Source organism: Zeugodacus cucurbitae, chromosome 6 (genome assembly GCF_028554725.1).
Source record: "Zeugodacus cucurbitae isolate PBARC_wt_2022May chromosome 6, idZeuCucr1.2, whole genome shotgun sequence".
Lineage (NCBI taxonomy): Eukaryota > Metazoa > Arthropoda > Insecta > Diptera > Tephritidae > Zeugodacus > Zeugodacus cucurbitae.
The window spans coordinates 70,803,110-70,925,005 of NC_071671.1; the positions used below are offsets into that span (position 1 = coordinate 70,803,110).

Genomic DNA, 121,896 nt, shown 5'->3' on the forward strand with positions numbered 1-121,896 from the left:
TGGACAAAAACCTCCAGAGTTGCACTCCATTTTCAACTCAATTTGTATTCAATTAAAAATTAACGTCGTAAATTAAAATTTTTCTTTTGTATAGTTAATCGATCTAAATCGGCGCTTTAATCGAGTAAAGACCGGTTAATTGACTCCTGAGCGAAAAGGCTATAATATGATTAAACGGCAGAATATACCAGTTAAGAGAGTTTTATAACACTCGTTTCTAATAATATTTCCAAATAACGGAGCTCTCCCACTGGTTCCGAACACCCACACACACTGACTTAATGATGTGTGCTTGTGCAACTTATTGTTAATATTAATGATTACTCTTTGGTCGGCGCTCTTCTGTAACTGCAGTCATTAACAACTTGCTGCCTTTATAACTGGCAAGTGGCAACTGGCAATGTGGCAGTTCCAAGCTGATAATGTTAACAACCAACAAGTAAGGAAATGCTAAGTTCGGGTGCAACCGAACATTTTATACTCTCGCAATTTATTGATATATTTTTATTAAGATAACACATAATTTGACCAAATTTGAAAATCCTATAATTAGGTATATGAGAACTAGGGCAAGTTACACTATTAGAAGAAAAATAATTCCTCTAAATTAAATTAAGATACCTGAGAGATTTACCGAAATTTTTTGTGAAAAATTACCATGGGGCACTGAATTCTTCATATTCGATATTCGGGGCTTTGAAAACTTATAGTCCGATTTCGACAATTATAAAGTGAAGGAATAAGATGGAGTTCAAAATTGAGTTACATGGGAAGTTGTCGTGGTTGTGAACCGATTTCATCCATTTTCCACACTTGTCATCAGGGTATCAAGAAAATATTGTATACCGAATTTCATTACTACAGAAAGTTTGGTTTATATAGCTTTATTGGTTTGCGAGATATATACAAATAACCGATTTGGGAGCGGGGCCACGCCCACTTCCCCAAATTACATCCAAATATGCCCCTTCCTAGTGCGATCCTTTGTTCCAAATTTTACTTTTATAACTTTATTTATAACACTTTATGTGTTTTCGGTTTTCGCCATTTTGTGGGCGCGGCAGTGGTCCGATTTTGCCAATTTTTGAAAGCAACCCTCTCTCTTTTAATGTTTCAAGTATTTTTACTCAAGTTATCCGTTGCACCTTATATTTAACTCGTTTCGTTTTATGATTTACAAACAACCATTATGTGAAGAAAACTATAATACTCTCTTAGCAACTTTTGTTGCGATAGTATAAAAACGGCACGGGGAAGGGGTATTACAAAGTGGTTGGTATGCTGAGCTGAGTTACTCAACGGTTACGTCAATGTGGCGCGACTACCGAGCGGTGGTGTGGCTGAGCGAAAGTGTGCCGAGTGCAATTGTCGCCATCTGCGCGCTAGCCTTTTTATGTTGTTGCGAAAATTTCAGCTGAAAATGACAAGCAATTGCAATAAAAGTAACAAAAGAGCCAACAGTGGAAATAATAGCAATAATAAAACAAAAAAAAATTTGGAAGGAACTGTGGTAAGGACAGCGACAACGATGATATCCGCATTTACACAGTGTGTACAATAATAAACGCCGCAACGTCTGCTGCAGCAACAACAACATTCGCTTACAAAAACAACCATACAACGCATTGTATATTTGTCGATAAATATATATAAATATATATATACATTACAGCAGCGTGGGCATAATATTCGCCTATATTCTCCTACGGCCCGTTACAATTCATCTGCTCATTATCTATGTTCCTCGCCTCCGCCTATTCCTCTCTTGCACGCCTTGGGTGCGCTTTAGTCCGCCTATTTTATAGACAATTTCAGACGATACGCCTTCACCTCTTGTGGCGTTACAGTTATTTAACAGTTATTACGGCACAACGTTGCTCTTTACATTTGTGGGAAGGTTGCCACATTCGGTGTCTAAGGCACTCACATACATACATATATTGTGCGGCGAAGAATTGATTTTACTGTGCTCGAAACGGCAAGCGGAGTGAGTTATAGAGCCCTGCGTTGCCTGGTTGTGGGCGTTCCGTAAAGGTGTGAGCTGATTTGGCTTTATCACTTGTTTCACCAAGTCATTGACGTTAGCACTGATACTCCAGCTCCAGCACGCCGCTCCCAAGCACTCATTTATACATAATACCGCTTTGTTTATTCACTATTTGTTTGCTTTGAACGGCGGCAACGCTGTTGTGGCATGTGTGTGGAATCTGTTTGCATATTTCTTATTGCAAATCATTGTTGGCTGTGGAAGTTAATTTTTATAGCATTCGTCACTGCCACATTTCTTTTATTGCCAACTGTTTTGTTCGTCTTTATGTTTGTGTTTCTTTATTGATTCCAAATGTGTATAACTGTAATTACTTTGTCCGTCTTTTCGAAAATATTTTTGTGCCATAGAAGGATGAGAGAGCTGCTGAAGTAACGTGGAAATTTAATATTGTATATGTGGTGTGTTCAAAAAATAACGGGAATTTTAAAATCATCCTGAAATACGATTAAACGTTCAGCCGTATTCATTGCTTACATTGTCTGTTGCAGGCGCTTATGCTAGACGTGTTTTTATGAGTTTGGCGATTTTCGTTTGGGCACAGCTCACTCTTGTAACGACACCCCCGCCTCCACATTTGTAAGACATGTCTCCGTCTGACTTTTTTCTATTTTTATAAATAAAATCGCTGTAAGAGCCGAGAAGGGATCCCAAAAATCGCGTTTGAGAAGAGTTTCGATTTAAAGAAGCGCTGGCATAATATTTGCTAATAATCTGCTGCATAATATCGAATGCAGACTATTTTGAAGACGACCACACTCATCTAGACGAATGAATAAATATATTTTTCAAAAAACGAAAACTCCCGTCCTTTTCTGAACTCACTTCGTATATGGTTAAAAAGTTAAAGGTGGAAAAGTAGTCTTAAACAAAACGATGATATCATTTGAAGACCATGCCTCATTACTAGTAAAATCTGAAAGTTCGAGCTATCGATCTCGGTAAAAATATTATCAAGACGATCAAATAAAAAGTGATCGATAAATATAACCTTACAACCTATCGAGGAATAGGTTTCATCTATAACTAAAAGTCTTTGAGCCTACATAAATTGTGAAAACTCAGTTCGGCACGCATGAGACTGCTCTATGCTCTTCCATACTAGCACACTTTCGTTTGTGCACTGCCTTCCACAGCCAGTTGTTATTGTTCATTTCATGTTCATGCTTGTTTTAGTGCTTGCCTTGCATGACTCGGTCGAAAGTACCCAACATTTCGCACTTATGCCACAAGTACCCGAGTACCCACGTACGCTGTGTTGTTGTAGTTGCCATTGTTCTGGGTATTTAATTGGTCAACACAATGAAGCGGGAAATGAAGCACAATTGAGAAGCGTTGTTGTTATTGCTGTTGTTGTTGATGCGCTCCATTGAAGGCCGTTAAAATTGCTTTCAAGTCGTTATCACACTGTTTAATAAATACTTGATGTTGTGTAACGATTGCCTCGGAATTTATGGCCGCAATTACAGCGGCAAGTCATGACTGATGACGTCGCTCGTTACGCGTCGCATCACAATCCCAGCAGAGACAGAGTTTTACAGCACCTGCTACCAACAAACTGCAGACAGACGCTCGCATTCGCATATTAACACCCACACACACACACACGGACGGACGGGTGCACGTACTTATACACTGAAATATGAAATGAAATGAATACTTCATTCTTCCATGCAGATGCATGGGTGGCGCGGCAACAGTGACTCTCTCGTCATTTCGGCAATTACCCGGAAAGCGGCGGCGCCGAATTTGCCGCCTTCACAATGCCAAGCCATCGCCCTCCAGCGTTCGCCGTCCGCCGTCCGCCGTTCGGCGTCTTTTATGGCTTTGTCTAATGCAATTTTGATGGATTTAATTGTTGTTCGCTGTTGTTGTTGTTGTTGTCGTTGTGCGCGCGCTTGTTTGCAAATGAACGCTTGTAAATCAGTGGGCGTTGTCGTGAAGCAACACTGCGTATACGCAACATATTTTCCACGCCAAGCCCACGCCTTTTGTTCTGCGTTCTGCGCTCTCTGCTATCTTTGGCGCTGACTTATCGTCTGTTCGGGCATTAGCTTTGCTCCTCAATGACTCCGTGACTGCTTAGCACAATTGCCGCGTGCTGCTTCATAACTTTTCCGAGTAGGTTAATAGACTTGCCGGAAAGTGTTTGCCGCTCGGTGAGTTATTGCATTAAAAATGTATGCTGCTGCTATTTATGGCTCCGAGTACATAAAACACATGTGAGTGATGTAAATTTAACACTCTTTAGTGTTTGAGGAATTAATTTGGGTAGAAATATTGAAGGCTTTGTGAGTTCTCTGAGACATTTGGGTGGGTTTTATAGACCAAAAGTGTTTAATGCGCTTGAAGGTCCTTTGTATTGTTTAATGAAGTCTCTGAAAACTATTTAACTCCCTTTTATTAGTGAGTACTATTGCTGTATTCTACAGCTTTAAGTTAAAGTTTTTTCGTCTTTGGCATACATGCGAGGAATCTATACTACTATTATAAAGAGGAAAGATTTCTAGGCATGTTTATATTGAATAAACTCGAAAACTACTGTGCCGATTTCAAAAGTTCTTTAACCATTGAAAAGCTAAAATCACCCTGAGTAACATAGGCTATATTTAGCATATATATTTATTAGGGATCCTTATTAAAACTTAACTAACGTAATCCAAGCTTTAAAAAATTGAGCTAAAATGTATTTTGTCGCATGCTTTACGGAAACTATTAATGGTAGAACAAAAGTATGTTCTACAACATTAAATAACATATCAATATCTTCAAAAAATATCACCACAACATATGTTCAACTATAATAGTTGTGTCACAATAAGTGTTTTTCATAAAAAAAAAATCCATTTAAATACCACCGCTATTAAAGCTCCTTTATTTATACTTGCGAATTAATCCTTATCAAAATAAATGACTTCATTTATAAGACTACTTTAATTCCAGTATATGCATAACTTTGTTAATCATTCAATTTGGACATTCTTTTCGAAATATATCACGAGTTTAATGTTCACACAGATCGGTTAAGCCGCATCACAACGGGGAAACTCCACAAACAAAAGTTCAAATCGATGTTTATTGCCAAAGATGACATGATACGAAACTCTCTCATTTTTTCCTCAAATCGAATTCCCTGATCTATCATTTTCAGTTGGTAGCAATGTTGTTTGACTGCTCATGTCGTTCGGAATTTGCATAAAACAATCCAATAATTCAAAAAGTTAAAGAATTGGAGGACATTTTAATTGTGCCAACCATTATCACCCAGCACTAGCTCTTATACCGAGGATTTCGATGATCCCAATTGTTCTGCCAATCCTATTTAAACGACTTCAATTTCTTGTGAAAACAACAATAAAAAACATTAACTTCGGCTGCACCGAAGCTAATATACCCTTCACAGGTGCATTTCTTTTAGTAACTATGTGTTTATGCAAATCTAAAGACGTAAGAAAAAATAAGTAAAAAAAAGAAAACATTTTACTAATTCTTTTTAGCCGGGTTGTTTGCTAGAAACATTAAGGTTATAAGTTAACCGATCTGAACAATTCCTTCGGAGATTATATTATTACCTTAAGCAGTAATCCATGTCAAATTTAGTGAAGATACCACGTCATGCGAAAATTTTCCATACAAGCCATTGATTCCGATCGTTCGGTTTGTAAGGCAGCTATATGATATAGTGAACCGATCCGAACAATTTTTTCGGAGATTAAATTATTTCTATGAACAATAACTCACACCAAATTTCGTGAAGATATGTAGTAAAATGCGGAAGTTTTCCATACAAGCCCTTGATTCCGATCGGCAGTTCCGACAAATGAGTAGCTTCTTGAAGAGAATATAACATCTGCAAAATTTCAAAACGATATCTTAAAAACTGAAGGACTAGTTTGTATATATACAGACAGACAGACGGACGGACGGATAGACAAACGGACATGGCTAAATCGACTCAGTTCAACATACTTGATCATTTATATATATACTTTATAGGGCTTCCGACGCTTCTTTCTGGGTGTTACAAACTTCGTGACAAACTTAATATACCCTGTTCAGGGTATAATAATAATAATAATTTCATGTTCGAGTTTTCGTTTGCCCTCCACACAAAAGAGAAAAAGTATTTATGGGAAAAATTATAACTTTTGAAACGTTTGCTTAAACCCGTGTGAAGCAGGGGCGGTCTGCTAGTGTTCAATAAATAACGGGAATTTTCGTGTTTTGAAAAAAATATCTAATCATTAATATTGTCGTCTTTAAAATATCCCCCTTTCGATCTTATGACAGCGCTTCTTCCAAACTCGATTTTTGGGACAGTCCTTGGCGCTTTAAGCAATTTTTCGTATGCTTATAAAACGACGTCGGCTCTTTAAGGTTCTCCTAATTCTTGGAAATTTGGAAAAAGTCTTAAATTCAACTTTTTTTGCTTAAGACATATTTATTTCCTTGTTTTACTATAAATGACTGAATATTTCAAATGTTACCTTTGTTCAACTTTTACAATTTTTCATGCGAGTTGTATACAAGAGACTAAACACCATGTACCGTTGTTTACCCAACTGAAATAATTTATCATAAATCCCAAACTATCAGCAAGTAAGTCATATATTTCTGTATTAATATGACAAAAATGCATAATTTTCTATACTTCCCCAACGAAATAGATCATAATACTGCGGAAATTGATTTCTTCTTGATTTCAAGCGTTCTTTTGACCAACTGAAGAACGCCATTTGGACATGCATAAAAATTGGTTTCCATTTCAGCATGCATTTTTCACGAGTGCGAATGCAAACAAAAACTCAAAGCTCCACTGGGACTGAGGCGAAATTGCATTTGCATTTGTTGACGGGCTCAGTTTCAGTTTCAAAATTGTTGATGTATGAAATACGAACAGCAGTAAAGAATGTGAAAATCCACATAAATGTAAGTTGCCACGCAATTTATGTGTGTGTGTGTGTTGGGTGAGCATATATTCTATGGCAAATTTGCAGAGCTCTCACACTCACAACAGCACTCGTGCACTTCCATCCATCTGTGTCAGTTAACACATTTAGCTCGTTTAAAGCTTTGTTTGTTCGTTATTCATAAATTCACAGACCGTCTGGCAGACGAGGATAACTCCATGCACTTTACGTGACACCGAAGCTTCCGCACCGAACTGCTGGCGTGTGCATGCGGCGAGAGCGCATCTCCATGCAACGGCTCGTATGTGTGTGTGTCTGCGTGTGGCTTTGCTTAGTGCATAGTGAATTTGGTTAACAAGACGGTCTTGAGAAGTACGCGCGTGTGTGCGATGCAGTGTCAACAAAATAAAGTGCAAACTGGCACTACAACTACACAAAAACTGTTTCACACACCTTTGTATGCGCGTCTATGCGTTCGCAGTGCAGTGCAAGTGCATACATGAGAATGGTTGTTCGTCGCTTCTAAATTATCGCACAATGCAGCGTTTGTTTTAGTGTCACTGCCATCCATTTGGGCAAAGTTAAGTACATCGCCTGAAAGCGAAAGCGCCAACGCAGTCAGAAGGTCTACTTAAAGTACACTTTATTTTAAGAGCACACAATTTAGCTTGCTACAAAATGTTGTCGACCCTTTTAGGAATTTGAAAATATTTTTTTTTTTTGAATTTTATCATTTCTCTATATAGAAACGAGAGCAGATTTACAAATATATACCGTCTTCAATAGAATCAAACTGATAATGAATGTCACTCATTACTCAATCAAAAGCTTGATTTGCTTGGTTTAAACCTTTTAGAATTCATCTTCAAAATAATAGGGACACTTGCTTGAAAATTGGTTAAAAATAAATTATAATAAAATTAAAAAAATTATCAAAAATGTAACATGCAATTGCTTGCTGGGAAGTCAGTGAAGTAAAGAACCGTTATCACAGAAAAAATGTTGATCACTTTGTGAAGTAAGATCGTTTTTGAGTGTGCGAAATAATAGGGACATGTGTCATGTGTCCCTATTATTTTTCACATGACTGTATCTTGAGAGTTGTTTTAAAATTACTTTCCTAGTGTCATTGATCAAGGTCGCCATGTGTACTTTTCCGAGCTTTACAATGCGATTCTCGTTAAGATCTTTATACTAGCGCTAATCACCTGGATCTTTTCCTTTGTACTTCTCCATCCATTTCGTGGTTCAACCACTTCCTCGCAAAAATCTTCTTTAGTATCAATGTCACATAGTTGTTTATGCCAAAACTTTAGTTCGCTTCATTTATTCACATTCTTAATACTGAATAGCGCTCAGTATTAAGAGAACTGAAAATTAACTAAAGTATTTCCCCAACTAATTATTCCAAAAACACGTTCGACTTCGCCTACTCGGATATTAAAATTGCAATTAGAACGCTACAAAAGATTATGTGAACTCACCATCAATTAATCCGTACAGAAGAGTAATGAGTACAGAATGAAATATAACACACAGATGTGTAATAATTCAGTAAATTTTTACAATTCTAACTTTCGTAATGAACACATAATTTAATTGGCTTGCTTTGCTAATAGAAAAAAATTATTTCGAACGCTACATGCACATGCCATAGATAATTAAAAAACATAACCTTCAAAGCCTTACAAATGCCCAAATTCCCAATGCATACTATTGAATGGTTGTGTGTGAATATTAATTAAATAGGCACACATGTTTCAATAAATTCCACAATTCATCTTCGCTGCAAGCACGGCAATCGCTGCAAGCGTTCGTTTCTATTGTACTACAGTGCGTATAGGTAATCTCCTTTTGCCTATGGATGCAAGTAAGTACTAAATATGTGTGAGTAAGTAAGTAGCAGTAGCAACTGCGAATGCAATATTAATTATTCGATACGTAATTGAACATTATTCTACGTTTTACTCATAAATATTTTTAATTTCGAAAAGCAATGGGCAAACTAACACAGGTTGCAGGAGGCGTACTATGTATGTAAGAGTGGAATTCTACGGAATCTGTTGAATTGTATTTATATCCATGGTAATGCTTGGATAACTAAAACTGATTACTGTGATGATGAAAATGAGAAATAGCAAACAATGAAGGTCCACCCCGTGCAAAGTGTTCAAGGTAATCTTATATTGCAGACTAAATGCAGTATTTTCGAAAATGAAATTGAAATTTTACGAATTAGAGTCTACCTAAACGTTAGACTGTTCAAAACAATTTAGAGAAGAATACAGAAATTTGGCTTTGTTGGCAGTAGTAAACTGCAGCCATCATATTTGCATTGATATGATTCTGAATTTATTTAACTACTTTGCAATTTTCACAGTTCACGAGAAAAATCAGGGGACCAGTTTCGTGCATCACTAATTTCATATTTTTGCGTAGCGCATGTGATTGCAATAAACATACTGGAATTCTTGAGAATTTTAATTAAAATTGCATAAATTCATAAATTTTATTTTCAATTGTGGCGAAATGGTGAAGGAAACTCAATTGGTGGTAGAACTGTTTGTTAAGCGTGCAAACTGAATGTACTGTGCTGATTTAATGAATTTCTTTTCGAACTATTTATGATTATTGTTGAAAAGGCGGCGGCGTCGACGAATTGGCCTATGGTCTTTTACGGTGAAAAGCTTATTAAAACTTCTAGCAACATCAAACACAAGTGTAGTAAGCAAACGCCGCAGCAGTGGCAAAGGGAAAATGTTTGCTTTGCATGCTGTTCTATGTAGTTGTAGTGGTATGAACAGTTCAAATACTTACCTAATTACCTTTTGCCAAGTTAAGTGCCATAAAGTAAACATTTGTGCGAATGCGCTTTACATATGTATTTATTTATTTGCCTATATACAGTTAGTTTTAATGACCAACAAACTTCTTGCTTTACAATAATAAATGCTTAAGAGCTACTTTCATGCAGTATATTTGGTAATTACAAATTTTCATAATACTTTCCATTACTTTCAATTACTTTTGGTACTTATTTTTCGTATTTTCTTTGGCAGAGATATGTGAATTTTTAATACAATACTTAAAAGTAAAAAATGCCTTCTTCTTCTATGTTTTATTAAGAATAAAATGTTAACAATTATAATTTATTTACATAAATATCCGTATGTTTGGTGTGGATGGTGTGAATCATACACATCTACTTTAGTAAATGATGCCAACTAAGTATTAAGTATTTAAATACTAGAAACACTGCAGTCCCAATGCATTCCAACGCAATTCGCTAGACGCCTATACATGGCGCATTGATTTTGCAACACAGGGCTCATTTCTGTCGCAGAATCAATTGCCATAGTTTGCGGTTAGCGGTGCTGGGAGTCACATTGGGAGTGAGTGTTACAAGCGAGATATTTACATGCATTTCCAATAAAAGTAGAGAAATATGAATAAAATATAAATTGGCAATTCCAGCTCTATTTCTGGAGACTGTTAAAGGACTTATTATATGAAGTAATTAATAAGAGAAAAAGAGCGGAACATTTATGTAAAGAAAAAATATATATCTTTTTTTTATTTTTGCATTGAAACTATCTATACTGATTAGCTAACTTAAATCTACTAGTTTTATACACAAATCACAGTGCTCTAAAAGCCTTGAGTTCAGCAAAGAGCTTCTTCATGTCAACGAAGAATAGCTGACTCTTCTTTTATCGGGAATAGAACTTATGTGGTTAAGTTTTTTTGACGCCGCAGCTACTAGAGACCAATTGGAATTGAAATAGTTAATGTTTCATACTTGGGTCGCTTAAGTTTTTGACGACCTGACTTTATAACTCTCTGATAACAAAAGCATATCCGCTCTCTTTAGTCGAATACTTTGCTTATTTTGCATTTTCGATTTTTGACAGATTAACTCTAAAGTCCAGCAGGGCGCTGAACACAGCGACATCATGGTCTAAAAGCTTATTTTTACTACATTACGGATGTTCCTCAATATTGAAAAGGATGCTGGATTCTCAAGAGCAAATTTTCTCACATGTAAATGAAGAAACTCAGCTGCTTATAACCCAAGGCTTAAGCAACGTACTTACCTTTAAGTTGTCCCTAAATAATAAATATGAATACTCTCACTACAATATCACCTATGAGTTAATAATAATATTTTAGAAGTTGTCGAACTATATCATACGAGTATAATGGAAATAGTGCCATCATATGGCTGAATATACACTTTCATACATGGTATCAACACCTAACTAATACTGTGTCAGACTACTGAGTATTTAATGTGCTCTAACGTTCTACTTAGTAGCACATCGTTATTATAACAATATTTGCGCTTTTTCAAATCGTCAGAGTGCATATGCATTTAAGCATCCATTCATCCTTATTCATTTCACTTTTTCTCATTTGACCTAAGTTGCTTAGGAAAACTAAATATTTTCTACTTTTTTAACATTTCTATGTACAAAATCTGACTAGCTAACCGCTCTCTAACGAAAATTACACGAGAGTACCTACATTTCTAACCAAAATAGTCTAAACCGAAACCTCTTTAGTGTACTTGGAACGATCATTCAAATCCAGTATCAATTTGTCGGGTCGCTTGGCGCGCCCAGCACCATTAGACGGGCCGTTCTCTCCACCGTCTGCCGCTTTTGGTTCTTCATTTGTCGCAGAGGCAGTTGAGTTGTTCGAGACATCACCCGCCGATTGCATTGTATTGTTAGCAATTTCTCCACCCGCTACGCCAGTGTTCGTCGCTGCTGCGATACACGCTGCCGCCAAGGAGCCTTCCGAAGTTGCCACATCGTCTTTGTGTAGCGTCACACAACCGCCGATCACAGTACCAGTGCTGAGTGCAGATGTCGACTGATAGGTTAGCTCGTGCGGCCGACTGCGCAGCCGAATACCCGTGCCCTCGCAATCTGAGGAGTCATTACTGTCAGTGCTGCTCTCATCGGTGGTTGTGTAGAAGATAATGTCGTCCGTGGAGTGTGTCTTTTGCCTTTGATTCACGACCGTTGTTGTCGTAGTTTGGCGATCAAGGAGGTCATTGCTACGCGTCTGAGTTACACCAGTGCGTGCCGCAAAACTGTTCTTTTGTGCTAATCGCTCATCGCCGGCTTTTATTACTGTAGCCGCTGCTGCCGTTGCGGACGACAGCTGTCGCGAGTTTCGCCCGTTCTTGATACTTTTTCGGAACTTTCTACCGCCACACTTATTGCTATTACGATACTTATTTTTACAATTATCACATATACGATAGCTTACGTCTGCACCAAAGCCCTCAGCGCCGATGTCCTGCAAGCTGGGGCTGCACATTTTCGTGCGTCCGCTGCGTCGCTTGCTGCTGCCCCTCGTGGAGGGTGGCGTATTGGTGGCTGCGCTGCGTACATTGATGCGCCGCCGAGGTGGCACATCCAACTCTTCTTCTAGGTCCAAATCTGGCTGCGAACACATGCATTCCAGTTTTATATTAGCAAAGCTGATGCTGCCTTCCGGTTGTGGCGAACCGAGCTGTTGACAAGTGGCACCGCCATGTTTACAACCTTCATTACCGCCACCGCGTCGTCTACTCCCACTGACGTCATCGCGATCCGTTAAACCATGTGGCGGCGTGAATGGCCGGCAGCTGAAGTAGTGCTCTTTGGAAATAACCAAACAGCGCGTGCAAATGATGTGTCCTTGAGCACAACCCAGCGCCTGCTGATGGAAGTCCTCGCTGCGCGTTAAGTCCGTATTGATGGCGCGGTCTTCACGTAGCGCCAACAAAGACTCCTCGATTGTGGTTGTGCTCGTCTCCACCTCCAGCATTAGTGTTTTCGTTAGCGCCGGCTTAGCAGCATTGCCCGCAGCAGCCGCATTGAGGGGCGCTGCAGCTGTGACATTGTTGTTGTGTGTTGTCTGCATCTGTTGATTGTACTTCTCCATTTCGGTATTGAGTGAGAGCAATGGCAGAGCGCCACCGCCGGCATTGCTTGCAGACATACCGCCAGCACCGGCAGGCATGTATGGGCGCACAGTTAGTTGGTTGTTTGACGAGGCTGCCTGAGATGCGGCGGCGGCCACCATAATCATGCCGCCTGGGGTCTTAAGTCCATCTAAGAGGCTGGAGATTGTCATAACAGCAACGCCTTTTGGCGGCGCCATCTCTTGTATGCGCTGTAGTTGCACACTCAGTTGTCGGATCTCTTCAAGTGCTTCCTGGTCCGAAAGCTTGGTGTCTGTGGAGAAGAAAAGAAATTTTACATTTGAGAATTTTCTTGACTGTCTATATTTGATACATTTTAGCTAAGTATACAGTAAATTAGTGGATACCAATCAGTAAAATGGTTCAATATTGAGGCGAAAGCTGAAAAGCCTGCTTTGACATTTGACCTAATGACCTTATTGAAATCTGAATCAAAGGTCATACCGAAAATTTTAACTACCATATTTCTCTGTCTGGTGTAGCCACAATCAGACGGTTTTGTGTACACACTACCGCAGCCAATATTGATGATGATAAATGAGCCACAAGGACGCTGCTCAGTAAAAGGTATAAATTCACTTTATACAGCCTGCGGCTGATTACAAAGAATTATAACGCCATTGTTAAATTTAATTTGTAAATAATGGCTTTAAAATTGAAAATGTCGCATTGAAAAAAAAACAGTCCATAAAAAAATGGTTGCATTTACCATGCAGGGATACAGTCGTGGTCAGATAAAGGTTTAATTTAGAACTCGAGCAAGGTCACCCAAGGGTTGAGAGCCAGCCATATGAGTTAGTTCATCATTATTTTGCTTTCCGAAGTCTACTGGAGATTTTCTATCGCGGAGAACTAGTTCGAAAGGCTGAAAGAGTTGTGCAATTTGGCCGTTGCTTTAAGACAGTTCGATTTCCTGTCGGGTATCTGCACAGAAATATGCTTGTGTCTGTATGTGTGCAATAAAAATGCATTGAATTTTTAGTTGTGACCGCAAACAACAAAGTGCGGTTAAACTATGAACACACATATGCATTTCCCACGCATATAAACATGAAAATAATTGTTTTTGTTGACATAACTGGAATTTTTGACAGATGTGCTGAAAAATTCCAAAAAAAAAAAAAATGTTTAAATAAATAGAAAATTTACAAAATAATATCACACTTAATAATAGAGAATATAAGCCAGCTACTTAGTAAAGCTGTATCAAAATATTTCACTTGGCGCTCTGGACGTCGAACCCGTCTACTAAAGTATGAATGTGATTGGCAGGAGCTGTCCACTTATTATGACCCACGCAAGTCAAAAAGCAAATGGACGAGCATTAAGCAAAACAACTGAACATTAATGAGCAAAACGAGATTTCTCTGTCCATCAAAAGTGTGAGTTTGAGTTTGAGCGACTTCGGAGCGCCAAGTGTCATGAAGTGACTGGCTCCTGGCTCCTGGCTATATAGTTTTGACAAATGATGCAATTCGCCTGACGTGACAGTGCCAAACCATTGATAACTGTCAGTGGCAAAGTGTAGAAGTTGGTGACAACATGAGCTTGAGTTTGTGCAAGCGCATGACGGATGAGCGATTATACGCAGTTAATCAGAGGTAATGGAAATATTTGTAGCGAAGCATTTGATATATATACATATGTTTGAGTGAATATCAAAACTGCCAGTTGGTTGAAATCACGTTTGTGTACTGTATTAAAAAATCGTGGTGGCCCATTAATAGATAATTAGAATAAACTTTTTTCTAGTTTATAACTCACCTCACCTTAAATTCCCAACGAAAAATACAAAATATATGAGTAAATAATTTCAAGTATGCATGCTGCTAACTAGAAAAGTGAAATCCCTTTTTAAACCGAGCAAAAGCTAAACGCTTTGCGGAAAAGTTCATGACGCTTGTGAATTTGCAACTTACCGCCTGAAGTGGTGCCCGCCACAGGAACGGTGGAGGTGGTGACCGAACTGGGATTAGCAAAGGTGCGCACCTGTGGGCGAAAATTGAATTTGGCACCGGAGGATTTGGCGCCCATGCCGATGGACTCCTGATGCGACTTGCCGCTGCGCAGCACAATGTAAACCTGTTGAGTGCGGAAAATACAAAATACAAAATAAGCAACAATGACAAAGTCGTGTAAGTGACCACAATGAACTAAACGAAAACGTAAACGAATTGTCAGTAAGGACTTTGAATGTAATCGAGGATTAAATAACAATATTGCCACAAATGGAATTTATTTACGCCCCAGCGCACAATAGACATTTCGGCTAATTTTAGCAGCCTACTGCTACTTCATTTTTTTCCATTTTTCTTTTTTATTTGAGTTTTCATATTTACTTGTCAGCATAACTTTATGAATGTCCGGAGGGCACAGTGCGTAGAAAGTTCACTAAATAACAAGTGCTTGGAGGGCGGTGTGGGTGTTTGAGCTGCGATGCGACACTTACCTTGCTGCCGAATATTAAACACAATAAAAGTGTCACCGTCAATTGTGTGTGACAGAAGAAAATGATGTAGAGCAGGTCAGGATTAGCCGGCGATTGCAGGAAGAGCCTACGCGCACGGAAGAAGCGTGAAATGAAAATAAGTGATAATAAATAAATTTAAGAGAGACTTGTTTGGTTTTTATTTTTTAAATCTTTTGTGTTATATTTTTTGTTTTGCTCCATGCGTGCTCCATTTATGTTCCAGTTGAATACCATAATATATGGGACAAGAAGTATAGAGGGTTTTATTATTAGTATGAAGTTATTATACTGGTAGGGAGCGTCTGTGCTGTAGATACGAGTATTATACACTGTTCGATATGAAATTATTTGCTTCTTTATTATATTGATCAAATATCTATCTGGTGAGTATTCAGGAAGATTATTATTATCCCATCTGTTGATGTTAGAAACCGAAGAGACGTTCCCTTCTACATAGAACGCAGTAGATTTTAATGAAATTCTAATGATTTTGGGTAACTTGTAATAGAAATTGACTAAATGCTGAATAACCTTAAAGAGATTATATACTACTGCAACCACATAACGGCAAATTTTAAGGTAAATGAGTACCTTAAGGTAACTACCTTGTAACATTGGTTATGGTGGATGGTGGAACACAATTTCTAGTTCTACTTCATTGCTCACCAACTGTATTTTTTTAGAAAATATTATCATAAATATTTGTAGGTTAGCGTGGTTGTAGGTTCTTGTTTTAAGTTTGTCTACATATAGTTTGAGGCATTTACTTAATCTAGCTGCATATTACTTACATGGAGACGTTGAGGAAGCAGGTGAGCAGGAATTCATTGTAGATGGCCATGGAGATGAAGCGGCTCTCATTGAATTCGGATGGCGCTTTCCGCACCATAATACAAAGACGCACGCCCCAGGCGAGAAATAGCACCTCCACTATGCGGCGACAAAATTGAGAAAAATAACAGAAAAAAAGAAAAAAAATTAGAAAAATGCAAAATAAATATTATTTCAGCGAAATCAGAAATTTTGGAACGAGAGGTGTAATCATTTTCCTGCTCTATTCCCGAGCCATTTTAATAGTTCTTAGACTTTATCATTCCACAGCGCTTTCACTTATTCGAAATATAGTGATATTTCGCAAAGCTCTTAAATAATTTGTATGCTCAACACATTTGTGTGTGCGGCGATGAGGCAGCTGTTTGGAATCAGCGAATTATGTAATTTCAATTTTCTTCAAAAGTCGGAAATTTTTTAAGCTACTTTAAAATTTATGCGAATATTGATTTGATGACGTTTTAATGACACACATCCACACACAGGCACACGCACAAGTGGGTGAACGAGAGCGAGTGAAGCGTAGAAAAAAAACGTTCTTTGAAAATTTGTAAGTTTTCTGCATTATTCATGGCGCAGCACAACAATTTTTCATGCTCGAGTGCCATGCTTTTCACAACACCACCGCCGCCACTAACAGCAACAACAACAGCAGCAATGGCATAACAGCTTTCACTTTGCAACAGCCTTTGCTGTGATTTGTTTTTCCTTTTTTGTTTTTTCTTTTTGTATTTCGTTTTGTGCGCTCGGTAATTTTGTAATCTTTTTCTCGGAATTTCGCTTGTCGCACTTGTGTTTCGCATATTTGATAAAGTGGGTCCCTTCAAGTCTTCTTTTTTGTGTTTGTATAATTTAATGTGACACACATTTCATGCTAACTTCCGCCTTGTGAATAACTGACTTCACACAGTTAAGCTCTTATTTATTTATGTATGTGTATATATGTATACATATATAATGGTATGCACGTGAGCTCCTCTCGCTTGCGGAAATTGCACACATGCAAGCTGGTGAGAAGCATAGAAATTTAAATTTGTTTATAGTTCAACTTGCCAACACTAACAGATTGCGGCACAACTTAGTGGCTTAAATGCGCTTACTCCAAGTTTCTTATTTGTATAATTCTGTATTTCATTTTATAGCAACATCTCAACTAGGCTTGATTCCACCAACGACATGATATGAGGTTTCTAAGTGTAGTCTGTCGACTGCCAAGACATGACAATCGTTGAAGTATTCGTGTCTACCAATTATAGCAGTGATGCTTCTAAGTAGCGCCGGCGAGCTGACATTATAGTCTTTTGAGAGACAATTGTGTTATTCTCTTCACATATTGTTCCATAATCCCTTTAAAAATATTACATCTTTCAATATCACATTTCGGGTTACTCGCTCATTTGTCGAAAAAAATTTTCTAAATCTAATGTCGAGAAAAGTAAGGTTAGAATATGTGTTTAAAATAATAAATGATAGTCCGGCTTGTTCTTTGCTAAATGAAGGCCTTTATTTTGAGCCAAAGACTTTGCAAATCTCAACATTTGGCTAATTTGAGCAACTTATCTAACGGTATAAAAATATTTACGATAAGTAATAGCTCCTGAACATAATTGAGTTATAATTTCACCATCTATAATCTAACATAATTTAACTCCAAGCGCATAGCTTTCTAACTGGCAATTCTCTCGAGCTTACAACCAAGTAAAGCTCCTTAAATCAGCGCAACTGAAATGCTGTAATTTTCTCTCTTTAATCAGTAGGCGTCGTTGGCATTAAGGAACAGCGTTGAGCCGTAGCTACATATCTATATACTACTCAGCTCGTTTGTGCGGCTTTATGTAGGCATGCGTGTGAGTCTGGTATCCAAACCACGAGAGCAGTGGCCGGTAGCGTGCTATGAAGCCGGCTGCTGTTGTCATAGCTACTATGCTTACATACCAATATACCGAAATAGTGTAGTGCTTAGCACTTGGCTGAAGCGCCTTCAACTAGTTCGTGTGAGCCATGGCGTTGCTGGGTCAGCGTGTTTGCGGCACCGAAAGTGTGACTACATGTTCGAGCTATATTTTAAGTTTACACATTATGTATTTAGCTATGGACCTTGGCATGCATGGCGTACAAGCTTGTAAATCTCATACGAACTCGTAACATGAATACACCCACATGTCTCTGTGTGTCGTTGTTGGTGTGTGCCAGTGCACGTGTATGACATTTTTATCCCTTTCTTTAAAGCCAAACTATTACGACGCCGAGGAATGCAAGCGCTGTTAAGCCACTTAAGTCAGTGCTGCCTAAGTGTTCGTCACAATCTCATTTCCAGTGTCTGAGCGCTCTTGTAAGTGGCCGATCGAATCGATAATCGACAAAAATAACATGCTAACAAACAAAAAAAAAAACACTACATACGTAGTCACAATGTGTGTTTATCTGTATTTTCCAAATATTTTTTGCATTATTTTTTCAAACGACTTGAGCTCCTTTTGTATTGCGCACGAGTACTTACTCGATGTGAAAGTGTAATCCCAGTAATCCGTTTTGCATAAAAATGCTTTCAGATCATCAGCGGTGCGGCCAACCACAACATCGGGCGGTGCAACCAAAGTACGCACCAGCAGGCACGTTCCAATGACACCGCAAATAATGCCGAGCCGCTTCAGTAGTGCTGCGTCTGTGATTTTCACCGCTTTTGCTGAACGCACACGAAATATCACCGAAATGCTGCAGTTTTGTGGGGGAAGAGAGAGACAGCCAGAGAGAGGAGAAAGTGTTAGTCGAGCATATATATATATTTGTGTTTGTCTGTGTTGTATGCGATATTAAAGGTTGAAAATTTAAGTTGGCGTTTTGCAACTAGAAATTCGACTCACCGCCACGTTTTCAACATCAAAGCGCCATATGTCAGTGAAAAGCCAATTTCACGTAGCCAAATTCGTGCTGTGCAGGTGTACAGATTCGGATTGGGGTACATGACGATGTTCTGTGAAAAGAGTAAAAAACGATATTTTCTTAAATTCAGATAAATACTTACGTAAATCACGTATTGAGATTATGTCACCTAGGCTTTCTACAAAAATTTGAGTTCCACTAAGATCGAATAAGTTGAGATCGAAGTTGAAATTATGTGTCAAGTCATAACTCTGTCATTACGACTATCAAATTATTTACTATTTTGAAACTGCTAATTAGAAGCTGAACGTCTACATTTTCAATGACTTAGGTAAACTTTAGGGGAATGCGAAATAATATCAAGGATATTGAGACAGATATTTTAATATGTTCTTGTTTCATTACGTCAAATTCAATGACAGTCTAGGTCAAACCAATAAAAACGTTTGTAATTATTTGTAAAGCTAATCTTGGATCCAAATTGGGAACAGAACGAAAAAAGTGAAGTAGCCTAGTCCATAAAATCGATTGTTACAATGATTAAGTTGACATGACTAATGCGTCATTGAATTTGACATAATGTGTCATTTAATTTGTAAAATGAAAACCATACATTAGTGCATGAACTTGTATATATTTAAGATACCTTATTCACTGAGTAATCATACCACTCACGGTTCTTCGAGCCATTAGCCCCCTCATAGGCTCAAAGCGCTTCGATGATACGTAAGGGTCTTCTTTGCGATCCATACTTAGTGGTCTTCTGGCATCACAGCGGACTGGCACATTTTGCTGTCCAAGTGGGATACGTCGCGAAACCTGTCCCGGAGGTCAGCCTTTTTAACCTAACCTAACCTGATTTGTCTCAAGTGATTTTTTACTTTTTTCGAACCTCAAACATATATTTTTTCCACCATTTTGAGTTTAGTATGCACATTCGATATATGTATGTTAAAACCAAAAGAATTATTATTTAAAACCATCAGAAGGAGACACTCTTATAGTATACAATTACTTGCATAAATATATGTTGTTATTTCGGGGCTTATATATGTATTTCTTATTTTCGGTATCTGGAAAATTGGATTTGTCCGCGTATAAAGCTGTGCAATGTGGATTTATATTTTAAGAATTCTGCAGTATTTACTTACTGTGCAGTAGATGAAGAAAGCGCCCAGCGCAATGACGCGCAACAGAGCCGGGCTGGCGGCACGAACGACCTGCAAATAAATAGGATTTTGGAGAGTGTGTTAGTCGACCTGTAGTGCGCATATTGGCGTACGTTAATATTCAATAAAAATAAATAAATAAATAAATCATATTTATGAAGACACTCTTGCCACACTCGCCATGTATTTGCAAAGCTCAGCTGCATGTATGCTGTTTTTAGCGCATATGTGTCACTTCAATAACGATATTTTAACAACCTCAGCACCAGCAACAGCCGGAAATCTATAAAATTTTGTTATTTGCTTTACGATCATGTCTGGCACTTGCATCCGCTTGAGTCGACGGTCTCATCGTACTAGCACAAATACAAAGTATACACTCCAGTACTCCAGTGGCTCCGCATGGGGACTCACATAAAAATTCAATATGACAGCGCTGCTCGGACGCATTTAGACAACAACATGCCGCAACGCCGCAGCGTCGCCAGCACCGGTGTAAATACGCAGAAAATGAGTGCAATAAAGTAACAGCTGGATTTGGATTTGGACGCCGGCAACATGTTTCCTTTTTGTGTTTGTGCACGCACTTAAGAAGGCAATAAAAAACCAAGAGACAGCGGTGAGTACCCGCTATGCCACAAGGAGATGTGACCCCAAACTCCAGGCATAAAACCCAACTAGTCGCTAAGGGAAACGCGAGGTGAGAAGCTCGAAGTTTGGGGGGCTACGTCCGATGACGCCGCGCTCCCCGCCACAGACGCCACATGTCATGAGCAGCCGAGGCAACGTAATAAAAATTGTTAAATTTTATTATGAACTCGCAACTGCCGGAGCGCACACGCGCTCGCTACTGGTCAGTCAGTCCACCGGCGGTGTCGACCAAAGCTCAGATGGTCAAGGTTAATGCGTTCAATATTAACCTACGGACATAAGTAGCTTTGTGGTTGGTGGCGCGCAGCCAAGTTGGCGGGCGAGTCTGTTGCTGCGCTGCGTGTGGTCGCACAATATGTATACCATTATACTTTTATGATGGCGGCGCGTAGAAATTCATTTTTATTATATCTTATGATTTTATATTGTTGTTGTTGTTGTTCGCATGGCATGCAAAATGTAATGATTGGTGTATGTACTTACCTTCACTTGTTGATAGCGAAATGTGAACCACGCGGCCGGTGGCAGCAAACCGATAACGGTGCAAGCCAACACCAAAATACTCGTCCGCATCGGCCAATTGAGCGCTGCAATGCAAGGTGAGCCGTCTTCGCAGTAATCACAGCCCTCGGCGCACGGCAGGCACTCGTACTCATTGATTATGTTGTATGTGGAGTTTCTGCCCTGAAAAGTTGGCGGAACATTTTCTTAACTCTTCAATTTATTTAAGACGAGGGTTTATAGGGTGTTTGAGATAATTCAAATTTAATATTTTTCTTAGTCAGTGGGCAAACGTATTTAATATTAGTTAGGTGTTTTGTGGACATTTTATAACCTCTCAACACTTTGTTGTTATGGAGTCCAATAGTTCGAGTTATAAAATCTCGACTCTTTAAACTCTTGAAACAATTAATTTTATCGATTTATAAAATGGAATACCTTTAAAAAACACGAACACGATATCCTCTGCTCTATCGTGGACATTCTGGGAACCCCCAAGTTTAACCACTAGTCCTCAATTATTACACTTACCAGCATTAGCTTTTCATACTCCTCTTCCAATAGGCTGCCATTGAAGAACTTTTGCGAAGACATGGTGTCTGGAAAGTAGTACCCCTTGCGACAAACACATTTATATGAACCGCGACGAAAGCCCAATCCCTTTAGAGCTTCACACTGAAAAAGAAAAAAAAAATAGAAACAAAGTTTACCGTTTAATTTGCCTTGGAAAACAAAGAAGTGAAAACAAATGTTGAACAAAATTGGAAATGTGAAAAAACGTCCATTGTTTTTGTGATTCATAAATATGTGAAAAAATGTGTGATTTGTTCTATTCTGCTAACCACAAGCTACTTCTAGGATATTATTGCATTCTACATACCATTGTTGTGCGCTGTTTACATTTGTCGGTGCCGGCGAATATGTTCAGGGGTTGAGTGGTGCCCGGCGAGTTGCGCTGCGGACATTGATCGATATCCACGCGCCTCAAATCGATATCGATGCCCGATGTGCCTCTGGAGTTTCGTTGTTTTACAAAAGTTTTTTGGTATTCCGTTTGTTTAGATTTTTGCGGTTTGTGTTTGTAGTTTCAAAAGTCAAGGTTTGTCGTTTTCGTTTATTTATTACCATAGTTTTTGTTTAATTTTTCAGCAAGTTGAGAGCAAATTGTCAAATTTTTGTTGTTGGAAGCGATATGAAAAGAGAAAATGTACAAAATACACATTGATTAGCTTTTAATGAATACATATGTATTTCAAATTCTAATTTCTAAAAAGAGATTTAGATTTAGAAAAGTATCACTAGAAGGCCCCAACCGTAGTACATCGTTCATTAGTTTATTTTATGTTGTTTGGAACTTTAGCATTCCAGAGCTAGGAAATGAAGCGGAAATTCCTACACAGCTTTAAAAAGCCAAGATAATAACCTTTATTGAGATTGTCATACGAAACTATGAAAAACTAACACTACAACTATACTTTGCCACCATCAGTATTGCTCATCTTACAAAATGATGATGTGACAATTCAATGAGCGAAACTCATCTCCACTCTTTAGCTTTTGACCGAAGGCATAAAAAGCTTTAACGACACATTACTTAAATGCTGTCGTAAATCCTTTATGGGCGTGTAATCCTTTGAGAAATACAGTAATCCAATCGCTGCGTTCAAATGGGATCACTCGCAAAAGAAGGTCAGCGTTTTGGCTGCCACTTTGCACATATATTACTTTCAAGTTCGTTAAACAAATCACGCGTACGTTGTTTTGGGTCTGCAATTTTGGCAAATTAACTGCATTTCTCGTTGCTGCTGCGGCGCTGATCCCTACTTAGCACACAATATTGCTTTTATTCAAATGGCGCGCAGCACAACGAGGAAATAAATCAATAAAGAAAGGAAAACTCAACGTCAGCCACAAAATACAATCATTTTAGCCCCACACCAGTGTTTTTGTTGCAACCCTGGCGGCATTAGCATAGCACCGTGTGCGGCCTGATGCGCCGAAACAGAGCAAATCTAAAAGAGATATTTCATGTTCGACAGGCCAGTGAAAGGCCAAAAAGAAATAAGAAATAAAACAACAACAATAAAACAAAATACCACAGTGTCAACAAAGTGAAGGCGAAGGCAGCGTGAAAGCAAAAGCGGGCGAAGAGCGACTCGACGGTGAAAAGGTTCGACAAAGCGAGAAAATAAATAAAAACAATGAATAAACACAATGGATATGTATATATGTATATCGGAGAGGCCTACAAATAAGCAAATAATATATATATATATTGAGTAAATAAATAAAAATAAAGAGAAATAATATCCATGCGAATGTAAGAATGAATCAAGGAATGCAAACAAAGGAAAGCAACTACAATAACAATGACGCTAAGGGTAAACAAGTCAATAGACTTGCCAATTTCACACGCTTTCAGGCGCATACACACACACACACACAGTTATTTACACTAATAGCGCATATGAGTATTTATTCGCACAAATATACAATAGGTGGTTATGGGTCCGGAGGCATGAGCTTTTCTGTCTGCCAGCTATATTTTGTGATTACACTACGGTTACGTATACGTCACGTATGACACTATGTAAACAAACAAGCAACACAACACGCACACACCAGCAGCCCAGCGCCTAGCGGTAAAGCCGTTACTCATGCCACACCACGCCACACCATTAATGACAGCTGCGAACGGATGAGCGACATTGTTCGCACACTTTTATTTCGCACTGTTATCGATACTTTCTTTCTTCTATACATATAACGGTATACATATATCAACAGCAACTGTTTTGATTGAGTTATGTAAATGTTCACACATATTTACAGTGTTTTTCTCATATATTTTTATTTTATTTGTATTTGTGTATGTCATGGCTGACAGTTAATACTGCTGTATCAGTTATTTCAGTTGGTTGTATTCGATTAAGCCGAAACATTTACTGATAACATATCGCAAATACATATATGTAATCGTGTGTGTATATATATTAGCTGTCAAACAACGGGAGGCAGATTAGTAAACAAAGCTACATTCACATACAATATAAGAATCTACAAAAAATGCAAACAGAGCCGCTTCTGTGAAAAAATGTCGAGAAATACCAATTAAACGAAATACCAGGAATGTGAATATGAGGCAAGAACAATGAGAGAGTGAGGCTTTAAAATATATAATACGTTTCAAAAAGTCTCTTCTGAACTTTATCTATTATATTTGAGTGCTAGAGCTTATAAATATTGAACCTTGAAGATTTTGTATAGAACGAGTGCATCAGATCTACCCTCTGGCTAAAAAAAATATATATTTGTATTATATTATACTAAATCCCCATGAATTGTAACACTCTTTAAAATCCTTAAACTCACTCTTCAAACCCCTTCAAGTCTACATTCAAAGCAATTTATTTAAAATTTGCTTTGTTTGTTTTGCTAATATGCAAATTTGTGCGACTCTTAGCCGCATGAAATCCGCGCACACGCACACATAAATATGATAAGTTAGTAAGTCCTCAATTTCAAGCGATTCAATGCAAATGCGCCAAGGCAACTCAACCAATTCGGCAAGCAGTGGCAAATCCCTTCCAACAGCCGCATTGCCTATTTAGCGAATTTGTTTCCAGGCATTTTATTTGTTTTCCTCCGGTATTCTGCTTCTTATTTTTGTTTTCGTTCATTCACTCGCCTACTCGAAATAAGCCGAGTAGTCGACAACAAGCCCACTATTACAACTGCCGCTGGTGGTAATGCGCTGGAAATAACTCGCTGCAAGTGTCTACACACATATAAGAGGCATGTGTGTGAAATAGTGCTTTCGCATGGTAAAATAGCGAATATTGCTTGTAAAACGAAATATAAGCCCTCCCATATAAGCACATCAGCCCCAACACTTGTACAGGTGCACCCACACAAACACGCTTAAATCCCACAAAAAATCCTCTCGATCCCCGTTTGAGGTTTGTGTGTTGTTCACTTTAGTTGGCGGGAAAATCTACAAGCGAGTGGGTGTGGATGGCATGTGACCTATTATTACAAGTATTTATATTTTTCCACACTAGTCACAAGGTAAGCCACGATTCGACAGCGAGCATTTGCCTACAATCTCTGCGATTCAATCTGCTCACTGTCGTAGTTGAAAATAAACTTTAAAGTTCAATTGAAGTGTATTTCAAATCAAAGCATTCTCCTTAGATTGTGATGTTTGACAACATCTTGTCAAAATTGTCGAAATTTTGAAAGAGATTTCCTCTAACCTGACAATAGCAAAGCCTGAAGATATACTACGCTTTTCATTAATAAACTAATATGTATTATACATGATTCCAAGTGAACCATAAATACAATTTTTGGTAGTAATTAGACTTCAGCGTCATCTAGCGGAATTAATTTACTTGCCACAAATCTCGAATTTCTATAAATAATCCAACTGGAAGTTTGGCACAAAGTAGGTTCAATGGAACCAAATTTATATGTGGATATTTATATATCCATAAAAATAGCTGGGTGGGTGTATGCGTGGATATCTACGTCGATTCAACGTCACGATTCCATTTAACGTCACGATAAAACTACTCGTACAATCCTCATAGCATTTTCAGCTCTCCTATTAGTAGGGGATATGGATATATGGACATAAACAACTATCTTTATGTGTAGTTATGTATATATATAAGAAGCTTTTAATACAAATGTATATGCATATGAATAGAATTGAATTGCTAGCTATAGACGACAATTTTTATGGTATTCCTTCTCTATTTCAGTGCCTATACATATATACTCATGGATGGTTAGGTGAATAAAAGCCTCCACATGAATTAAATAAATATTTTAGTAAATCTTCGTGTTACATGGCAAGTGGTGCAATTCTCCGTGTCTGTACTGTATAAATGCATATCAATCTCCTGTGAATCTTCTCATTGTTTAATTATGCCCATACGAAAAGCCTCTTGAATAACTCATAGAAATAGAAATGCAAGGATAAATAATTCAATATAAATATTGTATAAACATTTTGTTGAGAATGACATAAATGGACAGTGTCTTAATATCACAGAGCAACATCTCATCGCTTAAAAGCTTCATATATACATATGTATTCATGCATAAGTAAGTATTTTAAATATTCTTCGTAATAGATAAATTAAATTGTGTGTTATATTTGGGCTTCTGAACTCAGGCTTTCTTTCATTAGAATCACTGGGAAATTCAATATTAAGATGTTTTGGGAACAGTCTATACAGATTTTACTTCCATTCTTTTATCTATATATTTAATATACATAGTGGTATATTGAGTAGTAACCCCAGACAGATACCGCCTCTTTAGATTGCGCTATTATCGTGTTAGCTAAAAAATGTAAAATAATTCTTAAAAAGATTTGGTCTTTATATAATACAGTCGCAGTGGTCACATGCTACAAATTCTTTTTGTACTCTCGCAACAAAAGTTGCTAAGAGCGTATTATAGTTTTGTTCACATAACGGTTGTTTGTAACACCCAAAACTAAACGAGTTAGATATAAGGTGCAACGGATAACTTGAGTAAAAATTGACATATCTTAGTAATACTTGCAACATTAAAAGAGAGAGGGTTGATTTTAAAAATGGGCAAAATCGGACCACTGCCGCGCCCACAAAATGGCGAAAACCGAAAACACATAAAGTGCCATAACTAAGCTATAAATAAAGTTATAAAAGTAAAATTTGGAACAAAGGATCGCACTAGGAAGGGGCATATTTGGATGTAATTTTTTGGGTAAGTGGGAGTGGCCCCGCCCACAAATCGGTTATTTGTATTTAACTCGCAAACCAATAAAGCTATATAAACCAAAATATCTGCAGTCGGTTCTCTTACGTACTCCACCACACACAATGAAAATAGTTGAAATCGGATAATAACCACGCCCAATTCCCATACAAAGGTTAGGTTGCATATTACTAAAAGTGGATTAACTCACTCACGAAAAACGTCAGAAACACTAAATGTTACAGAAGAAATTGCAGAAGGAAGCTGCGCTCAGATTTTTACAAAATGGAAAATGGGCGTGGCATCGCCCACTTATAGGTAAAAAACCATATCTCTAGAACTACTCGACAGATTTCAATGAAATTCAGTATATAATATTTTCTTGACACCCTGACAACACGGATGAAAAAATGGGCGAAATCGGTTCACAAGCAAGCCAATTTTCCATATACCTCAATTTTGAATTCCATCTGATTCGTTAACTTGTAATATATATATACATAAGGGACCAATGAAGATAGCGGAATAAAACTTTACACAAATACTGTACTGTATACTGTTCATCTGTGGCTTCACTTAATTGGAAATTGGACTATAACTTTTCAAGGCCCCGGATAACTACATGAAGAACTCAGTGCCTAAGTATAATTTTTCACCAAAAATACCGGCAAATCTTTCAGATATTTTAATTTAATTCAGAGGATTTTTTTTTCTCCTAATTAGGCGTTTCTGTTCCAAAAATTATTAAAATCGAATCTGAACTTCCCCTAGCACCCATATACCTAATTATGTGCGGTTAATATGTGAGATATCTCAGTAAAATTAAGTGAGCGTATAGTCTTGTATATATAATAGCGTAGCTTGGTGGTGAAAATTAGTGAATTATCTCAGCCCTCATATCCTATATATGATGATATTCGTTATTCTATTGGACTTTATGCCGAATATATGGGTCAAATTGTGTGTTATATTAATAAAATGACATAAATAAATTGCCAGAGTATAGAATGTTCGGTCGCACCCGAACTTAGACTTTCCTTACATGTTAAATACTAAATTTTATATATGTTTATGGCAACAAATAGTTCAGTGACCTCGGTCTTTTATTTCAAGTTAAGTTAGGTACTCGTACATCACTGGTGCTACAAGTTGAGAGGCTCCGTCGCCTGGTAACCATGAAAAGGGATTTGCTGAAACTTAAGCTCTTATTATTGCCACATGCTAGTAATTGTCTCTGCATACATACGAATACATGTACATAAATAAATGCGTATTCCACACTTGTTTTACTAAATGCGTTCTCACGTGTATTTATTTCACAAGGCAAGTGCCGTAAGCTGTAGCTCGCAATACCAACTAAGTGGCAACATGTTGTGAAAGTGTACACCAGTTAGTCTCTTAATACTATTCTGAGAACTTAAGTAGTTATGTAAGCACACAGAATGCGAAATAAAGATGGTTCTAAAGTAGGCCTCTTAAGATGATTCGTACAAGAAGTCGCAAATGTTATTCGTCGGTAGGACAATGGCACATTTAATAAGTTAGGAAATGATTTATGAATTGGCTGTTTCAAAGTCAAAAAGCTGAGCGGAAAGAGCACATGCATTATATTGGGCTTATGGGAAATATGAGATATTATGGACCGAACGATCTAAGAAACTGCTAGCCCTTTTGGCTGAACTCATAATAGCCGTCTATGGGAATGAAATTCACGATAGAACAAATAGTAGATAGTGGTTGCATCGGGTAAAGAGGCTAAGTACTTATCGGAATGCCCTCAGATACACCATATCATATGAGTCTATCGAAAACACGGATACACTTGTAACCAGTATATAGCATCTGGGTCTAACGGTTGCCTTGTGTCCCAGAAAATTCGTGAAGTAATCTTTTATAATTTTAGCTTAATATGTAGGTCGCATCTATACGACAATTCAAACTAATTTAAAGGAGAATATGTGCCAATCTTTATAGCTTCCTCTGTCATTCTCAAATACCTACATTATTTATTTATGTATGTACATATATGCGAAAATTTGCCTGTCACAGTAAGCAATTTAAACTGCTAATGAGTTCGAAATGATTTCCACTAACTCAAATGGCCTACAACTTCATCACAATCAATACAAATCCTGTGCCAAATAACAATCAGCGCTGCGCTGCGACAACAACAAAACGGCGATAAACAACAGCAGATTTTCCAATTTGCGAGCCAATAAAAAATAACAATTGCACAATAATAAAAACACAGCCAGGCACAATCCGGCAAGTCAAGCAGTGATCATTCGGCGAGCAAGAGAGCAATTGCTATTGCCGCACACTGTGAGTCATCGACAGCGGCGCTGCCATGGCCTTCGCTTGTGCGCTTCTCTGTGAGAAAGGCAGACGGTGGGGTAGTGAAACAATGTGATCAGTAGGAAATCAGTGCGTTTTATTGCATTAATGTAAGTAGTTGCTAAATCTCATTTATTTATTGTTATTATTCCTCTTCTTCGGAGAAAACAGCCTGTCAATATAAAAACAATGCAAAGGCGAACAAAGAATGGAGGAAAGGAAAATGCAGCGAAGCATTCTTCAGCATGGAATGGAAATTGCGAAATCAGTGCGAAAGTTTACACAAATAAGTCAGATTATCACACACACACACACACATACACTTACATATGTAAGGACAGGCTTAACCTTTCATACGTATGTGTGTATGTATGGTCCTGCTTATTGTGCAAATTAAATTTCGTATTGCAGCAGTAAGCTCAACATATTGAATTCTCAATGCGTGGCCATAACGGCGCGCACTTTCGTACACATATGCAAATGAGGCATAAATTGTTGCAAAGAAGTTCGAAATTGCAAGGAAAGCCGAATGTGCGAGTATACGCGACAGCAGGATGTGAATTGCGCAAACATAAAGTTGGAAAAATATTGGAAAAATAAAGTAAATTAAATTCATTTGCGTGCAAGTTGCTCCGCCGTTGGCCGTCAGACAGATTGACTCGCTGACAGTCGGTGCGGTGTGTGAGGCAACGACAACTGTGCGAATTTCTGCAAATGAGGCAACAAGCATGACATTGCATAACACCGCCAGCCACAATCCGCTTGCCACATGCCATGTTGCGTGTGCTGTGCAGACAGACGGCCATAATTTCATTGCATTACAACCGAATCAAAGTATTTGTGTATGCACGAGTAAATGCGTAGCATCGACTAAAAGCGCACACAAGTTGCAGGAAAAACACGATTTTCAACTTGCGTTATTTACACGGAGAATAACATGATGGCAGACACAACACAGGGGGGGAGCAAAGTATTATGTGTGCCCTGGGGACGCTTGCATGGCAGACAGCCAGCGCCACTTACCTAGTCTGGCAATTTGACAGGCATTAACTTCGTCCTGGCAGGACACAACACAAATTGTGTTGTAATTCAAATCCATAAGCGCAAAGTATCCCGCTAAATGCTACTGCATGTACTATATGACTATGGGAGCGCTCAGCTGGTTGTCGCCACATGGGTCCATTCATGCTAAATGCGAAGAATTAACTTACAAATCCCGCTGATATTTATTCATTATGCATAGATTAATATGAAACATAATATGGAAAGTTAGACCTTCGAATTTGAAAAGTGCGCACATTGGATATTTATTAATTTTTAAGTGCGGAGGAAGCCGCTAAATATTAAATACTATCTTGATTGATAAGAAATGAAAGGCATGCGATTGAATCTACAGGTGTGCAAAAATGTATTGTTCAAGCAAGTAATGAAGGGTGTATTCGGCCATTTTATACTTTCGCAATTTGATTAATGGTACCAATATATTCCATAATATTCACTAGAATATAGAAAATCATTATATATGAAAGCTGGTGTAACTCTCGGACCGATTTCCCCAATTTTAGCCACCAAGCTAAATTGTGTCCAAGACTTTACGCTCACTTAATTTTGTTATAGATATTTCACTTATTAACCGATATACATATATGGTATAAAGCCTATCGGAAGTGAAAAAATTCTGTTATCAGGTATATGAGAGTTAGATGAAGTTATGACCCGATTTTACGATTTTTGGTACAGAGTCAACAATATTAGAAGAAAAATATTATCTCCGAATTTCTATAAAATATCTGAGAGTTAAACAAATGTTTTCGGTAAAACATTATACTTAGACACTTAGATCCTCATGTCCGACATCTGGGGCCCTGAAAGAAATGTAGCATTTTTACAAAGTTCTATTGCGATATCTCTATTGATCCTTGACTTATATATTCTCAACGAATCAGTTAGAATTCATATTGTGTTACATGAAACATCCGGAATTTAACTGGTCTCGTCATCCTGATCATTTTGATATTCATAACTCCATGCCTTACACTTACGACAGAATAATTAATCCACTATTAGAAAGCCGTAGACTCTTCATTTTCATTTTTTATTACTTTGGACCATCCCCACTTTTTTCCACACCTTTTATGTATTACTCGTATAAATAACTGTAATAGCGAAGAAAACTTCTATACGCAGATAACAACAAATAATCTAGGAAAGTGAAACTACTTACTTAATTGAAAGTGAAAATCGCTGATCATAAAGAAACTTAAGTGAAAAGCTAAATTGAATGCACGAAAGCTACGCTGCAAGACAAAGTGTCAAATGCAGCTGTAAATATTTACTTTGCTAGCCTCCGCCATCCATATCTAACTGCTAATTGAAGCAAATACTAAAAGCGCATTTAGTTTACACTTTTATTTCCATTATACTCGTAGCTGATGTCACTTCACGGTAAACGAAGCCATTATTTAGATGCCCGGTCGACTTCCGTTGGCTGAGAAAAAACAAACTGAGTTTCAGTAAAATGCAACTCTGCTGGAAAATGAATGTATAAATAAAATGTTAGGTCAACTTGCCTCTTAGTAATGAGTTAAGGATGTGGCGGTTTGAGGATTTTAGTGCAGCAAATCGTCACTACCTCACAGATTCGGGATTAAGGTCGGGATTTGTCCCAAGGTTCCAATTTGTAACCATTAGTCCTAAGTTTTTTAATGGAGTTTTTTTTTGTAGAATTGAACAGAAAACAGTAAAAAACCATTTTGCATCGAGAAGCTGTCAATTATTGTCACCAAATGATACAAAATCTAAAAATCGGTTTTGGCAAAACTCGCAGGTATTTATTGTCCAAATGCACCTTAGGAAGAGATGCAGTCCATACAAATGCGGACCAGCGACCAGTTAGTGTCAGCGCACCACACAAACGAGTACAACAACATATGGATGCATTTAAGCAGCTCACAAGCGGGACAGTTCGCCAGACAGACAGCCAGGCAGCCAGGCGGACAGGCAGACTAATTAAGTTAGGTTAGTGTGGTGAGCGTGTCACGGCGATGAGTGGCGCTGCCCTTACAACCACTGTCACCGGCACTGCACTCGACGGTGTTTATGCTTCAGGAGCCGAGGGTATCTATTCGCTTCGCCTCAACTCGCTGTGTTACTGTTGTTATTGACATGTGTATCATGCGCTTCTCGCTTGGCTGCGCTGCAAGCTTTAAGCTCGTGTGCATTAATGTGTCTTTAACTTTTTTGCTGGTGTGTGTGTACATTTGTTTGCATGTACATATATACATATTGGCAGCTGCCTAGCCACCGCATGGTTGGCATGACATCACGTTTTTGTCTCTGCTGTAAGTTTACAAAGTTTTTCTCTTTACCCTTTCAGTTGGCGGAAAATAAAATTAATGCTGGACATTATTTGCTTAGTGGGCTTACACTGTCTTTTTGTTGCTGCGATTTTACTACACATACACACACACACACACACACACACACACACACACACACACACACAAACAAACAGCATACAATGTGCACGTTTCCTCGGCACCTGTGGGTCAAGTTGCAGACATATACATTTGTTTGTGTGTGTGTATTTTCAGTGAATGAAAAAATAGAGGTTCAATTCAATTAATTTAAGCCAAGCGTTGTGGTTGAACTTGCCAAGTTGTTGTTTAAGGGCATACACAAGGATGATTGCCTATTTCGAACTTTTGTGACTATTTGTTTGCGAGAAATTACGGTTTATTGCTGGGCAATTTCTATTTTGAACTGAATTAGTTTCGAGAGAATTCTTAGTCGAAAACATTGGCTCTAGGACAATGTGTTTGACAAGTGTTTCGATGATTGGATGAAGCGCTGGCATAGGTGCATAATATCTGCTGGAGACTATTTTAAAGACAACAACATTAATGTATAGGATTGAATAAATATTTGTCTTGTCAAAATACGAAAATTCTCCATATCAATAAGTTTTGTACCACGTAGGGTTACAGATTTTCATTAAAAGTTTTATTGTCAAGCATTAGGGTCATAGGATCCCAGTCTACTTGACTATAGTTATCTAACAACAATACAAATATATGTATCTGCACTGAAAAAATGCCCTCCATACTTAAAAAGATTTGATTAATTTGAAAGTTTGTCTAAAAAAAATTTCATTAAATCCGCAGATTAAATCAAGCACACATACCGCACACTCTTACAAGCGTTGCTTTTAAAATGCCAATAATATAGAAGTCTTCTCAGAATGCTCGATGCAGCACTAAGCAAACCCAACCGCCGGGGCGTATGAGTAATGCAACTATGCGCACGCAAACCGTTTGCTTTTTCCTGCAGTAATTAATTGGAATTTCCTTTCCTTTCTTTCACAAACAGCAACATACCTACATACATACATATGCCGTTACCAACCCGTGTTTGTATGCATGTGCCTGGATTACCTTCCAGTAAGGAAATTTTGTTGTTGCATACACGCTCCGCAGCTCTGCGGCTCTGCGGCTCTGCTCAGCTTTTGTAATTGGTTTTATCGCAACATTATTTTGTACGAAAGTAGTAATTTTTTTTTGCTGCAGCATGTTTTCACTAAATTAAAACCAGTTTATACAGTTAATATTATGCTTTAATTAAAATTCAAAATTGAAGTCATTAAAGGCATAAGAAACGAAAGAATGTATGAAAGAAACAAGCGAGACAAGCACCAAAAGCGGCTTATGGCACCGAATTGCGCCTCATTAAAGCCTATATTGCACGACAAGCCGGATGATATGGCGCTTGCGTTCTATGCCACCACAACAACAACAACAACGATTGTACAACAACAATTGTAAACATTTATAAATATTTACTTGCTTTTGTCGCTGGGAAACATTTTCAATTGCATTTGCTGTGCTTTACACACGCACCAACACATGCAATAACAACAACAACAATTGTTGACAACCGTAGAACACCGTGCTCCCTTTGGCGCTCTCTTCCTCTTTTGTAGCTGAAATTGAGTTTCGCGTATTGTGCACGTGTGTGCGTGTGTATGTGTGTGTGCGAACGCTTCCTCCGCGTGACGGTGTATCTCCGCGCTGTGAACAAATGAAATTATGCACAGCTGGAGGTTGTGAAGCTCACGTAGCGTGGCTGAAGCGCAGAAGCAACAAGAACAACAGAGGTTACTAAAGGTATCGGTAATGGAAACCAATGCAAAGCGCAAATAAAGGTAAGCACACATGCCAACAAACGGACACAGACACTCTCATGCGGTCTGAATAAACTCGAAATCGCGGCAATCAGTGTGTGTCTGCGTGTCGCTGTTTTTATGAACGTGCGGCGTACAGTTCTATTGCAATTCTAACTCAGAGAAGCGCACACTTGTGACAATTAAATATTCCACGTTGCCTCGTTTCGGAAACCGGGGAAGCGCCAATATCTCTCTCTCTCTTATTAAATATTTGTCTAATGAGCTTGCACGGTGGTGGGAGCTTTTACTAATTTTTGTATGCGCTCCCTTTGGTGTAATAAGCATTTACAGTGCATAATTAATTATCGCAGAGGATAGCGGCTTGATAACCATTTTAAAGTACCTAAAATGCTTCTGTGGAGCCCTCAAATCTGAGTTTTCACTATCACTATCACTAGATATTCTTTTCAATTGTCGAAACCGTCTAGTGATATTGAGACTGCATAATACTCAAGCTAGGGTCGCGTTGCAACTAGTACTGTTTAGATTGGTCCATTGTCTGTCAATTCCAAATTTTGAAATTACTTGTAACTAACAAACTTAAAATTACTTTATACTAAAAATCGTAATTTAAGTCTGTTTCTGTGTGTTCTTTGATGTCCATTTGCTAAAAAATAATATTTGAAATTTTCAGCATACAATATTCAGTGTTTGAAGCTTCCACTCAAAAGTTAAATACTGCAGCTGGGATTTTCAAAGAAGATCCGCAACGAGTCGGCTGACGGAAATTTGGAAATTTCGTGGAAGTTGCAATTGTTTCTGTTTCGAAAAACTTAGCATTAGTGGGAGTCACTCAAGGACTTAGCTTATTAAATAGAATACTTGGAATACAGCTATCGACACATTCATATTAAAGTATATACAAATATACATAAATCGGCTCAAGCCAAGTGTGCACTCGCTGAAAATAAATGAATTGCATCCAATTTGCTGTACTAGTCATGGACTTACATACATACATACGCACAGTGCAGCAGTTTCTGGAAGCTGCTGACAAAAGTATAATTAATGAGTGGAAACGTTTCTCAGAAAGTACAAATATTTTGTTGGTGAATTTCTTCAGTGTGATGTTTAACCAGTTGTCGGAAACTGAAAGTTAAACTTTTACAAAGTTCTTTTCGCTGAAGTGCAGAGACTCTGCAAAGACACTACTCATAGGTGCGACTCAGAAGTGATTTGTTCTCAAATTCAACCATTTTCTAAGCGCACTCGCAACATTGTGCGGTTCAGTCTCCCTATGGGAACTGGGGAATATACTGATGTGGTAGATAAATGAATAGGGCAGCCAAAGAGCACGGGACACTGATACAGAGCGCAGCAACGCCGAGATGGAGTACGCAGGGGAGGCAGCACAAAACACGCTCAGCAACAGGAAGTTTCAACAGAATGCCAAACTGTTGCGGCAACCGCAGCAGACGGACGACAGCCGAAGGCGAATGTGCAACGGCAGAGAGGCGACGAAGTAACAGCGCACCACAAGCAGATGTCTAGAGAATATTGCAGCAATAATCATTAGGGGAACAAGGGAGCAGAATACAGTCAAGTGCCAGCGCCACTTGCAGCAGCAGCAACAATAATAACAAAAATACTTTTAACAAACAATAAATGTAGCCAGCGCTTTCAAGGGCTGTCGCCGAGCAGCAACACTAAACAAGTTTGTGTCAATCTAAACGAATGTGAATAGCATAGAAGACAAAGTGGAAATGGCAGCGAGATCAGCGCAACGGAAGCAGACGCTGGGCGCTTCACTGGAGGCACTGCGGGTGTGGGTTGGCTTGGCAAATGCAAATAAATGCCACAGACACTCTGCATTGGCAATGCTGTTAAGAGTAGGAATGCGCGCTTAGGGCATTTGGAAACCGGGAAACCATGGGGTAAGGCGCGGGCCGTTGCACACAAGTTGGCCATGCCGTTGACAGTTGTGCGCGGCGCAGCGGATTGTCTGTTTGCCTGCGCGCCAGCTGTATGAGCGAGCGGGATTGTGGCGAAGCGAGCGCACGCGAAGTACAAATGGTAAAAGTTTCCATTTACCAATATTTTTCATTCTTGTTGCAGTATTGCTATTTGATTTGTGATTATGTTGTTGCGTTGTTGCTTTGGAATTTCATGCCACTTTCCTTTTTCATTGTTTTGTTTTTTGTTGTTGCTGGTTGTTGTTTCTAAACCGGCTGTAGTACTGCCAACTAGTTTGTTGCGAGTTGCGAGTTTTATTGTTGATGATGGCGCGTCGGTTATGCGCTCAGCGCGCTGTCGGTGACCCACAATGACAGCAGCCGGACCAAACTTGGTCAATGCAGCCGACATACACACCCGCACGGCCCGGACTTCACAGCTATTCATAAATCAACTAAAATGCGAGTTGCTGGCGGAATGGAATGCATTTTATTTGCCTTGGGGCAAGTGGTGAATGATTGGTTGCTGGTGGCACTGTGCGCGCACGCCGCCCACAGAGCACAACAAAAATGCCGCAACAACTCAACTCAACAGCAATTTTCATTTTGTGCGCTTGGTTAGTGCAATTGCAACAACAACAGCAGCAATTTGTTAAGTACATGAAGCAGTGTTTCCGGCGATACGGATTGTTGCGCTTGAAATTCAATAAAAAATTGCACTCAATCAACCGCAACGCACTCGAAACACCATAACAACTAAGTTGGCTTAATTAAAATTAATAAGTGGAATGGAATTTGCGAAAGTTCGCCGTTAACTAGTTTCAATATTGGAGAAAACATAAATGAAGACTCTTTAAATTACCACCGAAGGCGGTCAAACGATGTTGGCATTAGAATTCGATTTCTGCTGCCTCTGGAGTTATGTGGTGACGGGTGAAGGATATTGGGTGGGCTTGATAATTTAATTGTAGTTAGTTATCTATTTTGTTATTGTTAGGGAACTGAAGCGACTATACTGTCTCTCCTACTCAAATGACAGTCTCACCTACTATACGGACTGTACTTGGTGCTCCTGCCCTCCTAGCTGACGAGGCTCTGTCGATCATTAATTTGTAGAGCCGTTCAGTCCAAACTCTTGGCTTGTATCCTTTGGACCGTGCTCTATCTACTCTACCACTATCAAAAAACCATTACTCCAAATTCAGTTTTAAATAAATCTAAAAATGAAAATTCAATTTAATTTCGATACTCACTTGAAATGATATGTTCCATTTTCATAGCCGAAGAACGGTACCGTGTATGTCAACATCCAAATGTTACCGCCCCCGCAGTCGTAGTAAGGCTTGGACCAGCGCCCATCTTCGTATTTCACAGCTAAGGTATCGTCCTCAATGCGCTCCTCTGTTTTGTTCGAGTATAAATGGAAAGCTTAAAGAAAGAAAGGGCATGAAATAGTAAAATTTAGTGTAAAAGAGAGGTTACAAAATGTCAGAATGTCCCACAAAGAGAGTGAGAAGAAGGAGTTCATCCAAGCTCATAAAGATAAACGATTTTAACCAAAATTAGGAAATGAATGGGGGCACTGCTGCTCTACAATGTAAAGGTATTCGAAATATTCACGGGCGTGGGTTGCTGTGTCTGAGAAGAATTACCAACTATTGGAAAAATTTCATGAAATTATAATGGTCAAATAAATTCATTATTTCTACATTCTCATCTGTTATATGCAAATGAGATTTCAAAAATGATTTCTGTGATGTTTGATATGGATATAAAAATCATAAGCAGTGGGAATTGTGATTTATTTCGGTTTTGTCTTCAGTGAAAAGAAAGAACGTTCTTTCATTCCATTTTACAGGAATCCATTCACTGTCTTCCGAATTTCCTTGTTATGTCTTTCAATGTCAAAAATACAAAAACAGAATCCGCACCGTTTGATGTATAGTATGACATGACCCTTGACATGACCCATGACAGCATTTCCACCAAACATTCCCGAAGTGCCGATAGTCTTTTACTGTGGGGAATACTCACATAAACTAGCTTTGATCTTTTACCCCACATTGTTCAACATATTTGATATTCATTACGAGAGTGCACTTACGCCTTTAAGCTTTTATGAAATGAATAACATTCCCGGAAATCAACTACTTTAATTTAGCGCGTGAAAACGGTGTACAAATATTCGCCACAAAATATGTGCGAACAATGCGAACCGCCAGAAAGAAAAGAAAATATTTACTTTGGCCCTTCGGACAAATTTGCTGGGCTGAAGAAATATTTATGTTGTGTCCCTGTGTGGTTCATTTGAACACTTGCTTCATACTACTCGTTGAGCAACGGTGAGTGCCCATAGATAACTGTACGTTTGTATGTGTATTGTATTTTAAGATCATGTCTATTTATGTTTCACAAACAAAGAGGCAAAGTTCAAATCAAAGTTCAGCCCAACTCGTCAACAACTTTAGGCAAAACTTTAACTTAAATTTTGAAAATTTTGGGTTGCCAATACACACCCTGAACCCGCCCCTCCACACTCCATTAGCACACTTACGCACCATCTCAGCTAATATCTCTTCTCTAGGGGGAAGCGCTCATACTGCCACAAACAAGCCCCAGTCTCGTAGTCCATATTGGCTATTCGCAGCAAGTCATCGATGTCGGTGTGTCGCCGCTTGACAAATATATGGAGCTCCTGTCACCATGAGTTGTTTGCGACTTTGCTCCGCACTGTTCGCCCCATCAGTTCGGCGCTGCTGTTTTTGTGTTGATGACATTTTTCATTACGAGATTTCAAGTTGTTGCTCTTTGATGTCAATAAATGACAACAGCCATTGCCATAACTCAAGCTTAGCACACACGCACGCACTCAACATGTCTTCGCAGAGGAAAAGGGGAGACGAAATCACATATAATGGCATGTACATGTGTGCTCGTGTGTGTGTTACAGTTATTGGTTTGCGTAGTGGCAATTTGGGGAAAAGAGAACTTATCAACCAAAGAGCCACAGACGAGTAGTTCGCCTTCCATCCTCATGACCATCTCCGCCCAGTTCATTTGGCATTTGGCAGACGACTGACGGGTAAACTTTTATCATTTTCAGCACACTTTCTTAGGTTTCGCAACAACGAATATCGATGGCTCGTACTGGAGCTTCGTCTATGTGTGAGCATGCGTCTGCAGTTTTTTCTGTTTACACTCACGCATAAATATTCGTGACCGTTACTTTCAAGAGATGTGTTCGAAGTTTAGTCGAACATGAAATTTATTTAACATCATTTCAACATTGGCGGAATGTTATTTAACTGTTTAAACTATTTGCGATAGAAAAATAGGAAAAGGTACAAAAAGTTGTCCTACTAAGGGCTCTCATAAAGCGATGGAGATATCAAATGTTATCTCAAAATGCTGAGCTTATAACATGAAGAAGCGCAAAAGAAGGGAAAAGCTCATATATCCACTTGAAATTTGCTTTGACGTCACTGAATCTACAATAGGCTAACGATATCTAGGAGGCATGTTTCCATTTCACCCACCCTCGTAAGCATTTGTTTACAATTTTGAGTGCTGCAAAAACGTATTTACTTTTGCATTGATTTTTAAACACATTTGTTGTTGTTTTACGAAATTTATTCTGTTTTCTAGTTCTCGCTTTGATTTTCTGCTCCAGTCTCTTTTCCATTCCATTCCATATTATTTACCGTTAGTACTCGGCTTGATTCGCTTGGGAATATTAGTTTTAGTTAAAGTTGAACAGGCAACTTTCGCAAACCATTAAATATGTATTTGTATGTGTGTGTGTTTCTTGGGGACAAAAGAGTGCAGTTCGGAGTTGAGTTCGATAATTTAAGTTCCATTTCCACATGATTTTTTGGTCTATCAACAATCGTCGCGTCGTCTATCAGCGACAGTTATGATTTAAAATTAGACATCGTTTTTACTGGTTCATATTAGGAGGTTTAAAATGTTATTTTGTATCTGGGTCAGGGCGATATCTCAGACATTTCTCTTCTTCGTCGGGAAGTTTTTTGAATTTTCATAATTCTGAAATCAGACTTATATACATATGCTTAATGATCCGAAATTTTCACAGACGTTCACATGGCTCAGACTTTAGTCTGAAATACGTCTAGAAAGGTTGAATTTACTATAGAGAAATTTGAAAAATGTTATAAAAGCATATAAAAGCTGGCATTAAAAACTGACGACATTTTTAATTAAACAGTTAGAGAACGCAATGAAAAAGTACCGAATTATTTTAACAGCACAAAAATGTGATTGATTACTTTTGCCACATACTTTTGGTTTTATTAACTAAATAATGTAACCTTTGACAGCTGCTGTGCCAAAAAATCAAAAAAGAAAAAAAAATATGAAAAATGTATTTTATTTAAATGAAATTTTTACGTGAAATTCACAAGCGCCTTTGTGGGAAATTTTTAATTATATTCACATACATACATATGTACATAAATACGAAGACACGTGTTTACAATGTAACATATTTGAGCTCATTTTGGCGGAAGCTAATTAGTCAAAATATAATCACTTGCAGTTTTTAATGTAGTTTACAGTTAGTTGCTTCGCAGGCTTCGTCATGGAAACCAATCAAATAAATATTTGTGGAGAAAAGTTTATTTATATTTATTTCTAGTTTTGTTTGAATTTGTTAGATCTACTAATTAAAAAGGGCACACTTTTATAGTGGAAATATATATAGTAATGCATGTACATAAGTGATATACTAAATTCTAATGATGTTGTATTTAGTATTTTTAATAAAAAAATTGAATTAGCGAATATTCGCACACAAACACATTTGAAAATAAGCCAACTATGAATAATTATCTGAAATCGCAGCAAATTCAATGCTGTAATGCTTAAATACTATACTATTTTTGACTGCCATCAACAGCACAAAGCACCTAAAGATATCAATTTCATTTAATTACGGGATACAATTAATTTGCGTTTCGGAAATGTGCACATAATAATCGAATTAGAGATTATCTTTCATAGAACTAATTTGTAAAAAAATGTGTTTATTTATATATTTGTCATAATTGACGCTTAGTTGTCCACTAAACGGCTCAACGACGCTCATGTATTCGAAATTGATCACCTTATTGAATCTGATTACGAATGCGAATTCATTATGTGTTTTTTTTCAATATTTCTTTATTTATTGAATCTGCTTTGTTTAAAGCCTAACAATAAGTATTAAAATCTTAAATCTATTTACAACTAAGTAAGCTCAAGAATGTGTTTGAGCTTTTTGGCAGAACGTTGTTCTTTAGTAGGCAGGTAGATCTCTTCTTTTTAAACGAGTTTGATTGGAATGTACCAAGGCGTTTGCCAATGGGTTTGGATGTTCACGAAGTTTAGAAATATATTTCTTTCTGCTGTCCTCTATTTCCTTCTTTACCATAGGAATATCAAGATCCTTATGGATATTTTCATTACGCATGTACCATGGTGAACCCGTTATTGTTCTAAGCATTTTAGATTGGAATCTCTGAATTAGATCAATGTTGGTTGCACAGTTGAATACCATACATCCAAATCGGTTTTATGATTGCATTGTATAACAGGACTTTGTTGTCTAGGCTAAGTTTAGAATTTTTGTTTAGAAGCCAATTTAAATTTGCTGCTCTTAACTTCATGCAAGTTACTTTACTCGCTATATGTTTCCGCCACGTAAGCCTTCGATCCAGGTGAATCCCAAGATAAGTTACTTCATTCGCTTGGGGTACTAATACATTGTTTATTTTAACTGTCCGACATGTTTCTGGCCTTAGAGAAAATGTAACATGCTTGCATTTTTGCTCATTAATTTTTATACGCCAGTTGGCTAGCCATTCTTCGACACAAGTTAAGTGCTCCTCTAATACTCTTGATGCTCTAATGGGGCATTTGTTTCGGCTTACTATGGCTGTGTCATCCGCAAAAGTGAATGTCAATACGTTATTAGCTATTGGAATGTCTGCTGTATATATTATGTACAGAGTGGGGCCTAATACACTGCCCTGAGGTACACCGGCCCTTATTGCTCGTTCTTCTGATATAAAATCTGCTACTTTAACCGTAAATTTCCTATTTCTTAAATATGACTCCAATGTTTTATGCAATTCGTAAGGTAAAACGTTTTTGATTTTCCATAAAAGGCCTTCATGCCAGACCTTATCGAACGCCTGAGCTCCATCGAGAAAAATAGCTGAACAGTACTCTCTGTGCTCGAATGCTTTCCTGATTTCGTTTGTAATTCTATTCACTTGCTCTACTGTGCCATGTTTAGCACGAAACCCGAATTGATGGGTTGGTATTATATTATTTTCGTGGAGGAAAGGAGACATTTTTGATAGTAAAACTTTTTCGAATATTTTGGAAAGACATGGTAAGAGACTTATTGGTCTGATGGTTGGTTAAGATGGTTGTGTTAAGTCTTTTCCAGGTTTATCTATCATGATGATCTGCGACTTTTTCCACGAAATTGGATAGTACCCGAAACCAAGAATTGCATTAAAGAGCAAAGAGAGCACTGATATAGCAATATTTGGCAACTCAATTAACATTTTTGGAGTAATATTATCGTGTCCTGAAGACTTTTTCGGATTTAGCTCTTTTAGGATCTTGATAATTTCATAAGTAGACGTCCTAATAGACACGCTTGACTCGTTTGCAATATTGGGCAAAGTTGGCAACTTAAAGTTGTTTTTTGGTCCATTGGGTTGAGTACGAATATATTTGAAGTGAGTGAGCTAATCTTAATTGATCATTGACTTGCATCTTCCTTCATATTCCTTCAATCAATGGATTTAAACAGATACGAGTTTAGAACGAGAATGTGAACTAGTAACCGAACTAGGCGTATCTTACATTAGAATTCTCAAATAACACTGAACTGACATCAAGAAACAACAAGCACAACCCACTGGTCGTTGTATATTATTTATTATATTGTTGTAAAACATAGGCTTTTATGGTTATGTTTCTTTTAGGAAATAGGAAAAAGTTATACATCATAGCCATGTCTGTGGAATATGGAGGCTGGGTAATTTTAAAAAATCTAGTTTTGGAAAATTCCCGTTATTTTTTGAACACACATCTTGTTCCAGTATTTCTTCCATTGTTCAGGTTACACGAATGTGCATGTAAGACTCTCTATCGAAGAAGAATACTCGTAATACGGACAGTTTGATCGAAAGAAAAGTTCCTAATTTCAGTTTAAAGATTGTTATATATGTATACCCTATGAATGTCGACCATAATATATACGAACTAGTCCCAAATTAAAAAAAAAATGCATTTTGCACACCGCAGTTGAGTAGAAGATTTAAAGGGTGATTTTTTAAGAGCTTGATAACTTTTTAAAAAAAAAAAACGCATAAAATTTGCAAAATCTCATCGGTTCTTTATTTGAAACGTTAGATTGGTTCATGACATTTACTTTTTGAAGATAATTTCATTTAAATGTTGACCGCGGCTGCGTCTTAGGTGGTCCATTCGGAAAGTCCAATTTTGGGCAACTTTTTCGAGCATTTCGGCCGGAATAGCCCGAATTTCTTCGGAAATGTTGTCTTCCAAAGCTGGAATAGTTGCTGGCTTATTTCTGTAGACTTTAGACTTGACGTAGCCCCACAAAAAATAGTCTAAAGGCGTTAAATCGCATGATCTTGGTGGCCAACTTACGGGTCCATTTCTTGAGATGAATTGTTCTCCGAAGTTTTCCCTCAAAATGGCCATAGAATCGCGAGCTGTGTGGCATGTAGCGCCATCTTGTTGAAACCACATGTCAACCAAGTTCAGTTCTTCCATTTTTGGCAACAAAAAGTTTGTTAGCATCGAACGATAGCGATCGCCATTCACCGTAACGTTGCGTCCAACAGCATCTTTGAAAAAATACGGTCCAATGATTCCACCAGCGTACAAACCACACCAAACAGTGCATTTTTCGGGATGCATGGGCAGTTCTTGAACGGCTTCTGGTTGCTCTTCACCCCAAATGCGGCAATTTTGCTTATTTACGTAGCCATTCAACCAGAAATGAGCCTCATCGCTCATCGGACGTAAAGCGCGAAACACATTTCGAACCGAACACTGATTTTGGTAATAAAATTCAATGATTTGCAAGCGTTGCTCGTTAGTAAGTCTATTCATGATGAAATGTCAAAGCATACTGAGCATCTTTTTCTTTGACACCATGTCTGAAATCCCACGTGATCTGTCAAATACTAATGCATGAAAATCCTAACCTCAAAAAAATCACCCGTTATAAAAATATTGATAAACGAAGTTCTTTAATTGAAAGTTCTTTTAAGATTTTCACAGACATGCACTTGCGGCTTTGATGTTGCACATACATATATTTAATTAATTCATTTATTCTGGAGAGCCAGTTACTGCATGTATGCTCATAAGCAAACTTTCGAATTTTAATAAAGCACTTTTGAAAAGATTTTTAATCAAACAACCAGCAACAACCGAAACTTCAGTGTGCGATACACATGTCCAGAAAATGGGTACAGCATATTTATTTAAAATACATAAGAAACTTGTGAAAAGCAATACCTCTGGATGTGACCCAGCCGGAATTAGCAATTTGCTGCTTCTCGTTTGATTGTAATACTTGATAATCTGAATTTTGAAAGATCATATTTTCTGCGATTTTATCAAGAAACTCAACAACTATGAGACGAAGGCACTTGGAAAATCAATAAAAACTTTGGTATTGAGGATATAAAATCTCACCATTTCACTAACATATTTCATTCCTACAGGGTACACACGAGCCATACATAACCACCTTGTGTGAGCAAATCTTCTTCGCTTACATGTTGTTGTTATTGTATATCTTTAATCTGTTCGGAATGCAGTTGCATGAGTTCCTCTTTGAAAACTTTTGTTACAATATCCCGCTCTCCTCACCTCACCTCGCTCCTCGCACACTGTTCACCGCTGCACTCCATGCGTTTCACCATATTTATTTATTTAATTCCGGTTTTTTTCTTTGCTACTTCTATTTACCTTTTCTTTCTCGTTATTTAACTTGTGCATGGGCAGTGTTGATTAGTTGCCATGGTGCTGCACTCGTTGTTATACTCTCGCAACCTGTTGCATAGAGTATTATAGTTTTGTTCACCTAACGGTTGTTTGTGTCACCAAGAAATATAAGAGTTAGATATGGGGTTATATATACATAAATGATCAGGATGACGAGTGGATTTGAAATCCGGATGTATGTCCGTCCGTCTGTCCGTCCGTCTGTCCGTCTGTCCGTGCAAGCGATAACTTGAGTAAAAATTAAGATATCTTAATGAAACTTGGAATATATATTCCTTGGCACCCTGAGGAGGTTGCTTTTCGATGGGCAAAATCGGTCCACTGCCACGCCCACAAAATGGCGGAAACCGAAAACCTATACAGTGTCATAACTAAGCCATAAATAAAGTTATGAAAATGAAATTTGGAACATATGATCCCATTAGGGAGGGGCACATTTGGATGTAATGTTTATGGAAAAGTGGGCGTGACCCCACCCCCAAATAGGTTTTTTGTATATAACTCGCAAAACAATAAAGCTATATAAACCAAACTTTCTGCAGTCATTTATTTTAGCCATTTCCTTATACAGTCCAAAAATGAAAGAAATCGGATAATAACCACGCCCACTTCCCATACAAAGGTTAGGTTGAAAATTACTAAAAGTGCGTTAACTCACTAACGAAAAACGTCAGAAACACCAATTTTTACATAAGAAATGGCAGAGGGAATCTGCACTGAGATTTTTTTACAAATTGGAAAATGGGCGTGGCGTCGCCCACTTATGGGTCAAAAACCATATCTCAGGAACTAACAGACAGATTTCAATGAAATTGGGTATATAATTTCATGAAATTTTCGTGACGACACGTGTGAAAAATGGACGAAATTGGTTCACAACCATGACAACTTCCCATATAACTCATTTTTGAATTTCATCTTATTTCTTCACTTTATAATATATACATTAGGAACCAATGAAGATAGCGAAATAAAACTTTACACAAACACTGTATATGATCTGTTGCATCACTTGTGAAAAAATTGTCAAAATCGAACAATGACTTTTCAAGGCCCCTGATATCGAACATGAAGAACTCAGTGCCTAAGGGTAATTTTTCCCCAAAAATATACTTAGGTAAATCCCTCAGATATCTTAATGTAATTCATTCCCTCTGATTTTTTTTCTTATAACAGTTTCTCTCTGTACCTGAAATGGTAAAAATCGGGTCATAACTTCCCCCAGATCCCATACACCTAATTATAAGTAATATTAAATTAAGTGAGCGTATAGTCTTCGATACATTGTATCTTGGTGGTGAAAACGAGTGAAATCGGTTTAGGAATTACCTCAGCCCCATATACTATTTATGATGATTTTCGTTATTCTATTGAACATTATACCTAATATATGGGTCGAATTGTGTTATCTTTATAAAATTACATCAATAAATTGCGAGAGTATAAAATGTTCGGTTACACCCGAACTTAGCCCTTCCTTACTTGTTTTTGTTGTTGTTGTTGCACACGGTTTTTGCTCGCACAAAGTGACTGAAGTGTTATGCAGTTATGCACATAAATGTTGAAAAGCATTGCCAACGAGCACGGAGCTCGTTCGAAAAATTATTTAAATGTGACTTTTTTCGATTGCCTTTCCCACTTTTTGGGGTTTTATTTTTCCGGTCAAATAAAAAATTTCCGAGAATAGCTACTCATTGAAGGATTTTTTCAACACTTTCATGAATTTATAGTGCAAAATGGCGGTAATGTAATGAATTGGTAGGGTGAAGAATCAAATCCAGACAAAAAGTGAAGTTCACTGAGACAAAATTATAACAAGTGTTACATCGACTCTAGCGCCATCTACCGAAAGATTTTTGAACCAAATATTTTATTTGATTCATGTATGAATTCTTTAAATCTGTGTATCATCAAATTATCCTACAACCATACTAAACTTTGCTACCATTGAGAAGGCTGAAGGCTGTTCAAAACTGGCCCTAACTGTATCAATGTGTATTTCCGAACTTTTCCCACTTTTTCAGAGAACTGACTGGATTTGCCTCTCAATAAACCCTCAAAAAATATACAATTACAATTTGTTACTTACATTTTAGATACTGTTCGTTGCGGATAATCACTTTTTCGGCGTTTTTTCGCGCTTGAAAGAACCATTCGGACGTATTGCCCAGATAATGGTATTCCATGGAGAGGTCCTTGGCAAGGATTGCGCCCAGATGTGGCGCGGGCAGGCGATAGGCGAACGGGCAGAAAAGTCCAGACTGCGATGGATGCTCATTCCAGTCGAAGCAATTGCCGGCGGCGAAGATGTCGTCGTCAAATTCGACCATCGAAAGCACGGAGGCGTGCAGCAGATTAACATCGGCTTGCGCGGCCGGCGCAGTCATCTTGAAAATTCTGCAATGGAAATGCAAATGGAAAAGGCAATAAATTACTAAGAGCGATTTTGTAGTAAATTTCTATTACTGTATGTATGTAGATGCATTGAAATTTGTGGGTATCTCGATAGAGATAATTAATGTTACGTATACGCCCCCGCCAACAGTTAAAGTAGAATTTGTGCCTGCGAAAAATAGAAGCGCACATTAACCAGATTTTCATCGTAAGCGAAAACAACGCACACAAAACACTCGCAAAACAATAAAATAGCAGGAAATAGAAAAAGTAGAATATTCATGAAAACAAATTGACATTTTTAAAAGTCAATTTGCCAAACGCGACGCGGTCGATGCGATAGTAGCCAGCTATTAAAAGCAGAGCAAATGCGCTTATTTACATTTAATTATGCTAATTTGCAATATTCATAAATTATGAACGAGCTGCAACGGCACTCAACGCAAGCGGCAAAACAAACGCGCACAAACAAACAAACGAAACCAAAAGTGAAAATGTGAAGGAAAAAGTGGGAAAACAAAAGACCGCCAGCATAATGGTAAATAAACCGCGACATAACCCTGGCAATCAAGCAAGCGCCAACAACAATAGCAACAAATGCGATTTCATTGCAAGTAACAAAGAGAGAGAGAGCGACGGAGGCAGTCGTTTTTTGCGCGTGTGAGAATGGAAATAGCTCACAATTAATGCAGATTAAAAACAAAAAACTGTGTCGCTTGACAGAAGCAATTAAATTGATTGAAATGCGAATAACGCCCATGCTAATGTGGCGAGTGTGCAGGCTCTCAACAACCAGGCCAACGGATGTTGGCTCGGTGAGCGAAAAAGACGATGTGTGAGGCAGTTACGGAGAAGTTAAATTGCGATCTGTGCTTACTGTTAATGTCAATAGCTTAGGCAAGATGAAGGGGCATTTTCTCAATGTATTATCTATTTTAATAACTCCCTTCTGGCGTCATTACAGTGATGACTAGCTGCAATTTATTTGCGTAATGAATTTCATACAAAGTGTAAACGTACATATGTAATTTATGTTTGTTTACTGTGCTTAACTCACGTTTTTGTATTGATAATATAAATCTGTGTACCGATTTTCGGTACAAACAAAAATTCGTTAAAATCAGATACTCATAATATTTATATAACTTTGACTGTAGCATAGAATATGCATATATACTGAAGTGTACCGTATTTCGGTAAAAGTCAAAGTACCGGTTTACGGTATATTAATTTGGTTCAGAAACAAGAAAACAATTCTCCGTGCTGAATAATTATAACCTCGGATCAACTGGTCTAATGGAATACGACAATATGATGCGAAAAAAGGAAATCAATTTAAACCCCATATAAATCATAATAATAATAATAAAGATAAATACTGGAATATTCATCGCAACTGTTTCGGTCTGCATTGGGTCTATATTCATACCAAACAACCAAAAAATTATTTCTCCACTTTATCACCTATGAAGTCCGTCCAAGGCACCATGGTGCAAAGCCAAAGTCATCAGCATAAATATTAGTCTGTATGTAATTAAATGAGTTAAGTGCGCGTTTGCTACCACCACAAAGCCACCATTGAAATATGCAAACTTATCCTTCATTCTGATTCTATGTCAAAAGTTCACACAATTTACTCATATATTTCACGCAATTATTATGCGGAAACAAAATTAAATTAATGGTTTCTGGCTTACAAGGAGAAAAGCTCGTCGTTTCACAAGAAATTAAGAATTACACCAGTCTACATAGCCACCTATCCATGAGTATGTAATTTGCAGCAGAAGCTTTTTGTCTCCGCGCCATACGTCATAAATGTGCCGGCGCTGTAAATTATCCTTTTTTGTCCTCTTTGCCGGTTTAATATGCGCTGCAAGTAGGGAAGCAATATTTCATACGCTCCGCATTCGGTGGTCTTGCTCTTGCTTTCGTTGCTTTTTATTGCTTCACAACTCTTGTTGTTTTTGTTTTTTTTCTAGATATTGTAGCTGCTTAAATTATGATAATTAACTGCGCTTGCCAACAGCAAATTACCGCAACATAATTTAAAATGAAAGCAAACACTTCCATTGTCCGCCTGCCTGTAATTATGGCCGGCTACTCAAATGTAACAACGCAGAGATCTGAGAAAGACCACGGTTGCGATGGATATATAAAGACTTAGAGTTTCATAGAATTGATTTAAGCAACTGCTGTGTCTTCTCAGTTCAACTCGATGGAGCTTTCAGTAAATTGTGAAGAATATTTCATGGGAATTGGCCACAGCCGAAGATCTGAAGTGCTGTAATTGACTTTTAGATCGCATCATTTAACGGTACAATTCAGTGAATTCACTTTAGAGCACATAAGCTCGTTGAAGTGCTAGCTAAGACTCTTTAAGACAGTATTTTGCCTTCCACATTAACACTTAATCCGGCGCCGGCCCCGGAGAGCTCTTCGCAGAAGCGTGCGTTTGTATGCAATTGAGATTTTCTAAAACAAAACCTCGAGTGACGTTACTAAGACACTTCACTTGCAGCCACTACAGCAACGTACTCATCGCCAACAGAAACCGGAAGAAAAGATTAAAGCAGCAAAACAACAAAGGAAATGGCGCGTGTGTGTGAGACTGTGGATTGCACGTTCGCAGTTGCAAGTGTTGAGCACTCTAGTCCGTGATTCCGTACTTTAGATTGATGCAAATGTCGCAACGTTACTTAGCGAAGTGTTTACACGAAGGCAGGTGTCTACATGCTTACCCACTAGGAAAACTTTGGAATACAAAAATCGTGATATGAAAAGCATTGATTTGTTTGGATTTTGTGAAAGATGCACTTGCGTGTTAAATGAGATTAAGAGTCGATTTCAAAATCGCTGTTATATTTATGGTATATCGCAGTCTTTGGATTACTTCCACATCTTTAAACTTAATTTTCCGTAAGCAGTAAATTAGTTACAAACTTGTTACCAACGTAGTATTTTGCAGTGTTTTAGGATGGAACCCGCTTTATGATTACGAGCGCCCTTCCACAGCAAGGGTTTCTTATGAATTATCTCAGCTGTGCGGTCGAGAGAACTTTCTCTTTAGGGTTTATGAATGTGGGTCTTGAAGTCATCCTTGTTTCGAAAATATATATGCTTGTTTACTATAATTGTGTAGCTGTATTAGGCGACAATATAGTCAACAGCTTTGGCGGAAACTCTTGGAAAGGTAACTGTTTTGCAATTCATATACACACTTAATCCTCTGCTGCAGCGATTAAACTAAAATGAAGAGCAATTGAGCTATTTAGGATGAAAGTTGTTTGTTGTGTTTTAATATTTCGTTGAAAGCAACCGGTATAGATAGCATGATAAGGAGGAGAATTAAAAGAATGATTGTGCTAGAAAAATAAATTTTTATTCGGAAATGCTGGCTGCTTCACATATATCACACATTAGTCAAAAAGCATATATTTTGGTTATTTTCTGATGTTCTTAGAGCACAACTACTCTATTGTCCCCACCCCACACCATTAAGAGTTAAGCGCGTTGAAGAAAAACGCTCATAAATGTGTCGTAAACACTCGAGAGCTACTCTTTCGTAGCATAAGAGCGCCAAAACAAGCGACATATATGCAAAACTATAATATTTGGGACAAACGCTGACAACAGCAAATTTAAATGCGAGCGAAAATAACAAGTTTCGAGATTCGCGCACACCAACACACACACAACCACAAATAAACAGGCGTGCAAAAACACTGTTCATTCGCACATGCTAAATGCAATTACTTCTTGGCAATTGCGATGATGCGCGACACCAGCACGCTCGCATACATTCCGGCACAAGTCCTTGTTGGCATGCCCCGCTGCATGTGCGTGTGTGTGTGTGTGTGTGTGAGGATGCACATAAAGTTGCACGCAATTTCCCACACCATAAGCAGTCGTCTGTCTGCCTGTCGCAGCAGCTGTCACTGCAGTTGCCCTCTGTTCTCTGCGCTCTGCGCTCTGCCCTTGGCCCTCGACCACCCACCAGCCGCATCAGACACCTGGCGGCGGTGCGGGCGCTGCAGCATGTATGCACGCGAGTGTCCCTTCCTACCGTACATAAATTCGCGTTGCCACATTGTGGCAAAATACAAGTACATGTTTGTTGGTGTTGTTGTTATTTTAATCTTATGGCAGCGTGTTAGTGTGCAAAGCCACTATTATCTAACATCAAGTTGGATTATATTCTTGGCAAAGCACTCAACAAAGACATTGGCGTTGCCCTGCAGCTGTTACCTGGGTTGGCGCAGGTGCTTGGGCTGAGGCTGAGACTGAAGCTGCAAGCGCTGTATGGTAGAAAGTACGTGTCGCCGCGGTGGAGTGTTGAGGAATATTCGTGGCAGGCGCCTGCATTGTATGCGCATATATATTTTCAACTCTTGTAGCCAGCTGTTTTGTATGTAGTTCAAACTCATACTATATGGCCTATAAACTCATACTTCAACTGGGTTTATACGAGTATGAGCTGCTCTAGTTATGTAGACATTTGCCGCAGCAGCCGTTGTAAATGATATAACGTGTCAGCCATTTAATTGCGTGATTTATGATGAGGTCTTCAGATGCTTTCTGACATGCGTCTAATTACTGCCTTGACTATCAAAGACAGCTGCAGCCAGGAAAAATTCAACTAATTTCGGTTTGATTGGGATTGAGAGATTTGGACTTTGAAGTTATTAAGAAATGAGGAAGTGATTCACGCCACGATAGCTGAAAAGACGCTCTCGGAGTATAAGAAGATCTTGGAATATTATATAATTTCCCGACAAAAGGAATACAAAAGACTTGTATTTCATTATAACCTTTGACCTGATCTTAAAGACCTGACTAAAATATTGTTATTATAAACACAAATGAAATCCCATACATACCGTTATGTGGCAGTTACTGCTTCAACTCGTAGAAAAGCTATTCTAAATCATTACTTTTTTCGTTTATTTCGCCGTATAATTCTAATTCTTTTAAGAACAAGTTTTCACCTGTTTTACTCTTATTTCTACTACTTTTATCTATTGCTTGTATGGAGTCGAAAGGTGTAAAATCTCACAGTGCTCAAAATATATCTGATGAGCTCAAAACCTGTCTCTCTCCCACTCTCTCCATCTCTTTAAACATTTCTAAACCTAATTAGCTTACTCCAAAGCTTAACTGACTTCTGCAGACCTGTGATATGAGAATGTGCGAGGTAATAACGGGTGATTTTTTTGAGGTTAGGATTTTCATGCATTAGTATTTGACAGATCACGTGGGATTTCAGACATGGTGTCAAAGAGAAAGATGCTCAGTTTGCTTTGACATTTCATCATGAATAGACTTACTAACGAGCAACGCTTGCAAATCATTGAATTTTATTACCAAAATCAGTGTTCGGTTCGAAATTTTTTATCGACAAATTTTGTTCAGCGATGAGGCTCATTTCTGGTTGAATGGCTACGTAAATAAGCAAAATTGCCGCATTTGGGGTGAAGAGCAACCAGAAGCCGTTCAAGAACTGCCCATGCATCCCGAAAAATGCACTGTTTGGTGTGGTTTGTACGCTGGTGGAATCATTGGACCGTATTTTTTCAAAGATGCTGTTGGACGCAACGTTACGGTGAATGGCGATCGCTATCGTTCGATGCTAACAAACTTTTTGTTGCCAAAAATGGAAGAACTGAACTTGGTTGACATGTGGTTTCAACAAGATGGCGCTACATGCCACACAGCTCGCGATTCTATGGCCATTTTGAGGGAAAACTTCGGAGAACAATTCATCTCAAGAAATGGACCCGTAAGTTGGCCACCAAGATCATGCGATTTAACGCCTTTAGACTATTTTTTGTGGGGCTACGTCAAGTCTAAAGTCTACAGAAATAAGCCAGCAACTATTCCAGCTTTGGAAGACAACATTTCCGAAGAAATTCGGGCTATTCCGGCCGAAATGCTCGAAAAAGTTGCCCAAAATTGGACTTTCCGAATGGACCACCTAAGACGCAGCCGCGGTCAACATTTAAATGAAATTATCTTCAAAAAGTAAATGTCATGAACCAATCTAACGTTTCAAATAAAGAACCGATGAGATTTTGCAAATTTTATGCGTTTTTTTTTTTAAAAAAGTTATCAAGCTCTTAAAAAATCACCCTTTAGAAATGAATTTCTTGGAATCGAAACATAATAATGTACGGTCGAGTGGCTCGTATTAGTTCCGGTGATTGATTTCTCTTACGATGGCACGAAAGCAATTATCGTGAAAAACACCAAGCTAAATATGGCTCAATCCAATATAATACAAGACATATTCATTTGCATTTAGTTGGCAACTCTTTGGGCAGCCATGTGAATATCTGCAAATACGAGTACATCAAAGTAGAATTCCCAGTTTTTACATGTGTATAATTTTATGCCCATTCATACAGGATCTACGTATATGTATATGCGAGTGTACGAGTCTACAGAAAAGTTATTATTGTCTTGTAAATCATATATTTTAAGTAATTTTCAGACATGCCTGCAACCCCTTTACACATTACCTTCATTCGTTTTTATGTTTTTTGTAAGTTACGGCAAACTGATTTTTCTTCCGCTCCCACCCCATGCAGCATTCTCCTCACAATATATGCATTGCTGTAAATTATGCAAATTTGAGTACACATTTTGCATAATTCAATAGGAAATGACTCGCTTATCTCGACGGCGCACAAGCTATGCAGCGGGAGGAAGGTTGGCAGCACACAAAAAGTTTTTTCATCGAAGTTTACGTTTTCCATTACGTATTCGTACATAAATTTGAATTCTAAATAATTTACTTTATGTAAGTGAATAAAAGATTTTCTCAAGTACACTAGTATCTAGGGGCTGTAAGTGAATGAAAAAGGCGGCGGCGACTTAATATGATGAGGGTTTGATTTTGGGCCTGCAGGGGTACTAAATGGGACTAATATGCAAAGGGGTGCATTGTCGAAATGGCTAACTCGCATGTAAAATTTGTTATAAAGTTGATGAGAGTTCACTCTGTTTTACATATGAGCAACGAAATTAAAGTTTGCAAAATTGTAAAAGTCCAAACAAAATAGATATTTTTCTAGAATATTATGCGAAATATATGTAAGTTTATTTAATGTTTTTTCTATGTATAGAAGGAGACAAAGCCTTGTACCTTATTTTAAAATAACTCAAGCCATTATTTTCCCAAAATTAAAGCAACAATAAATTCGGCTATTAAAGTATATGATTATATGAGCTCTACTTCATTTTAAATTCAACAAAATTCCATTTACAGCTGCAGTATCCTCAAAAGTAGGCAGGCAGACGTGACCTTTAAGATAAATGTTGCTTATACTCGTACGCACCGTAAGCCACAACAAAAATATCCATCTAAATTCAGACAAATAGCATTCACGTAATTATATTATGGCGCCATGCCCACTGTTCTGTGCCTTTCAAGACGCTTGCCTTTTCCAAAGTAAAATAAAATTATGGGATTATATTTGTGAAGAAAGGTGCGAATATGATCCCCAATTTTGGCATTTGTTGCCCACGACGGCACACCTTTGCTGTCGCACACACAGTTTCACACAGTTTCTTCGTTTAATTCAATGCTTTCATTTCGAATTTCACCTTTTCTAAATTGTTTGTGCCCGAATCGACGTTCAGGCAGACTGAATCGAATGCGGTTGCAAGAGTTGGGCAGCGCAGACGGACATGCTCCCAGTCAGTGGTGGCTCGCTTTAATTATTCACGCTACGCCTTCCAACTGTTTTGGCTCCGTGCCTTTTCTCCACTATTTTGTCTATGCTTTGTATATTTTTCGCATTTCTCCTTTACAACGAGTGAAAGGATTTGCTGCCGAACTGTTGCTAGTCGTTGCGCTGCAGACAGTTTCGCTTTGTTCGCATACCTTTCAGCCTTCGAGCGGCCGCACAAAAATATCTGGAATAAATTGGTGGAAAGGAGCGCGGCGGCGATGTGGCAACATAGTTGCAGATAGTCCGTGCTCAAGAACCGCTGCCGGCGACGGTTCGTTTGCCATCTGAGGTTTCAGCTGTTATTGCTGTTGTTGCTTAGGAGGTGTTAGAACTCAAGTGGGCACAGGCGCCGCCACTCGTTTTGCATCCTTCAACGATTTAATAGTGCATATATATGTATGTGTGCGTGTGTGTGTGAGGTGCTGGTCCGAAAGTACAGGCATTTGATTGTTTGCGAGGTGAACGAAGATATCTCTGCTTGGGGTTTCTGTGTTGTGGCCCAAACAAAAGCGAGCAGCTGGAAACCTTTTAGCCGTGTGTTAAACCAATAAATCTCCGTTTGAAAGGATTCGCACACACAGAAAGATTGGCGTGACAATCAAAGAAATATTGCACTTTTCCGACTTCAATTGGAACAAACACACACATTCCTTCGCAAAGTGATTTTTATTGAAGATGCTAAGAAGCACCAAATTCACTTAGACTATTTCATTGTATTCTAACAGACTGACTCAAGTGCGTTAACCTCACTCCACAAAATATAAATGTTTTCACTTATGAACTTTCTCTTTTAGATCTCTTAAATTTCAAATCCAGTGTGAGGTATTTATTTAATTTTTGTTTTAAATTAATAAATTGATGGCAACCCTATAATCATTAAAAATATCTCCGATACTCACAATGAAAATACAGATATACTGCGACAGATATCGCGATGGAACTCGCTTGGTCAGATAAGGACGCTGATCCATTGTGATGCTAAACGCACACGCTTTCAGCCTATCACAAATTTTATGAGGTGGCAAATGTTCATTCCGGCTAGTTCGCTTGGTTCGCCAAAGGTATAGCTACAGAGTTGTTTCATGCTCAGTCTTGCGAACGCTGAACAATGGAGGAAGAAATTACTTGATGGTTCCACCGCGCCTTCTTCCATACAGCTATGGCAATTTTCCGTCAGACAGGATTCCTAATCCCATCGCATATATATGCCTATTCCCCAGTGTCTAATGAGCCCTTCCACTACTATTTTTAAGAAAAAGTAGTTCAGCTGACCTCTTACGTTATACTTTGGGCCAAAAGGATATTGCAACAGACCTCGCAAAAGCGATTTCGATTTCGCTATGAGCCAGCACCTAAATGATGCTGGTGGTGCAATTGATTTCGATAATGATAGACACTACTTGACTACCTTTGAGCACATACTCAGTGAGCTCTGGATCATAATAGCCGCTTTACTATCTGATCTGGGCATACTCGTATTAGTAGTTTCTCTCGTGAGGAACGCTTCATGTTCTCTCTTCGATACTCGGACGCACCCACTGACCCCTCTGGTAGTATATACATATATGTATATAGTATAACTAGGAATGTACCTTTTGATATACAATACGCTTTTAAATATAGTCGCTTACTGGCGGGTGCCAGCTTCTTTAAATTGGAGTTATCTTCTGCAGTCTAAATCCTTACACAACTCTATTCATATTTAGTTTTTATTGCGTACCATATGCGTTATAACTGGTCTGATTATTTGTAAGTATTTATAATTTAATAAGTTTCAAGCTCTTAAATATATTAACACCTTTCGATCCTATTCAATGGCATAATAAGCACCCTCCAATTTGGACTAAGTGGATGCACTTGAGTAGATAAGTTAAAAGTAAGTTACTGTGGCTCTCGCCCGCGGACTAACTCACTCAAAACGTGAGGCAGGAACGTTTGAGTACTTTAATCTCGGCTACATGCAGCAATTGAGGTTGCAATTACTTGGAGATCAGCAGCGAGCGACTTCGCGCGCACACACAAGCACACCACCGTAAAGTCAAATCAAATCGAAGCGCATTGAAGTATCTGTCTGAACAGTGGAAGCATTCGATTCAACAATCATTGCATTTCAAACAGATTCTTGCGCTTGAGCACTTTTACGTAACGTTCGAGAATTTCCAAGTTAGTTTCTGTGGCCGCATAGTTTTGCTGCTACAGCTTCCATCGTTGTTGTTGTTGTTGTGGCATTCCACTTCGACGCGAACTTGGCTAACTCGTGCGTCTGCTATTACAGACTCAAGTATTACCGTTACAGTTGACGTTGTCGGTGTCACCACCACCACCACCACAGTTGTTGCTGTTACTGGGTTTGTTGTTCGAAAGTATTCACAGCATTTTCGTTTCGGTTTCGGTCACAGCGGTTGCGTGGGTGGCGCGGTAGCTGGCAACGCCGGCAGCAGCAATGCTTGCGGTTGGTAGTCAAGGTGCGGAGGCGATATCTGCGTTGAGTGTGCGCGTATTTATAAACTTCCATCAGCACAAAGGACACGCACACACACACACTGCATATAGACACACAGAGGGGCTTACAAAGCGAGCGCTTGTTTTCGAATCTTCATTTGCTGAAATTCAATTACACTCCTCCGGGGCGCGCTATACTAAACGCAACAAATGAATGGCGTTTATTGGCAAATGCGAGCGTTTATTGTTACTCGCGCCGGATACTTTTCATTTCGTTTGCACAATAGTTTTCATAGTTTCCATTGCACCGCCTTCGATTTCCACCAACAGATAGTATTTCTGCAAATTTTCCATTTCGCTCTCCTTCGATTCTCTTATTTTTCATTCGTTCGCTTGCGATTATTTGCCTTGCGTCACTCGAATGCACTTTTGTAATTGAAAGCTAAACTCGCAACTGCCTGCTCCGCTCTGCTCTCCGCCGTGGAAATGGAAAATAAGCGTTCATTTGATATCGATGAGCAATCGGAGTTTGTAAAAATGTTGTGATAAAAGGATTTACACAGAAATATACCAGAATGGCCGCACAATGTGTGCACTTTCGTTTAAGTGCTCGGCAAGGTCACAGCTTCTGCAGTCCTACCTTAATTAATTAATTTTTAGTCGGTGAAAGCATTCTAGCGGTTATAACGGTTTGTTATTTCTAAGTTTCGTGAATTCATATTTTTGTTTTGCTGGAAATCGTATTTTCCCTTCCGATAGCTTCTCACTAAGCGCAGTCTCATCGGTGATTTGCAAAGGCAATAAATCCATTTTTAATTTAACTTGGCTTTCCAGTCCAACGTAATATTTACCACTGAGCATTTACATGATGAACTCATATGTCCCTTGATATCGGCGTTAGGTGGAATGCGTTGCTTTCGTTCAGACATTCAACTGACAAAGGATGCTGGCAAATATCAATATCAAATCATCAACGGGCTCTCACTAATAGAACCGTTCCAAAGAAAACGTAAAAAGTAAATGTTAACGAAGTGCCTGCTGGAAAAATATAAAACAAAGTCAACATCCGATCGCCACATTTAGCTCCTGTTATCGCGAAGCTCAAGGTTGCCTACTTGACCCCTAATGTCATTTGAGTACAATCAACCTTGCTGAAGAAACTAACGACTACTCCAGTCGAGGTCTACAACGGTCTATAGAACATTGAACTAATACAATTGAGGCTTGAAATGGGGTAAGATAAATGCTATTGCTGATGGATTTTATATCTTCCATGCCTTCTGAAGTCCAAATGACATTATCACGAAATTCGCTTGTTAGAAGAAAATTGATATTTAATTTCAAAAAGCAAATTTGCGGAAAATTTAATTTGAAATGTGACACAAAACGAGCCACACTTTCTTCACATTTGCAGCCACAATTCAGCATATTGAACGATCTCACTCCTCACATTCTCATTCAATTTACTGAATTTAAACCCCGACCCCACCGCTCTATGTCTGCTGAACATTCCCTCCATCCCATTGATTTAGCAAATTGGACCGCGCTCCGTCTTTCATTCATGTCTTCCACTTTATCGCCTCCTTAAATGACAGTTTCGTTTAATGAAAGCACAAAAAATTCCACAAAAAAGTGTGCGCTAATGCAAATTTATAGGGAAATACATGAACAAAACTCAGCGACCGTAAAGAATGCGCTAAAAGAAACTGGCGAATTGACAAAATTGGCAAATTGAAAAAATTAGCAGAAATTTGAAAAATGATCAAAGACTGACTGCGCTGAAAGTTGGCCAAATTGCGCATTTGTACGGTTTTGTGCACAGACATTCACAGACATTCGCTGACATTCCTACACACTAGTACCTTGTGTGCCTTGGTGTACGGCAGCCTGGTTTGCGCTGCGAACTCCGTGGAGCGACAAGTCTTTGCCAGACCACACAGCGCTCTGCGGGGACTGAGAGCGACACGAATAACAAACGAAAGCAGCGCAGCGTCAGCGTCTGTCTGTGTCTGACTGCGTGTGTCAGTGTGTCACTGTTGCTTGTTGCTTTGTTGGCTCTTGGTTGTTGCCGCCGCTACCGCGCTAATAATTTCCGCTCCCCGGAAACGCTCGAGTTGCACCATCTGCTCCGGCTACCTCAACGACACCGCACAGTTGGTCTCGCTGCTACAAAACCGCTTTCAAAGAATTCCATGCAATTTCTCACTTGAGGTTCTATTTGCATTCGCCTTGCCTGCAGCAGAAGTCATGAAGCCACATTCATATACATACATAGATGCATGTATATCAATACAGCCATCCAATTTATGAATTCTCTAAAGTTGTTGGAATAAGTAGACGTGACTTGACAAGCTGCACCCCTCTCAGCATTCATACTGTGAACAGAATCGAATGTCATGCAGCAAAGGAGACAAGATAGAGCGCATTTGAACGGAAAGTAGTCAAGCCGATGACTTGCAGAAACTTTCAAAGGTAGTTTAAGGCATCAGACAGTTAAAAACGTCAAAATGCTTCGGAAAAGTTATAGTGGTTATATCAAAGATTACTGAAGATTCCATATATTGGAGGATAATCTTAAACTATACAGGTCTGGCTTATATATCTGTCAGTAGTCTGTAGATGTCATCATAAGGACTAATGGGATATCTTTAATGGCTTGAGATAGAAATTCAAATCTCACAAAGCACTCGTCCAATCTAAACTAAATTGGGAAAATATACAAGATGGTAACGCTTACTTTCCCCCTATAGTTATTGGAAATCCAACTTCATAAGTTAGGCATTCCTTTATGAGATAGCGATTCAAATTAGCTAAAATGAAGAGTAATCAAAGTGATAGCTAAATACCCTTATAACTCTCCAAAATCTATGCAGTCAATTTGAATTGCCAATTGGTTTCATAGACTCCATTGTGTCAGAAATAATTTCATTTCTTAACTCATAAATAAACGAGAATGAAATGCATCACAACTCTTCCCGCCAGCACCCCGTCCGCTTCGAAGCGTTTTGAACGCTTTATTATGCTATTAATCACCAAAAATTGCTGAATTTTTGTCAGTCCGACTATGTATTTGAGTTTTGCATCAGTTTTGTTTTGTTTTCCATAGTCGCTTGTGATTGTATTTGGGAGAATTCAAAAGTTCACTATTTACAGCTGAAGTGCTGCGGTCATTGTCTATTCCATGCGGGCAAGTGCAAATGGCAATGATGTAACAATATTATTCGCTGCTTCGAGCCATTGCAATTGCAAATGTTTACTTACCCTGAACACAAACACCAAAACACAGACGCAGACAAGCAGACGAGGTGCAATTACAAGTACCTACTATGGCAACATCCTTGTAGGAATAAAACAAGTGTGAAGACAGCGCAGCTAAGCTTATGAAAGTCTATGATTGGCTTAGTGAGTACACGAATTCGAACTAGTTTTGTATAATTGAATTTATGTCATCAACTCAATTGTGAACTCGTGACCTTTCCTTTAGTAGTAAAATGTGCCTGAAACACATGTTCAATATGACATTTGTGACTGTCGATTTGATCAGCTGTTTCTGAATGGAGCTACTCACATCGATTTCCTACCGGGTCACGAAGAGCTGTAAAATTGTAATTGCGAATTGTGATGCGCTTGGTTGTTGTTGCTTGGCTATTGTCATACATTTTTATTGCCTGCGCTGGCATGACTATTATCAGAGTTTTGTAAAACACAAATAACGAACAAATAAACAAAAACAAAAATAGAATGCGAAATAAATGAACAATTGAAAATTGTGTGCAGCTGCAATTGCAACTGCACAATGCTGGCAACAATGGCACGGAGAATAGCAATTGTCCTGTCCATGGTAGAATGCTTCGTATGTTGTTAGTGTCTTTTGGCACTAAAACGGTTAATGCAAATGCTTTGCACTTGTAGGACTGTGCACTTGTAGTTGGCGGAGGGGGCGGAGCAATGTGCTGGTGGTGCAATTGTCGCCGCAGTAGAGTAAACAAGCGCATTTGCATGGCTTCTCAATCACATTTCGCCTCATTTCCGGTACCCATGCCGTATGCACCACAACGAGCTGTTATGCAAGAAACTTACTTACAGTTACATGCTTATGTATTTATAGATATGCAAATGTGTGTACTATGTGTAAAGTGAGCGCATGCAATTAGAAACACTCGACTTTGGCTGTAAGAATCCGGTCTCGGAAGTTGACACCACTTCCGACTCGAGCATTCATGCGGATATTTGTGGTCAGTAGTTGGGCGAATGTCTTCGAAAGGACAATGACTAAGAAAATGGCAAAGCACATTATCGTTTCATTTACAATTGTTGGTAAATGATATTATTCGCAGAGTGTCTCTGGTTTTCCTTTGGGAAGCTTCTCGGTTTGTGAAACTAAATTTGTTAACAAGAATGTTTCTTTGAATGCAGTGTCATAACAAATATTCTAAAATTTCTCTTATGAAAACTTTAACAATATATCGAAGTGAGTTTAGACCTGGAACTTGATGAATAAATTAAATTAGAAGAAAAAGTCTTCGCATCTATAATGAACTATATTGAACTTTAATCACATTTAACCAGCTTCCAAACCTCAAAAAATTATTCACATCCATTTACGTTCTAAATAGATAGCTAAGCTTGGGATGGTGGTGAAACGAACAAGCAACAGAAATAAGTTAGTACAATTATACAGCTGAAATAGTGAATAGTGACGAGATCTCCAGATGAGCAGTTAAGTTATACTCGAGAGAACTTAACTGCTGAAAGCTCAAAGATAGCGAGCAAGGCAGTGGTGGTGGTGACAGACTCATATACTGATACTACTGGATTATCTAAATATTTGGAAAGTTCATCAAGTTTGCATGACCTTTTGAATTTTTAATTAAGCGCCGACAAGAGTAAATTACAAACACACTTGAGCACATATACGGAGAAGCTCGAATATAAATTAAAGAGCGAAAATATACTTAAATATACAGCGTCAGTTATAGTAATTCGAGAGATTAGTTAAAAGCTAAGCGTTTCAGCAAATGAATGCAATTTCAAGGAAAAAAGACACACCTCAACGCAGCAATCAAAGCAGGTAGCAGAGCAAGCAAGTGTAACCATATGCGGAAAGGTAATATGAGTGCAGCGTAGACAGGGCTAGGTGGCAAATGACAGGAAGCAAGAAATTCAATTTGCCAAAGACACAAGTGACAACAGTGGTTCAAACTTTTGTAACGCTTCACAAAGTCAGCAGTTCACTGTGTCAGCACTTTCGGTCCCACCACGCCCCCTGCGCTGCATACACAACACACATTCGCCGGCACGCCTATCAATTCGCTAGGAATGCAGCAGCAGCGGCAGAGAAAGGTGCAGAGAAGCTGCAACGGAACTTTTATACTTTTGCTGCGCTCTGAACTTTCGCCTGTTCGATGTTGGCTCAAACCGAAACACACACTGAAAGAAAACGTAGCTGGCAGTTGGTGGGTTCATGCGGGGCAGCAGATGCAAATGCTCGCACTTAACCGGGGAACTACAGCGGCTGCAGCTTGTTGCATGGAAATGACGGTAGGCCACAAAGTATTCTAACAAATGGCTTAGTTGAGCTGTAAACTTTGCGAAGAGCAGTGAAATTGCCTTGTTTGCGCACACTTTCCTTGTTCCCCGCAAAGCACAAAACATGGCAGAGGCATACAAATTTTCGAGCTGGCAGATAACTATGCAAGTTAACGGGAAATAGTATATGTGTCGAGTATCTTTTCTCGACTGTCTTGTTTAAGCAACAGTAAATTTTCGCAAAATTAATGCCGTTATAACGACCAAAGGCGTGAGCGTATGTGCTACATAAGCGAACAGCTATGGGTGCATGTAAAGAGCGGAAGGAGTTAAGCAGTTTGGAATTCTTTAGCTCACACACCAGTCTAATTGAGCATATGTACGCAAATAACGGTTGTTGTGGGCTGCTTACCACACACACATATAAAAGTTTGACATTGCCGTTCAAGGGTCGTGTGCTATAAACAAACGGTATCCAACGAGTGACAACTTGCCAGCGGCCATCTCTGAAACAATTTGGTAAGAATCTGCTTAGGAATGCTGTGCTCTCTCACTTCTTGTGTTGGCTGCTCAATATTGACATACCTACACACATATTTCCTGTGGTCTGCGGCCTTTACACTCATCACAAAATATTTATGTATCCCTGTATGACATGCTGCCAGTGATAGGCTTCTTGGGGCATTCTTAGAAAATATTTGTTGATGAATTTTTACCCTGACCAGATTCTGCCTTCAACTGTGCATGAAATTGCGGCAACAACAACAACAAAATTCACTCCTATTGATGTGGTTTCATTGCAACAACTTGCATTATAATAACGGGCCGGCCTTTGATGTTGCCGCACGAACTGGAGTATAAAACTGAGAGTAATAAAATGAAAATAAAGGATAAAAAATAAAATAAAAATGAAAATATCAAATGGCAAATCTGAATTCTAATGTTTGGTGCAACAATAAACATAAAAGCATACGAATCACATTATCTTTTGGACAAATCACTGAGAATGACAAATTCCACATTGTTGTTATTCGTTTTGTTGTCTTCTTCTCTCCTCCTCCACCCAGACTGCTTTGCATAGCACTGATTTTTACGCCGTTTATCGCAAAGACACGCTCAAGTGCCCACAAAAGCCCACAAATTGCAGAGCACCACACAAAAAAGGAGAGAAGAAAAGGAATTTAAATACACAAAATAAAAATAAAAATGAAAGAAATGGAAGTAAAATTTAAGGAAATATGCGCACGATTTTAGACGGTTTTAAGCAGTTGAAATGCGCTTTGTCTCGATTTTTTTTTAAGTTTTCTTCACTTGTTCGAAATAATGTTAAAAAAGTTCTCAAAAATGGTAAATTCAATTTTTGGCAACACAATCAGAGAGCGCTGTCTCATTTCTGGTTTAAATTTCATATATTATTACAACAACAAGTATGTTATACCAACAATTGTGTATCTCAAAAAGCGTATAATGAAGAAGAGTTCAAAGCATAATGAGAAATTACACAAAGTTTGCATTTTAAAGATTCTTCAGCATTATTTATGCCATAACTGCATTAGAAACCCATATGCGAACGGACATCAATCGGATATTTTATACCAGCTTGTCAGCTTTAAAAGAATGCAGAGAGCATGAAATTGCTGAAAGCTGATAATAAAATGCTGAAAAAAGTCACACATATACCACACACTCACTCTAACAGGCTTGTTGTGCAACTTCGTGGAACAGATTTCAAATATTTTATAGTTATAATTTCCACTATAAAATATCCTTCCCTGTTTTTTTCTACATAACTTTTCTTTAATGTTGCTGGTTTTCTTGCGCGAAGCGAGAGTGTGCGGTCTAACCAAAAATGAAATCAAAACTTTACTTGAACCCCGACACACACACACACACGCACACCCGTGCGGACATGTGTTAACCACCGCAGGAAATGCTTGGTTTGTCGGTGTGGCGGGGAAGTGCGCGTAGACAACACACAAAATTGGATAACGACTGGCGATGGGATAACTTTCGCATCTTGCTTATAAGTTGCGCATTTATTGACAGGGTTATCACTGTTTTGCCGTTGTACTTGTACTTGTACTCTATGTGTGTGAGTGTATGTATGTTTAGATTTCAACAACAATTATTCGACATACACACAGTTTTATAGAGAGCTATGCGCAAAGTATGCGAAGACGCAGATTCCCATTTCCATGGCGTTAGAAAGATATTTCGCTTTGTATGTACTCGTATACAAGACTGGTATATCAAGCCGTCCCTCTCTCCCCCGTAGATGCGTATATGTATGAATGTAATCTTGTAAATAAATGTGCCGAACTACATACACGCGCGCACATCTTAAGTTTGCGCAACCTTTGCCCTTAGTTAGTCAACAACTGAGCTGCTTCAAAATTGCTTCGAATATCCTTGAAATGTCAAATAATGCCGGACAAGTACTAACATGTACGCACATACAAACATTTAGCCAAGCTCCGACCCTTCCTCACATGCGGATTTTCGACTTTTACGAGCTTCATCGAGCAACAACGGCGCTGTCGCAATGCATGCGTGCGTAGTTTAGCGGTCAGTGGGCAGACTATCACTGCGCTCCACTCCCTTAATTTGACATTTTTATTTTCCCATATCAGCAGATAAGCTTTCAAGGATTGCCAGTCAGCGTGGCTGCAATTCCGTTTGCTAAGCGACAGTATTTTGTAAGCATACGCTAGGGGCCATGTGTACATATGTACATAGTTACAATAGTTTGCCGAAGTCTTTCTTTGGTTTCCTATTTTCTTAGATTCATCGCTTATTGTACTGATAATTTGTGTAGTATTTAAGTTTGATCAGAAAGTACATTTGATTCATAGAAAAATTGAACAAATTACGTTCTTGGTTTTCTTGGAAAAATTGCACACTTTAATGTACTGATTCAAAGCTCCTCATAGCCCAGACATATTCAATTCATGCTTAAATAAGACCAAAACCTATATGGTCTCAAAGAGGATCTTAAGTGCCGGTATATCAAGCATTCAAAATTAGTTTTCCTAGCACAATTCGTAATCTAATTTATGAACTATTCAACATTTCCACATCCATCACTTCGTATTTGAAGACAACATTTTCACATTAGAAGCCCCTTCCAGCGCTCACATTTGTTGATTTGGAACTGCTCATAGAAAAATGTTTAAATTTCCAACAGCTTATTTGCTCTTCATTTTCCATTATTTACTTTTCATTCTTATTCGTTTGCACTTCACATTGCGTTTGGCTATTTGCGAAATTTTTTAATTTTCTTTTTCAAGCTAAATTGCTTATCGATTGATTTACAGCTGTAGTTTCAAATGGGCAGGGTGTTATCTGACTGAAACGCCGCACTTTGTTTTGCTCTGTGAAGCGTTCTAAATTAATTCTTAAGAGCGTAAGTAATTTAAGGAATGTTCAGCATAAAAAAGAATGAAAGAAGTGAAAAATTTCAAATTTCAAATATTTTCAACATAAATTTAAATATTTTTGAAAATAATTATAAAATAGTTTTAGTAAAAGTCAAGCTCAAAACCTCCTCATTTAATTATTTCATTACTTCACACTCACCTGGTCAACATGTTGGCCCGATTCACTGCCACCTCGGCTTCAACCCGAAAACGATCCTGCGCATAACGATCGACCACGCCTTCGCCTAAATTTAATGACGTACCCGCTTCACAATTGGCGCCGAGTAAATGTTGTGTTTCGACGATTTGCAGAAACTTCGTTACGACATCACGACCGCGCATCAAGTTACGCCGATTATTACGCGATATCTCGTCCCAATCGTAGATCTCATCTTCGTTCGCCGCATCAACCACGCCGGCCAAAAACCGATTCGTTTCGTCGTCTTCACCGTTATCAGTTTCGTTACCGTCCTCTTCGCCGCCATTTAGATCCGCACTCACATCAGCCGAATTGCTCACTGGAAAACCGTGTGCATTGCGGTTATCCATATGACCATCGTCCATTGTGATGTCGTCCGTATTTTCCAGCACAACATTTTCGAAATTGATTTCTTCAATCTCGAAAGATTGCTGTGGATCCATGCCACCCCCAACGACACTCGTGCTTGCCAACTGATTGGGCTCTTGCGAAAAATTACTGGTCAACCAGTTGAAATCTTGGTCTTCCGCTTTACTTCTACTGGCATCCAAAATGGTTAGTGTTGTATTGTCTTCTTCATCATACATCGCTGTCTCGTTGCTGTTCTCAGCGCCTTGGAACTGCGACACCTCAAATGTGTCATGCACTTCATTTGAGTTCTTCGCAGCGGCTACCTTCGTGTTGTCGGCGACATGTTCATTTGAACTGCTCCTCCATGTGCTTCGCTCGTTTGTGACAATTTCATTTTGTTGTGCCACTGACTGAGTCTGATTTTTCCATTTCATTATGGTCGCAAGTTTTGGTTGCACAAAATCTTTTGCAGCAATCGTTGGCAATAATGTCAGTTTGGTTGGCGCTATTGCTTTTGGTACAAGTAGCAGTTTTGTTGTTACCTTTTTTGGTAACTGCTGAGTAGGGGTGACGGTGGTAGTCTCAACAAATGCGACGTCGTTGAGCATATCGGTTGCTGGTGTATTCGTAGCAATACCTATAAATGTAGGCGATGTTGTAGATTGTTCAGGGCCTTCAGTGAGTTCAGCACTTTCTGCGGCTCTTGTGGTTATATAGCTGGCAGTTGTCGTCATGTATTCGTCGTTTTGGTAAATATCCTCCATGAAGTTGACAGAGATATCTAATTCGTCCGCTAATTGCAAAACCTCATTCAGTGCACCTCACTATCGCTGCTGCCATCCATATCGGATGGCAAAATGTCGTTGCTGTCTTCTTCACTTCCGTCGACGCTATTACTGGCCATGTCGTCGGCATTGCTCTCATCACTCGCATCCTCCTCATTTACACCCGCGTTATTATCTTCAGTACCATCATCGCTCTCGATATCCTGATCTTCGCTATCGAACTCGCCTGTGTCCTCGTCAACTCTGTCATTGTCATCCGCACTCCTGTCAATGCCGTCACTGTCAGCATTCTCATCCACGCTACCACCATCCAATATGACTGTGTCGTCCGCTGCACTATCGTGGCCAGTTTGGAGTTCCACATCCATTGGGCGGCCCTGCAGCTGCTCAGCGGTCATCAAACTGCGATGATGCGGCTTCGAAGCCTTCACCCCGAGACTTTTATCCGCGCTGTTGCGTATACTCTCCATTATCTTCTTCATATGCAGTTTACGTATGCGATGTGTCACTGGCGCTTCAGTAGTGGCGAGACCGCTAGGACCAGTATCTGGTGAGTCGGTTACTTTCGGTGCTTGCTGGGAGTGATCAATCGGCATGTGCGATTTGTCAGTGTGCTTTCTTTTAGCTGCTGAATGCGGAGCTGTGGCTGCAACTGAATGTGACCGCTTTTCTGACAATGAGTGTGTCGTGGGTCTTACGCGCTGCGCTGTGTTAATTTCCGCCGAGCTTATCAACGAACCATTCGCATCCGAGTTTCGCCAATAATCACTGCCGAACAGATGACCATTACCCGTTTGTATGCTGCTGTCCGCATCGATGCTCCAAAGCTCGCGATGGGCTTTCATCCTACTCTGGCGCATGGTCAGGTTGTAAGCGGCGCTTTCGGCCGCACCAGACATCAACTCATTATCATAGTCGCCGGCTATCAAGTCACTACTCGCTATGTCCGCGGCGTTTTGTGAAGTATTTGCAGTGATACTCCTTCCGCCCTCACCTTGTCCACGGGCGTTTGCGGCTGCTTTGGCATTATCGTTTCCGGTTGGCGCGTTTTGTGGCCGCAGCGCCCAAAGGAGATGCTCCTTCTCGTTGGAGTGCCGCACCTTGGAGCGGCCGTGGCGAATATTATATATATCAGCGTGCTCGGAGCTCACTTCCGCCTCGACGGACGACACCACTGCGGTGGATGCGGCGACGCCAACATCCGCATGCAAATTGAATTCATGGCATGTTTGCAGCAACAACATCAGCAATACCAACGGCCGCTGGTGAGCTATGAGAGTCCACATCGTCTCGCTTGCTTTGCAAACGCCGTTGATACTTGGAATTTATCCAGTAATTATTTGATTGTTACAGCTCGTCGTATCTGCTGTTTGTGTGTTTGTGACGTTCAGTATCAATTGATTAAAGTGCGCGGTTTCTAATGCTCCACTCACTAAAGCTAATCGCTTTGGAGCTGCACGACTTCGTCTCTGCTTGGGCTCGAGTGCCGTAGTTGGATCTCACTTTGGTTTTGTTGGCGCTTACGTTTCACTATCTCTTCCGCTCGCGTTTAATGCGCACTTTCTTCCTTAATACTTTTAATGGCGCGCTTAATTGATGCAATAACAAAGGCAATGAGTGTTTAATTGCTCTTGTCGCGGTCTCATCTGCTGCTGGCAACATCATTTCGCAAGCGCAGCAACAGTGGCATCATCATCATTTCCTGATGTGTTGACACAATGCGGTCAGGGTTCGCAGCGGCGCCCTTCATGGCACATCATTTGCGTAAATTAAATTCCGGATAAGCGGCTATTACATGCCAATCGTTTGCCAGCAGCCGAGCCAAATGCGTTCGCGAGAGTAGGAGTAGTGGGAAAGCGATTGTTGGCTGTTGTCGGAAGTCGGTTATGGATCTGCAAAATAAAATCAAATTGTTGTAATTCAAAGTAATTCGAATATAATGGCACAAATGTATATAATTGAATGGTTGCACTTATTTCGCACGATATTAAACGGGCTTTGTTGATAATTATGGTACTATAAACAATCGGTTGAGCTTTAAAAATTAAATTGGCTTTTATTGGTCACAATTGTTCGGCGTAAAGCATGGTTCAGATTTACTACAGCCTACATTAAAAATATCCGCGAAATGCAATTCAAGTTTTAATTCGACCTTACTTCGGGCGATTCTTGAATTTATTCGAGTATTGAATTTAAACTACAATTTAACTTTAGGAATACTATTTCATAAATATTTATTAAATTCATTATTATATAATATCACTAAATTATTCAGGTTCAAATCCCGTTTTTTATGTTGCCTTGAAGAGCTGGAGCTTCTAGAATCCCCGTCGACAGTTGAGGGTTTTCCAAAAAGAGTAATTTTAATATAAAATGTTTCTTATGCACTCAAATCCATATACAGTCTGAGCGGAAAAGTGAAATTAAATTAATTCCAGCATAAATTGTTGAATTAAGACATTTGCTCTCTCTTTGTACAGACATAACTGATTAATTGAAAATCAAATTCAATTCATGAACCAATTACGGAGGCAAGCAGTCTATTGAATTATATGAAATAAACACCAGCGAAGGGGTTTCAAATTGGCGAACTTTGCTTGCTCTTAAAATGTATGGGTTCATACCTTTTCTTGAGTGCATAAATAATCACGGCAGCCTTTCTGCCTTATTTAAATAAGCTTTGCAACACCCGCCGCTGTGCCGATAAAATATTTCTCAATTACAATTACGCAAGTCATAAAATTTCGACACACTTGAGATTTGTTTAATCCGACGCCAAAGCGGCAAAGTTGTTTATTTGTTCAAGCGGCACAATTAAGACGCCATAAAGCAAAGTAGGCATTCACTTTCAAGTGCCGAAGCATGCGCCCGCAAGCAGCCACGTGTGTTGTTGGTGTGTTAAATGCTCGTTTCCCGAAACTTTCTATAGAAATAGGATACAGCAACAACAAACAAGCATGGCATTCAACGCTTTAGCGCGGAAAGTTAGGCGCGGCAAGCACAAGAGACCGCGCGCACACGCTTAACCGCTTATAAACATTTTCGGTTTTCGGCTCCTTAACTATTTATGAATGCTTATGCATGTGTGGGAAGCGCCTCCTCGACTCCCATGCACACACGCACGCCCGTATCGAGTGCACACAAGAGGCTTAAATATGCTAAAATGTGTAGTAAAGCGGAAATTTTTAATTGCTGCTTAAAGGCAATGGGCAATGCAAAAGTGTGCACGCTCCGCTGCTGCCGAAGAAAAGCACGACGATGAGAATGACGACGAGCAAATTGGCGAAGTGGCTGGCAAGCGTGTATGCAAATGTGGTCTTAATATAATTGTGCAAACAATCACTGAGTGGTGAGGGAGGAGGAGAATCATGAGAAAATTTACGCAAAGTTTAGTGGGCGCGCGACTTCAAGGTCGGCGGCGTCATGGAGGTGTTGCAAGCATGCACTTAAACGGCAACTTCACGCCGTTGTAGTCTCGAATACAACAAAAGCGCTCATGTACTGCTTGTAAAGCAAACAAATGGAAATTATTAAGTGGTGTGTGGGCACTTGTAGGCGGATATGTAAGCAAGGATGCACCTTCTATTCAAATATCTTATGAGAATAAATATCAATATTTACAATACCCCTTTTGGATAATCAAGGTAAAAGAGAGTCACATCTTTGCTTTCGGTTAAGCGTCAGCTTGCATGAAGAAGAAGTACGTGTAAAGCCGCTAAATGTCCGCTTAGGAGCATTGACTCCAGCCCAACAAGTTGGTTGATTGCTTTAGTGAAGTTGCAATGCGCCATCGCACCATCTGGCATGTTCTGCCCTTGTGTGAAAGCTCGTGAAGCAACGCATGCATCATTTTACAGCGTGCGCCATTTGCTAGTGATGCCAGTGTTGCCACAATAATTACACTCACATCAATTCACGCCAATGCCAGGCGGTTGGTGTCAGGCAACTCAACTCCCATAAACATAAATTTGACAAAACGTCCCCAGTTGCAATGCAGTCCAATTTGTGCATGTGTGTGTGCAGAGCGCCGTTGCAGTGTAATGGCAGCGGGAGAGGAGGAGTGAAATCGCGGCCAGATTGGTTTATATTTGCAACGCCTCATGGAAGCAGATGGCGAGTGCACTTTCGCATCTAACGATTACTAAGGCATCCGCAGACACACATAATTATGTACATGGATATAATGGCTGCTATCGTGGCGTTTAACGGTAAGTGTATACCACACTATAAATGGATTGCGAATAGGGAAATGAGACAAACAGTTGTCTCAGTGTGGCACGTCGTGGCATTGACAAATGCTAGTAGCTCGGGAATACAAGTCGTCATTAATAATATGCAGCTACGCACTGGGAAATGTCTTTTTACTGAGACACATTTTTGCTGAAAATATGATCGTCGAGCGGCATGCGCTCATATAGACCCAGGGAAAGCAAGACAAATTGTTTTTTTTTTCAGTAATCAACAACAAAAGTCTTGAAAACTTAGCATATATAGTGACACGGATATGAGGCAACTCTGAACCAAAAATGGTCGTAATTAGTCCCTATACGGGACTTTTCTTATTTTGGAAACAAAAAATATTTATTCCTTCGTTAAACATTAAACAACATTAATGTTGTTAATATTAGTTTGGCACGTTTTTGTCTTTTGAATTTCGCGGTGCTACAGAGCTCGTATCTAGCAATACTATACATCTTTGAAAGGTCTTGTCATAACCTACAAAACGAGTTAGTTTGGATATTGCTAACTACTTATCACTACGCCGAAATTTGCGCTGTTTTAAAGTTTTCCTTCGTTAGAGGCAAATCTGCTAGAGAAAAGTTCCGTGAGATTAATGGTGTCACTTTGAACTGCGGAGAATGGTTTCGACGAAAAGCGGCACAATGGATAAGCCAGCCGGCGGAAGACCTGTGACGATGAATACCTCTAATCACGGAAAACATAGAGTTAGACCGGCATGTGGCATCTCTTGACATCGCCCAGAAGATGGGAGTTAGTCACCAAACCATTTTAAACCATATGAAAGGCCAAGACGGTTTTGACGGCTAAGAAGGTTTTGCTGTGTATTTGGTGGGATTGGAAGGGAATTATTCACTATAAGCTGCTCCCATATGGCCAAAGGCTTAATTCTGCCATCGACTGCGAACAACTGGACCGCTTGAAGGAGGTTTTATCGCATCAACCATATTGCCCGGACGTAGCGCCAAGTGATTACCACCTGTTCCTGTCCATGGCGAAGCCCTTGGTGTGTAAATTTGAACTCAGAAAAGGCTTGTGAAAAGTGACTGTCCCAGTTCGTCGCATATAAGGAGGGGGTTCTACGAGGAGGGTATTATGAAGTTGCCGTTTAGATCGAAAGAAACGGCGCATATTTGAACTAGATCCGATCACTGTAACACTTTTTATACAGCATTGAATAAAGAGCAATAAAGCGGATTTATTGGTCAACCTAATATTATTATTCCAATCGTTAAAACACTTTTCAAAATAGATATATGAAATATCGATATGGGATATTCTTAGGCTCTTTCGGCTGTTTATCATACGTTTGTAAACCGACGAACCTTTAAGTTTCTCTTTTAATTTCACGAAAAAGCAGCGTAGTGTGAACTTTTAAGAAACGAAAATCGCAAAGCTTATAAAAACACGTGTTACCTCAGTAGCTGCTTTCAGATAAAGCTGAAAATTATATCGTACTTCAGGGAGTAAATCCCGTTATTTTTTGAACACACCTCATATACCTTAAATTTTCTTCTAAAGTGACAGCATGTTTCAGCCAAACGTAAATTTGGCCAATTTAATATTTTTTGTCTGCTTCTTTCGATTAATCGTTTGAAAGCACGAAAACAAATATGCAGTCTTGAATGAAAGAGTATACATAGATTTCTAGAATAAACTTGGCACTCACAGGAGAACTATTTTGTTTTACATAACTCAAGGGATTTCTGGTTGTTGCACTACTACTGAATGAAAATTCGACTAAATATTTGCATATCAATAATAGAGGTCTTCATGAGTACGTATAAGTACATAAGTGCTTAAACGCTTTTCGATTTCCGACTGTTTAACTCCGTAACAGGTGCGCTCGCATTCAGTTGGGCATTTCATAGTGTTTGTCATTGAGTGATGAGTACAATTTAAGTGTCACATCTGACACTGCTCAAACACGAGTGGCTGCACGGTAGAATTTCATTCAATTATTATTGTTGTTGTTGGTCTCAACGATGGCAAAGCATTACCTTTTGTTTCACAATGCAACAACATAAATACAACAACAAAAGCATATTGGAATATAAGTGAGTGAATGTGTGTGTGTGTGTGTGTGTGTGAGTTGGAATTATTGCCTTAACCTGATAGCATGCGCTTTGAATGGCCTCTACCATTTAATAAATGTTTACTTAAAACGAATTGAACATTCTGTTGCCACTCTTTGTTTGTTTGTGTGTATGTGTGTGTGTGTGTGGTATGTGTGCATTGTCCATTCTGTGCACACAAATAAACGTCCGTCCGTTCGTTCATAGAAAGAATGGCACAAATGGAATGCTCATGTGTTATTGCTTTCAGAATTCATTTCGTTTTATATTACCTTTAGAGTCGATAATTTGCACAAACACACGGACGCAAATACATTTGGTATATGTGTAGTAGCAAAGCCTGCCCATGAATCGTTGGCGGCCACTTTACATTCCTTGGCATGCTTTTGCGCCCGAAAATATTTCAATTTTAATTTAGCTCATGTCCTTTGGCTCCGACTCAGAGTGGGAATTTCGTTATTTTCGCCTTCACTTTCATGAAATTTAGTCTTATTTTCAATATCTTCTACTATCTTTAACTATCTTTAATATCTTGCTACTTTAGATATTCCACGAAGTGCTCATATTTTCATGTGCACACCCATTTTGCGTTTAGAAGAGCTTAAATTGGACTTCTGACACAGACAGAGTTGGTACTTAAGGCTAACATATTATATTTAAGTTTGTTATTTTTTTTTTTGCGAAACTCTCGGGGCATAAAACAAAGAATTTCACTTGAAGCGCAGTTTATGCGAATTCGTCCTCTGTTTATGTATTATTATGTATTATTGTATTATTTTATGAATTTTAGGTTATATTTTCATTAAAAAAAAATTGTGAACTGACTCCATTTTTATAGAACGCTAAAGCCAATATTTCATTATTACGAGAGCTATTTGCCTAAAAGTCATACCAAAAGCTTTTGTAACAGCACCACAGCAATACGCATAGATTCTAGCTATCTTTGAACCATTCACTTCATCAGAAAAGCAAAATATCTCAATTCCCATTACTCATACGCCATGGCAGACATAAAATAAATACTTCCTAGGCATACTTGCCTCACATTACAAGCACTTACTTACTAACTTTGTGGAGCTTGTTCATCACCCAGCCCAATAATAATTTCATAAATCAAACAAATAACGGTACATAATATTTATGTGTCATTGCCGTATATAAGTTTATCGCCTGTCCATTTCCTTATTTTATGAGCTGTAAATTTATTTGCTACACATTACAATTTATTTGACACTCAAACAGAAAATACAAAAACAAAATAAAAAAAATCGATCGGTTGCGCAATGCTTATTTCATTGAATCATAGCAATCTGAGCATTTCGTGCATACCGCAAACCTGTTGGCAGAGCGTTGAGAATTTCATTAAAATACAATCAAAATGCCATTGCAGAAACATCTTTGTTTTGTTTGCTAGGCTTCACGCATTCATTAGAGAATCCCAACAAATCAACACTCAATACCGCATTCATCGATGCCTTTGATCGCATAAAATATAGAACTTTGCGCAAAGAAGTCACTTCTTGCACATTAAATTTCCACAAATTCTCATCCAAATAAAGAACATTTGCCGTGAGTGTAGAACTTTTCTCCAAATATCCGAAAAATCAGCAAAAATAATATAAATTGCTACAAAATTTAAATGTCAAACACATATACAGGCGCACACATGAGGGTGAGTGGGTGAGTTTTTATTTCTGTGATGATATTTTTGATTAATAGCATCGAGTGACTGAATGAAGAATGACTCGCTGTGTTTTAAGTACTATTCAAGTGCGAGTCGTCACGTTTGCATCAACTTGTGCGTAAAATCCGAATTATTTTTAAAATTCTGTATTTACAAGCGAGTTGCTGAGCAATGTGATCGCATTAACGGAAGTTTACTTTGTTAATTGGCTACAAATGAGCTGCCGTAATTGTTAAGAATGCATAAGAAACTCATAAGAAACGCCGGAAGTTCTGATATAAAACGCGTGGGAAGTTAATTGCTTTACAAAAAAAATGTGAAAGAAAGAGAAAGAAGTCGCCGCTGTCATTTTTCTTTGTGCTGTTAATATTTGCGTTGGACATTCGCACCTAATGGCTTCGGCCATCATAAAAGTGTCACTCAAAAGGATTTCTGCGAGAACACTGCGTGTCACGTTGCAGTGCACAAATGTAATGAGTTTGCGTGCACTCGCCACCGTCTAATCTGTAGGCCGCCGGATTAACTGTTACATTATACTCGTATTTCGCTTGCTGTTTCACTCATCGGCTATTTACTTAAACACTTTCAGCTGCAGACGCATAATAAAGGCTTAGTTTAATGTGCAATTGTCTGCTTCACTGCTGTAAGTTGGTTCTCACACTATCGCGCCAATTGCCATTGTCACTATTAGTCACTCATACGCCATGGCAGACGCACACTTAAGAGTAAAAGTAAAAGTAAAGCCGCTTAGAAACTCAAACTCAATGTTGTAAGTGAAAAGAAAATCATAGAAGGTTGTATGTGCAAATGTGTGTGTGAACATGTGTGCATACGCAATTACTCTTAGCTCCGTACGATTTCTTTATTTTCTCCATTTAATTATATTTGCTTCGAAATATGCGTAAATCATTTGCAAGTAATAAATACTTTTAATGTCTGTTTTGTGCAGAAAATGTGTTTTTTGTTAAATATTTTTTCGTTATTTAAAGAAGGTATCATTATTGATGAAGCGTAATATTTTGGAAGAGCTGTTGTATATAAATTTCCCTGTTTCTAAGCTCTTTGCAAAAATGTTATCCATTGTAAGCATAAAATGTTATTAAAAAATTCTTAGTATTTATCAAGTATTATAATGTTTTTCTAATATTTTTATATTCTGAATGCATTCATACGAGGTGTGTTCAAAAAATAACGGGAATTTTTAAATTTTTAATTGTTCAACATTGCTATGTTGATATATAATATGTAAGTAAGTGCCCCTGAAGAACAATAAAATTTTCAGCTGTATTCATTGTTTACTGTGTCTGTAGCAGCAGCTTAGGTTAGACGTGTTTTTATCTATCCTCTAATTCAAAACATTGTTGCCCGTAAATTTGGTTCAATCGGCTGTTTTATATGGATATGGGTATGGCACCTAAAATTCAACTTTTAAAGTGCCGTCATTTCACAAGTATACGAGAATTCGCTGAAAGATCCAATAGTTATACCAAAAATTGAGTTTGAGAAGTGTTCGACGATTGGAAGAAGCGCTAGCATAATTAAAAATTGATACTATTTCGAAGGCGACAATGTTAATGTAGACGAATCAATAAATATTTAAAAAAAAAAAAAAACGAAAATTTCCGTTACTTTTTTAACACATATTTATTTCTGTCAATTTCCTTACCATCCTTCATGTACATCACATTTTAAATACTATTAAACTTTAACAGCATTAAATGCTTTTGCTTTTCTTCTTATTATGTGAGAAATTTATTCCATTCTCTCTCACAAGAGAGCAACTAGAAATTGTGCATATATTAATAAAATATGCTCATAAATTCATTTTCAAATCTGCCATAACTGTACACTAATTGAGCTCAGTTAGTTTAAGTCGAATTGACATAGTTTTTTCTGTGGAGCAAATCAACCATAGAAATTGTGTACTTGAGGTTAAATTTCCTTAACATTTTTTCATTTGGGTGCTGTAAAGCATATTTAACTTGTCTAATGCTATTAAGTTTAAGTAGAAAACAAGACATCACTTTAAATATTTATAAAACTTGGTTATTGCCCTCTTGAACTTTGGGCTGCTCAAGTATGGGATTCCCTTAGAATCAAACACAATTAATGTTGTGATTTTTGTGCAAGAAGACATCAGAAATTTATTACAAACGATTGATGAAGCAAATAAATTGACAGTTTTAAGCTATAGAACTCACACATACACACATAAAATGGCTTGTAACGGATCTTTTGACAAATGTTATAGGAAAAGTGAAGAACTCTTTCTACTGGGGGCATTCTCTGCCCTAGACGTGCACAATTTGCCGTCAGACGGAGTAAAGAGCGTGAAATAACGGCACTGTTGGCCTGGTATTTAAGAAAATCAATTTCACTTATTTACGACCAGGTATAGTCGTAAATAAAATTACACACCTGCTGGCGCAATTTGGTTAACAAATTGTAGTAATTCGGCTAGCAACAACACCTGCAACACACACGCGAGCACGGCTTACGGATTTTTCTGTGAATAAGTACGTACGTAAGCTTATAGTTGTAGTAATATGCAAAGCTTGGCGCATAAACTCCTCGAATTGCGCACTCACACTCCCGAGTTGCCTCATTTGGCTTGGCTGAGTTGGTTGGGTTGACTAAATGTGCTTGTAGTTGTCATGAATAAAGTATTTGAGAAGGTAAATGCTCAGCAGCAAAGTTGGGTGACGTCGCAAACAGAGCGACGTGCGGGCATACATGCACACACATTTTAACGTAAGTTTATACTATATTAAGCTTTAATGTGCTTGCTTAAGCCGGCACTCTTGAGTTACCTGCAGCTCCTGGAGTCTAGGTGGTGTGCGTGTGTGTACTTTTGTGCAGCAAATACTTTTGGAATATATGCTGCCAACTGAAATCTAAAGTATTTATATAAATACAATCACACGAAACAACGCAGCTCCTCACCGCTGCAAGTGCTTCTTCATTCAGCCAACCGGGCGTATGAGCAACTTTCTGCGTTGGAAATATCTTTGAGCTTTTAACATTCTTAAATCGATTAGAGTAAGTGCAAATAAAATACTGCCAAGTGCTCACATAACTGTTGTCATACGCAAGTACAACAAATACAGTTAACTAACGCTTTTAAATACCTGCAGATTTATGTTATCTTGAAATTAGCGCTGCGGCATTAAGCAAGATACCATAAATTATTCCAATTTATTTATTATGCCATACCTCTAAGCCACCAAGTATGCCAACTATTCCACAAACAACCGTTATTGACATTTTCATTACGCTTTAAGCTAAAAACTTTAAAGCAACCGGCGGCTATTTGAGCCTCAGCACAATTTATTTTTAGGCATGCCGACTTACTCACTTACTCACCGTTAAATCCCTGCCAAATCACTCTTATCTGCAACTATCCACACTCGCGCTGTGCCTCAGCAGCGACCAACTACAATGACTTTAATCACAGCGCCGCAGTTGTTCGAGCGCCTCTACCCAGCTGCCTTTAATCAGTGCGAAAACTTTTCAATCTCCGAAAGCTCACAGCAATTACCTAAGCAGCCGCCGCTGCCACTACACGCGATAGCACTGCTAATAATGTTATGAAATTACTTAAATGCAAAATAACGCGCAACAATGACTTCTGTTCTTCTGTTGAGAAATTATTCGCGCTGACTTGCCACTACAGGCTTACGCATCAACAGCTGCAGCGACGAAATTTATTATAATAACTTCATTACGCACGCTGTACACCCACCTACTTGCCACAAGCACAACAACAATGTCTAAGCCATTTCCATCATATCATTCATTGAGTGGCAGTCGCGTCGCCAATGGCATGCCAAATAGCATAACAACAACAACAAAGCGCAAGTGAAAAAGTGTGGAGAGATGGAATGAGTGATGCCTTGGCAACAATTATTCTGCTAATGTTTTACATTAATTAATCATTTCACTTAAAGCTTTGACGTCGTAATGACTTTAGTGCGATAAGTAACGGGATTAAGCGAAGAGAAGAGATGTTGCAACCCTTCTCGCTGTCATTTGGGCGGCACAAGGCTCAAATGGGATGTTGGATGATGGTGGAATTTCGCGTACTCAATAAATTTATGGAAAATCTTGGCTTGTCAACAGCGATGTAGATCATATGAAATAAAATCTTAAGCAATAAAAGCTCGAACAATAGAAACTCAGTACCGGTTTTGCGAATCAAGAATGATTTCCAAGTTTCTTTTGTTCCTTATTTTTTCTCTCTTATTGTAAATGATAGATCTAAAGACAATGCATCGAATAATCCTTTTCGATAAAATGGGAACAGGTTGACGCTCAGCTGACCTTTTGACCTTGACTACCGGATAACTGAGCTCAATAAGGGAGATGTAGAAATCTCATCGTTCTTAGTAAGTTCCTTCGTTCTATATGTTCTAATATGTCAATATCTTAAAAGTATATGATGAAAATGTGAGGCTTTAGGCTGAAGATCTTTGGCAACAAACATTTATAAAAACTGTGTACATTTACCCACAGCACCCCTACACCGAAAATGGCGTTCTGGTTCACCCACACTCCGCCTGCAATTTTGTTGCATTTATGTGCTAAGCTAACTGCAACAATCAGCAAATTACAGCTATCGGAATGAAGTATTAATAGGGGTCTAATTGGGTAAAGAAAGTCAAGTGGCACTTCAGTAGTAAAAATCGGCTTTACTCCTACTATGCTGAGAGAGCTTAAAGCAAAGTTTGCAAATGCAGAAGCTTTTCAGTGTATTTGGCTATTGTAATCCCCGACAATACTTAGCAAATAGTTAGTTGGCAGGGCATTTGCACAAATCATCAAATCAAATATCGCAAAACTTCTAAGCTCGTAAAACGTAATGCCGACAACCAACGAATGAGTCTCTCAAAGGCCAAGGGAAAAATCAAATAAATTACGAATGTAAAATTTTGGTGTAAAATAAAAAGTTCGACTGTGCCATAAAATGAAATGAAATCGAGTAAAATGGAATGACGTCCTTTTATGCCAGACAACACCCACACACACACACACACATGTATGTGTAGCAGCGAGGCTCAAACTCACCAACATTTACACTAATGTACACGTTTAGTCTAAGTGTCTCGCTTGTAATCCATTGTGATAAAACAAAAACACAAAACAGAAAGCAACAAAATTTCGGTTGCAACGGAAACAATAACAGACTTAAGTGCTTAAGTGGATCGCCAACATCAGGACGCCTGCCCACCACACAGCTACTCGGCTGATAGACACAGTGCCACAAAATAAACTAAGTGTGCGTGTGTGTGTAGACACATCTAAATCAATTGATGGCTCCACGCAGACAGAATGTAACGATAGTAAATTTGTACAAATGCCTGACATCCTTCATGATGCCATGATGGCAAAATTGATTTATGTCATAAATTAGTAGACAGACTACGCCTGACTTGCAGACCGACAGCCTGCGTTTGAATGTGTGTGTGTTTATGTTTGTGTGCTCATCGAACAACGGCAGCTTCGGCAGTCGGGTGTGGACAGAGGAGGCGAAAATAATGAGAAGGTGCACTCTCCCGATAATGACTGAGCTGAGTAAACTGAGAAATGAGAAAGCACCGAAAGTGCTAACATTATATGGGCCATAAATTATCGAACTCACACACACGCATACTAATACAACCATACACTTTACAGTTATTGTATCGAGCATATATTTGTTGTTTGTGTTTCATGTCTATGTAAATGCATATGTATTTGTGCTTATCTTGCTTTAATAAAACAATCGTAATGTGTGCGCGCCTGTTTGATATGGTGCTTTTATGGTGCAATATAAACATTAAAACAATCAAATGAATTCGTTGATGTATTAGCAGCCATTGCATTTGCATAAAACACTCCGAACATTTATAGCACGTGTCCTAAAATTTATTTCGTACAAGTTTAACATTGCGTTGTGTCAAAGTGCTGCGGCACGTTGGCAATGGCCAACATACATATATACATATATACAAATTTATGTCTGAATTAATTTTCTTTTATTTGTTACAACATCTCCTACAACACAAATGAAATAATATGACGTCAAAGATTGACATGACATGACCTTGAAGCTCCACACTCAAAGACTTACTGTGAAGCGAGGACTTACAAAGCGTTTACGTGTGCGCTCAGCCTTCAACTAACAAAACTTCCGAGTATTTTTGCTGCTCATTAATTCCCTGCTCAACCCAGAAATATACACTTCTTCATTAGTACCAGCGCTACCCTGCTCTCACTCTAACTTAAACTCTCTGTACTTTGAGTAAATGCGAACATCGCTTGATGCACAACTTTGTGCCTTAATTCTACGAGTTGTCACTTGCAACTAATTTTAGGCGATTATCAGTTGTCAAATGCTATTACAAAGCATATATGAAACACCGTTAGACAAACTATTAAAGCGTGTTCAACAGCACGTAATTTGATCGGACAGCATTAATTAATTTCAAATATTCGCCAACGGGAGCGATTTTCAAAGATATGACAAGCAATATATTGATTATCAAATGCTTTAACATACCATTTCACAAACGACAAAATACAAATAACAATATTCATTTCACAAACACTCTGTAAGTGGACATGAATAATAATAATAATTAAATTAAATTAGTTAATGCTAAATGACTGACAATAAATATGACTGCATATGCATAAATGATTTACTCGAAATTCAAAAATCAAGAATAGCAATGGGTTTTAGTATATACGAGGTATGTTCAAAAAATAACGGGAATTGTAAAATTCAAAATTTCACGGGTATGGAGAGTCCAATTACCAACAATGCCGCAGGCTCCATATTCGCCACACACTGGCACTGTGAGACTTTCTATTCCGAAAATAAAGCGAACTTGAAATATCCTTCGTTTTACAAGCATACGAAGAATCGCTAAAAGAACCAAAGGTTATTCCAAAAATCAAATTTGAAAAGTGTGTCAACGATTCGAGGAAGCCCTGACATAGGTGCAAAATATCGAATGGAGACTATTTTGAAAGCGAAAACATTTATGTAGACGAATGAATAAATTGTGGTTTCAAACACGAAAATTCCCGTTATTTTTTGAACACACCTATATTAGTAATATTTTTTTTGTTTATTCATTTTCGGAATAGTTATTTACACGCTAAATTTAATAGCATAAAATATATAACTAACGACTGCATTTAGCGAGGCGGTAAGCTTAACGTCTTTGTTTTTTTTAAATAAATTTTTCAACATCAATTACTTGCAAGTATTAAATTATTCAGCTAAAGCACTTACAACCCAGCTATCTCATGGAACTCGGAATTTACGTGAGCTTGAACCAATGAACTCACAAATTTCAACTAGTTAAATACCAAAATGAGATTTTATGCCTTGCATTCGAATGAGCAATATCAGTAGCCAATAACAAAAAAGAAACAAAAATCCTAAATAATGATGCTTATTCTGCACGGTTCAATAAAAAAAACATTCAGCGCTTGATTTATGCGACTCTCTTTATGATATTTATGTGCGCTGCTGAGTCTCTCTCACACGCATTGCTTTTCAATTTCATTACGAGCAATTTGTTGCGAATTCAAAAGCCATGACATTACTCTCTGCTGACTCTGAAAAAACGAAAAAAAATCTGCCAAGAAACACACACACACACATATAAACGCATATGTGAAATCCACTATATCTATGTATGTAAGTGTAAGAGACCAACTACGTGAGATAAACAAACAAAAAGTGCTGTGCGCACTGAACGCAGCAGCCGAGCGGCGTCGAATTTATGGCACTTAGAGGCTAAACAGACTGACAAAAAAGCTTAAAATGGAAATGGATATGGAAAAGGCAAAGCATGTAAAAGTCAATGCAAATAAACAACTGAACTATGCTGCTGCCGACTGCTTGTGCCGTCTTAGCTTTGCTCTTAACGACTGTTTCTTAATACAGTTTCCATATTCCCTTTCTGTTTTGGTTTGCTCACACTGCTTGCCAGCACTACCTCCGACAACATACAGAGAGCCACGAGTATATGTGTGCCTTTATGCCCAGCAAGAATTTGGTAATAAATTCATAAAAATTTTATAAAAGTGTCTTCGATTGACAAGAAAGTTAACTAAAATTTACTCTAAAGGCGGCTCATGCAAACATGAAAGGGTAAAGGCTGGTCATTCCAATGAATATATTCTTTTGTGTGATCTCTTATTACTTGTATCCTCTACTTGGGTTTACGAACCGCAATCCATAAAAAAAAATTACGGAAAAAGTTGTTACCGGTGTTTGCCTACAAAAGCAAAAACTAAACTCGTATGAATCTCAAGCGGAAACATACCTACCGGGATGTGCCATTTATTGTGGCAACAGTTAACTTAACGATGTTAGTTTCACTCGCCATAGTTTCACCGAGTTTTTATGTGTTTCTTTCGAGCAATAAAACTAAGTAACGCGCTCTTAGCTCTTAGGCATAAACCATACGCCGCAGATTGCCTTAAAAACTAAAAAATAATAAAATCTCTAACTGTAACTCCCACGTGGTGCAATGCCTGAAGGACACATCGTAAACTATGGTCGTATCACACACTTGGGAGCGGGTAAGCCACAAAACGAGGAAGAATCAACGACAAAAACGACCCGGAGTGAAAGAAAAACTCTATAACTGTTTATGCTTGTATATATGTTTGAGTGTGTAAGTGGCGCTCAGGACGACGCTGGCATAAACGGATGCGCACAAAGTGGCCGTGCATTTTAAAAAGTCTCCTCGGTGAATCAATTACCTAAACGTTGTCCACATTGTTGGCGGAACAAAGCAGCGACGCGGATGGAATTTATTTGATTTTTTATGCATACAAACACATATACCGTATATATATATATATATATATATATGTGTGTGTTCGTGAGTGTGTTGATTTCGATAAAATATGCGAAGAAAAGCAGCGTTTATAGCTGGATTATAAAATAATTTCAGCATGAACTGACAACAGATGAGTGAAAACAAAAGTGACCAGTAAAAAAAAAACAATTTTTATTCTGCAAAATGCGACGTGTGAAAAATGCAAATGTCCTGTCGCTTTTTTTTCACCGCTGCAAAAGGCCCAGCAGCATTTTTTTAATAAATTTAAAACGTTATGAAAGCGCACGTCAACTGCAGTCAGTTATGTAGTAAATAAATTTCGCTTTAAAATTACATTTTTGCCGCATTCGGTTCGGTGAAGTCAAGCAATTAAACGTACATGTAATGCGTGTAACGGTTGTTGCTGTTAAAATTTCATTAATTTCAGCCTACTAGCGCACATGTCATGAAAATATTACGGTTGTTAAAGCATTTCTCCGATTATCTCATGATGTTTGGCATGAATTTCAACGCAACAAACTGAAGGCGTGTGTTTTTAGTGAAGGCGGATTCTTGTGAAAATGAGAATTAACACTTTACAAGCGCCCATCAAACTGTGAATGCTTTCCCGGAAGATTAAAGTCAGCCATTATATGCGCTAGCCTTTCTCATCTGCACACAGTTAGTTATAATTTATACTATATTATCATTTTAAAAAATATACAATATTATTGAAAAATTATAAAAATATGTTTTCTTGCTATGTGGAAGTGCATTAATATTTTACTCTATTACATTACAACACTTCTATGCTATTCGGTATTTAGATTATTTTTCATAAAAGCGACAAAAATCAAATTTTTTACTCATTTGTATTTTTAACTGTTCTTTTAAATTGTAAGCGCTCATCCACCCAGCCCAATCTTATATTGCATTAATATCCATCATACGTCGTGTAGTCATTAATTCTGATTACCATTTAAATATGCAAAATACAGGCTGTTGTTGTGACAGAAAATTTCATTAAATCTTCATTAATATACGTTTGACATACGCAACCGCTTTCCCATCCCTCCTCTATCACTCTCACTACCTCTCTTCCCTCACTCACTCTTTCTCTCTTACGCTCCCGCACATTTTTTCAACAGTTTACTTGTATACACCGAATTCGAGTTCGCCAAGGTCGCAATGAAGTACTAAGCAAAATTGATCTTAACACGTCGCTTAGGTTCAACGCGCGTCTTATGAAATCTTGCACTGATACACTCTCTCATTCACACACACTCACACACACATATATATATATATATATATAGAAATAATTTCGCACGCACAAATGAAAATGGTGTGGCATTAAAGTATGCCAACCCCTCGGCGCCGCACTGTCTCTTAACGCCTCAGACGCACACACTTAACTCACCTCGCCAGCGACGGGACAATGCTCACAATGTTCACAATGCCGCAGCAAGTGCTGCTTTTGTCGCATCGACAATGACAGCGCATCACTTCAACAACATCTCCAGTCTCCAGTGCTCCGCAAGATGACAGCCGCCAGCAGTCAGGCAGGCAGCAAGTCATGCCAAGTCATGACAGCCGGTGCCCATAAGCCCAACGGTATTGATGGTGTGCTACCTCGGTGTGCGCCTTCGTGTTGTCCGCGTTAATGACATTTCAGCGAACGGCGCTGCAGAAGACATCGACAGGCGGCGGAGGTGAGCGACGCCTGAAAAGGCGAAAGGACAGCTGCGACAGTTGCCAGAAATTAAGGATTTAATACGATTTAATACGGTCTTTACGAACAGCTGAAAATGTGCTGCGCAACTCTTCGACGCTGCTCATATACACCAGATATATATGCATACATACAGTCACCAACACTTTCAGGTGTGAAATCAGTAGCGCCACCGTGCAATATATTCGCCACGCTTAATCTTATAGGCTTCTCATCACATTTATTATTTCACACAATCACACGCGGTACACACACACTTGAGTGCCTTTGCACACACAATGCCTGTTATTGTGTTGCGTTTGGCTTCGGTGCTTCGTTGCTTTGTTGCTTTTGTTTGTGTACGTCTTATTATTTTATTTACCTACGACACCTGTCAGCATGTCCTGCGGCGACATGTGCGTCGGAGCTGATGTTGCGTCGCGTAAATGATGTTAAACTGACACGACCGAGAATAAGTGTTGCAAGTATTTGGCTTTTATACATATATATATATTTATATGTATGCATGTGTATGCATGTGTTTGTGTGTGTGGTTGACATTGAAAGTGTGTTTGCATTTTCCTTCATTAATGTCGACATACGACTTCGGGCGTAATCAGTGTCAACGCCGTGGTGCCTTTCTATCTAATGTCATGACGCCCATTTGCGAATTCGTAGAAGGATTGTCGGCGCTTCCCGCTGAACGTACAACAATTTGATTGAAATAGTTGACTTCACTGATATTAGACTTCAAGTGCAGGCGGAGCGGAAGGTAAATAAACGGATTGCTGCTAGCAACAAAACTTCCGCGCCCAAGCCAATTATGGACTTATACGCTTTTACGACAATTCCACTTTGCTCTCGGAAAAAGGAAGACTATTAATACTTTCTGAGACAACAGTAAATGTGAAGATAGACTAGAAATATCTCTTTTGAATATTACACATTTAACAAGGAAGAGAGAAAGGCATTTTTAAATCAATAAATCAACGTATAGCCCCCTCCAAATGAGTCAATAATGCGTGCGCCAGCTGTAGTGTTTCAAACAGCAAATAGAAGCAACTGCAATGCGTCACTGAAATTGCGCATCACTCATACGCCATGTCCAACGCACACTGCCCGCAATAAAGGAATTTGACAAAACCGAATTACGCGACGCAGTGAGTTGCAAAAGCAAACAGCGCGCGTAATAAACGAGGCGCACAAATGGCACGAAACACTTTGCTCGTTTTTGCAGAAATTGCAGAAATGGCGTATAAAGTCCTATTAAGTCATCCCAGCCAAGAGGTATTTGTCCGGGGCAATTGAAATTTAATATGATCCTTGGCCTTTCATTTACGGCCGCCAGCGCGCAGCGTCTAGCGTTGACATCCGATTAGCGCAGCGCGACGTGTCACTCACGCGCTCAGCTCTCCTAGTCCATTGAGGCGCGTGCATTCAGCCGTGCCGTGGCGCTAATTTGCATATCTGCTGCCCCGACAGCAAGTCTTTGTGGTGTGTATGACATCTAATGTCTGCCGGCGGTTTTTGTGTTGACTGATATGCATTCGCGCCTTTGTCGTCTTTGTTTTTGTGCATTGGCGCGACGCTTTCGAACTCAATGAAGCGTGCAATTTTCAAGCGACTGCAGCTAACTTATCATTACGTCATGGTTATAATCACATTGGAGTGCAGAGGAGCAGAGAGGGGAAGAATGCGCTCTTAAATGCTCCGACTGCAGTCTGATTCGAACATTCGAGAGGTTGATATCATGCTATCGAAAGAAATAAAACAACCGAATTGCTTAATGGATTGATATAGTATAACGGAATTGAAAAGATATTTTATTACTTTCAGCTTGGTGATGTAGATTTAATGAAATTCAAGATAAATAATTTACAAGAAATTCGAAATGAAATTAATTCCCAAATATTTAACACAGTTACTCCATAGCTCTAAATTTCTGAAGTGGTCGCTATGGCGTATGAGCAACGCAATGCGCTTATTGAGATCTTTTTTAGTTTTTCGATGATTGAAAGAATCGCTGGCATAAGTGCATGATATCTAATGGGGGCTATTTTACTTCAAAAAACGAAAATTCCCGTTACTTTTTGAACATACCCCAAAATAATAAAATCATCAAGAATAATGTCTTCTTTCCGCCTTTCCGTTGAAAGCAAGCTCAAGTTCACTAATTTTTTGTATCGGAATTAATGCTGCGATGTTGATGTTTATTAAAATTTACGACTTAGTACCGCAAAAAAGCCAACTAGATGGCCGCCTGGCGTTGAAACTTTTTACGGCCGCAAAAACATGCAGATTTCCCACTTGAAAATTTTAACGGCGCATATAAAACCAAATGGCTAAGGTGTAATAAAAGCACTTTCGCAAAACTTATGTTTACCAAATGGAATTACTAAAGAGCTGCCACCACTCACTTTGCCACTCTTAATAAAACAGTAAACCGCCGATTGCACAAGAACAACAGCAAAGCCACAGCGCGGTCCAATAACAGCCAAATATAGTATAGAATTATATATATTTTATATTATGTAGAGCGCCGCTAACGACTGCAAGGGATAATAAAACTTTGAAACAAAAGTTAGTACACATTTATTCTATTAAATTGTGGAGCAATAAGGAAGCACAAAGCAATGCTGGAAACCCCTGAACACAACAAGATGAACTGAAAAGTTTGCATAGACCAACAACTGTAAAGGTGAAATTGAGACATGCACAACACAAACAAACATACACACGCGCACTAAGCCGTTTGCCAGTTGGGCGATTAAGGTGCAGAAGTGACGGCGGAAAGACCGTGCGATAAAAAGGTAGAAAACGAGGGAAAACCAAAAGCTGGTCGTCCACCTGCGCCAAAAGCGAAATATAAAGAATAACGAATGCGCTAAACAGCAAGCGTAGAAAGCTCAATGACACTTCTTTTTTAGCAAGCGCCAATGCTAACTGTAAACTATACACCCTATACCAGCACAAAACACGAACTCGTTTGTGCGCCTGCCTTTGCAAGATTTTGTCTCTGGCGCTGATTTTCTGATTTTTTGACTTTTGCTGTCGCTTTTCGTTTTTGAGGCACTCCACACCGCACACCCGACAACCACCTGCGCCACCACGACCAAAGCGACCGCACTTTTTGCTTTGCCTTTTCTTTGTTTTGATTTCACCGGATTTTTCGTGCACATGTGCACAAGTGCTGACAGCCAACTGGTTTGGCAGTCAAATGGCTGAAAGGCTAAAGATGTCAACAGCGCATTTGACTAAACAACAACAAGCAGCGTTTGAACAAGCACCGAAAAGCGGTTAACACTGACAGTTACACAGCTGCCCATTTTGGGCGAATTCAATGCTTGTCTACAACAACAATAACATTCAAATAACCAGCATCTGTTACAAGTTTGCAGCAGCAGTCAGGCAGCCGGAGGCTGACGAAAGGTCCACTACGAGCGTATAAGCCTACCGTTAAGACACAAGATACACATTGGTCTCCTTTTTAGAAGGGCGAATATCACCTTTGCAACATTTCTTCCTATGCTGTTTAGTCTTGAACGCGACGTAGCTGGCATAATTGACCCTCTTTCGAGGCAATGTTCTTAACGATGATGGATGTAGTAGCCTTACATAATACCAAAAGTAACATGGTACGTCAGCCAATTGAACTTCAATCTCTGCTGTGTGTACGTGTCCACTGCTCAAGGCTTCAGCGCTCCATTGACACGCGTCTAATGCTGTTTTAATGATTTCATGGAAGAATGCGATCGTGCAATGTCGCGTAATCGTCTTAGCTAATACATCACTAGAACGGGTCCTTTGACGGCACGAAATACGTTCGAGCAAAAAATCAGCAAATCTCTGCATTCCTTTAACCATTTCATACGCATTACGTCATTACATTTGCGAGTTGCCGTTTTAATAGCCTCGCCCCTGCCACTCAACTACCTCGAGCTTCTGCGTCTTCTGGCATTAATTTATCCTCGCACTTTTTTGCTACTTTTGACTTACTGCTGCCGCCGCTCGGCTGTTTGTCCTGTTTGTCCTGTCGTGTAAGGATAATGAATGTCTGCAAATATTTGCCTATTTGTTGTTGTTGTTGTTGCTGCTTGTTCACTTAAGCTGCGACAAAAACACAAATGGCAAATGACAGCTCCGCAATTACAAGTGTGCCCCAAGGCGACTGTTGTTGGGCGCTCCATTTATTAATTAGGCCTGGCTCTTGAGCTCTGCCAAGCTAATCATGAACTTAATTGATGAATATGTAGATAACCTTGGCAGACTTTTCTCTGGCGACGTCAAATGTTTGGACACATTTGCTTTTTCACAACTAAATAAATCAGTGCCGTGCCTCGGCTAATAATCGTAAGCGACGTAAAAACCTACATTCATCAATAAGTAGAAGAAGAAGAAAACTGTAATTTACCTGAAAATTCTGATTTTGCTCGACACTTAAAAGTGATTAATAGTGGCGGTACTAATAGGGGTTAGTGCAAAGTGGTTGGGTTTGCGCTGAAAAACAAAAAAAAATATAATTGGTGCTTCAAAGTTTCCTTGATACTCTTAAAATAAAATTGCCTAAACGAGTTGAATTCCGAATGTCCGCCCGTCCCTGACCCCGCACCCCTAAAATTATTTTTGTATATATCTCCTAAACTATTTATGCTATATAAAGCAAACTTACTGGACATATTTCCTTTTAGTGCCCTATCATACACTATGGAAACGGGAGAAATTGTATAATAACGATTTAAAACCACACATACTTCCAATACAACTTAATTTTGAATTCCATGTGATTCGTTCACTTTGGAGTATATAAAACGTGAAACAATAAAGATACCGGAACAAAACTTTACACAAATACTGCATTGGTGATTTGATATCACTCACTTAAGGGGTTATATACAGTTAGACGGCCGAAAAAAAGGGAATTTTGCAGAATATTTCTGAGAAAACTTTTTAATTTATTGATCCAAAAATTTATACACATATTATGGTACCCGCTTGAAGAACAACAAAGCAGCGGGGGCCGATAGATTACCGGCAGAACTATTCAAATACGGCGGCGAAGAACTGATAAGGTGCATGCATCAGCTTCTTTGCAGAATATGGTCGGAAGAAAGCATGCCTGACGATTGGAATCTCAGTGTGCTCTGCCCAATCCATAAAAAGGGAGATCCCACAATCTGCGCCAATTACCGTGGGATCAGCCTCCTAAATATCGCATACAAGGTTCTATCGAGCGTACTGTGTGAAAGACTAAAGCCCACCGTCAACGAACTGATTGGACCTTATCAGTGTGGCTTTAGACCTGGAAAATCGACAACTGACCAGATATTCACCATGCGCCAAATTTTGGAGAAGACCCGTGAAAAGAGGATCGACACACACCACCTTTTTGTCGATTTTAAAGCTGCTTTCGACAGCACGAAAAGGAGCTGCCTTTATGCCGCGATGTCTGAATTTGGTATCCCCGCAAAACTAATACGGCTGTGTAAATTGACGCTGAGCAACACCAAAAGCTCCGTCATGATTGGGAAGGACCTCTCCGAGCCGTTCGATACCAAACGAGGTTTCAGACAAGGTGACTCACTATCGTGCGACTTCTTTAACCTGATGCTGGAAAAAATTATAAGAGCTGCAGAGCTAAACCGAGAAGGTACAATCTTCTACAAGAGTGTACAGCTCCTGGCGTACGCCGATGATATTGATATCATCGGAAGCAACAACCGCGCCGTTTGTTCTGCTTTTTCCCGCATGGATAAGGAGACGAAGCGAATGGGTCTGGAGGTGAATGAGGACAAGACGAAATATCTCTTGTCATCAAACAAACAGTCGGCGCATTCGCGTCTTGGCTGCCACGTCACTGTTGACAGTCATAACTTCGAGGTCGTAGATAATTTCGTATACCTGAGAACCAGCAACAACAACACGAACAATGTCAGCCTCGAAATCCAGCGTAGAATAATTCTTGCCAACAGGTGCTACTTTGGACTGAGTAAGCAATTGAACAGTAAAGTCCTCTCTCGACGAACAAAAACCAAGCTCTACAAGTCGCTTATCATTCCCGTCCTGCTCTACGGTGCAGAAGCTTGGACGATGTCAACATCAGATGAGACGACACTAGGAGTTTTCGAGAGGAAAATTTTGCGCAAGATTTATGGTCCTCAGAACATTGGCAACGGCGAATACCGCAGACGATGGAACGATGAGCTGTACGAGTTATACGACGACATTGACATAGTTCAGCGAATAAAAAGACAGCGGCTACGCTGTCTAGGTCATGTTGTCCGAAGGGACGAAAACACTCCAGCCCTGAAAGTGTTCGATGCAGTACCCGCCGGAGGAAGCCGAGGAAGGGGAAGGCCTCCACTCCGTTGGAGGGACCAGGTGGAGAGCGACCTGGTTAAACTTGGGATCTCCAACTGGCGCCGAACTGCGAAGGAGAGAGAGAGGTGGCGCACTATCGTCGATTCGGCTATAACCGGCTGAACGGTTGCAACGCCAAGCACATACATTATGGTATCTTTTAACTGTATTTTAAGACTTAGTACTAGTAAAAATATTTATTTGAAAAAGAGCTACAGCTGATCTCCAGGAGCTCCTCTCAAAAAAGACGTTTTGCGGTGACCACTATATCTCGGAACTGGATCATCCGAAATTAAAAAAACCAAACAGATTTCGTTAAAATAATGTTAAATCTAGTAATTAATCGAAGGAATAAGCAAAATAAAATTTTTTGACAAAATGGCGGTTTCTCAAAAAAAAAAATCGATTTTTCACCGAAATTTCGGCCTTAAATTGTTTATAAAAAAAAGAGAAAAAATCTACGATTAATTACTAAAAAATATATTTAAGAAGGTCGTGTTAAAATTTGAGACTAATCGGTCTAGCCGTTTTCGAGTAATGTTGGTCACCGACTTTGAAAACACCATTTTGTGAAAAACGCGTTTAAAGTTTAGACCTTTTACTTCCAAGCACTCTGCACTTTGCTTGTAACTTTGAAAATATTCACCGGAACGATATGAAATTTTCTGTGTGTATTCTTAAATATATGTACATTAAGAAAATGAAATAAAAAAAATCGATTTTTTGAAAATTCTAACTGTATATAACCCCTTAAAAATTATCGAAATCGGACTAATTATTATTTTTACCAAAAATATCGGTAAATCTCTCAAATATTTTTTTAAAAAAATTCAGATATTAATTTTTTCATTTTCATGCAACAATGTTTCTCTGTGTCAAAAAATGGGTGAAATCGGGTCAAAACATCCATTAGCTCGAATGTACCTAATATTCGGGCTTTCAAACATCCGTTGGGCCTTATACCGTATATATCGATTAATATGTGAGATATCTTAGGAAAATTAAGTAAGGAGCCTTGGATATATGTGCCTTTGTTGTGAAAATGTGTGAAACCGGTCGTCGAAGGAATACCCCAATCGTCATATATACTATATATAAAGATTTTAGTTACTCTAGTGGGCTTTATAGCGAATATATAGGTTGAATAATGTGTGTTCTCATAATAAAATTGCAAAAATATATTTTTTGTTTTGAAATCATAAATATCTATAAAAAATTCATTGCTAATTTGCTAAATATTTCTAACAAGTTTTTCATGAATTTTACAACCCACACCCGTCGTGAGTGGCCATTAACACAAACACATAACGTTCAATTAGCTCACATTAGCTCTCCCCTCACAGCAGTGATATTTTAATTTGCACTTAATTAAATCAATAAAATTACAACTAATATCATATTTTTTTTAAGGCAATGCAAACGCTCGCGAGATTATCGCTAATTCAATTAATGTAACGGAGAACTTTGCGGCTTTTATAACTTCCATGCACACACACACACACATACAAGCCCGCCTGCACCAACACACATGTCAAGAGGCAAACAATCAAAAAGCATTTTAAATGCGATGAAATTATATAAAAGCCACAACTTGTAATTTATTATGACATTTACAATTTGCACTTGGACCTGGGGCAATGCCGTCAGCGTCAGCCGAGCGCATAAGTTACATGCCGCATGCCACATAACACATAACACATGAGTTGGATGCGACACACGCCAGCACCCACGGCAGGCGCCTCACATGCGGCGAAAATGTGCAAAAAGTTCACATGTCCTCCGGGGTATAACTCAAATGTTCGCACCGCTATAAATTACGTACAACTACAACAACGACAACTACGTACGCACGCACACATATCCACACGTGTGTAATGCGAAACAATTTCAGAATGTTGGAAATTGGTGGACTGAGCATGAAAATGATGGGAATGTTGTTTTAACACACTCTACGTGGCATAAATATGCGCTCAGTTGGACTTGGTGTGTGGAACATACCACATTTTTCAGTTTCCGAGTTGCTTAACGAGTGCTAATGCACGCAAGCAATCACGGCAGCATAAGAGAGTTGGTAACTCTGCTTCTTTCCGCAATATTTTTGCCTTTTTGAAGTTGCGCAACGAAATGGCGTCACGCTCTTAATGCATATACTATTTTATGATTAGGGTTGCCATTAGTTTAAAATATATTATTTAATAATTTTTCAATATTGAAACGATTGCTACTTGTTTCAAAATTTTTATACATACAAATTGCAATGTGGCTTTCAAAGCAAAGATAATTAAAGGGACTTACACTTGAAAATATCCCTTTAAACGGTTGCCATCTTGCATCAATTGTTATGTAATAAAATTGAAAACTGCAAACTAAACTGATTTAAAGATTTGTCGGTGTTGTTTTTAGTAGAGTTGCCACCCGTTTGAAAATTATAAAAAACAAGTAAGGAAGGGCTAAGTTCGGGTGTAACCGAACATTTTATACTCTCGCAATTTATTTAACTTTATTTATATTATATAATACACAATTTGACCCACATATTCGTCATATATATTGTATAAAGTCCAATGAAAGTTGGAAACCCTAATATTAGGTTAGAAGCACCGAAGTCCTCGTGTTCGATATATGGGGCCTTAAAAACCTATGGTCCGATTTCGAATGGGGCTGCCACACTATAAACATAGTATTTGTGCAAAGTTCTGCACCGATATCTTCACTAGTGCTTACTTTATGTATTGTAAAGTTAACGATTAAGTTCGTCTTCAAAGTTTTGGTATATAGGAAGTAGGCGTGGTTGTGAAGCGATTTGGCCTATTTTCACAACATATCATTGGGATATAAGAAAACTATTACAAACCAAGTTTCATTGAAATCGGTCGAGTAGTTCGTGAGATATGGTTTTTGACCCATAAGTGGGCGACGCCACGCCTATTTTCCATTTTGTAAAAAAATCTGAGTTCAGCCTTCATCTATCATTTCTTATGTGAAATTTAGTGTTTCTGACGGTTTTCTTTAGTGAGTTAAACCACTTTAAGTAATTTTCAACCTAACCTTTGTATGGGAGGTGGGCGTGGTTATTATCCGATTTCTTTCATGTTTGGATTGTGTTAAGAAGTGGCTAAAAAAGACGACTGCAGAAAGTTTGGTTTATATAGCTCTATTGATTTCCGAGATATGTACAAAAAAACGATTAGGGGGCGGGGCCACGCCCACCTCCCCAAAAAAATTACATCCAAATATGCCCCTCCATAGTGCGATCCTTCATACCAAATTTTGTTTCCATAGCTTTATTTATGGCTTAGTTATGGCACTTTATGTGTTTTCGATTTTCGCCATTTTGTGGGCGTGGCAGTGGTCCGATTTTGCAACCTTCCTATGGTGCCAAGAAATAAGTGTGCCAAGTTTCATTAAGATATCTTAATTTTTACTCAAGTTACAACTTGCACAGACCAACGGACGGACGGACGGACAGACAGACATTCGGATTTGAACTCCACTCTTCGCCCTGATCTCTTTGGTATATATAACCCTATATCTAACTCGTTAAGTTTTAGGACTTACAACCAACCGTTATGTGAACAAAACTATAATACTCTCTAGCAACTTTGTTGCGAGAGTATAAATATATAAAATAAATTCGCAACTAAAACACTCGTTATTCTGCTTCTACTCTAAGCTTATCACAACATGTCATTACTAGAACAGAATAACCGCAACAATGAATGAAGCTTACTTTCAATGTCTGAAAAGTTTGACCATGAAACACCGCCCTCCTCTTTGAAATAGCCGTAGTGCTATCTTATATCTCAAATCTCAGTACAAGTAAATTATGACTACACTGGCATTATTTACGCAGCAGCATGATAGACGGCAAATGGTTGAAAATTTATGCCGCCGAGCATGACTAGCACAACAAACGATTATATTCTTCGGTTTGGTTTCTTCGTTAGAAAGGCCAGTTGTTAAATCGAATTGATTTCATTCGCAATTGAATTATACTGACCCACAATGTTTGTTAACCGCAAGCGCCGCACTCACACCACCCACCCACCAGCCAAAAACGTACTTTAATTGGCAGCAAAACCCAAAAATGAAGCTAAACAGCAACAACAACAACAACACAACATAAGAAGCAGGGGGCAAACAATCAACAAAGTGAAAATCAAAACGCCCACATTAAATAAAATACCACCACTGCCCAGTGGCCGAGCAGCACCAGCCAGTGTTGTGTTTGTCCACACAGAGCTGAACAAATATACTATATTACAGATATGTAGGTATGTTTGTGTGTTTGTTGTTGTGTTTGTACATTGGCAAAAATAAATAAAATCGAATAAGTCAACAGAATGGTAATTTGTCACGCCAACAAAATACTGACGCTACGGTTTAGTCCTGCTTAGCCACACAATTAGTTAACTCTGGACAACTGCTATTGACACCGCATGGCAAACACACCGAGAGAGGTAGTGAAATGGAGAGAGTGAGTGAGTGCTGTGGGTGGTGGCGCGGACGTATGAGCAACATTAATTGAAGTAAATTGATTTCAGTTTGGATTTCGCTGTGCAGATGCGTAGGTGTGTGTGTGTACATTTGGCGGTCGATGAAGACATTATTCGAATTGCAGACGGCATACCGATACCGTTAAAACAAGCAACATTAAATGGCGGTTTGGGAAGTAAGAAATAATTGAGAATTATTAAAATTTCGGTTTTGCTTATACCGCAATTTGTAATAAATAAGGTCGCATTGAGGTGGTTCTAAAGAGTACTGGCTGGATTTTGGGAATTTGTGAATTGAATTTATCAAAAAGTAAATCGCTGTGAGTAAGGATATGCCAAGTAACGCCTATAATATTCGAAAGGGGGGTTAATAAATTTAAAAAAAATATTCAAAACTTGAAGCTTCAAGTTTTAACTAAAGTCCCCCTTACTTTTACCACTACCACCAACTCACTTTATTGCAATATTTTAGAAACTTTAAGAAATTAATCGCTTGCTTCCTCTAAAACTCACCGAATATGATCATCAATATCATCTAATGCTCGGAACTTTAATTCTCTGCACAAAACCAATTACTTTCATTTCGGTGTTTTATTTCCCTGCAGTGCTTTTCGCACTTTATCAACCCGCACACGCCCACCCTACCGCCAATCAATAATAGTTTGCACGCCATTTCGTTGCAAATCCCATAACTAAATGTAGATTAACAGCAAAAACAACAACAACCGTAACCAATGACACCAGTCAGCTTAATGAAAAGCACAATATTTTCATGCTTACGCAGTAAACAAATGTGGCGTTTGGCATTTGGCATGCGTAAGCGTGTGCAACATGATAATAAATAATAGTCTGTAACGGTCTGCCACATGCCCCCTCTACCCACCAAAAGCTGGCACAAACGTGTTAATGCACTTTGCATTGGATGCCACATTAGACACGTGTTTGTGTTTGCCAGTATGTGAGTGTGAATGTGAATGCGTGAGCGTATGTGTGTCTTTGGGTCAATTTGCTGGCGTATTATGGACGATGTACTGCATTGCTTAAATTGTGTAACTCGGTCGGGCAGCTGCCCGAAAATAAGCTGGCATTACTGCCAGCCAAATTGTATATTTGCAAAATTTGTTTGCAACAAAGCCAAGCAGACAGCAAATAAATAATTGGCCACAAATGACCCAAGTGGAAGATAAATGCACCGCTTACTCTTGTTTGCCTCAATTGATTTATTGTTATTTAATTTAAGACTGTCAAGGCCATGAACTCTGCTTCACCGCATATATCGGACATATTTTCAAAGGTTGTGAATTCTCAATGAGTTGCCCTCAATGCCTTGGAGATATTTGTTCGTATGAAATTTATCGAAATCGTTGCATAATGGGAACTCGAGCATATTTTCTTGTAAATTACGAACTTTTGCGCCAAAACTATCATATTTTTCATAAATTTTCATCGAAACTGATAGAATCACAGATTGGAATCCAATTTGAGAGATAGTGAGAGAGATCCTGGGATCCGCCTGAGATCATAAATGGTTCTTTTAAATAACATATTCTAGAAAATTATGTTCGATGGTAAACTTTTTAACTCACACCTAGAACTAAAACCACAGCAATCCAACTGGAATGTACTCAATAGCAGCCATTATGTTTCAAATCTCCCTACAAAGCACCCACCTAATTAATTTACAGCCAGTCATCTGGCATGAGACCCCTAAATCTCACTTCGACGGCATTAAATTTGAATGCGTATACTTCGTAATTACTCATAATTTCGACCGAATGAATTTATTTGCGGCCGCCATAAATCAATGTGGCCGTGACAAGGCTTCCGCAATGGCATTTCAATTACCCAACTAAAAGATATTTACTAATTTACAACTACCGTTATTGGTGTTGTTGGCCCGTTATTCATCTCAATGAATATTTATAATTTACAGCTATACAAATGTATCAGCCTAAACTGACTTAGAACGGCAGGTGGCGAGTAGACAGTAGGTGTGAATGTGTTGGTAGAAAGTTACAGCATGCAAATGGAAGCTAATCAATATTTATGTATGTTATTTTTGCCAAATTTGAGTATTAATTTAAATAGAAATGCATTGCATACGCTAAATTAATATTTTAGTTCAGTTTATTTTTTTTGGAATATCATTTCAGCATTTTTTGCAGTTAGAAAATTCAAAATGCGAATGTTCTCGTGCATGAGTTTATTGTAAGGTTACACGAGCATCAAGAATTTTATAGAATATAAAACCGGTGTCACAACATATAGCGCAAACTTAATTGTTTTATCAATTTAAAGGCGGTTTGTAATACTAATGTGACCTAGAGCTAATGAAAGGTTATTAGTGTTTTTATTTCCAAATAAAATACTCATTCCATAGCAATTACTCTTTTTTAGTGAAAAAATGATTTACAAATGTAAAAATAATGATTCCCATTACCTAATTTTTCGTCTGAACCATTTACCTGGTGTGTCCAAAAAATAACGGGAATTTTGTTTTTTTTTTTTATTTTATTCATTCGTCTACATTAATGTTGTCGCCTTTATTCTAAATTTTGCAATTATTCCAGCGCTTCTTCATCGTCAAAATACTTCTTCAACTCAATTTTTGAATAATAATTCCTCTCTTTCCCTAGCAATTCGGCGCCAGTTGGGAATCCCAAATGTAACCAGGTCGCTCTCCACCTGGTCTTTTCAACGGAGTGGAGACCTTCCATACCCGCGACTTCCACCAGCGATTACTGTATCGAACACTTTCAAAGCTGGAGTGTTTTCGTCCATGCGGACAACATGGCTTAGCCAAGGTAGCCGCTGTCTTTTTATTCACTGAACTATGTAGATGTCGTATAACTCGTACAGCTCATCGTTCCATCGTGCCGCATTCTAATATTAGACTACCTTTAAGTACCTAATAAAAAGGCGATAATGCTAGTAACTCCTCATACCATTTTGCTGAAGCATACGGCGTCTAATCGATAGGGCTGTATTTTGTTGGTTCTAAAGGGTGATATCGAATGTTGTATACCTCAAAAGTGGTCCTAAAATAGTCCATTTTTCGCAAACGAGACTTATTTTACTCCAGTATTTTGTGGAAATAAATACGTATTTCGGTAAACTTATGAAAGCTCACTTTCGAATGCTGGCCGAGCTTTCATGGTAGCGCTTAGACTACTATCGAAAGCTTTCAACCATTACATTAATGTAACCTTTAGCAGTCCTTAAAGTAAACTCCTGTACAGCTGTTCGTTTAATGAACTCGAAATGACAGATTTCATTACAATACTCGAATGCGGTACTTCCTTTGAATTCCACTGGAATCAGTTATTTATGGTAATGTCTGTTGTTCACCTTGTGTTGTTTTCCCTCCCACTGTACCGCCAACTTTTCTGTGTAACCCTAAATAGTTGTTTATTTGTGCTGTTGGAATTTTCCACATGACTTGTATAAACGAGTATGCATGCTCGTATGAGCCGCGCTCTTATTTGGCCAACTCGTGTTCCTCATTTTGCCACTTAAAACCAAACAATAACACAACTTTCACTAAAACTTATTATCAAACTTTACTTTACACGTATGTTCAGTTCAATTTGTGCTCGTTCATTTGTTGTTGGCCGCACACACGCTGCAACACATTGCCAAAGTTGGGCCGATTGAAACATTATACACCACTCGGGCATGAATGCCACAAAACTCTCGCTCTCCACCGCGCCACACTCTCCACCCACAAAGTACTCACAAAACTGTTTTAATTTCATTTACGGAATTTCTAATCTGTTTAATCTGAAAAGGAAATGATGAAAGTTTAAATTGTATTTAAAGGACGCAATTATTCGACGCAAAAGCTCTTCTTGGCAAGCAAATTCGTGCAAAAATAGTCGGCTGAGCCGAGGCATACGTATTGGTATTTGTATCTGCAAAGGTGTTAGCTCACAAAGCGAACAATATTCAATCACAGTAGATAAGTATTTAAGAGCTTTGGCAATTATCCAGATTTATTTGCACTTTTTTCCAATAATGCCAAGACAACCAGATACATTAAATCATCATATTATATTTAAATCTGGCCATTTTCTTTGCTGTTAACGAAATTTTATGGCAAATTCATGTAAAATACCACAGGCGTTTAATTAAAATCTCTTACTCAGGCGTGCTTTCAAAGTGGATAGACATAATCATTTGGTAAAAAAGTTTTGCAATTTTAATCGAATATTTATATTTTGCATATAAATCTCCAATTAATTTGCGCTTTTTAACAGAGCTGCGCTGAACTCACTCTTTGCCTGTTTTTGTCGAAATGCTTTTATGCAAATCACTTTAATAGTGATGAGCTCTGAATAGCGACAGTTCCTAAAAACATTTTTATACATTTTTTTTTAATTTTTATAATTTTTTTAAAATATTTCTCTAATTAAAAAAAAAAAACATTTATAAACATAAAGCAAACCATTCAAAGGCTCTTCATTAACCGCGCCTGTAATTCGGCAGCGCTTTTAAATAATTTCTCAAATTTATTTAGTGAAATCCAGAAAAAATATCGATGAGTTTATCGGTATTTGATGACAAAATCGACAGCGTGGAAAGTGAAGTGTATTTAATGAATTATATTTCCATTTATTGCTGTTCTTGCGACTGAAAATTGCTTACTAATTACTTGTGTGGTTTTGATTTTTTTGTTGTTCCATTTTTGTTTGTGTTCATTAAATTTGGAGTTTTTGGAGTAGAATTTAATCATGAAATAAATATTATGAAAACTCATAATATATTTTTAAGCTCATGCTTGAGCTTTCATCAATTGTCAGCTATTTAGGCGATACTAGTCACGAAAGTGAAGCTAGGTTAAGAGCGGTAGAACCACCTTTGCTTTAGGTGTAGAATAGCAGAAAGTATGTGGCTTGAACTTTACTGCACTGACACTAACTAATTTTAAATATAGCATGGAGTAAGTGAAATTGCTATAAGCACATAACGGTTAAAATTATTCACCTTATTCACCTCAACGCCTTTCGTGCCATGATAATTAAAACTAACTACACTTTGTTTCCCAAAGGCAATGAAGTCTTGCGGCAACTACCCTCAAAAGCTATGCTTCAGCCACTGGAGAATGGGAATGTGTACACATGTGCTTGAGACACTTAAAGTCAAAAAGAATATCAACTCTTTAATTAATGGTAATAAAGGATACCGTTAATTGATTCATTCTGAAAAGCTCTCCACACAGCAGAAGGTAGCCATATTGGAATGCATGTACGCACACATACGCAAAACATTAAGCATAATTAAATATTAGCGAATGGCATGTCAAGTAAATTGGTGTAATTAAAAGTAGCAACGTGTCTCGAAAGCTCAAAAGCCGGCACTGCAGCGCCGTTGTAAAGCTGCCGAGCAATCCGCTTAGGCAAATGATAGAGCATACATATCTATGGCGGCATAAGCAAGGATACACAGCTCACAGCTAGATAACTGTAAAGAGCATATTTTGAGTCGGAATGGCAAATCTGCTTTAAAGCTTTTTAGAAGCGTGTGCCAACGCGGACGCGTTTTATTTTTGTTTCTGTAATTAGTGTTACGAATTTGGCGATTTTATTTTTTTATAATGATTTTGTTTCTTGTTTTTTTTCGCCTCAAAGGATTACATCTGAGCGGCACAACCGACGAGGTGCAGCTCATGCAAAGGCTTAAAGCTTAAAGTTACCGGGCCTTTTTGCAGGTAACAAGGCCGTGTGGCACAACAAGCAGTATTGTGTTGTTGTTTTTTTAACGTACAAATGCACTGATTGCCAGCAAATCAGTTTAAAAGTTGAACAACCATCGAAAAAAAATCAAGCCGCTGCAAAGGTAATTTAATTCTTTATTTTTTTGTTTGCTCTCAATCAGGCCCATTGAATAAAGGCCGTACACAAGGCGAGTGCTAACGAATTACCGTTAAAGATAATGAAAGGTACAAGAAAAAAATTATAAAAATTGGCAACCGATCCAAACTAATTGCCAAACAACATCGCTTTTATGCTTTTGTCCAGCGTTTTGTTATTGTTTTTTCTCTTTGTGGTTGATGTTTTTTTGCTATTGTTTTTTTGCTCCTTTTGATCAGGCTTTCAATTTATTTGATTATCGCACAGCTTTTTTTTCTTTTTGCTACACCTTTGCCATGCCACATATGCGTCCCTCCTCAACGTCACCCCATCTCCCACCCGCGGCTGGCGTTTGTGTGTGTTCTCCTCGAATGCGGTAAGCCTGTACCGTTACATTGCCTGGATGGACCACGTTGTTATTTAAGTGAATTTTTATTGCCTTTTTTATCCGTTTTTTGTCATCTTTTGGTTATCGCATCGGACGTGGCTGGTGACGGAACGGCACATTAACTTGTGTGAGTGCGCCGCTCCGTGCCTCGGCGTGCTGCGGCGCGTGACTGGGACGCAATGTGACCGCAGTACGTATGTGTAATTGTCTGTTTATTTTCTACTTCGCTCGTTTCTCAGCCGCTTTTTCGTTTCTGCTCGACTTTCTTTTTTTCGCAAAGGCTGCCTTTCTTATCTTTATTTCTGCGCTTCTCGAATGTTTCGACCTTATCTTAATAACTAATATGCTGTTGTCGTGTGCACACATGCAGAGCGGGGAGTGAGGTATATATTTTCAACATTCACCAAATGCAATACACTCACACACACAAACACCCAAACACTTCATTTATTTCTGCTTTCATTCATTCATTCATCCGTTCATTTGTTGATGTTTGTTTTCGACATTTCACAAGTTTATTTAGGTCACACACAAGGATAATAATTTCCTCGCTCTCATTTGATGTTTGTGCGACCTTTTCGCTTTCAACATTTCTTAGTTTCTAATTGAAAAATAGAAAAAACATAAAGTTTGTGAAATGAAATGTTGATGAAACGCAAACACATATGTATGTCCGCAAACTCACCGTTATTAGGAAAGATTATGTACATGTATTTTGTAATTCACTCTCATTATATGGAAGCAACGAAATTCCGAAAATTCTTATTTTCTATTTCCTCTAAATCTAAAATATATATATATTTGGCGTAGGAACCGCTTTAAGCGATTATAGCCGAATCTAAAATAGGTTTATAAATAATTAATGAAGTGTGATTTATATAGTTTCTTGGAATTCCCTTTCTAAAAACTAGGGTTTACACTTTTCACAAATTTTTTAAGTATCTACGAATGTGATGGCTTCAGTTCCGTTTGAAGGCGGTAGAGGCAGTAATCTGATTTTTAATAATTTTTCTGATTTTTTGTTTGCTTTTTATGTAATTTTTAAAGCTCCATTCTTTCAAATTGCATTAAAGAATCTTAAACAATTATTTTTATGTGAAACATTTTGCAGAATTTTTCTAATCTCTTAGGCTTATTCAAGTTGTCGCCTGCGAGCGTTTCTTTTGTTTACAGAAGTTTCTGCTAAATTAAAAGAAAAACAAATTCAAAGTAAAATATTTACATATTCGCACAAGAAAAATGCCAAATTCCTTTCCTACACACACGTGTAACACAATATGTCTTATTGAAATCAATACCGACATACATTTGAAGAGCATACTATCCAAATACAATACCAATTTGCAACATTGACACCATGCTCAGCTATGATGGTATTATCTTAAGAAATACTCTGCACACATATACGAGTATATATGTGTTATTAAATATGAATGTTATGTAAGCATGCATTAGACAAATATTTGCAGAGTTATTTAAATTTCTCTGCTGAACCAGAAAAATATACACATGAAGTAACAAAAATAAAAGTCTGAGAAAAATATGATTTAATTTTCATTTAAGCAATTGTCTTGCCATTTTATTGTCACTATACAAAATTAAGGCGGTTCCGAAAGAGATAAGGCCGCGTTTCTGTAAATCAGAGCTGCTTAAATTCTATTTAAATTGACATAATTGTCATTTAAATTGTCTTAAATATATATGTACAGGAGCAAAAACCATTAGATGAGGCTTAAGAAAAAAGTACCGTAGCGATACTTCGAACCCTGCAATGCTATGCAGTTTGTCACGCACTTCACGCACTCCACTGTGGCGCTCACCCTCTTAGGCGAAATGCAATTCGCTCCTTTGCATAAATTTTTCTCAACTTAAGCGAGAGTAGTGCAGTCGACATTCAATGGGAGTACTCAAGTGGAAAACCAATTACATAATGCACTATTGCAGCAGGTCCAACACACACACAAACCCTCGCACTCATCTTGTTGCAACATATGTATAATTCACAGTAAATTAAGCAAGTTATATTTTAAAATTAACAAGATTTTCCAAAGATGCAATCAAATGAAATACAACGCTGTTGAGAGTTCATATTTTCTTTGGAATTTTTATTTTGATATGTTGGAATGTTTATACTAGTTATGCATAAATTGCAACATACGGCTTCTACCGCAAATAACTGCATTTATGTGAATTTCCATAAAATACTTGAACTTGACTGCTACTCTTGTGAAATCTCGTGAAACTGCAACAGTCTCTTCTTGCAACAATGTGAAAGTTGAATATTCCTGTGATTCCACAATGGGTGGATAAATAAGCTTTAAGCTCTCCCAGAAAGCTTTGAAAGCAAGTTCAGAATAGCTACAAGTGAACATTTTCAAAAACTCAATTGCTGAAGAGTCTACAAGGATTCAATTAAAGTTAATGACGAGGATTACTAAAGATGTTAACATTATTTATCTGTTATTTTTTCGGTCTATCCAAGCTAAATAATGCTTTAATTCATACAACTGCTCTTGCACCAATAAAACGAAAGATTTATGGTAAAGTTACGCTAAGTTATTCAAAAATAATGAGAACGCAAAAATTCACCGAATGTATTGCAACCGAACTGATCGCAAATAGTCGGGTCTATAAATCTGAACGAAGAACGTTTACTATCGACCAAAAACTATCAAGCTGCCGAAGCTTGACCAAAAATTAAAAACAAGAGTAACAACGGTCTTCAAACAGGTAGATAATATAGGTAGATCTTTCCAAATCATCAGAAGCATCACTAACGATCTACATCAACAAAGATCAACAATACAACAATTAGATTTTCTTGAAATATATGACTACGTTCAGCAGGTTAATGGAAATACCTTGACTATATTTACTGCTGCAGCACAGAGAGATTACCCTTCAGAAGCTTAAGGCTATAGGAAGAAAGCATCAATTATCTGTGGATCGAGACTCCCTACTTTTCTTTATCATTCTGCAGAACATTCCTTGGCATTTATTTTTTAAGATTTTTTAAGAAGAAAGTGTAACGCTGTGATATCACACGATCTCGGTAGCCAATCCGAAGGCCCAAAACGTGAAATTATCTGCTCAACTTTTCAAGAGCCCATAGAGCGAAGCAATGTCGCTTGGCTTCAGTTCTTGCATTAACTATATTTTATACGCTTTCATTTTGTTAGCTTGGCGTGGTCTACTCGGTCAAATATTACCAAATAATGAATGATGGGTCTCAAGATGAATGGTGTTGCGAATAGTATGCTCAGTAGACCGATTATGTTGACCATAAGTTGAACGTGAATTTTCGTAATAAAGTTAAACCAATTGTAAACGTTGTTCAGGCGTAAGTCTTTCCATGATGAAATGTCAAACAATATGAACAAAAATAATATGACAGCTTGACACGACTTACGCGTGATCTGTCATAAAAAGGCTATTGAAAAAACTCAGAACGATAAGGACTGGTGCACCTCAAGGCATTAGGACTAAATAAACTTTGTACAATCTCAAAAAAAAAAAAAAAACCAGCATTGGATTCAGCTAAAAGTTCTTGAAAGCATATGTCTTGCTATTCCTATAGTAAGGACCATAACCATTTCTCAGTGACCATCCACACCCATTGGCTACTGCTTTGCTAAAAGCAGAGATCTTCTGACCACAAACTTTTTGCTTCAGAGTTGGATGATAGTAAAAACCGGATTACTTGAATTTGCTTAGCCAGGCTGTGTGTAAGTTCGAATAAAGTTTTGAGCACAGCAGCAAGTAAAAAACTTTCTGAAGAGTTTAAACCACAATATTATTACTTATTATTAACACTAAACAAACAACAAAAAACAAAAAAAAATGAGAAAGGTGTCTTTAATTCAGCTGTTTCAGCAGCAACACTGCCCTTAACTATACAAAAAAAAACATAACTGTTTTTTCCAGAGACGCCGCCTTTATGCAAAGTGCACAAAACTTGTCCATCTATTGTTATTGTCTATGTATTTAGGAAAACTTTAAGGCCACAGCTAAGTTAAAGACAATGTCTGATTTAAGACACGCGCACATAAAGGCGTTGAAGCGCAGCTGTGAGTAGGAGGCGAGGTGGAGAATGAAAGGAATGGCATCGGATTTTGGCTGCTGCTCGCCACAAAATTTCATAGCTTTTGTGTGTTTGCCACGGCGTCCGCAAGAAATATTTGCAAATATCTAGCAAAACTACGAGTACAAGAAACTTGAAACAAAATAAATGCGCGCACTTACTCAAACACCATATTTTCATAATATCCTTTCATTTATTCTGTGCGCTTTCTTTTCATTTCGAGCATTGCAGAGCACAAATTGCGGGTGTGATGGTGTCTACTTTAAATTTTTTTTATTATTTTTCATTTTTTTGTTTATTTTTTTTCTTTTTTGTTTATTACTTGTAGCTGAGAAATGAAAAAGTTTGCCACTAATATTTTACTGCATATTAAGTTTTTATTCTACAGCTCTTTTTAAGCAACACTACTCCTTCAAGCAGTAAGCTATTTGGAACCGCTTTCATACCCAACCCAACACCGCAATGTTCGTTAAACAGATATGTACGGCTTTGTGTTTCATTTTGTTCTTGCAAAATCAGAGAAATATTATACATGAAGACGGGAGTAAATAGCTGGGCATGATACAGAGATGGCTTGTTAATTGTAACTGACCACTTTTAAGTGTTACACAAAATTACATAGAAACAGTAAAAGCCGGAATCTTTCACACTGAAAAATATTAATTTTTTTTATTCAATATTTTGGCTTTAAACAAGCAAGTCTTTGCTCGCTACTACTACTATCCACTATAAGAGTTTGATTCCCATCAATATTTCATGTTGTTTCTCTTCGCATTTGCCACACTGTCTGGTGGCACACAGTCAAGCCACACACACACAAACAAACGCACTCAATGACTGTCGATGAAAGTCAACAATGGCGGCGAATAGTCACATAATAAAAGAAAAGATGATTAAGCAGAAATGTATGAAGCCGTGTTGAATGCCAAAAGCGAAAGTCATCTCTCTATACAAAACCCACACGACTACATTAAGAAATGAGAAAGCAAATTTCGTGCAAGACAAACAATATTGCGAAGAACCCGCACAACACACATACCCATAGACTCGTCTATTCAAAATTCTTTTGCCACCAAATCGTTTCGGTTTGTTTGGTTTCATTTACGCCGCTTTCTCCCGCCGCACTGTGACGTCGACGAGATGACAATAAATGGGAAATATGCTTGAAGTGAAGAGCTGTGAGTTGAAAGAGCACGCAAGTAATCGCTCATGCACACAATGTTTCGGAATAATGCTTAAGTTCCCATGAAAATCCCGCACAATTCGGCAGCAGACAAGTGGAGGAGAAGAAAAGGAGAAACAAAGGAGATGAGGAAAAATAAAAAAACACAGAAATGAGCGAAATTTCATTTGCAAATGTGCCAACTAGCATGTCTTGAAGATTGAAGCGTGGTTGACCGGGGCGTATGCGCAACTTTTACTAATGAACAGCAGGACAGCGAAGCAGCGAGTGGGCGCTTAGGCCGCACAAAATAAACAGCAATGAGAGCATATTAAAATGAATGAAGCGTAAAAATTATCTGCGTTCGTCGCCAGCGTCGGATTAAAAGCTTAAGCAACCGAATTGGTCAACAGCAGATCCCGGACGTTGGACTGCCTGCCGCTGGGCATCAAGGCAAACTAAGACAATGATACGATTAGACAGTTGTTGCTTGCTGCAGTGATGGACGACATAAGACGACAGGCAGGCAATTGTAATTGCTACGGCATTCGCCTGGCTCATTGTTTATTTTGTGGAATTTCCGATTTTTAGCGACGCAAATCGAGAGAATAACAATTAGTTGCTAATTATGCGCCAAATCACTATTGAAGTGACTGGGTAATGAATTCAATTTGTGTGACTTCTGAATAGCTAGACTAACAGCGCGCTCAGCATTTGTTTGGCTTTGCCTAAGCGAGTATTTACGCAAGCAAGAGGATGCGAGCAGGAAAAATCCAATTAACGGCAATATTTTTGAGCATCGCGCTAACACACAATTACACTTGATCTGACAAGGTGCTGACTCGAGTCAAATATACGTTTATTTGTATAAACATTTCCCAATAAAACTGTTGTCGTCTTTGATGAAGCGCTTGTCGACGGAAATTGATTAATATTAGGCCAACTATCGATGTGTAGATATGTGATTGAGTGAAGAAGAACAGGAAACTGAGGCTACTGAGCAAAGCATTTGAACAAAAAATAATTAATAACTAGACTTTCAAGATCTCGAGACCTATTTTAATAAAATAACTGAATTTCTAACCACTTTCAAGGATATTTAAGTAGCAGCCATATAATTGTCAGTATTCCATCAATGAAATGAAACTTAATTCTCCTGTTAGCATTATTTCTACACCCTCTCCACGCACATTAATAGATACAAAAGGAAATCGCCACATAAGCAAGCAATATTTAAGTAGCAGCCATATAATTGTCAGTATTCCATCAATGAAATGAAACTTAATTCTCCTGTTAGCATTATTTCTACACCCTCTCCACGCATACTAATAGATACAAAAGGAAATCGCCACATAAGCAAGCCGTTCATTGCCACACACTCGTAAAACAAAGCCTGGAAACTACAAAAACACCAATACACACACTTGTTAACTACCAACGCACTTTGCGAAAACTTTTTCCCAGCAATTAATTAGTTAATTAACACTGTTGCTTGTCTTGTACTCTTTTAGTGCTCTCACTTTTATTATACTTCTCTCAGTCTTTGTGCTATATTTTTATAGGAACTCATAGACCATAGACACCTCTTCAACAGTTACAGACTTTTATACGCTCGTTTACACTTTCATTTTAAAATTGATGGAGACACATTACCAACAGGCACTCTACTGTTGAAGCTGTTGTAAAGGGTAATGCATTAAGTAGTTTAACTTCCTCTGTTTACGCATTACATCAAAAATGGTTACTCTTATGTCGTATATGATTACCCTTACGTCATTTATGGTTACCCTTACGTCATATATGATCACCATTACGTCGTATGTGATTACCATTACGTCGTATGTGATTACCATTACGTCGCTTATGATTACCATTACATAGTATATCATTACCACTACGTCGAATCTGATTACCACTACGTCATATATGATTACCATCACAACATATGGAATTACCCATACAGCATATATGATTACCACTACGTCACATGTGATTCCCATTAACGCATAGTGTATTTTCTAGCAGACTACAAAAATTTCTTCTTACGACAAGAAATCTGTTGCAACGCCTGCATTTTCTATGCAAAATTAATTAACTGGAATATGTTTTCATTTGTACTTTGTACACTTACTACCTCTTAAGGACAAATAAATTAATTAAATTAGTTTTGAATGTCCACTTATCAGAAATATTTGCAAAACATTTGCAGAAAATGAGCATATAATGAAGAGAGTTCACAGAGGTAAAGAGAAAATAACTTAGAGCCGTTTAAAATTAAAGCGAAAAATATTAGGTGGACTTCACAAGTTATTAATACTTGAATTTATTTTTTTTTTAACATTCATTCATTTCATTCTTAACAATTATTTTCCATACGCCTTTTGTTATTTCCACATTCCGCCGTAGGGCGACACAACAAAAATTGAAGAATTTGATATTGTTTCTACAAGAAATTTAATTTGAGTCATTATTTCACAAACAAAAGGGACTGTCAATAAAAAGTGTCTGCCGCAACCAAACACTAATTTGTACACTTTTTGTTGGACACCTTCTTGAGCTTATTAAAAAAGGGTTGATGATTTCTCAAAGTATGCAGACACTCACGTCGATGTTGTTGTTATTTGTTGGCTTACAGCTAATTAATAGTCAAAGATTAATGTACGTTGGTATGGGTGAGTCTACGAATTTAATCAAATATTAGTGGCAACAATTTGAATTGACGCAATTTGAAGACCTAATGACTCATTATAAACTTAATTTAACTTTCTTTTGTTGGGTATACCTCGAAGCTTACAACAGCTTTTCATGAAATCTTCACGCTGCTATTATCAACATACGACCTATTGTTTTATAGCGAAAAACTAGCAGCACCAAGCACCGAGTCCTTAAAAGCCTGTTAATAGCAGCGTGTGTTATTAAATTGCCAAATAGTCTCAATTTACATGCGCTCAGACACAACAACAAACAAAATGTTGGGCAACAAAATCTTGTTGTAAACCTTAAAATTTTGATGTCATACAGAGCACATAAATGTAACATTAAATGCAGTTGCCACCATGGCAACCCAAACACACATACATGCGCACACTAAACGAACTCATGTAGTCAACCTTGTGTAAATTGAATAACGAACTCAAACACACACACACGCGCACGCACTTAAATGCATAATTAAATACATGTGTGCCTAATAGCAATGACGTTTGTGGGAGCCCATAAGAATTCACGAATTATTCATGACACCAAATGCCAGTAAAACAAACGAAGACGACTTATAAACAGAGAAGCTAGATATATGCAATGTGGAACTTTCACACTCGTTAAAGTGCTGATTATGTTTGTTTTATCTATCTCCTCATTGAAAACCACCACATAATTGCTCTCTTCACTGTTGTTTTCAATTTCTCTGAATTGTAATTTTTGGTCAATAATGATTTAGGTCCAGTATACTTTGCTCAAACTCTACAAATCGCTCATTAATCCCGTACTGATGTATGGCGCTGAAGCGAGGACGATGACAACATCCGATGAGACGACTCTTGGGGTTTTCGAGAGAAAGGTTTTGCGCAAAATTTATGGTCCCTTAAACATTGGCAACGGCGAATGCCACAGAAGATGGAATGATGAGCTGTATGTGTTATACGACGACATTGACATAGTTCAGCGAATAAAAATACAGCGGCTACGCTGGCTTGGTCATGTTGTACGGATGGATGAAAATACTCCAGCTCTGAAAGTGTTCGATGCAGTACCCGCTGGAGGATGCCGCGGAAGAGGACGACCTCCACTCTGATGGAAGGATCAAGTGAAAAGTGACCTAGAAGTCACTGGTGGATTCGGCTGTAATCGCTTAAAGCGGTTCCTACGCCAAATATATATATATATACTATAAGAATGAGTTTGAAACCTCCGCTCTTGTGAACGATTGTATTAACTCCTTCCTGTTAGGTAAAACAATGTGAATGCGCTAGGTGGCGCTGGTCCGATTATATGTAAATTTATTGAATTAACCCTCTAAAACACACAGCTACTTAATGTTTTTTAACCACAATTAAGTGCAACTGAGATTAGTAGAAGGTTCCCTTGTTTCCAAGATCAAAACACAGATTAATTGTCTTATCACCTTATAGAAAATATCATGAAGATCTCTAGTAAAGAAAAATAATGCGAGAGATAGAATTATATCATGTTTGGCAAAAGCTTCGACAGCTCTCGGACTCGCGCTGGGAGAAACTATTGAGGTGAAAATATGAAATCCTTTTGTCAAGTTTTTTGAAAGTGAAGCTTAGATTGGCGCTGTGACGCTGGCCCTAGTAAGAACATCCAACCATGACTCTATTATCTTATATAGCGCGGTCATAAATCCGATTTTAATGTATGGTATTAAACTGTGGGCTACGACCTGTGCAACTAAAATTGATGCAATACAGGGGTTTCAATTTAATTGCTTAGAACAATCTCAGGTTTGCCATGGTACAAAGGGAATAAAAATACCCACAAAGATCTTGATGTAAAAAAGGAAGTAGAGGAATGTAGAAATAAAAATGTACCTAAACACCGTGACCTTTTAAATCGATTGGCCAATGCCTAGGTACATTCATGAAATCAGACACACTTAAAAGAAGAACCCACCAACTGACTAAATGGATGGCTGCGCCTTCAATGAACGCAAGCCGAGCGAAATACGTATCAATCAGAAGCACTTAATACTCTTCAAATTTCAAAAATCTTTAAGAGATTTATGCAAACAATAAATTATGTATGAATATATTTGCCTTAATGTTACTAATACCAGCGCAGTTGAAAGCAAAATGTTGACAATTTAGCTGAATTTAAATTATTATTTTCAAATTTTTACACCAGAAGTCAAATTAACCAGACTGAATTACACACCATTTGGCTTGCTGGTGTCTAGAGAAAGCTCAAATATCCGCCCAATATCCGTTACAGCACACATAACATGTGCCAGTGCTCATTCCATGTATGTGTGTGTCAGTGTGTGTTTGAAAGCATTTGTTTTAGAAAGCTGCCAGCGTTGTTGGGAAATATTAAATTACCACTTGGCGGCAATCAACAACAGCAAACATCAGCGGCAGCAACATGCCACGAACACAGCCAGACTGACAGGCTGACAGACCCGAAACACACACACAAAGCACACAAACAATAAACACAAAAAAGAAACACAAATTATGTGATAACACTAGAAGAGGAACACGCAAAAATATACGGCGCCCACCGCTACTTGCTGCTCGGACAGCATCTAGAAATTCTATGACCTTGTAGAATTTAGTAGCCGCTCTAAAGCTTTTGTTGCTCAAAGGAATATTATTTTCACCAACAAAATACAGAAATATTTTGGTTTAAGTGCGTGAAATGCACAGCTATTTTTTGGCTGTAGTAAAATGAAATATTTTTTATAGTATCTCAGTGAAAATTATTACATTAGAATAAAAAGTACATTAGCCGATGGGGTGAGCAGCTGCTCGCAACTTCCACGAAAGTCTTCCAAACAAACAAAGCAAAGCATAGTTCAAGGCGCAAATGCCTTGGGTAGTGCACTACCGCCACGGCTGCTACTTACGGCATACTTCATGCCCCGTAACAAAAGAAACAAAAGAATAAATTATGGTAATTTAATAAAAGTTATTAATAAAAATAATATTTGTAGAAGCGCGCGCTGTGCTGTAAGCAAGCAAAGTCAGGCTGTCTACCGCATTGAGTGGGTGTGGCTGAGTGCTTGTGTGTGTGGGTAGAGGGCTGCTTTTGTGTGTGCTACATAAATTCCTTTGAACTATCCACATTCTGGCAGGCAGCAACAACGCCAGCTTACTTTTATTTATTTTTAGTCGTCGAGTCTTCTTGTATTTCTCCATTTGTTATTTAATATTATCGTTCTTTTTTGCTCTACTTTGCATCCACCTTTACCTTTGCTTGTGGCACTGACGCGCGTCTGCTCTCATCAAATTAGCATCCGACCTGTCAAGCGCAACACCATCACAGCACCTTATTTCCCGCTGGTGGCGACCGGCATCATCGGCAGCACCGTTTCACCACATCACCAACCAGCTTTTCATACCGTTCTTTATTTATTTGCGCGCTCTTCGTTTTGTGGTCTTTTATGCGCATGGCAACAGCTTTTCTGCCTGTCTGTCCGTCCGACAAGCGGACGTCTCATAGAATGAGTATGCAGAGCGTATTAAGGTAGCAGTGGAGGCAGGAAATCACGTTCGCGCAGAATATGCAGCATTCTAAGAATAATGCGAAGCAATGAAATTTTCACTTCGAAACTGCCCCTTGAAATATGCAAATCAAGCAGAAATTGTTCCGCGTTGCAGCTGGCGACAACAGCGCACAGCAATATGTGCAGTGGAATTGAGAATTGTACATTTTTTATGGAATATTCCAACAAATATAAATATGAAATATTGTTTAAGGAATCAGTGTGTTCATAGAAAGGGGAATTCACCTATTCGGATTTCTAATTAAATTGTGAGAAAATATGATTAGATTTCCATAACCATATGAAATGGCCCGCGATTTGACTGAATTTCGGCCAGAATAATTTTAGAAAGGCATAGTTGAAATCCGTCTGTTTGTCCTTTAATGTAAAAAGCTTTTAGTACCTCACCATACACAAAGAAAATTAGTGAAATCGGATATTAATCACACAAAAGTTATGTTGAAAACTACAATAAGAGCTTTAACTCAATAATGAAACAAGTAAGGAAAGGCTAAGTTCGGGTGCAACCGAACATTTCATACTGTCGCAATTTATGTATGTAATTTTATTAATATAACACACAAACCGACCCATATATTCGGCATAAAGTATAACGAAAATCATCATATATAGTATGTGAGGGCTGAGGTAATTCTTGAACCGACTTCGCTCATTTTCACTACCAAGGTACACTATATCCATGACCATACACTCATTTAATTTGGTTAAGATAATTCACATATTAACCGATTTATATACTATTAAGCCCATCGTATTTTTGAAAATCCTATAATTAGCTGTATGAGGGGTAGGGCAAGTTATTACCCGATTTTAACCATTTCTCGTACAGAGACAAACTATTATAAGGAAAAGATTCTATCTGAATTAAATTAAAGTATCTGAGAGATTTACCAATATTATCGGTGAAAAATTACCCTTATTCACTGAGTTCTTCATGTTCGATATGCGGGGCCTTGATAGTCCGATTTCGAAAATTTTTCCACAAGTTAAGCCACAGCTCATATATAGTATTTGTGTGAAGTTTTACATATTCCGCTATCTTCATTAGTTCCTAATGTATAAATTATAAAGTGAACGAATCATATGAAAAAGTAGGAAGCGTAGGCGTGCTTGTGAACCGATTTCGCCCATTTTCCATACGTGTTATCAGGGTGTCAAGAAAATAGTATATACCGAATTTCATTGAAATCGGTCGAGTAGTTCCTGTATGTCCGGTCCTTTTGACCCATAAGTGAGCGACGCTTATTATATGAATAATTCTGCCAAATATTTTATAATAACAGACTAAATTTTCCAATTAATTTTTGGACTTATTTTGTGCGGAATTCACAAAATATTTACATCACTACATTTTATGCAAAATGTAAACAGAAATATGATTTCAGTCCTTTATTTAAATACATTCGAAATGCCTGAATATTTAATACCAAACTCACACAGAGGTCACAATGTTTAAATAGCCATAGAAATCGGAAATTAAAAATAAACATAAATTCAAGTTGCAGCTTGCACACAGCGTTAGCACACAAAAATCAAACAGCAACAACAACAACAACAGAATTACAGTTATTATCTTTACATTCAATTTAATCTTACCGAAAAATGAAATAAATTAAAGCTTGCACGGCCATAAAGTTGCCACGCAGCCGCTAAGAAATGTAATAAATTCGGGAATCCTTTGCGCTGCCGACGAGATGGCATGAAGAATGACTTCAACACACATATACACATACAATCACAAAGCCCGGCCTAGCAATTTTCCGCTTTTCATTTCACGTGAAAGCCTTGACTGGTCACCAGTTTCATTTCGACTGCAATGTATTTTTTATTTACTTCATGTTTTTGCTTTCACTTCTTGGAACATAAATTCATGTGCACGACTTCATCGCGTTGTCCCCCCACCTACCCGTACCCGCACTAGACTCTCGCGCCACATCAGACCGTCCACGAAATTAACTGTCGGCTCACTCATATCGCGCCCGAAATGCGCGCTCAGGTATAATTTACGACGTCTTCGACTAGAAGTGAAAGCCCCGCCAAAAGTAACTTCCAACCGCATTTGCCACGGAGTCAATTGGGACCATGCCCTGCGCTTCCGTCGACATTGCCGTCGCTAATGGCTGTGAGATTTGCAGCGCGCAAAGCCATAAAATAAGGCAGAAAAGCTAAATTTAAAGCGGAAGCTGAAATAAGCGGAAATGATGTCGAAAGGCATGGACGGCTCCCTCCCTCCCCCACGGGCTGTGAGTGAGTTCATATATCACTCGCAGCCGAAAAATTCGTATTTGAGCTATCGCAAGCAACTGAGCTACCTCATGCGATTGTGGGAATTTAGATGCCATCATACATACATACATAACAGTAATATTGATATATATATATTCTATCTGTGTATTTACTTTCCTCCGCACAGCCAAACAGACGCCAATAGAAATTTTACAATCAACTCATAAATTTGCATAGACAAACAGCATTTATGCGTCAGTCATAAAATGGCAGCTGGAGATGGGAGTCGGTGTGTGTGTGTTTGCCTATGCCCATTTAACTCCAGTAAATTTCTTTACTAACCCACACTTCAGCTCATAAATAATTCAAATGCGGTGAGAGTCAATATTTTACAAGCTATTAAATGCATTCCTCAATAATTGATTCAAAGTTTTCGAAGCGCGTGTCTGTCTTTTTGCGCTGTGAGCCTGTAAAAAAGTATTTTGCACTCGAATTACTTTCCAAGAATGCGTCGGTGCTTGGTAGGCGAAACGCTAATGAGGAAAAAGAAACCGCCAATGAATAATGAATTAGTAAGCGGAAGCCACTTTTACGAAACTTTTTTAGTCACAGCACTTTTAGATCTGACTAACGAATAATATCAACCAAGATGATTGCTGCCAAAGAGATTCTAACATAATGTGAAGATAAAAAGATTCTGAGTACTAGTTAAGCAAAAGTCGGAGTTGGAAAATTGTAGAAGGAATCACATTCAAAGAATTGATTTTATTGTTGGAAATCAGCAACATTTTACATAAACCGCTGTCTTAAATGACAAAACGGATAAGTTCATAAGTAATTTAATAACCTTTTGCAATTATTATTGTATGTTTAATTAAAGAAATTAGATACAATTTTGTCATAAATTTCAATTTTATTTAACCCCATTTGAGTTGCAAATGCAGCTTTTCCTATCTTATTTCTCTAACTGATTTTAATTCGATATTTAAAGCCATGCCTCCCCACTTCATACTTATAACACCCTCAACCAAAAGGAAAACGTTGATATCTTCTGATAATCTCTATGATTTAACTCAACATCAATAACCTACGTCCACCTTGTTGTTGTAGTGGCATCAAAAAATCCCTAAATAAATTGTATACTCTCTCAAAGTTGTTATAGAGAGTATTACAGTTTTGTTCACATAACGGTTGGTTGTAAGTCCTAAAACTAAATGCGTTAGATATAAGTTATATATACCAAAGTGGTCAGGGTGACGAGTAAAGTTCAAATCCGGATGTCTGTCTGTCCGTCCGTCCGTATCTCGTAAATTGCTAAAGCTATATCAAGACAACTTTCTAGAGTCGTTTCTTTTAGGTACTACCTTATACAGTCCGAAAATAGAGAAACTCGGTTTATAACCACGCCCACCTCCCATGCAAAGGTTATGTTGAAAACTACTAAAAATGCTTTAATTCAGTAAGGAAAACCATCAGAAACCTTAAATTTCATTATTAAGATGATACTGAAGAGCTGGACTCAAAATGGTATAGAGAATTTTAAATGGACGTGGTTCCGCCCACTTATGGGTCAAAAACCATATATCCGAAACTACTCGACCAATTTCAATGAAATTCGGTTCATAATATCTTCCTGGCTTCACAATGAAATGTTGTGAAAATAGTTCAAATGGGTTCACAGCTACGCCTACTTCCCATATACCTGAACTTTGAAGTCGATCTGAATCGTTTACTTTACAATATATAAATTAAGCACTAGTGAAGATATCGAAACAGAACTTTCCAAAAATACTACATTAAAAGAGTGGCATCGCCCTTCTATAAATCGCCCAAATCGGTATATAAGTTTTCAAGATCCTATATATCGAATATGAGGACCTCAGTGCTTCTAACAATTTTTTTACAGAAAACATAGGTAAGACCTCAGTGCTTCTAACAATTTTTTTACAGAAAACATAAGTAAGTCTCTCAGATATTTTGAAGAAATTCAGAGCGAATATGTTTCTTCTAATAATATATCTACGTGCCAAAAATGAGTTAAATCGGATCATAACTTCCCCTAGCTCCCATATACCTAATATTAGGGATTTGTAACTTTCAATGGACTTTATACCATATATATGCCGAATATGTGAGTTAAATTGTTTCTTGTATTAAAAAAAATTAAATAAATAAATTGCGAGAGTATAAAATGTTCGGTGACACCCGAACTTAGCCCTTCCTTACTTGTTAGTAATGCTACCGATTTGACAGTCATTGGCTGGATAAAACTCCGGTTCTATTCCGGTAACGCAGAACCGACTGTCGTGGGAACAATAGTCTCTCCGATAACGGTTAATTACAGAACTACCATAGGTGCGATCTAAAGTCTCAAGAAAGGTACCAGTAAGTAGCAGAACAGTCTTAGGAATGGATAAGATGGAATAGTAGAGATATAAAGTTTTTGAGGTTAGGAAATTACGAGTAAGATAAACGTTAGATTATGGATCCATTTTTTGGCAATTTTTAAACTAGTTCAACCAAATGTGCTTTCGAACAGCTTTAAAAATAATTGAATATGATTATAACCATGGCCATACCATAAAACACACTTTTGAATATCATTAGCTCATTTTACTGTGGAATATGTATATCTTGATACAAAATCCAAACATTGCATCCTACATACCGAACGATCGGTATAAGAATATTTCAAAAATAAATTTTACAAAATATATTAAAGTCATAATAACTTCATTAAATTAAGTCTCAAGCATCTATGAAAATGTTCACTTCTATAATTTTACATTTCAGCCTAAGATTATCTTGAGTGTGAAAATATTTACGTATATTAAGGAAAAATTACTTTAACATACTCACTTATTTTAGCAAAGTTAGAGCTTAAATCCTTTAGGGGCAATTTCAAATGTGAACCAGTTTCTAAATTCACAATTAAATTTTTTTTTGTATTACTGCACTAATAAATTTTCTTAATTATTATTTAATTATATATTTTAACTACACCTTTGCACTAAATTTTAAATTATTCTATTTTTTATTTAAATGTTTAAATATTTTGCTTTAATTAGCATTGCTACTTCAGCATTCACCGTTAAGTTTGAAGCACTGCACTGAAAGAATTTCTTCCATGTATTTAAGTATTCAATTTATGCGTTTTTTATATATTTATTTTAGGGAATTTTAATCCACATCTTTGTTAGAAACACCCGAATGCGCACTGCAATTTGAATATTAACTGCCTGCACCACCACCAATTCACTGCTGGCTTATCACTTTGTATGTTTGCTGAATGCCATTTTCGCGACTTCGGAACACAACTATATCGCGACGCGCCTTTCAACGAACTAAACTCAAACGATTGACCGTCTTGACACCAGCAAAATACCACGCTTAGCCACCACACATGCGGCTGCCTGTTACTGTCCTCAGCGCTCGGCTAGTCTACGTACGTGCGAGTGGTGAGTTTCGGCACACCGGCCGATTACTCGAGCACGAGCTCACAATGCAAAAGTGAAAGTTAAAAAACATCGCCGCCGATCGTCTCACGTGCGAAGCAATCAACCTGGTAGGCACGTGTTAACCGGAGAACGCACTTCCTCACCCGCAACTGTCCAAGTGCAACTTACTGTGGTAAATATCCAATACGCCTAAGGAGCACTCGTCTGTGTGTGTTTGTGATTCTATGTTTTGATAAGAAATCTTCGTTGAAAATCACAGCTGAGACAACAGCACTATATTGGAGGGCACCCATGTCGGATAAAAGATCTGCTGCTTTGTAATGTCCAGAATTGAATATCGATAAAAAAAAAAAAAACGAAAAATGTCCACACTCATGTGTACTCCAATCTGCTTTACTAAATTTGATTTATTAATATTTTTTTTGACAATGTTAATGGTATTTATGGTATTTTTTACGCATACTCATAAAATTGAACTTGAACTTATACAGAGAGACAGAGACTTCTCCAAATTGTTATTTATATCGCCCTAGAGCTAAATTAAAAAAAAAAAACTTTAAC

At 38.3% G+C, this 121,896-nt stretch overlaps 2 protein-coding genes across 2 annotated transcripts; both read right to left on the reverse strand.

Annotated features, from left to right (window-relative positions):
* Window positions 1-9,824: 9,824 nt before the first annotated feature.
* LOC105221492 (uncharacterized) lies at window positions 9,825-68,522 on the reverse strand. The gene is made up of 13 exons (XM_029046411.2): window positions 67,369-68,522; window positions 47,787-48,094; window positions 37,891-38,065; window positions 22,320-22,452; window positions 21,971-22,114; window positions 21,422-21,622; window positions 20,270-20,338; window positions 19,100-19,209; window positions 18,736-18,950; window positions 16,196-16,334; window positions 15,384-15,489; window positions 14,854-15,016; window positions 9,825-13,187 (listed from the first exon to the last, which is right to left on the reverse strand). Exons 1-13 carry the CDS (start codon window positions 68,520-68,522, stop codon window positions 11,500-11,502), a joined length of 4,605 nt encoding a protein of 1,534 aa, XP_028902244.2. The 3' UTR covers window positions 9,825-11,499.
* A 47-nt stretch (window positions 68,523-68,569) lies between these two features.
* Window positions 68,570-121,651, reverse strand: LOC128922657 (uncharacterized). Its single transcript, XM_054233886.1, has 2 exons — window positions 120,737-121,651; window positions 68,570-70,435 (listed from the first exon to the last, which is right to left on the reverse strand). Exon 2 carries the CDS (start codon window positions 69,827-69,829, stop codon window positions 68,570-68,572), a length of 1,260 nt encoding a protein of 419 aa, XP_054089861.1. The 5' UTR covers window positions 69,830-70,435; window positions 120,737-121,651.
* Between the last annotated feature and the right edge of the window lie 245 nt (window positions 121,652-121,896).

Bases quoted from the DNA above. Each gene is read 5' to 3' on its own strand.
- LOC105221492 (XM_029046411.2), bottom strand. From the start codon at position 68,522: ATGGAGGATATTTACCAAAACGACGAATACATGACGACAACTGCCAGC. The intron at 38,066-47,786 runs GTAAGTAACAAA...TCTTTCTTTAAG, and splicing joins CAACGAACAGTATCTAAAAT to CTTTCCATTTATACTCGAAC. The intron at 13,188-14,853 runs GTAAGTTGCAAA...TCTTCTCCACAG, and splicing joins GGCGGGCACCACTTCAGGCG to ACACCAAGCTTTCGGACCAG.
- LOC128922657 (XM_054233886.1), bottom strand. From the start codon at position 69,829: ATGTGGACTCTCATAGCTCACCAGCGGCCGTTGGTATTGCTGATGTTG.